Below are 142,782 nucleotides of genomic sequence, written 5' to 3' on the forward strand. Positions count from 1 at the left end.
TCTTCGAAGGAATTCCTAATTCTAAATCCCAATTCAACAACCTATCACAAACTTAAACACACCAGGAGGTGGTTGCAAGTTATACATATTCATGTGGTCATAGTCCTTGTAGACCAAGACCTAGCGCATGTGATTGTCGGGCCCGGGCATAACTTTTCATGTCAAAGTATATGGAGTTATTCAAAGAGGAGAACGAGTTGACTTTCATGTCGGAGCATATGGACGTAATTATATATCAAGTTTTAGAATCTTAGAATTGAATTTAAGCTTATCCAAAAGTTAGTTTCAGTAAGGAATTATTCCTTGTTTATATATTTTAATTTGACTTTATTTTTAATTATAAAACTTGAATTTTTTCCAACATCAAAAAAATGAAGCTAAAGGACGCGATCAAGGTGGAGGTGTGTAGGACTGAGTACAAGTTGGAGGTAGATTTTGTCCCTAACAAAATTTCTCACAAAAGGTATAACAACCTAATAATGAAGGTAGAAAAAAATATAGATTCAATAAAGTCTATATATGTATATATAAATTATTATAAAATAACACAACAATCACAAAAAGATTATGAATTACAAATTATTAAGTAAAAAATTGGTCTCTTTGTGGTTATAATTATGAATTAGGAGTATTCAAAAAACTATTTTTAATTGAACGATATGAAAACTGCATTGAACTAAACTATAAATAAATTGAATTGTTTTTTGTAAAAAAACTAATTATTATTTCTTAAATTCAGTTTTATAAAATTGAACTGTTATGATAAGTGGTTCAGTGCACTTGAACTGAACTGAAAGAAAGGGTAGATGGGATTTTTGATTGTTGAGAATCTATATTATTAGAGATACCTTGTAGGCATGTATAACTCATGTATAGCCTACAACAAAATCCAAAAAGACACTCCTATATATTCTTATTGAAAGGGAAGAGATGCATGGTATAATTTAATTGAAAAAATTAAATCTAGTATATGATGTTAGAATTAATGTCTTATGTGAGAGACATGTGATTTATGTAGGGATCAATAAATAAATAAATAATAATTAAGGATTAAATTGAAATTGAAGTAAATATGAAAAGTTTTTAGAGATAACTGTTACTTGATAGAAGTAATGGTTATAAAAAGGTTTAATACCCACTAAAGTGAAACAATGTCTTATTTGGGACAAAAAAATATTTTCTCTAACCCCTAATCATCACAAACGTCGTAGAGAGACATAAAAAATAATAAAGGAAACAAAATTTTGTTTCTCTCCTCTTTCAATGAATCAAAGTACATCAGAGAGAAACTTAATTATGGAGAAAAATACGTATTGTTTATCTATTATTTGTGAATATCATATATTTTAAGATCCTATTGATTTTTTATAATTGTTAATTTAGGAAACCCTTAAGACTTACATGTGGTATCAGAACATAGGTTATGAAATTTATGATTCTCCAAGATATATTCCATTTGATATACTTATAAAAAACTAAAATTGAAATTATATTTAAGTAAAAGCATTTGAAAAATAAAAAATTAAGATAGATATTTAATGCAAGGAAATCCCATAATTTAATAAAAAGGGCATAACTCTTTGAAAAATGAACATTTAAATTTAATTATAATATAAAAAGTAAATGAATTTCCAAAGCATTTATAATAGGATATATGCTTACTCCAGTCCTTGCATTTTGCAGATGCTGAAAATTTCATTCATATACTATAGAAATGATTAATTTAATCCACAAATATACAAATGATGTTGACAATTTCGTCCTTAAATATGAAAAATATCAATTTAGTCTACATATATACAAATGTACTGACAATTTAGTTTGATTGTAAAGTCATCTCTATTTTTGTTAATGTTGAATGCATATGTGACATGTTGATGGTGACATAACAAATCCATGAATGTAAGGAATGTTCCAGGTCAACCAACAATGTTTTGGACTAAATTGTCAGCAAACCCTTTTTAATGGTTGATTTTTAATTTTACAAAGATAATGAGTATTATGAGAAGAAGGTTATTCTTCCTAATTTAGGGCTAATACGTTCTTATGCTACGACAAAATGACCCCTAACAAATATAACTTGATGGCAAAATGGTCCATGACAATTACGTGAATTTTAAAATGCACATTAAATGGGAAGAAGTCTTACTTCTTCAATTCCATTCTAAATCCAAATATGAATCAATTCAAAATCTTAAACCACAAAACCCCAAACCTAAGAATTAGGATTATTAATTAAAAACCAACAAATCTCTTTAACCAATTAATTTCAAATTTCGAAGTATATGAAGGTTGAGTTCGCAAAGGTCCTTCTTGTAATGATCTTGTTCTATAGCTATGAAGGAGTCAAAGATGAGGGGTTCAGTCAGAGCCCGAAGATGAAAAGGTTGAATTCACGAAGGACCTTCTTATGATGGTCTTACTTTGTGGTAGAGGTGGCCTGATCGTAAGAGGCTACAGTGTAATTGAAAGAGGTCCTTCTTGCAATGATCTTGCTCTATAGCTATGAAGGAGCCAAAGATGAGGGTTTGAGTCAGTGCCTGAAAATGAAAAAGTTGAATTCACAAGGGACCTTCTTGTGATGATCTTACTCTATGACAAAGGTGGGCTGATCCTAAGAAGCTACAATGTAATTAAAGTTGAGGCTTTCTTTGGGTTGGAGGGTTTAAGAATTGAAAAAGGAAGAAATGTATACAAAAAAATGCATGTAAAATGGTCCGCCATTGGCTAGTGACAATGCAAAGGGTGGGAACAAGCATACTTAGCAACGACGAGTTGAGCCTCTTTCTCACCATTGGTTTCTTTGTTGTTTTTTTTTTTAATCTTAATTATTTTCAAGTGCATAAATTGGTTTGAACTTTGAAGGATTTGAAATTTGAAATTAATTGGTTAAGCAATTTGTTGATTTTAAGTTAATAATCATAATTCCTAAATTTGTCAAAGTTTTGCTGTCTAGAATTTTGTATTATTTAGATTTGAATTTAAAATGAAATCAAAGAAATAAAGTTTCTTTTCATTGAATGCGTGTTTTTAAATTCACTTAATTATCTTAAATTATTTTATCATTAAATTATATTGGTTAGAGATTATTTTACCATTGCATAAGAATGTATTAGTATGGAATCAAGAAGAACAATCTTTTTCTCAAAATACTCATTATTTTTGTAAATTTAAAAACAATCTTTAAAAAAAGTCTAGTGACAATTTAATCCAAATCAAACTAAATTATTAACGTATTTTCATATTTATAGATTAAATTAATTATTTTGATAATACAAAGATAAAACTGTCAACAACGGCAAAATATAAGAAGTAAATTAAAAATTTATCCTTTATAATAAGCATTTGTCTCCCTACCTGCTAAAAAAAAAAGCATTTGTCTCTGCCTGTAAAAATTGAAAGTACGTCAGTATTGTAGGAAAACTGTGAGTAATGTGTTTGGATACATGATGAGCTTTGGGAGGATTTCAACAATAAAGCATACATGACGAGCTTTGGGAGGACAATTAATAAGTTAATCTTTATCAGGTTTGATAAATATTATTATTCAATTAGATAAGCACAAAATTTAACTATAGTTTATCACGTGTACAATGTATAAAGTGAGAGTGTGAAAAATCATATATTTCCATGTCATTATTAATTAAAGATAAAACTTCCACAAAATAAACATCTTTTTTAGGATATGGAAATAAACAGTGTTGGTTTTGAAAAGCAATGTATGGAAGGAAGGAGATTTAAACTAAAGACCCCACGCGAGCACCACCACGAAACGCCGTGTCTATTTCCTATTGGAGAGCTTCGTAACCTAATTAACAGCACCGTGAACCAAACACGAAACTCGCGCCGCACAGGGACACCACCGACATAAGGCCAAACAAACGAGGGCATTTCCGTTAAAGCACACAGTTTCCCATTATCCCCACTCCCCTCCATTTCTCATTATTCATTAACGCCGATAAAGCAAAAAATACACCCTTCACAAGTTCACATACACGCACCCCAAGAGAAAGAGAGAGAGAGAGAGAGAGTCCTTCGCTTTTCGTCTACTGTTCAACTTAAGAACATTTACGCGCTGTTCCACATTTAACCCTAACCGACCAGAGTGTATACTTCTTGGACCTTCCCGTAATTTCGCTCACATTCGATCTCCGCGATCCAGTGTGTGGAGTCTCTCTCTGTCTCACTCACTCTATTAGGGCTCCGGCGTTTTGTTCTCTGTTACTCGTTTCCTTCCAAATTAGGGTTTCCGTTTCCGATTCACCAGACTTCTCCCGATTCGAATTCGCTGGGTAGGGTTTTGTTGTTCCGCGTCTCGCTTCCGCGATGCCGCGCAGTTCGAAGCACAAATCGAGCAAGCACAGTTCGCGTGACGCGAGGGAGCACTCCGACTCCGAGCGAGATTCCGGCGCCAAGGATCGGAGGAGCAAGGAGGAGAGCGGCGGCGGCGGCGCGAAGAAGGATTCGAGTTCCGCGGAGAAGCGGAGGCCGGATTCGAAGGACGCGCACGGGAACGGGGAGTATTCCGACGAGTACGCGTCGTCGTCGAAGCGGCGCAAGGACGGCGGAGGCGGGGGAGACCGGTGGAATGGCGGCGAAGAGGGATCGAAGAAGTCGAAGACGGTGGGGGATTCGAAGAGCAGGAGGAGGGACGGGAGCGTGGGAGTGTACGGTGAGGGCGAGGAGGTGAAGAGGAGTAGCGGGAAAGGGGATGGGAAGCATAGGGATTCGGCATCGGGGCGAATCAGGGAGGGTGCGGCGGAGAAGGAGAAAGAGAGGAAATTTAAAGAAGGTGGTAGGAGTGAGGAATCGGTTGATGAGCAAGAGCAGCGTGTATCCAAGCAGGTCTTTGAAATTAATGGTAAGGTAACTTGACCTAATTGATTGATGTTGTTGCATTTATAATGTCATGACTTGTTTTGAACTGAACTTAAGCACGTTTTGCGTGTGTTTGTGTGTTAAGAAGGATTGGCATGGTAATGGGTTTGATTCTTGGCTTTCAGTTTTTTGTGTTTTATTTGGATCAAAACAAAAAGGACAAGCCTTTTAATTGTGGAGGCACTTCCTTTTAGTTTAGCGACAATTGGGACAAGCCATTTGATGATTTCTTGTTATGTCTCTGAGTTGCCTCTCTCTGGAGATAGTTTTTAAGCAGTTCTGGAATTGTGTGACCAATTTGACTAGCGGCTGATGACTGCTAATTTAAACGTCAAATACAAGTATTTTTCTAGGTTGGGCAGATTAAAAATGCTGTTACATTTTTCCTTCTCCTTTGAGAACAAACTGTAACAGTTGAATATTCTAGGCAGTTCCCTGCATTCTACATGTTAAATGAAGTGATAAATTAACACTTCATGTTAAGTTTCAATTCATTGGTTGGATGTAGAAGAAATGAATGCTGTTCCGAGTTGATCATTAATTATAACTATAATTAGATTAAATAATGTCACTATAATCCAAGTTACATATCAAAATAATACCTTATCCTGGATGACTAATTCAAATTATATAACAAACCTTTTTCTCAATAACAGGAGGGAGTATTTTTATGTGAGAGTCATTTTACTATGAAGGATTATGATACGTGTTGCTTCCTCAAAATTTATATAAATTATAAATGCTCTTTGTACCTATTTCTCTCATAACACACACCTCTCTGTTAGTTAATAAAAGGACAGAATCTCATAACTCTCTGCTTGGACTTGTCACTCATATATGCAAATCTTGCATAAATGGCATGGGTTATTTTCTACTCTATATGGGCTGACAATTAAAAGCAATTAAGAATCATTGAGTGGGAAATTTAAAGGTGGTAATGGGGGATATATTTATTGGTTTTGGGTAAATTCCAAGGTAATCAAAGTGAAGTTTTCTATATTGTAGATCAAATGTGGTTATTTCCAAATATCAAATTTTCGTTGCTTGAGTAGTTGGCATTACATGACTTAGGCCTGAGTACTAGTCATTGAATAAATTAATATGATTGCATATAAATTTATTTTTTTTGTGTTGAAATTATTTTGTAAGAAAATTAGTGGCAACAATGACAAAGAGGATGCTACACAAGGTTCTTTAATCTCATTTCTTGTGAGAACTACACGTTTTCTTTATTGATAGAAAAGGTAATTTTGCCGGCAACCTGGCAAGTGGCAACTATGGAGTGGCTATTTTTCCTATATGTTGAAAATTTGTTGTGAATTGAGCATGGGTAATAATTCTTGTTTGTGTTTAAATATCCCTTGTGTACATGCATGTTTGAATCTAAACATATGTTTTTACTATCTTTTGGCAGTGGGCATTTATGTGTTTTTTGGTGTATTGAGTTGAAGCCGAATGCTCAAATTCAAGAACAATGTGTTATCCTTAGATCTGTAAATGGGACAAGATTGTTATGGTTTCTATTTGGCTCTATATTCTGGTATCTAGTAGGCAATTTTCCTGTCAGACATGCAGTGAAACTGCAGAGATTTGTTTCACAAATGAAGTCGTTTACTTTTTCTGTATTCTTTCTCAGTGTTTCTGATCAAGAGTGCTCCTGTCCTCTCTGATTTCTTCCAATCACGTTTACCTTCTATCAATGTGGCATAAATTAGACTAGTAACTTATTTTGGAGGGAAAAAAATCTTCTTAGGAAGTAGGCGTTGTACATCAAGAAAAAAAATACTTCAAGAATACATACATGACACCAATATTTTCTCTGGATATAATGCTTTGATAGATTCTCTTTACAATATTTTGATTGTGAAATACTGTGGATGTTTTCAGTATCATTTTTGATCCTTTGGGAAAGAAACATAGGATGCATCATATCATGTACTTTTAAATCGGGATTCGGCTGTTTTTTTGTAGCAATCTTTCATTTTTCTTACTTTCGTATTAGGTTTTGATAGTTTCATGAAATGTTTAGTGAAATTATTCTGTCCTGCAATCTCCCTGCAGCATTTGAATACGCGGTCAGTAAATATGCTATTCTAATTTGAATAGTTTAACTAAACATTTTTTCTCCTTGTTTTATACCAACTAAACTGAATATCATGTTGGGATAGATCTAGCAATATTGTTCAACCAGTGGTTGTGATTAAATGTCTAATTAAACTTTAGGATAGTTTATGTTTGACTATGGGATGTTAAATTAATGCTATATTTCTACCCATGCCTCTGGGGTTCTGGTTGTGAATTATTTGAAAAATTAAATAATTGTTTGTGTTGTTGATATATAACATCACTTGCAATGTCCCAAGCTCAGCACTTCCTTGAATGATGTTTGTGATGTGTAATGTTTGGTCCTTATTTTTTAATATTCTTTCTTGTAACACATTCCATATGAAGCACATAATTTGTTCTGGACTGTTGTATACATTCATATAATTTACTCAGGTTTGTTCAGAAGACATTTGTTGATTTTGATCTATGTGGATCTATGTGGCTATGCTTTTTTGCAGATTCAAAGAAAATTGATGAGTTGCAAGGCCCTGAACCTGATAATCAGCTTGAGAGGCGAACAAGGAAGAAGAGGGACGACTATAGTGATGGTGACAAGCATCAAGATAATGCTGGAGATGGTTATGATAGGCATTTGTCTTCTAGGGATGACATTGCCAAGGATGGAAAAAAGAAGGATGATAGGCGAAAAGAGGAGAAACATAGAGACAAATATAGGGAAGAAATAGACAGGGATAACAAACATCGACATGACAAGCAACATGATGAGCGCCCTGCTAAAGATCATACTACCATTAGGTCTGATGATAAACATGCTAGGGAAGAAAAGAATAGTCTAGAATCACGCCAAAAGAGAACCAGGCTTCCAGAGAGTGACAGGGACCATAACCGTGATCGCGACGGGGATCGTGATTTGGAATCTGTTCGGGATCGAGAACGCCACGGTGAACGTGATCGTGATTATGATATTGACAGGGATCATGATTATGACAGAGATCGAGATTGGGACTGGGATCGAGATCATGATCGTGACCGAGACAGGGATCGTGACCGTCGCCGTGATCGTGATGGGTCACATGTGGATGATAGAAGTGGTAGAGGCAAAGAGAGTGGAACAAAGAAAAGAACTTTGGATGATCGTGATGATTATAGTGACTCTAAATCTAGAGCTGTTAAGAGCTACTATCCTGATGCAGAGAAGAGGAGTTTGAGCACCAGCAGAGCTGAATCTGATGTTGATAGAGGAAGATCTCAACCTCGACAAGCTCATGCAGATTCATCTGGAACTAGCAATAAACACAGATCATCTCCTGCCTCAAATACACATATTGGCAAAGATGACTATAGGTACTATTTAATTTTGTTTAAAGTTTGGTTGAACCATTGTGAGTTCATTTTGTACTTGACTTTTATGTGGTATTCCCTTCCCCACTTTGTAATTTTCAGGTGGGTATCAGAGAAGCAGTTTTATTCATTTTTGGTTTCATTAGTTTTTCAGGGCATTGCTGCTTTGATGTAATAGTAGACTATGTTTGCTGATAAAACAATTTTCATGTGTAATTTGCTTTTAGGAAGTTCCAATGATTAACATATTCTACTCATTTATGATTACTGACATTGTCTGTATAAAGAATACCTTTAAGGTATTTTATATCATTAATAACTTGGTTTTACACTTCTGTATAAAAATGAGAGTTTTTTAAGCTTAATGAAGAAACTTCCCCTTTGCCAATAGGGAATTAAACAGTTTGTTGATTTATTATAATTAAAACTTAAAAAGTTTTGCATGCTTGGTTTAAATTTTATGGTTAGGTCTAACTTTTGCTTGCATAAGCTTGTAAGTATGGGAATATTATATCATGATTAATAGTAACCGGTTCCATTTTCCCCATGTTTCAGAAATGCTAAAGCGGAAGATTCAAAGTACAGAGACCCATCAGTAGAACAGAGAACCAAAGGCTCAAGAGAGGGTTACTCTGGGACATCAGATAGAGGTCCTAAATACAAATTAATGGAAAAACCCATTAAAATAGATGAATGTCCTGCTGGAGACTTGTCAACTGAAAGATCTTCCAGTGCCAAGGCTTCTCCTGGGGGCCTGATGGAAAGATCTCCTTCATCAACAAGCATTGAGCGCAGGTATGTGAATAGAAGTAGTGTTAAGCGGAATCTTGAAATTGATGAAAGTGGAAGGAGGAACAGTACTGATGTAAGAGATTTCTCTACTTCTGATGATAGACTTGGCTGGGAGTCTACTCTAGAGAAACCACTCTTGGATGAGCCCTCTCAAGCAGATTCATCTTTATATGGTAGGACTAATCAGAGCAATGCATCATTGATTCCACCCCCACCTGGTTTCAGGGCTACCTTAGATAGACCTTATATGGGTTCTTTAGAGGATGATGTTAGAGATAACTCTAATTCACGATACAGAAGAAGTAGTGAACCTGGATTTGGAAGAGGACATGGTGGCAATTCCTGGAGGGCAGTTCCAAACTGGAATTCACCAGTACCAAATGGATTTGTTCCCTTCCCCCCTGGGCCAGCTCATGGAGGTTTTCAAACAATGGTGCCGCAGTTTACATCTCAATCTCTCTTTGGTGTTAGGCCTCCTATGGAAGTTAACCACGCTGGCATTCCTTATCATATTGCTGATGCTGACAGATTTCCAGGTCATTTGCGCCCACTTGGGTGGCAAAATTTGATGGATGGTACAGGAACTGCTCATTTGCATGGATGGGATAACAATAATGGTGTCTTCAGAGATGATCCTCACATGTATGGTGGTTCTGATTGGGATAGGAACAGGCATTCCACTAATAGTCATGGATGGGAATCTGGTTCAGAGACTTGGAAAGAGCAGAATTGTGATTCAAAGAAGGAATTGCCTTCCCCTGCCTGCAAAGATGAACCAGATGCTGCCCTGGTTGATAATGGTTTGACTGATCAGACAAGTCAGATGTCTCAGGATGAACATAACCGGGATGAACTTGTTGAGAAATCTCCTGAAAGAAAGTTGTCCGGTCTCAGTTCTCCAGCAGAAGTACCATTGAACTCTTCATCCTCAACTGTTCTTAAAAAGGTGCCTGACACTTCGATGCCAATTGACAATACTTCCCTCTTCAGCCGTTTCTACCTTTCCAAACTTGACATTTCGGTGGACTTAGTACTGCCAGAATTGTATGACCAGTGCATGTGTGCTCTGAATATTGACAAGAATGCTACAGGTGATGCAGTTGCCAATACAGAACTATTATTAAAGGTATCCTAGAAAACTTTTTTGCTTCCAAAACATACAGTGCTTAAACTATAATTGACTTTCGTTTAGGCTTTTTCTTTTTTTGATGCCTTCCATAACTTACAAGTGATTCAGAGCAACTTCTAGCTGATATCCTTATATTGAAGCTCTAGAGAATTGATTTTAGTTTAAGTGAACTGGTGGTGTAATTGAAACCTTATTTATTACTCTCGATTAGTTTAATGCAACAAATCATCCCTGACATTATTAGTTTTTCCTGTTTTGTGATTTGACAGAATGGTTCAAGAACACGACAGAAATATGCTGCCACCTTTTCAAGGCATTCACCTTTTCCAGAAATTGATAATTCTATCTTCCAGGTAAAACTACTTGATCAGCTGCATTAATGGTTACAGAAATTATCTGTAGGTGAATACTGTCCGTCTTTAGAATTTTAACAATATTCTTCTCTAACCTTCAACTGTGGTAATAATTTATTTGTAATGAGAATTTGCATTATCAAGAATTTTATTTTCCTACACTTGTCCATTTTGTTAAGTTCTATGAATGCTTAAATATACTAAATTCTGGAGTCTTGATGAGTGAAATTTTCTCCAATTTGCAGAGAGCCATAGACCTTTACAAGAAGCATAGCATGAACCTACTTAACAAGGGGGAGGTAGATGATATTGCGGTATCCAACCAGATGCAAGTGGATGAGTCATTTCCTATTCCTAGTTTGGAGAATGGGCATGTTTTTGTCTCAGCATCCAATGGGATAAAAGATGTGCCAATGCCTACATTAGAATCAGGCAAAGTGGAAACTACATCTCCTGCAAAGGAGCAATTGGAAGAGATCAATCAAACCTACGGCCAAATGGAGGAAGATCATAACAAGACTGGCCTGTCTAGACCATCTTCTGGTTGTGCGAACCAAGAAGCAGCTGTAGCAGGTTTGCAAGAGAAAGAGCCCAAAATCACTTCTGATAAGGTGAATTCAGGGGATGCAAAGGAGGATTACACTTTGGCAGCTAAAAATGAAGCTCAGTTGGCCCCTACTTTGCACGGAGAGGGAGATAACATAGATAGCGAAGCCAAAACTACTGGTTTTGCCCGTTGTGCAGATGAAAAGCTGGGTTTTGGTGACACAAAGGTTAATCCTAATCCCTTAATTGTTGAGGATGGGTCTCCCAAAGCTTGTGATGCTTTGATGCCTGGTTCAAATGAGTCTGAGTCACTAATTTTAAGCCGGATACATCATTCTCCTGAAAGTACACATTGAGACAATTTCTATATCTTTCATTGCTTTTTATCCATCAGGTTTTAATTTCCTCCCTCTTTTTTGTTGCTTTCATTTTGAGCTAGAATAAAAGGAAATGGCATTCATATTCCCTAGAATAGCGCATTTCTGATCCCCCATGCATGAGTTTCCCCCATGCATGAGTTTCCTCGCATTTCGTTACTTCTATTTTAGCATTTCTGTTCGTGCATGCCGTGGCAGTAAGTTTCTCATCTTAGTTGCATTCCCTTCTGCATAAGTGCAATGGATCTTAATTTCAAAAAATGCTTTTCCAAAAAAATTGACAGTGGTACTACTGTTTGAGTTATCTGGTTCTGTTCCACGTTTTTGCATTTACAACCCACGACTTATTTAAAACCAACTTTTCTCCAATCTGTTTTTTTCACTGATTATTGTAAACCAAGTTTGCTTGTAATACATTTTTTGAAATACTCTTTTCAATGCATGTTTATGATTGCTGAAGCTTGAGTTTAACTATGATATGATCTTTATTCTCATTATGGTGGGCTTCGTTTCATGTTTTAATTAGTGAGTCTTAACATGGATTTTACCAAATCATGATGAGAAGGTTGTCAAATTTTTGCAATACATTTTCTGACTCTCTTTTGGGTGGGTATTATTATTGATTGAAATTCATTGGAAACTACAATTTGGTAGTTGCTAATAAATTTCGACTAATAATAGTGTCTAAAAGTGTTAGGGCGTGTTGTTATATTTATATTGTACTGGTTGTACTTGTTTGGTGGTTGATTTAAGGTGTAGTTCATTAAGTTGGAAGTGAAAATGGTATTTGAAAATTACAGAAGGTTAAATAAAAATTTAATTTAAATACAACGAAAATGTAAATGGAGTCATAATTTGTTATAGATGTTAATTTGTTGATTTTTATAATAATTTTTAAAGTCATATGTAAGTAACTAAATGATTTTTTACTTAATATGAAAATCTTTACAAAATATGAATGAGATTGGAGAAATGATACGTGTTTTATTGTTGTCTAATTGTTTTAGTTATAAACAAGTTATGGACACAGGTCTTAATTTATGAGTGATTTAATATAATTGTTTTAGAAAAGTTTTCACAAAAAATAAAATTAAGTGAGGTTTTTAGCATGACATAAAAAGAAGATAGAGTAATCTCTGTAAATTATTGTGAAATATAAATGTAAAAAGAAATTAACTTGAGTACTATGCAAATCGTGTTGTGTACGCTCTATCAACACATTATCAACACTTCACTATGTATTAGTGTGATTTTTGCTTATAGCTCGCAATTTGGAAAGTACAAAAATTGATTTTTTGTTCTCTTAATTCTCTATTTGTATTATTTTCTCTGTTCTTTCCTTGATTTTTTTTTACTTATAATCATTAACTTATAATTTTTTTCTTTTTTCATGTTATATTTTTATTATAAATTATAATGAAATAATTATTAATAAATTAGAAAGTTTTTTATTTGCAAAAAAAATATTTATTATTTATTAAAAATATATTAAAGTAATAACATAGAAGTTTAAATTTCTTTTTTACTCCGATACTATTTACATGATCTTTTATTTTTAAATTATAATAAACAAACAACAAATTAAAAATCTTTTTTATCGTTTGAATGAATTTATTTAACTTTTAAACTACATAATATTCCATACTTACTTTTTTAGTTTTTTTTTAAAATATTAATAGAAAATGAATATTACCCATGCATGATGATAATGGTTGTCCTTTATATAAGGCTGTCATTGAATAACCTTTGTAGGAAATTCAACATAAAAGTATTAAGGGAAAGAACTACCAATTATGCTTAAGGCCTTATTCAATGGCTACTTATTTATGTATAAGTTCTTTCTATACTGAAAAGAGAAAATTAGGTTAAATTATTTTCATGTAAACAGTAAGTTGTTTTTAGAATTTGTTATGAAGAACTTATTAAGATAAACTAAAAATTGTTTTAAAACATACTATAAGTTATTTCGTAAGTTACCTTGTATAATTTTTTACACTATAAATAAGCTCCCCCAAATGAATTAATTTAACGTAACTGACTTGCTTTTATCTTAAGCTTATAGGTACACTTTGGTTGCTAAGTATATTTTAGGGGTGAAAATAACTAGATTGAACAAGACTTTATTTGAATAAGTTTGATTTGTTTTAAAAAAAATGAGGGTCCAAACTTCATTTATCTATATTAACAATAAAGAAAATACTTTTATTTGATGTATATATTTCACTAAATCATTTTATCTTTTGTCGGTTTTTAATTTTTTACTACTTCTATCCTAATAACTACCGCTACTTTTTAACTTATAGTTTTTATTTTATTTTCTATTTTTAGTTAAAATAGGTAAAAAGACACCAAATGTCTCTTTCCACTGTTTGCCTATAATAGGTTTTTTAAATCTGATTTGACATATTTGATAGTTTAGCTTAACTTGTTAACTTATTTATAGATGTATTTGATATTAAAAAATTTATGTTGGTATGACCTATGGTTACATGGTCTAATAGGTTAATAACTGAATGACGAAAAACTTTGTAAAACAATTATAACTTCAAACATAAGACAAAAATGTGGAAATGAGTAGATTGATTTTATAAGATTGAGTCTACTATGTTTATATGATATAAGTTTATTTTTAAAATATAATTTGACTTTCACGATAATTTATTTAAAAATCTATTTTATAATAAAGTTTCTAGATAATAATTTGTTTTTCAATAAATTTTTATGTTTGACTTTTTATGTAAGGTTAACATGCTTAATATTTAAAAGTTATTACTTATATTTTACTTAAACAAGTTCACATGTTAGGCATAATACTTTTTGAATGATCTAAAGTTTGAAAATTTTTAACTTAATAGATTTTTATGAAAGTTTAGGTCTAGTTTCTTTCTAAAATAACTGGCCTAATTTAGGCTTTATGCAGGTTGGGTTATAAGTTCTTGTCATGACTCATGAGGCTGGACTTATTTCCATCGGTAGGTAATATATTTAAAGTCTTTTATCGTTTAAAGAGATTTTTAGAGTGTTTGTTTTATGGATTAAAAAATTTATTTTTCGATAATGTAAATATGAGAATGTAACATTCTCATGTTTGTTATAACTTATAAGCTTTGAAAAATTATTTCTAGGTATTGTTATTGATAAAGTTATTTTGAAGGGGGTGTTTGTTTCAAGTTAGGATGTTGCATTTTTAGACATCACTTTTTTGGAAATATTGTAACTAGGAATGTTATTTCTATCTAAAAATATGTTTGATTAACTTTTAATATTTCTAAGAATACTCTTAAAGTTTAAGATAAAAAAATGGAAGTTGGTGGGGTTAGAAAATAAATTTCCACTTTTTCATCCGAACGTAACTTTCTGACTTTAGCATGAGAATAAAATAGTATAAACATGGGAATATACCTTTTTTATGGGAATAAAAGATACTTTAAAATATTTTTATTAACCTTCTAAAAAATATGAAAATAAATATTCTTACTATCTTATTTTCAAGAGTGCAGAAAGATTTGGTAAAACAAACATCTCCTAGCATACCAATAACTTCTATCTTTACTTATTTTTTATTTAAATTATTTTGAACTTTAATTAAAAAGATATAACTAGAAAAATTAAAATGTAACCAAACATATTTTTACATACCAAAAAATGACTTTCTTAGCAATATTCCTTAAAATATGATTTCTAGAAATATAACATGATATCTAGAAACTATAGGTAATTTTGATTGGAGACAATCAATCTATCATTTTGAATAAAGTAATGTGTTTTTCTGTAAACAAAAAAAAAAAAAAAAGAAATATAGCATGATATCTTAAAACAAACGCCCATTAGTATATACATTTTAATCGTGATTAGCCCAACAAACTTTTTACGTAGTTTCTTTCTTATCTTTATACAAAGGTTTAGTTAAAAAAGTATGGAATAATACGCAAGCCTTACATGTTAGTTCGATTCATTTAATTTGATCTGCAATGACCAATATTTATATAGATGGGATCCAGCTAACTAATTAAAGACTTATTTTGCAAAAATAATTAACACACTAGACAATTTGGACGAAATCTTGTTTAAAAAAGATAGACAATTTTTCCATAAAAATTTCTATAAAAAGGACCAAAAGAATTGTTTATATTATAACAATAATCTATTTATGGGTTTATTCGTTTCAATTAACTTCAAATTTGTCATTGTCTCATGTTTTTCATCATTTTTTTAATATTAGAAGTTTTAATAAAGACATGTAAAAAGATAAAATATAATTTATTTATTATCAATAACAAAAAAAATCAATTCAATTACTTTGAATAGTGCTACTATTTAGACTATCTAATTAATAAAATGATCCTCAGCACCTATTTATGCCCCCATACTGGAATTCTAAAATATTCGGCGGTTAAAGGAATTAATCTTTGGAAGGAATTCTCCATTATTCTCTGGCTTTGTTTTTTTAATTACAAAATTATCACTCTATTCTTAATTATTTTCCTGTTTTTAAAGATTTGTACGGGAAATACAGAAAATATATATTTTTTCTCTATCTTTTGTACAAATTTTTAAAAAATGAAAACAGATTGAAAATAAAATAAACAGTTTTGTAATAAAAAATGAAAACAGTAAAATGCACATTACTTCGTGACTACCCTTGAATGTCACACCCGTTGGTCATAGAAATGACAAGCAAACCCACATTTATGGGTATCGTTTTGCTTCTGTCGACATAATTTATGCTCCGACTTTTTAAAACAGGGATTGGGACGGATATGAGTGTATTATATCTACTGTGTCTCATACCCAATAGGAACAAGAATGGAGAAAAATATCCCATACCCATCCAACATGAAGACAGATACAGGGATGGTTGTGAATTAACGGGAACAGGAATTGATAACACATACGTCTACAAGTAAAACAATTCAAGAATCATCAATCACACAAACTTTTCATATATTATTACTTCATTGATTCACGCACTCACTTAGGTGAGATTGCCTTTTATAATGTTTCACAGGTACTCACCACCTAACTCTTACTCTACATAAATTTTTTAAAAGATACACGCCACGTTTCACTGGTGCACTACACGCTACGAGTATTCCCATAAATGACACTTCATGTAAAGCAGATTCCAAACATGTATATACTAATGCCAAGATCTCACTCAATCTCCAATTAAATAGACATTAGTAGGCTACTAAAACCCAAAATCTTATAATAATATGCAACATCATTGGCAATACTCGTTTCTTCTGCCTGGTTAGAGTAACGATCATGAATTCACAATTGCTAAAGAAGTACAATATAATCTACAAAATATTGCTCATTGTCATATTACCCCCACTCTTCTCTCCCTGGTAGTGCACAATTGTATATAGATACAACCATTTCCCCATCAACTCTGTAGAAAACAAGCTGCTTCTACTTCCACTTCACACACACCAGGGAAAAAAACTACTTGAAAAGAGGAATATTCAAAATAGTGTTTTCTCATATCAGTCCCTGGCGCTGTAAGTCAGTGTATGTCTTCTTATTATAGATGTTGCCTTCTTTGTCTTCATACTCTTCCTCTAGATCCGGGCGCCACTTGTTCACTCCTTGTCTTTGCTGTATCTTCTTCCAAAGTTCCTTTGCTTCCTGCAACAGAGCATGATAGCATTTAAGATATACTATAAATGTCATGGGTTAAAAAGAAAAGGGACTGCAGAATCCAACAAAGAAAAACCACACTTAATCTAGGTCGGTGAGATGAATTATTCTGATTTCGTGCCTGTTTTAGCTATATTTGTTTTTTTAGCATCTATCATTGAGTGCCAGCAAATATAGATATTTTCACTAGGGTACTGCTTACCAGGAACTACTTTTCATCGCCAAATTGCCATAAAAGATATGAAGTGCTCAAACTAGCATAAAAGGAATTAAATTACTGGAATCAAAATTGTAATATTTAGCAATAACTTTAGTATAAAATTTAAAACTGCATCCATCGAAATAAGATTTCGCCAATTATGTCCGCTGGAGGGAGTTTTAAACGCAAATGCAATTTCAAAATTGCCTTAAGCATATCAGATGAGCAGAATATTATTGAATTTGAGAGGGAACATAAAACAGTACAGGAACTTGCAACCATTATAGAGTAACATGGTTGGAACAAAGTAACAAAATTCTTAGCATTGATAATATCTTCTCTTTTTTGCTAATAACAAGTATATTAATTGCACAAAAAGTGCAAAGAGAACAAATAGATGGGCACCAAAAACATGGTCCCGTGAAAAGGAACAACCCCAACAGCATGAATCTGCATGTCACCAAAAGTTTCACCCCACCCGCCACCACAATACATACATGGATAAACAGATTGGTATCTTTTCCTACACCAACACTATATGACAGTATATGAGAAGATAAGCATTGATAATATCTACAATTACAGTGGGGTTATCAGCTCTTTTTCTAGCAGTGAATGAAGAAAGAAATAGTGGACAAATAATGATACTGTTACTGGTACTGCACACACATCACCAATTAATAATCAAATCATGCAATCAGATATAATTTTGGACTCAATTTTTTTAAAAGTCATACACCTCAAACTTAATTAATAAATGGGTCCTGCTAATGAGTACCCTAAAGGAATTTTGTTAGGGAATAAATAGAAAGTTTATTGGAAATTACAGTAGGAGTGCATCAGTAACATTAAATATTGCACTTTCTCATAAAAAAACTACTTTCGATTTCTTAACCTGTGCTCTCAAGACACTGGTTAACACACTCTGGAAAACAGTACATACAAGAAAATTTTATTACTAGATGATTAAGTTATACCATGGCATTTTAATGTATGTTATATTTCAATAATTCAATTGGTTATAGACCAAGGAGAAAAAAAATGTAATGTCGATTCAAATTATTTCAATACGTAATCATGAAGAACCCAATAACAAATAAAACAAAGGTGGGTGCACTGAAATACACATGCATACACAGAAGACAAAAGTAATCTTTTTTTATACTTAACGAATATGCTACAGACTGATTACCAGCAAGGGAATGAAACAAATAAACATATATGCATACCTCAATTGATGTGATTTCGTTGAAATTCTTAGTATTTGGTATACCAAGACACCGCATCCCATGTTGATGGCGCCATTCTTTAAAATGTCGTTCGAAAGCCCGACGCCCCCAATAACTGTAGTTCCCGCATATCTCACACTTAAATTCCTGAAAAACATATTATATTATTTAATGATCCAAATATTGTGAGCCATAAAGAATCCTACTATAACAAGTTCGTACCCTTTTAATGGGTCAACAGATTTATCTAATGTATAACATGATTCTATACACAGGTGTGGCAAAGATAACAATAATTTTTTTTAATAGCTTTTCTCTAATATTGATTTCAGTTTCCAAAATTTTAATGGAAAATATAATACCTGACCCAGACCATGTAGCTTATACAGCCAATAAGGTATAGGCTTCCCATCCCATCCCATTGGTAATTTTAGGGGATTATATATCTGCTCCTCCTCATCTTCGCTTTCAGTGTCCTCTTGTGTCTCTTCCTGTCAAGGATCATTTAATATGGCACACAATTAAATGAGCTCATTTTTGGGAGCAGAGAAGGAATAAAAGTAAATGGACAAAAACAGAGAAAATGTAAACCAAATGGGGTATGAAGAAAGCCTGAAACTTCTTTTTCCTCTTGTTAATATGCATTTGTGTGTTATATTTATGGCATGAAAGATATAAAATAGAGACTGGGCTTAAGGCCTAATTCAAGGCTGCAATTAAGGTGATCCCCAAAGAGGCCGCAATTAAGGAGGTTTTCCAACAGTTAGGTTATTGCAATGCACACTCTTCTACAAATCAATAAAACTGTAATTTGTGAAACTAATATCATAGCAATGCAGAAAGAATCCCTAAGTTTTAGAGGATCAATAAATTCCCTTGACTCACCTCCTCGCGCTCTGCTTCCATTTCCTCATATGTTAGGGCTTGCTTCTTTACAACATTGTCTTTTGTTCGAGCAATTGTCTGTAGAAGGGTCAGAAAAATTATACATCCAGATAGAAATTTTGATACTTGCAATCATTATACAAGCCCAAAATGCTGAAAAGAAGACATCAACGAAACTAAACTAAAGCAAAATATGCTAACCTCCTCTAACAAATCACAAAGTTTTGTCATTTTGGCTTCCATCAATGCAATTTCTTTAGAATTTCCATCTTCTTGTGAAACTGCAGCAACCCCGTTCTTTTCTACACCACGTGCACCCTTAGCAAAATGCTTCTTGTCCAACTTTTCAAGAGGTGTGTGCTGCATATTAAAACAAAAACAAAAACAAAAAAATAAATTGCTATATCAGATGTAGCCTAGGGGAATCAAAGCTACTTTAAACAAAATTAAAGGAACCAGGGTCTCTCCCAACCAAATAGGATGTTGCGGGTGAAAGAATTTCAATTTAATTTTGATCTACCACGGAAAATGGAAATGCCACTTATGAAATAGATAATGGATTCCCACTTTCACAGTATTCAAAATGCATGAGATAATATTTGTGTGTGTATATATATATATATATATATATATATATATATATATATATATTGGTGGGTGGGTGGGGTGGGGGAATAACCTTATACTCTGTAAAGGGGTATAAATTACCTTTGTGAGGAAGAGCCTCTCTGCACGTTGCTGAACAGTACCACCAGTCTTCAGCCCCAACGCAGCCAGTGCCTATCACATCAAAAAGCAGAGAAGAAGAAAAAAATATAATCAATATATTATCAAGTTTATGATTAGTGATGGTGAATTTTTGCACTGACCAGCTACATTGTTAATGGAATATGTACCCTCACACACACACTCATACAATTTACCTCCTTTAACCTTTCAGGACCGACTTCCATCAGCTCTTCAACTGTACTATAATAATCAAGATCAATGGTAGCATGCTCAGCAAGTACATGTCCATTTTCCTGATTGTCATTTTCCCATCCCTGTACCTTTCCAACAGCCCAACTTTCTTCAAATTCAGTTGTTACCTGCCACAATTATATTAGATTCTCCCTCGTATAAAAAGAGAAAATGAAAATAATGCTCAAGGAATCCCCATGTCAGAGATGAAAATTAAGGGTCAGTTTGTTTTAGCTTTTTTTCCATGAAAAATCACTTTTAAAAATCATTGTTTTAAGCTTTAGAAGAAAAAAAAATAGAATCAGGAAAAGAAAATAAAAAGATTTCTGATTATTTTGAATTGTGGTTTTGAGTAGCTTCTAGGGAGAAAAAGTAAACCGTATCAAACTTTCAAAATAAAAAGTACTTTTACAATTGTAACCTCACAAAAAATAGTGTCTGCTTATTATAATATTTCCAAAAATTAAATCAGATTTCTGTTCATCCTTAGAATCACTTTTTGAGAGTTTATACAAGCACCCACTAAGATTAACTTTCAATAATTTCATGTACACCCTTCTATGATGCAATATAAACTCATTCAAATGAATGAACAGAGTAGAAACATGAAGCAGGAATTACTGAGTATGATTGTTAAAACTTAAAAGTTCATACTTAGCCAATGGCCAATCATGTATTTGTGCATAGAAAATATAAAATATTGAAATCATATAATCCTTTCTAAAGTTAAAGTCTATTAAGAAAAAATCTAATAAAAAATACTTAAGCTTTAGTTCAAAAATATTTAACTTCAACAAAGAATGCTGTAGAAAATGGAATCACGTGAAAGAAAAAAGGTGTAAATTTCTTTAGAAATAGTTAACAACAACAACAACCAAGCTTTTCTCCACTAGGTGAAGTCAAACAATGCCATAATGTTTTGTTGTAAATCATGTCTACACACAAACTATTTAGCACTACATCCTAACTGTTTTACCTAATATTTTTTCTAGGTCTTCCTCTATCTCTAGCAATTAGGTTACCCTCCATCTGATCTACTATCCTTAATGGGGTTTCTACATGTCTTGTCCGCACATGCCCTAACCACTTAAGGCAAGTTTTAACCATCTTTTCTACAACAGGTGCACTACCCCAACTTTGTATTTATAAATACCCCCCTCCCCTCCAAAAAAAGAATTATTACTACTTTTTCATAGAGGTAAATATATGGTAATAGAAGGCCTAAAAGTTGAAGAAATTGGCCAAGACACAGTTACAACCCAAACATATCACCAGTTTTCTTTGAATAAAAAATTTCAGAAATAAAAACTAATGCAAATCATTCAGAGAAAAGATTCATTAGGTTTCTAAACCAAAATTTTCGAAGTTATGAGATGAAAAAAAAAAGAATAAAAAAAACATATCCATACAGTGATGCTCAAAATTAAGCTAAAAATGCCACAAATTGAAAAGAAAAAAAGGAAAAACCTATCCGTTTAGTGAGGCTCAAAACTAAGCTAAAAATGCCACAAATTTAGAACAGTGGCCTGATAATATTAATCACCTTTGACAAAATTCGATCAAGATCTTGCAGGGGCTCTGTACGCTGGAAAAAGTATAACAGATACTCCAAAAGATTCGCCAAATATTCTCGGTACTGCCTGAAGAAATTGAACAACAAAAAGTTAGAAGCCTATACAAATACAAACTAGGATGCCCATAAATGCCAAATGATTGTCAAATTAACTCAACCGAGAATACAATCCACCTGGTCATTTTCATTTTGCGGGGAATCTTATCTGTGTCTGAGAAAACATCAAGATATGCAGAATACTCAATTGGCTCTCCAAACTTAGAATTGACATACTGATAATATAATTCATGCAAGTCTAAGTATCGACCAAGTGCTTCCTGAAAGAATTCCACAGAATCAGTGATCAGAAAAGGCTGCAGAAGCAGAAATTGTCAGTACTGGAGATGAGATATTGCCTCTCCTCACAATAGGAAAAAGTTAGATTTAATCTTGCATACTCAATATACTGATTGTCTCCAGAAAAAAGTTAACCTCGGACAAGAACCTCTCCCCAGCTTTCCCAATTCATAGACATATTAAGTTAGATTTAATATTAAGAATCCACAAATTTGTTCATTGTACCACATGCTAAGCCAAGTTAAATTTCACTTAACAAAACAGCATTCTCTATATTTTCTGTTCACCAGACTTCAGAGCATTGTTGGCTGATTATACAAAGAGAGAGAGAGAGAGAGATAGAGAGAGACCTCTCCACTGAACTCAATTTGAAGTTCCTCATTGAGAAGTGTTTCATAATCGTCGTTGGCGTCAACAACACGAGCAACTGGGTGCTTCCTATGATACTCTCGTATCTGTTATACCACAAAACAACCAATCCGTTAAACATACTCAGTAACAAAAAAACAAATAACTGCGAGAACCCAGCTTCACCATATCAAGTTATTTATTTTCTTCCAAAACGTAATTACATTAAATCCCAAATTTTCCTTCCATTTGCACACACAAATACAATCATAAACCTGCACAAATACAGATTTAAACACAACAATTTTGATGCTTCACCACTTTAAGTTATTTTATTTTATTTTAAGAAAAAAGAAAACTCCATTTCTTCTAAAAATTGAGAAATACAAGTGTTATAAGGTTGGTTTTGTGGTTGAAGGGGAGAGGAGGGAGAGAGAAGTCGTGGGTTTGAATGCATCTCACTAACAAATTAACAACTAAAACATCGCGCTTTCCAAAAAAAATGAGAAATACAAGCCAAGTTTTGAACCGAAAAAATAAATGAGCTACCTCTTTGAGTCTATCATAAAAGGCACTGAAAACGTTAATTCCAGTGGCAGTTTGACCTCCGAGTGCGGCAATCTCATCCTTCCTTGCATTGTCGCTATCTTCATATATCCCAATCTGAAACGCAGAATAGAAAATTAGGTCACGAAATGAACATGGGAAAAGTGAAGTAGAAGAAAAACCTAATAATAAGCTAAACGCACAAGCTTTTCAGTTGTGGAAGTAATGGTGTCGATCATGTTTCGCACACGGTGACTCTGATACAAACGCTCTTTGTTGGAGGCCGGGTCATTCTGGAGCTCCTTCACTATCAGCCGCTCCAACCGCTCCACCTCCTCGTGTGCCGCCCGCGTCACTTCCAGCACCGTCGACGACATTCTCTTTCTCTCTCTCTCTCCCTTCCTTCTCGCACAAACAGCCACTAATACTTAACCCAACCCAGCTATTCATGGGCCTAACGCAGGCCTTATAAATTTCAGCCCAATGGGCTCTGCGGGTCAACTAAGTGGGCTAGAAATTAAACAATTCGATTGGCCCAAAACATGGTTTATGATCGTTTTCGGTGAATAAAATCCCACTCTAGAGCAGTGTCGGTATGCCCTATTAGGTGCTGTTAGGTTGGTTTGGTCATGATCAATTAATAACTCCACAGAATCTTTAGTGAAACATGTTCCCTTCTCTGTGGAACGCTGAAGCTCGCAATCATTGCTCCCACCCTTTATGACGGAAAATATTTACAATGTCCCCTTTAGTGTGTTAGTTTCATTTCATGTATTAGATGTTTATTTTCATATTTTGAATATAATTTTTAAAAAAAGTTACTCCCTCCGTCGTTATAATTGTCCATTAATTGTTTTTTTTCATTTATATTCTTTTAATATTAATGATAGACGATAAATTAATTATATAACATTTTCTCTTTTACATACCAGTAGTTTTTTTGTTAGATTATGAATTTTGTGCATATTTTTTGTCAACAAACATAATCTCACAACAAATACTTGAGAAAGAGAATAACTCTTTATTTAGAGACATCTTATTCTTGTTAGGTCCTTTGTGATGGGATAATATATTAAATTTTGTGTTCAATTAAAACTAAAATATATTATTACACATACAATTGAACAAACTGTTGGTATGTAAAAGAGAAAATGTTATATAAAAAAAGAAGGGCATGAGAATAATTATAGTAAAAGTAAATGAAAATAAATAAAATTACTCTATTAAAACAGTAAAATGTTAGATTCAAAATGGTTGAGAATATTCTAATAATCCATTGATCCGTGAGTGTGGCATGGACAAGATATAAGTTCTTATAAATTTCAACCCTTATTAAAGAATATAAGTATGGTATTTATAATACAAATCTTAACTATTCATAACCTCTAATTCATTGTAAATTTTCCGTGAATCTTTACCGTTGAAAGTTTTGTCTTTAATGTTGGTCGTTGGTGACATCTCTATGGCCTTGTTGCTTTCAATAGTATTTTTTCCTTCACGTTTTCCTTGCTCAAAGATCATTTTTTTGATACTATACAAAACAAGGTGGCATTAACAGATGGGTCAATTAAATATTTTTTTTATCAATGATAATGCTTGGAGCAAGAAGTAACATGTTGATGCTCATAAATGTATTTTCAACTAAAAAAGAGAAATTTTTGGAGAGTGTAATGCATAAAATCGAGAATGTGTTTTCAATTCTAAAAAGGATGTCTACTGATGGACGTTCAAGGACAACTTCAAGCAAGATTTGTTGATCTAATCTAAACAAATGTAGCGATTATGAGGGCAATTATGGTTTTGATGAATTTAAATAGCAAGGGACGATGTCAAGATGTCGATTAAGTAGTTATTTCGTGGAACACATGTGTTTTTAGACCGTTTACAATCCTATTATTTTAACATTCTTATAAAAAGGCAAAGGCATGCAATTTTTAATTAGTTTTTTAACACTAATTAAGCTGCATTCTGACAACCCAATTTTATAGAAAAATGCATGTTGTTGCCCACTTTCATATATTTTACTTTTCGACTAGATTGGATTTGCTTTCATGCAATTATCTTTCTATAACTCCTCATTTACTTTTGTTTATAATTTGCTTAAAGCATACTATTGCTCATTTTTAGAGCGTTATTGTGATCATTTATAAATAAATAAATAAAAATTGTACAAGGTACTGGTGCTTGCAATTTGCAAATCAAAACGGGTGATATTCAATTGTAAGAATTCAATATTGCTTAAGAACATTAAACACTTTGATTAAAACTTATATAGTTGTTAAAACTAAATTCTGATTTTTTTTTCAAATTGAAAACTTATTGCTAGTTTGATTAAAGAATCCCGAAAAAGTATCTTAGTTAATGTGAAGTCCTATTTGAAAATCTTATTTGTTGATTTAATTAATTTTTGAACCTTTAACCAAAATTCATCATCAACAACCTTAAACATGATTAAAGAGCAAATAAAACAGACAGTAGTTGCTCAGTATAATAATGACTGGCACTCTATAGTTGTCTACAAGAACATGCAAAATTTAAAAAATAAATAGATTAAACTGACAGGCCCCTTTAAGACTATCCAACAAGCTCACTTTTGGTGACCATTAGCAATCATGGCATCGCCCACCACCCTGTGAACCCGGACAAAAAAAGTCACCTTAGTCAATGCCATTTTTCCTTTTTTTCTTTATAATTATCGTATCGACCATATTATTGATCTTGCCTATTATATAGCCCAAGGGAGAGAGACAGAAAGAAAATAATAGTGCAAAACTTGACTACTTATCAAGCGTTGCGTTTAACCCTAACCTTCGGCTTTGCCAAATGCCAACGAATCTTCACGGAAAAAGTAGAAAAGTGAACTTTATCTTTTCCCTTTTGAGTCAAAGGTAGGTAAAAGTGCGTTTGCTTATAGCCTCTGCGAGACCGTACCTTTTCGAGCACTTATTTTTTGCTACATTTCCAAGCACTTTTCAAATATATTAGTTTCTATATTTTTTTTATCAAATTTACTAAAATTTGAAGAAGAAAAATCAAAATCATTTTTAACTTCATAAATTAAATATTACTTGTTTTATTTTATTTTTATTTTAACATTTCAACTCTCCTTCTAAGAAACTGTTTATAGAGGAAAAAATAGAATTAAAACTGATTTTGACTGATCAACAAACAACACAAGCAACGTGAAACACACACGCACCTTAATGCTAATGGGAATTTTCAAAAGGTATACGACAAGACAGTTAAAGTTATTTTATTTTTTATCGATTACGAGTGACATGTAGGCAATTGGGTTGGCGAAATAGTTACTCTTGAATTATTAGGACATTATACTTTTTTTTATGGTATAAGCTTTTTTAAATAACATTATATAAAAATTCATATATGTTTTATTATGTTATTTTAAGGAAATTTTTGGGTACTTCTTTCAAAATATACCATCATCCATACAAAGTTCTTACACACAAACACACATTTCCTGTCAACTCGATCAATTTTCTATCCATTCTTATGATTATTTTCCTAGTCCTGCATTTTTTATGCGTCAAGTGAATTTTCCACTGTTTAAATGTTTTTACGTACATATAAAAAATTATGCATGGTTGAACAAAGGGTAGATTTGTGATTTAGTCATTTTGTGATGCATATATTGCTAGGTATAAAATAAAATAAAAAAACTCTGATTTTAAATGAAACATTTAAAAGTTATAAAGATACATCCTAATTTATAAAAGCCAACTGTTGTTTTAAATTAAAACATTGGTTAAAAAAGTAAAAGAAAGTTTTTTTTATTAGAAAGCACAAAAATACACTCCTCATAAGATTTTAAAATGCGCTCTTACATGATTTCTAAAACTTTTCATTTTCTTTTTAACAATTAAATATATTTTATAATTAGAAATCATAAGACTAATTTTCAAAGAAATAGAGTACTACAACAAAGCCGTTAAGGTAATAGTTGTTGTCTGATCTGAATGTGGGGTTCGCGCTGCGTCTTTTGGAATCAGCGAAAGAGCATCACTCTGTCTTTCATTTAATGTGGTTAAATATTTTTATCTTTGATATCAAGTTCTAATAAAAATAATTTGTAAAACAATATTTTTTTATTAACATAATTTAATATAATTAATTAATTTCTTAACAAGTGTAATTTTTTTTTTTTATGAAAGAAACAGGCGGGAGTAGTTCATGATGTAAGTACGATTAGTCAAACTTTTTTTTTTCGATAATAGGATTAATTAAAGTTACTACTAGTATAAGACAGCATCACCGCGTGATTAACAAAATAATAATTTTGGGATTTTAAATTGCATTGGGCAATCCAAGGTGTTGACAATTGAGTTGTATGCTGCCACCCTCCATAACCAGTATCCTCAAGACAAATTAAAATTCATAAAAATGGTCGATTATTTCAATGTCAATCCAAGTCATATACCCATGGATCAAGCAAGTGATCAAAATCAAATTGGATACTAACAATGAAAAGAAACACACGCAACTGCCTCGATGTGCCGCATAAATGACTTCACAAAAATAAAATATAAAAAAATGCCGTATATATGATAGTAGCTCATGTATTGTTTTTGCTATATAAAAAAAAAGCCCATGTATTGTTTTGTTTGTCCTCTAATTTTTAGTATCTAAATTCACTAATAAATAAATGAGTGACGTCAATATGGGTTTTTAAATCAAGATGATTGATATTAATTTTTTAAATTGAACTCAATACTCTAAAAGATTAGTCACTAACTTTTGGCTGAAGAATATCTTCTTAAAAAGTGGGTTTTTAATTTTTATATACTCTAGTGTGTTTTTCCTTCTTCCATTTGACCTACTATATGCCTGCGTATGAGCGTACCAAGTTTTTTTGTTGATGGAGTTGCGTCAGTAATTAAGAAATCAGTGGGACCAGCAATAATAGAAGTCAAGTGTTTCCAAGTGAAGCTCGTGCAGGGTAGTGTTGGGGATCTGTCTTCGTCGTGGACAAAGATCTTCTCGTTGTTCGTTCGAAAGGTAAGTCGAAATAATATATAGGAATTATTAACTCAATAATTAAGAACAACCTGTCATGCTAGATTACTAGTGAATATATAACTACATTTTCCATTCCATATACTTACACGTCTCTTATGTAGTACATAAACTATGAAGACAAAAGTTTGATTTTGAAGTGTATAAAGGAACATTTATTAAAAGCAAAGAAAACAGACAAAGTTTACCAAAGAAAAACTACACTTTCCAATACCTACAGTAACATAACATTTTAATGTTTATTATAAATAACTAGAATTTGTAATAAATAAATATTTCTAAGTATATAGATTACATAATAATTAAAATATTTAATAAATAAATATTTTTTATCATATAAAATTACATTTTAGATTTATGATAAATAATTCACATTTTTATATATTGTTATTTCAATTATTGATACATTTTTAAATGTTAAAATTAAATTTGGAGCTAAAGATAAAGAAAATAATAGATCAAAAGATATAAGAAGTTAAGTTAAATCTGATTGACAGTAAAAACATAAGATACATCAAATCTATGTTACTATAACATATTCGAATTTTGAAGATAAAACATATATATTCAAAATTGATTTTCTGATATCAATTACAACTTGTTAAATCATTTTGTTGATATTAAATGTATAAGAGGACATATCAAATGAATATTAGAAGTGTATTTGAATTTTTAAAAGATAAAATATATATTTAAAATTGGTTTATGATATTCACTTACATCTTGTTAAACATTTTTTTATTAAAATTTCATAATTAATTCAAATATGCATACTAAATACAAGTATTAAGCCCATTAGGGTCGATATAGTGATAACACATTTGGATAATTTACACAAGATTTTAGACTCAAATCATTAAAAAAATTAAATAACTTTTTAATCTTTATAATTTATTTTTTTGTTTTTTTCGTTGCATTTTTTTGTTTTTAATTATTATAAATTATATTTATTTTATTTTTCATTCTTGTAGGACTTTAGATAACCTTTTTTTTTACTATTTTAAGTATCATCTAAAGTATTTTAAGGACTAAAGACATAATTTATAAGAACTAAAAATAAAAGGAATAATTTCAAAAGAAAAAAACAAAAAAACTATCAAATACAAGGACTTAAAAGATATTTTTAAAAAATTGCACATATCTTTCTATATTCTATATAGATGTAAGTATTACATTATCCTCATATCTTTTATTGAAATATACAATTTACTCTATTTAACTTTACTCATTAAAAGTAAATTACAATATCCTCTTATAAATCATGCATGCTAGTATTACGTTGTTTTCCCTTCTTATGCTAAAATATAAAGTAAATTGCACTTTCTCCCATAAAAAATATGAGTATCACACCGTAGTTTTTCTTTTATGGTAAAATATATAATTTAGTTTTTATTTTATTTTTAAATTAATATTCTTGAAATATTTTAATTAAAAGATATACTAAAATACTTGTAATTCACGAAGTTATCATTCACTCACTCGATAAGGATTTCTTTAAATATATTTAAATTTAAAATAATCTATTAAAGTAATAATTAATAATATAAAGATTTTGGTCATTTTTGTAGTGTTCATACAAAGCTTAAGGGCGACACAAACAGCGATACCATCGTCTAATGCAGTTGAAAATCTATCTTATTCTGTGACAATGCATGTAGCACAAATATCAAGAACATGTTACGTACGATTGCTGCACATAAATAGACAAAAAAAAAAATGGTCCAAGAGACCAAAATCTTTTAACAATTAACATCACGTCGTTATTGATACCTCATTAGGTGATACAGTGATATAGTTGAATTATAAGTATCTGACAACAAATACTTGGGCCATGATTATGATTTATTTAACTTTTTTTTTTATAGTTTTGATCAATATCATTTTGATTCTATGGTTTTGAAAACTCCACCAGTTCGCTCGCTCCATTGAATTGTAAATTGACTAAGCCGTTAGTTTGGATAATCTAATAAATAACCGGTAACAATTTATTTTTCACAGAAAATATGCATGGTTGAGCATAAAGTGATAAATAGATAATAAAAAATAAGGAGAAAATAAACAAAAATAATAAATGCGAGATTGATTGACAGTGAGAAGCATTAATTATATCAAATTATGACGAGGAGACATTTGTTTCAAGTAATCTTGTATTTTAAAAAATACGAAGGTAACAAAATTTATTCTTATGTTTGTTAAAAGGTTATCGAAAAATATTTTTTCATTCTCAGAAAATATTTTCATCTTTACATAATTTTTATTCTCACGCTAATATAACGAAAACTTTACATTCCCATTATGCGACAAATTCTTTTCAAATTCCACCATAACTTCCATTTTTACTTTTATTTTTCATTTAGTATTTTAAAATTTTAAAAATGTTAAAAATCAATCAGACACATTTTTATATAGTTTAAGGAATAATATTTCCAACTACAATATTCCTAAGAATGTGGTTATCGAAAATATAATTAAAATGCAGCTTACCATATAAATAATGTGAGAATAACTAATCTTCTAATCAAACTTTTAACTAACTAATTTTACAAGTAGGAAGTACATATTTGCAGTACTTGCGATGGCTAATATCATGGTAAATGCCACCGAACCACAGTCTAAAGCGGTTCCTTTATAACCGTTGTAGGAACGATGTTGTAAAAGATCATTTTTGTAAGAGTAATCATCAAATTAAGCAAGTGTGAACAAAATACTTACTACCAAACATAATCTACACTCAGTATTTAACTATCCAACGAAAGTAAATTGAACAAGCTGACTTAAACATAAAAGCTAGCAAAAGCTAACTCCATGCTTAGTTACTTTGTACAAGTCATCAACATTATCAACTGAAAAAGAGAAATCCAATCACCCAAGCAGAAGGAAACACATGTGCTTAAGTAGAAGAAAACATTTATCAATAATGACAAGGAAGAAGTTTAAGAACTACTACTAGCTTGATAAAAGCTAAACGTCAATCCTTAACCACTCACTCAAAAGCTAAAATCGCCAATAGTTATTATGATTTACATATATGCTTAAAAATTAATATCAAATAATATATATACGAGCAGTGTAAAGATTGAAAAAGAAAATATGCACCAACAATATACAAGTTTTAGTAAAGCAAATTACAATAATATCTTATGAGATTTTATGTGATTACACAAATACTCCTACTTTTTTAATATATAAGAGACATTGGTGTAATGTTTTTAAACTTAAAATGAAAGTTAGTGTTTCTTTAAAAAAAATTAACGTAGGAAAATAACAAGGATAAAATTATGGGTAATTTAATAAAACTTCATTAGATGTTCATGCAATTTACTATTTTTAAAATTATTATCAAATCATAAAATATCATATTGTATATAATAAATTTATCTGATCTTAAAAATTAATATTTAATTTCCAGACAATGTAAAATATTTTACATTAATAAAGTGTATAAAGAGTTTATTTTTAAATTTATATAATTTTTAAAAATTTTATTCAATTGTATAAATCACAATACATTCTTAAACTATTTAAAATCCAATTTATTATAAATAACAAATAATTTTTATGCTACCATTTTTATTCACAATACATATCCATTAAGTTTATTGCTAACAATTAATATTACATCTATATTTGCTGTTAAAAGAATCACATCCATATTATTAGAAATAATAAATAAAATGTTAATAATTGATTTATTTTTTACCAAGAGTTAATGTTATTTACTGTATTTTTTTTCAAAACAAAAGAAGCTAAATCATTTATGTTATTATGGAAAGAAAATAAAATAAAAAGAAAGTATGTTGGTAGTTTAACAACGTGGTGGGACCCATCCATAGCGGTTGTCGTATGCCGCATAGCGCACCTCACGAGTGGCCCACCACCTGGCTGTCAACCAAGTTACTCATAGGACTTCTTTGTAATTACGCATTACTATTTTAAATTATTTAATTAATATTTTAATATCCTCGTGGCCCCCACTCCTCTCTTCAAGTCAGCCGCCCCACCTTTTCCTTTTTTTTTTTTTTTAAGATAAAAAAGTTCCATCGCCAAACGGAAAAAACACTCCCTCCCTCCCTCCCTCCCTCTCTATAAATTCATCCTTTACTTCTCTTGAAACCACTGATCTCAAAACATCACTTACCTGGCGGCGGCGCAGTTCAGTTTTCTCATCACTTCTTCTTCTTCCGTTTGCATCTGAAACTGTTGGCCTTGTTTTGATTCAACAGAATATGACTTTGTGAATTACTATAAAAAAACCAGATCTGTTGCTTTTCATCCATTAACGAGGGAAAAAAACATTAATATAACGAGCAATTTCTCGTTTTTTTCTCTCTTCTAATTAACCAGTTTCCTGAAGCGATGTCGTGTTCTCTCTCGTTTTCAAGGCTTTCGGCTCGGTCAGCGAGAACTCTTCCGCGCGAAAACGAGAAGCCCCGTCTCAACGCACGATGTCCCGTGAGAGTGACGAAGTTTCTGGGAACGCGGCTGCGTTCGAGTGGGAAGAGCCTCCGTTCGGAGAGATTTCACGTTTGGCAGTCGGAGGGTCCGGGTCGGACGCCGAAGCTCAGGGTCGCAGTTCGGTCGGCTCTTTCCGCCGTGCCGAACAAGCCGCTCGGGCTTTACGATCCGGCTATGGACAAGGACTCGTGCGGAGTGGGATTCGTGGCAGAACTGTCCGGCGAAAGTAGCCGCCAAACGGTGAGTGTGACTTTGCCGTTTGCATGTGACTGTGACTCTGTGAGTATGTGTATGTTGCGTGTGGTGCTGCGTTTTTACGTTTAAGTGTCGTTTTTGGTGTAGGTGACCGATGCTTTGGAGATGCTGGTGCGCATGACGCACAGAGGTGCTTGCGGGTGTGAAGCCAACACTGGAGATGGAGCAGGGATCATGGTCGCTCTACCTCACCAGTTTTACAAGGAGGTATTTTATTTTATTTTAAATTTTTACGGAGAACTTTTGATTTTTTTAGCTAGATTAATTATTATTAATAATATATATATATATATATATATATATATATATATTTTAAAAAAATTACTTTGTGGTTTTATCATCCGCTCTATTTAAGATATTTCGGTTTATTGTTACATTTTTTTCTTCAAAAAACACTAACCAAAGTTTTTTTAAAAAAAACTCATGAGATTATTTCAGTTTTTTAAAAAACCAAAAGTAAAAAAAAATCATATTAAAATAATAAATTATTTTAAATAGTTTCTGTAGAATTAGTCGCTTTTCAAAAAAGAAAGAAAGTGCTTTTTATGATGGTAAACAAATACGAGTATAAATTAACTTTTTTTTTTTAATTTTTAAAAATAATTCCCAAATTATGTTGAATTATTTTTCTTAGTATGTAACTACTTTTTTTTAGTAAGCAACAAATTAATCCTTTATTGGTTTTTTATTCGAAAAAAAGTGTTTTCAAGATTCGGGGCCGGTGCGTGCTATATTTGCTTTTCATCTTTTTATTTATTTATTTATTATTTTTAAACCTTTTCTGGTTTGTTGAAATCTGCTATTCTTTCGGGGGTTTGAGGTTCATTGTTATTCTTCAATTATGTATTTATAGATTCCATAAGTAGGACTGGACGCACTAAATCGAATTTTTATAGTTGGATTCAAAGTTATCATAAGATTAAAGTACATAGTATTTCATAGACTTTTAAAATTCGAAAATGCTAAACTTCCACCTCACTTTTGGTGGATTCGAGTGGAAGGAAGAGAAAAATAAGAAATAAAAAAGGCAAAGAAAAAATAGTTATACATTATGATCGGAAAGAAAAAGAGATTCAAAAAAGAGAAAATAAGGTATAGACTGACAGAATACAATTTTACATCTAATTTACAAATCATTATATAAGGTGATTTTATTGACTTTTACTACAATTATTATGTTATACTAACAACAATATGTGATTTTTACCTCTAATTTACAAATCATTATATAACGTGATTTTATTGACTTTTACCACAATTATTTTAAAGTTATACTAACAGCAATTTGTGATTAGCGTGTGATTAGTTGATAATGTAAAATTGATTTATAATGTCATCATTATACTCTAGGAAAAAAATGATGGATATGAAATAGAAGAGAGTGTAATGTAAATTATTAATACGTCACGTAATATTACTTTCAAAATATGGGGGAATGTAAATTATTAGTTTATATCAATATACCGATATACATTTTTTATTTGTCTTGAGTTTGGTACGCATATGATTTTTCCGATAATATAACATGGTTTAATGACTGGATTGTTAAAATTCAGGTTTTCCAAATATAGTCACTTACAAATGTTACACTTGAATGAAGTGAATTAAAGACCATAAGAAATTGCCTTTTATTTTTGTCTTAATTTCTGACATCCTGGAAGTAAATTTCTCCATCTTCTATGAAGATTTTTATTTGCGCTTTTCTAGGACCTTTTTACTTGAGAATCAGATTAATCACCACATGATTCCTCAGTTAAGGGGAAACAAACAGGAAATAGTTCTAAAATCAATCCATAGAGGTTTCGACTGATTCCTCAGTCTGTAACTTCAACACAAATTTTCATTTACTAATGTTTGATGCAGTGTTTTTCACCTGTTGCTTCTAAAGGTTGATGATACTAACAGGTTTGACTATTTGCAGGTTGTGGATTTTGAGCTTCCGCCACCAGGAAAATATGCAGTTGGCATGCTTTTCTTGCCTACATCCAATAGTCGCAGGGAAGAGAGCAAAAATGTATTTCAAAAGGTAACTTAAATTCTGAAATATCTTTGTCTTATCTAAATATTAATTTCGTGCATTCTTGCTTGAGTTCAACTTGATTTCATCATATTATTGTTATCACGCTGAAGTTGTAATTGGCATTCACATTTAGTTTCACTAGTGTGTATTATTTGTGTTTTGCTATTAAAATTATCATGGTAACTGCAATATTGGTTTTGTATTAGTGGCATTTCTTTTTAAATGTGTTGTGCTTTTGTTGTCAGGTTGCCGAATCTCTGGGGCATTCTGTTCTTGGTTGGCGTTCTGTGCCCACAGATAACACAGGATTGGGCAAATCGGCCGTGCTAACTGAACCAGTGATTGAACAAGTGTTTCTTACTCCAAGTACTCAGTCAAAAGTTGATTTGGAAAGACAGGTACCTTTTCTACATAACATGTTTGATATGACTTCTACATTAAAAATGAACATATAATTGAACCTAAGTTCTATTAAAAGAAACAAAATTTCAAGTAAATTACTAAACTACACATCATGATTTTGGAATAATATGCTAGCAAAATTTCACAGGTTAAGAGGGAAAAAAGATATTAAATATTTTTTATACTCACTTTGTGTGATTAATTTTAAGTGAAATTTGGATAATCATTTTGCCATGCTTAATGGGTAATTTGTTCCTTTCTTGCAGATGTATATATTAAGGAAGCTGTCCATGGTTGCTATATCATCTGCATTAAACCTCGATAATGATGGCATTATAGATTTCTATATCTGTTCGCTTTCATCAAGGTGCTTTGTCAAGATGGGACATCTCTTTTTGAGAACTAAATTATGGTTACTCTCAACGTCTAAATCAGTTTCCAATTTCAAATCTTTATCCAATTTTGTACAGGACTGTTGTTTACAAAGGTCAGTTAACACCAGCTCAGTTGAAGGATTACTATTTTGCAGACCTTGGCAATGAAAGGTTTACGAGCTACATGGCCCTGGTAAATATATTATCCATTAACTTCTCTTCCTTCTCCACTAACTCTATATACTCCAACAAACAGCATGGGGAACAACCAGTAACAGAAGAGATGCAAGGTTGGGGAATGACTTCTGAGGCATTGAGGTTTGAATGATCTCTTAAGTTCTTCCGCTTCCTTGATTACTATTTGAATTTGGATGCAATGGACGAGTTGGTAAGACAGTTCATTATGAAGATAATCATGTTTACAGAAATTTCTGCTGATGTTCTGTGTTTAGTTGGCCTGGAAGACAATATCTTAGTGGTGGAGGGAGAAAATCATTTTGGTAAAAATGGAATAGGATTTCTGGAATTTCTACTGGCACAGTGGCACTTCAGTATATTTTCATTGATGTGCTTGAAAAAAAAATCATTAATGCTCTTGATTTTCCGCAACAGTTTATTGTCTGTAATAAGAAGTAACCATAAATACTGACAATTAGGAATACATGATGTGCAGATACATTCACGATTTTCTACAAATACTTTTCCTAGTTGGGATCGTGCTCAACCTATGCGTGTATTGGGCCACAATGGAGAAATCAACACACTTAGAGGGAATGTAAACTGGTATGTCTTGAAAAAGTATAATTATAGTGTAAGACCTAGAAGAATGAATTCTATAATGCACTACAAATTTAAATGTTCGTATCAGTAATATCCCGGTACAGTTGAGATGGATGAATTGGAGTATTAATTCATGATTGTTTCTCTCTCTCTCTCTCTCTCTTTTAATAATGGCTACCATGTTCTAGTCAAGTTTGGAAGCTCGATGTTAGTTGATTTTGAAGTAGGTGTAACAGCTTTGTGCTGGATACCTCTCATTGCATTTTGAGTGAAGGATTATATATCAGCTAATAACATATTTTGTAGGATGAAGGCACGCGAGGGCCTACTGAAGTGCAAGGAGCTTGGTCTATCCGAGAATGAGTTAAAGAAGCTTTTGCCTATTGTGGATGCAAATTCATCTGATTCAGGTGATATTTTATCTGAATTTATTTTTGTGTTGCAGAAATGTTCATAAATTCATATACTAATTATAGCTTTTCTTCTGCAGGAGCTTTTGATGGTGTGCTTGAGTTTTTGATTCAGTCTGGAAAAAGTCTCCCTGAAGCTGTTATGTTGATGATTCCTGAAGCATGGCAAAATGACAACAACATGGATCCTCAGCGTAAAGCATTTTATGAATACTTCTCAGCTCTCATGGAGCCATGGGATGGGCCAGCTCTTATAGCATGTGAAATTCCTGGACTGATTATTACATGCTTCATCTGTAACACACACTTTGTTATGGATTCTTAATTTGGTGTTGACTTAATATTATTGCAGTTACTGATGGGCACTATCTTGGAGCAACCTTGGACAGGAACGGGCTGCGACCAGGCCGCTTTTATGTCACCCACAGTGGACGAGTTGTAATGGCGAGTGAAGTTGGGGTTGTAGACATTCCTCTTGAAGACGTGAGTCAGAAAGGAAGACTAAATCCTGGCATGATGCTTCTAGTGGATTTTGAGAAGCATATTGTTGTGAATGATGATGCCTTAAAGGAACAGTATTCATTGGCAAGGCCATATGGGGAATGGCTCAAAAAGCAGAAGTTAGAACTCAAAGACATAGTTGATTCTGTTCATGAATCTGAAAGAGTTCCTCCATCAATAACAGGAGTGATGCCAGTAAGTATGAAATAAAAATCCGTGTGAACTTTGCATGAATTTCTAGTTGACAAATCTCACTAATACATTTTCCATGAGTTACAGGCATCTGGTGATGATGTGGATATGGAAAATATGGGAATTCATGGTTTACTGGCTCCATTGAAAGCTTTTGGGTATGTAATATCCATCCTGAATATTTTCTTTATCATCTATTGTATGCACAAAGGATGCGTTTTTATATTCTGCTTTATTCAAACAGATATACCGTCGAATCCTTGGAAATGTTGTTACTTCCCATGGCAAAAGATGGTACGGAAGCCCTTGGGTCAATGGGAAATGATACTCCATTAGCCATCATGTCTAATAGAGAAAAACTCACTTTTGAGTACTTTAAGCAAATGTTTGCCCAAGTGACAAACCCACCGATTGATCCTATTCGAGAGAAAATAGTCACGTCCACAGAATGTATGGTTGGTCCAGAAGGTGACTTAACAGAAATCACTGAGGAACAGTGCCACCGTCTTTCCCTAAAAGGTCCCCTTTTATCCATTGAGGAAATGGAAGCCATTAAAAAAATGAATTACAGGGGATGGCGGAGCAAAGTTATAGATATAACATACTCAAAGGGCCGTGGTAAGAAAGGGTTGGAGGAAGCCTTGGACAGGATATGTGCAGAAGCACATGATGCAATTAGTGATGGCTACACTACCCTTGTGCTGTCTGATAGAGGTAATATCATCTTGTACTTGTATTGTGTATATAATATATACACTGCACTTCCATTTAATTGATTTGTATCTCATATTGCATCTTGTAGCTTTCTCAAGGAAACGTGTTGCTGTGAGCTCCCTGCTGGCTGTTGGTGCTGTCCATCAACATCTAGTGAAAACACTTGAGCGTACTAGAGTTGCCTTAGTAATAGAATCTGCCGAGCCACGTGAAGTGCACCATTTCTGCACACTTGTTGGCTTCGGTGCTGATGCTATATGTCCATATTTGGCTGTAGAGGCAATTTGGCGACTACAGGTTGATGGAAAGATCCCACCAAAAGCAAATGGTGAATTCTACTCAAAAGATGAGCTGGTTAAGAAGTACTTCAAAGCAAGCAACTATGGAATGATGAAGGTGCTTGCGAAGATGGGAATATCCACTTTGGCCTCTTACAAAGGTGCTCAGATTTTTGAAGCTCTGGGTCTTTCATCAGAAGTGATTGAAAGGTGCTTTGCTGGAACCCCAAGTCGAGTTGAGGGTGCAACATTTAAGATGCTTGCTCGTGATGCTCTTCAATTGCATGGATTAGCATTTCCTTCTCGGGTTTTCTCTCCTGGAAGTGCTGAAGCAAAGGCATTACCAAATCCTGGGGATTATCATTGGAGAAAAGGTGGGGAAATTCACTTGAATGATCCACTTGCAATATCAAAGCTTCAAGAGGCTGCCAGAACTAACAGCATAGATGCATATAAACAGTACTCTAAGCTCATTCACGAGTTAAATAAAGCTTGCAATTTGCGGGGACTTCTGAAATTTAAAGAGGCAGCTGTGAAAGTTCCCCTTGATGAAGTAGAACCTGCTAGTGAGATTGTTAAACGGTTTTGCACTGGTGCCATGAGTTATGGGTCTATATCATTGGAGGCACACACAGCATTGGCAACTGCTATGAATAAGATTGGAGGGAAATCGAACACAGGTTTGTTTTAAAAGAAAATATGATCGTGTACTGTTATTGGAAAAAATGTCAAGTTTGTTTCCAAGTGTGTGTGTACGTGTTTGGTGTTTATGGAAATGCTTTTTGGGACACATTGTACTTGAAAACCATCTCTTTTCTTATAATTTAATTATTCTAGATTAGTCTCCTCGATTTTCTTCTTCTTATTATTATTAATTTTTTCCATAGGTGAGGGAGGTGAGCAGCCATCTCGTATGGAGCCTCTTTCTGATGGCTCAAAGAACCCGAAAAGGAGTGCTATTAAGCAGGTTGCTAGTGGGAGATTTGGAGTTACAAGTTACTATCTTACAAATGCTGATGAATTGCAGATAAAGATGGCCCAGGTAAATTATCACATTTGGATTTGATGTTGTTATTTCTTTTCCTTGTAATGTAAACAAAATCTTCAAATGGTCTCTAGCCCCTGCATTCATGGAGTTAAGCTTCTGTTGGAAGATGATTCTGAGACTAAAAAGGCACCTTTGAGTGCTCTTATATGTATACCACATTTGACCTTTGAGTGCTCTTAGAATGGTATTATTTTAACACATCTTTCCTTCAGGGAGCAAAACCTGGTGAGGGTGGCGAACTTCCCGGCCACAAGGTTGTAGGAGACATTGCTGTCACAAGGAATTCAACCCCTGGTGTAGGACTTATCAGCCCACCTCCTCATCATGATATTTACTCCATTGAAGATCTTGCCCAACTAATTCATGATCTAAAGGTATGTTCATATCTTGCTTCAATCCTTTTACATTGGATACTTTTTGTTGGATTTTGTTGCCTTAGGTGTTCATCCTCTTTAATCCCTTTTTGTTTATATGCAGAATGCCAACCCTGCTGCTCGAGTTAGTGTGAAGTTGGTATCTGAAGCTGGAGTTGGTGTAGTTGCCAGTGGAGTTGTTAAAGGCCATGCTGATCATGTCTTGATCTCTGGCCACGACGGAGGTACAGGGGCGTCCAGATGGACTGGCATAAAGAATGCTGGTCTCCCTTGGGAACTTGGCTTGGCTGAGACCCATCAAACTTTGGTTGCTAATGACCTCCGGGGTCGCACCGTTCTCCAAACTGATGGGCAAATTAAAACAGGAAGAGATGTGGCCATAGCCACTCTTCTTGGTGCCGAAGAGTTTGGTTTCAGTACAGCTCCACTCATTACTCTTGGTTGCATCATGATGCGCAAGTGTCACAAGAATACCTGCCCTGTTGGCATTGCTACCCAAGATCCAGTACTAAGAGAAAAGTTTGCTGGAGAACCTGAGCATGTCATTAACTTTTTTTTCATGATAGCAGAAGAAATGAGAGAAATTATGTCCCAGCTTGGGTTTCGTACTGTCAATGAGATGGTTGGCCGTTCAGATATGCTCGAAGTTGATAAGGAAGTAATTAAAAGTAATGAGAAACTAGAGAACATTGACCTCTCTTTATTGCTTAGACCTGCAGCTGAACTGCGACCAGAAGCTGCTCAATACTGTGTTCAAAAACAAGATCATGGTTTGGACATGGCATTGGATAATAAGCTTATAGGTCTGTCCAATGCTGCTTTGGTAAAGGGTCTCCCGGTATACATTGAAAGTCCAATCCATAATGTAAACCGTGCAGTGGGAACTATGCTAAGCCATGAGGTGACAAAAAAGTACCACTTAAATGGTCTTCCTACTGACACTATTCATATCAGATTTAATGGCAGTGCAGGCCAGAGCTTTGGCGCATTCCTTTGTCCTGGCATCACTTTGGAACTTGAAGGTGATGGCAATGACTATGTTGGTAAAGGACTGTCAGGTGGAAAGATTGTAGTATTTCCTCCAAAGGGGAGTACCTTTGACCCTAAGCAGAATATTGTAATTGGTAATGTGGCTCTATATGGGGCCACATCTGGTGAGGCATATTTCAATGGGATGGCAGCTGAAAGGTTTTGTGTGCGTAATTCTGGAGCTAAGGCAGTAGTGGAAGGTGTTGGCGATCATGGATGTGAGTACATGACTGGTGGGATAGTAGTTGTGCTTGGAAACACAGGCAGAAATTTTGCTGCAGGTATGAGTGGTGGGATTGCTTACGTTCTTGATATGGATGGCAAATTCCTATCTCGGTGCAACCATGAGCTTGTAGATCTGGATAAGGTTGAAGAGGAAGAGGATATTACTACTCTTAGAATGTTGATACAACAACATCAGCGCCACACAAATAGTGTGCTTGCCAAAGAAGTGCTCGCTGACTTTGAGAATCTTGTTCCAAAATTTATCAAGGTGTTCCCCAAGGAGTATAAACGAGTTTTGGCAAGTATTAAATCGAAGGAAGCTTCCAAAGATGCAGCGGAGTCTGCTTCTAAACATGGAGAGGAGCAAGATGAAATTGAATTGGTGGAGAAAGATGCTTTTGAAGAGCTTAAGAAACTGGCTACTGCATCGGTGAATGGGAAGCCTATTGAGGTAACTGTAACCTTTTTTTAATAAGGAGAGATCCACTTACACCAGATGTAACTCTTAGCTTACTTAGTACTTACATTCTTTAATAACTTCTTATGAATGTTAAATTTTATTAGTCCCAACTTTTGAAGTAAAACTTATCATGAAATAAATAAGTCTATAAAAACTGGTTGATACTTGATTACACCATTTAACTTTAACATATAAAATGCTTTTGAAAAATAAAAGCAAATGTCAACAGTTAAACTGCATTTTTATAAACGTAATGGTATATATCATCATCAAGACAATATTATATGATTGTCTTTGGTAAATTTGCTTATTATAAAGAGTTATTTAAGTGGTGTAAGAGTGCCAAGTCTACCTGGTGTTAGTAAATCCCATCCCATGTGTGCACGTGAGAGAGAGATTTGCTCCTGTTCTTATCATTGCATTTGCATTCACATTAATGTTGTTTCTTAAGGGCGACTTCTTTCCTAAAAGTTATCAGAATTTATGTTTATCAAAAAATTTGAATTTATGTTATTGCATGAATTGATTACATTTTTATTTGCACAGCGATTTCATTAATGATGACAGATTGTGTAGAAGTTTAAATTTCTGGTCTCTGTCACTTATTGTGTCAACTGTCAAGATGACACTTGCCAGCTATTAATTTACCATTTCTATTAGCATAACTTCTTAGAAAGGTCTCTTTTACCTCATCTTTATGATAAATGAGGTAATCTAGCTTTCTGAATATTCTGGTGGATGTATATTTGTAGTTGATAATATTATGATAGACATTCTCACTTGGTGGGATCCAAGAGTGGTATGGTTGACTTTCTTATTGCTTGACTATGACGATTGATTTACTTGTAAGATATCAATCCCTAGATTACTCCTTACATTTTAAGTTGGCTGATGTCTTTGAATATATGCTGACAATTTAACAGGCTGAATCATTCAAGAGGCCTAGTCAAGTCATTGATCCTGTTAAACACAGAGGTTTTGTTGCTTATGAGCGGGAAGGTGTTCAGTACAGGGATCCCAATGCTCGAATAAATGACTGGAATGAAGTGATGAAGGAAACAAAGCCTGGTCCACTTTTGAAAACCCAATCAGCCCGTTGCATGGACTGTGGTACTCCTTTCTGTCATCAGGTGTGCATTGCCACTTCCATGAACTTTTCCTTTTTTTGATGACGTCGAATTTCACTTTCATTATTTGAACCCTTGTTTAGACTAAAGATACTTAAATAAACTTGCAGGAAAACTCTGGGTGCCCTCTTGGAAATAAAATACCAGAATTTAATGAGTTAGTATACCAAAATAGGTGGCGTGAAGCATTAGAGAGGCTTCTTGAGACAAATAACTTCCCAGAGTTTACTGGTAGGGTATGCCCAGCACCTTGTGAAGGTTCTTGTGTCCTTGGTATTATTGAGAATCCAGTATCTATTAAAAGCATAGAATGTGCTATCATAGACAAAGCTTTTGAGGAGGGGTGGATGGTGCCACGACCTCCAGCTAGGAGAACTGGGTATGCACTTTTTCACCCCTTTCCGTTATTTCTGATGTTGTTTTTCAATCAAATAGGTATAAACAATCCACAAGTTGGTGTTTAGTAATTTCAGTTATTAAACTGCTTCTCTCTGTTGTAGTTATTATTAAACTGGTCCGTGAATTTTGTTGCAATTATCACTAAGATAAATAGTATCATTAGTTAATATCTTCATTAATACAGGAAAAGAGTGGCCGTTGTTGGAAGTGGACCGTCTGGCCTGGCAGCTGCTGACCAACTGAATAAAATGGGCCATACAGTAACTGTGTATGAAAGAGCTGATAGGATTGGAGGGCTTATGATGTATGGTGTTCCCAACATGAAAGCTGACAAAGTGGATATAGTTCAACGGCGGGTCAACCTTATGGCAGAGGAGGGAATTAACTTTGTGGTGAATGCTAATATCGGGCATGATCCTTTACATTCTCTCGATAGGCTTCGGGAGGAAAATAATGCTATTGTCTTGGCTGTAGGAGCCACAAAACCAAGGTGTGACGTAGTGCCGGAGTCCTATATATTATCGTTGTTTGTATTTTTAGTTCAATTTCGCTTGGAATGGATGTATATTAGAAAAAGGAATTTTTGTTGAGAGATGCTTCAAAGGATGTTTTTTTTACTTTCAATGCAGGGATCTCCCAGTACCTGGGCGGGAGCTGTCAGGAGTTCATTTTGCTATGGAGTTTCTTCATGCAAACACTAAAAGCTTGCTTGATAGCAATCTCCAGGATGGTAACTTCATTTCTGCTAAGGGAAAGAAAGTTGTGGTTATTGGTGGGGGTGACACGGGCACAGATTGCATAGGGACATCCATTCGGCATGGGTGTAGTAGCATTGTAAATCTGGAACTTCTCCCTCAGCCACCACAAACTAGGGCCCCAGGCAACCCTTGGCCACAGGTTAGATCCGTTGGTTTCCGAAATACTAGTTGTGTTTATTCTTTCAGACCATTTGTCAAAATAGACAGCTTGAGAAATTGGACGTTTCGCTTGCCATTACTAGGAATATACACTAAAATTAGCCTTTTAAAATTCAATGATGGTTAACGGTGCCCTTGAAGTTTTCTATGTACATTAACTGACTCCTTGGAGTGTCCAGTAATTGAAAAAAAAAAAACTCTTCTAATTGGTTCAAGCAAAATTGAAACGAAATGGCTCAAGTGTCAATTTTTTCGTTGTAATTGTGCATGACTTTTTGTTTAACTACTGAGTGTTTCTGAAACACAGTGGCCTCGCATATACCGAGTAGATTATGGGCACCAAGAAGGTGCGGCAAAATTTGGGAAAGATCCAAGATCTTATGAGGTATTGACTAAGCGGTTTGTGGGAGATGAAAATGGAGTTGTGAAGGGACTTGAAGTAATACGTGTTCGCTGGGAGAAGGATGAAACTGGGAGGTTTCAATTTAAGGAAATTGAGGGCTCCGAGGAGATTATTGAGGCTGACCTAGTTTTACTGGCCATGGGATTCCTTGGCCCTGAGTCTGTAAGTATTCATAATAGCTTCATCTCTTTATGTTTACAGAATGTGGTATTTGACTCTACTGTTTGTTGGTAGTTGAGAAGAAGTTGCAACAATAAATTGAATTGAAATGTCCATTATTAGGAAGTGGCTAATGATTGATATTTCTGCTCTTGGTTTTGCAGACAATTGCAGAGAAGTTGGGTATAGAGCGAGACAATAGGTCAAACTTCAAGGCAGAGTATGGTCGCTTCTCAACCAGTCTTAAAGGGGTGTTTGCAGCTGGAGATTGTCGACGTGGTCAGTCCTTGGTGGTATGGGCAATTTCAGAGGGACGACAAGCTGCAGCACAAGTTGACAGTTTCCTCACAAATGAAGATTTAGAGCACAATGTTGCCGGGAGTCCAGACGAACTTATCAAGAAGAAGCAGCAACCAAGGGACACTGTGGCAGTGGCAAACAAACAGTGATTACTTAGGAGCCTTCTGTGGTTTTTCTATTCTTAAAAGATGGAATAATAAAAGATGACTGCTGGAGATTCATTGAGCATTGTTGGTTCGTAGTTGGTGCCCCATATAAATGTAAGGGGGAAAATAATAAAGAAGCGATCTAAGGGTGCAAGGTTAGTGCACAGTAGAAAATTAGGAATGTTCATAGGCTTCGTGATGGAAAGGTTAGTTCTTAGTTAATTATTGTGGCATTGTGTGGAATGAAATGTACAGTTTGATAATTAATGATTTAGGTTATTGTTTCCAATCTTAAGTTGCTTTGAATGAGTATTGAGGTTCTTGAATATCCCAAACTCACACTCTTCATCCTCTTGAACCCACACCTGATAGCACTAGCAAGCATAGAAACATGTTTAGACAGCGTTTGCGACACTCACGAGCCAGTAATCCGATTCCCGTTCCGCATAGAGGGAGAGCAAGAGAATTCATGCGGCCACCCAGGGTTCAGCGTATCCTGCAGCCAGAACGGCCAAACACTACTTAACCTATTTTACTGCGGCGAACTCAGAATCCAAAGAATAAACTACGCAGCACAGCAACCACCGCCAATAATTCACCTTCTTCAACTTGGAGTACCTCGTTCGTCGCTACCGGCCCATAAACTATCTCAGCGATTCTCCTAAGTACGTCGTTTAATTTTTGCGACGCCTTCTTCGACCGTGTTTGGACACTTGGTGGCCACGGTGATAGAGTCGGTCCAGTCGCCGTTTAACGATCGAGTGACGTCGTCGGAACTCAGCGGATTCAAGAGCAACGACACTTTTGAGCTCGACTGTTCCCGTGTCCCTTCAAAAGGTAACCACATACTCCATAGCCAAAAACTATTGCACATTTCATTTTCTGTGATTTAGTTATCGTAAACTTAATCCAATCTTCCTAACCGCGCGCGGGTTAGGCTTATAACACCTGAAACTCATCGCTATCTCCTAATTCGTAGGAGGTTAAGTCAACCGAATCTTGAAATTAAAAATATATAATGACAAAATTATACAAGAGTTTAATGTATTATATCATAAATTTATTAACTTTTAAATGATAAAACTTTTTAAATTATTAGTGCATGATCATTTTATTAAATATATAATTAAAATAAAGGATCTAGTTAATAAAATAAATAAACTAAATTTGTGAAATAATAAATAAAAGAAAAAATGTAATTAAACTAAAGAATGTTGCCATGCACACGAAGGAGTTTAAGGGGGAAGATCCTGTCAAGAGTGGGTGTAAATAACTTTGATTGTTGATAACCTGGTTAGGTCAACTGGATGAATAAAAAAATATGCAATTGTTTCTCAATTACGTGTCTTTGTATGAAAGTAGCATTCTTTCCCGTGGAAATGTGAATCAAGAGTATACGACATAAATTATTTGTTTCAAGTTTATTTAGAAAGAATAAAGAATTTGGTGGAGATTAGAAAATTCTAATGTAGGAGCCGTCACCTGATGACAGTCGTGATTTTTTTTCTTAAATTACCAACTTATCCTGACACTACTTTAAATATAAAATAAGAGGAATTTACTTATTTAATCAATTTTTCACCCACATACAGTGTGAGTTTGAATTTAAGAGCTTTGTTAATAAGTGATGTAAGTTTCCTATGAGTTATCGTTCAGCATATTTTTAAGGAAAAAGTTTTTTTTTTTAAGAAATTAGTCATAAAATTATGGTAAATGCTAATCATACCGTTAAGGCATTGATTAAAGAGTATAAAAATATTAAAAAAATTCATTAATGCACTTTCTAGTTTCTACCATAATTTTCAATGCATTTTAAACATAAATTTTAATAAAAAAAATATTTTTTTGAATTCACTAATAATACTCTGAATGTGTTTGGATTGACGATGACAAAATTAATTTTGAATGAAATTGATTATAATTATAATTAATTATGAAATAACATGGTTTTTGTTTAGATAACATATATCAAAAAAGTATTTTTTTTAAAAGAATATTATTTGAATACTTTGAATTAAAATTGATTTTGAGGGTGTAATGATTTTGATGTCGATGTAGACTCTTCTATTATAATTAGTTATATTATATATATAATTAAAATTAAATACACATAATTAAATTAAGACAATATGTGTCAAATATGTTAACTTTTGAAAAAGAATCACATTCCTTGTAAAACATTAAAATTGGATCAAATAGATAATAAAAGTCTTAACTTAACATAAGCATCAAAGTATAAAAAATATTTTCTTATTTATTTTTTGTTACATTTTTTTAATATAATTTATCCCACTATTAATAGTATGAGTGTGAGGATAAATTAGATAAAATACATTCAAAATTAAATAAATATAACAAGACTCTTAATTATATTTTTTAAATCAATAAACAATAAACATATACTAATGAGGGCATTGTTATGTAGGTAAATTAGACAAAAGCTACCTAGAATTGATTTTGGCAGTAGTAAGAGCTACTTCTACTTGCTTCAACTCCACCATAATTGATTATACAAAGAATAATCAAAAATGCAAATTTTTTGTCAAAATCAAGTTTGATTCACCTCACTATGCTCCACCATGATTTTGAATGCAATCCAAACAAGCATTAAGAGTACTGGTTAGTCCCAGACCCCACGATGGGCCTAGGGCTCATGATACGGTGCCAGATTTTGAGGCTCCAGCAGGCTAACGGCCCACCACAGTCACGGGCCTCGACAGGCCCACAATTGAATCCTACCCAAAAATAGTGATAGGTGAGAAGTACATGCCCAAAGAGACAGTGAAAACCATACCTGAATGTGGACACTGCTTTCATGCACAATGCATCGATGAATGTTACCACAACCACGTGCTCGTTCTGTCGAACTTCTCCACGAATGTTACCACAACCACGTGCTCGTTCTGTCGTTCATCACCATAATGCTTCAATCTTTTATCTCCCAAATTTATGTACCAATCATTTTAGTTGCTATTGAAATATGATAACTCTAGAAACAGGAGATTTTTAAGACAGGCATAATTTGTTAACTATTACGCTCTCCTGCATTGTAATGTGAAACACACATATCTTATAACCATTAACCAGTAATGCAAATGTTCCTTTGCAAAAATACCGTAGTATTTGGTGAGCCTAAATGTGTTTGTGATCAATTGGGTTAGATAAGACTTTTAACTTAATTGTTATAAATCATACATTTTAATTTCTAATTTTTAATTGATTGATAATGTAAAAATATTTTATATAACGTACTTTTTTTTCTTCTTCAATTTTTAGTCATAAAGCACAATAAATATATTATGAGGTATGAGATTGAGTAGTATAATACTTATACCAATACTATACTCCCAAAATTTTATGGTAATTATCCATATTTAAAAATTAAAACTTTATATCTAGATTTTATGGTAATAGCTTACCTACATCGAATAATTTTTTATGAAATTAATTTGTTAGTATCAAAAAAGATAAATGCTAACCAATACTCTTTAACGAAATTGGCATTGTTCTTGTGCTTCTTTCTCCAGTGGCTGGTGGTGATCGCATTTGGAATTGCACAACAGCGATGGGCGAGTAAGTGAAGAATCACTGACATTGGTTTGCAGAATCGAAAATATTGAACTAAAATAGAGATTGACATGGCAGGGTTGTTAGTTCAGCTCCCGGGAAAGTGTTAATGACCGGTGGTTACCTGATTTTGGAGCGACCCAATGCAGGACTTGTCCTCAGCACAAACGCTCGTTTTTACGCCATCGTCAAACCAATTCATCACGAAATCAAACCTGATTCCTGGGCATGGGTGCCTATTATTACTATTGCTTTTCCTTCATCTTCATCTTTTACTCACTCATTCTCTCTTACTCATTTTCCTTCAGGCATGGACAGATGTCAGATTAACCTCTCCTCAACTCTCCAGAGAAGCCCTCTACAAACTCGCTCTCAAAAATCTCACCATCCAAACCGTTTCCCCAAGGCTCGTCAATAATTACTCCTCTATTTCACTGTTAGCAATCAATTTTAGAATTTGTGCGTAATAATTTCTGCTTTGTTATTTCAGTGATACGAGAAATCCTTTTGTGGAATATGCGGTGCAGTATTCCGTGGCTGCTGCTTACGCAACGTTTGACCATAATAAAAAGGAGCTGTTGCACAAACTACTTTTACATGGTGATATTATGCTTCTCCAATTTTTTATGAATGGAATATAGGTTTAGACTTCCGATTTTGTAACTGGATTGATCTTGTAGGTCTTGACATTACAATTTTGGGTGGCAATGATTTTTATTCGTATAGGAATGAGGTAATTTACCCGTTTTTTTTTTTTTTTTATGATTCGAGCATTTGAAAGCTTAGACCAAGATATTTATGTCTTAACAAATGCTGCTGCTGCTCCTGCTCCTGCAGATTGAGAGACGTGGACTCCCTTTGACTCCGGAATCATTGGCCACCCTTCCTCCCTTTTCCTCCATTACTTTCAATACCGATGATGCCGATGGAGGGAATTGCAAGCCTGAAGTGGCTAAAACTGGTTTGGGCTCTTCTGCAGCGATGACAACGGCTGTAGTTGCTGCTCTACTTCATTACCTGGATGTTGTAAAGCTTTCCTCTTCGAAAGATCATCGGGAAAGGAAGGATGTTGCAGATCTTGATATGGTGCATAAAATAGCTCAAACTGCACACTGTATTGCACAGGGGAAAGTTGGCAGTGGGTTTGATGTCAGCTCAGCTGTGTATGGCAGTCAGCGCTATGTGCGGTTTTCACCGGAAGTGATTTCTTCCACTAAGGTCCCCCACTCATATACCTTTTGTATTGAACAACAATTAATTCTTGCTTATTCAAGTTTGTCACTTTATATATTCTGTTTAATATATTTTAATAGACATTTCATTTCACCAATCCAACCATTGAATCTTGTCATATTTTTACAATGATCATGCACATTAAATTTGAGATAAATTGAACATTTGTTAGTATGTAATCTTATAGATGACATTTGTATTTTAAAAAGTATATCATGCTTAAATGGAAGTTATTCTATGAAGTATCAAAGTTTTTAAATTTTATAAAATTTGGTGGATTTGATTTATGTAATGAAAGCTTTCAATTTGACAATTGGATTGATGAAATTTAATTTCTTTGAAAAGATATTAAAGGGAGTAAGTAGATCTCACTCTATATACAAAGAGATGTGCATTTAACTAACAATGCAAGTGTTACAGAACTGGCATAATGCACCCTCCCTCGTTTGTTTGACCCATATTTGGCTTCCATCTTGAGATTATTGACAACTATTATCGGTGAATTCTTGAAATGCTCATGAAAAATATGTTCATATATTATGTAGCCACCACTGTGCATTTTGCAATCAGTGTTTTTCCCATTTGTTATTGACAAGCATGTTAGGATTCTACTGTTGGTTACATCTTACATTGAGCAAATTGTTTTGGCATTAGTAGCAATGTTCCAGAAACATCAATAACTTCATTGTCTTTGTTTTGTTGACATTTTAGGTTGCAGATATAGCAGTGCCTTTATCAGATGGTATCACTGAAATTATAAAAGGAAATTGGGACCATGACACGACTGAGTTCTCTCTACCACCTTTGATGTCTCTTGTAAGCAACTTAAATTTTGCTTATTTTGCTACTTTTATGTCTTAAAAATATGGCGATGGGCACTTACACCCTGCCCCACCTCCCTCGCTATTATCTCTCTTCTGGTTGAAAGGGTGGTGGTGGGGGATGTACCTAAGTCTAGACTCTATATTTATACATTTGGTTTCTATTCAAAACCTTCTTTTAATAGAGAAGTAAAAAGGAAATAATGTTGGCTCGCCTGTTAGATAGAGTCTTCTCCTTTTAGCATTTTTCTAGGCTTTTCAGAATTTCAAGTTTTCTGCTCCATGAATTGCTTTTGTCTCTGCAATACACATTTTGGATTCATGATTACCAAATGTGTCTTACAATGTCTAAGTTCTGACTTTTTTATTTGATAAGATGTTGACTTTTAATGCGAGTACTGGGGTTCTTCCTATACGTGGAAATTTTAGTGCTCTGTCAGCTACCTATGCATATGTGATACTTATTAAGGACTGGCTAGAGTATAGTTGCATATGACAATCAATGTGAAGGAAATGATAAAACTAATCACAGATGTTTTAGTTCACAGAAATCAGATATTTGGAGCTAAGAGCCATTAACTTATCTATTTTTAATATTTTTTTCATGATGTTTTATACCATTGTACTTTTCTATGTGCAGCATATGTAAACCTTGAATGCATTTGACAATAATGAAGAGACAGTAGCTTATTTCTTTTCTGCAATAATACTCTTAAATTCAAGTTCATCAATCTAATTTTGAAAATTGTAAGTTGCCAGTTTAACAAACAGAAAGCTTGGTGCTTCAATTGTTTTCAATAGTATTCCGAGTGAATAGTACTTAAAAATCACTTAGGTAGTTTCAAGCTTCTTTTTATAAGAAGCTGAAAGATGCATTACAAGATCGAATTTTTTTTATGTCCACACCTGCATATTGAGATCAGTAGGGAGATTGCTGGGCCTCTTGGAAACCCTCTGTTATTTGTTTCTATTTTGGTATTTATGTATTACTTAATTGCCTTATGGGTACTGGTAGCATGGTGATATCAGTATCTGCAGATGAATAATACAGAGTGGTTACTAAATCCAAGTTTGTTTTAGCCAGATTATATCACATATAATTTCTCTTGGTTCCAAGGCTGACTGATTTCTTTTTCTTTTTAGTTACTAGGAGAACCTGGAACTGGTGGATCATCCACGCCATCGATGGTTGGTGCTGTTAAAAAATGGCAAAAGTCTGACCCTCAGAAATCCCTGGACACATGGACAAGATTGTCAGAGGCAAATTCAGCATTGGAAATGCAACTAAACTTGTTAAGCAAATTAGCAAAGGAACAATGGAATGCATATAAATCTGTGATTGACAGCTGCAGCATGCTCAGACCAGACAAGGTATTTCTTTGAGATTAAATATTGCTGTTTATTTAATGGAAGTAATTTTAAAATCAGAATATTTACGCTTATGCAACTAAAGTAAATTGATTGACAATTCTCACTCTTAGACTTAAATAACTTAAACATTGTGTGTCCCTAAGGTATTCTTTGCATTGGATTAGCCTTTCACACTTCTTTTTCACCGTTTTCCATGCAGTACGTCTTTATTGATTTTACATATACATTTATTGCTTTGATAGTTTTGGAAGAGATGACATTTAACTGTTTCTCTGTCTAGAGCTACCATGGAGAGGAGTATAGAAGCTTATTTTGCAGGCAACAACCATACTCATTATAGGTTTCCAGAGTTTGATTCTGGCCAGATGTGAAGTTGGAACTAACTTGAAAATTTTAACTTCCTTATTGTACCTCTTGACATCCTTCATACTTGGTATGACCTTAGTGCCTGAGAATTATGAACCTCGTAGTTGACAGTAAACTCAAATCTCATAATTATGGAATGGTAAAAAATTCTGTGGCCCAACTTTATTGGTCCAATTAGTAACACTTAAAAATGGAGTATGAGCAATTCGTAAATGAGATTGATATAAAAATTATATTGGAAACACAACCATTAATTTTTCACTCCCAACTTGAAGGGCGTACTGAACTGACCCTTTATCATTTGCATGGAGAGAAGGAGGAGCAATTAAAATAGGTTACTCATATTCATACCTTGCTTTTCGTGCCCAGAAATTAAATTTGATATTGTGATTTTTGGGAAGCACCCATGAGGGATAGTACTACAATCCATGTTAATTTAATACATAGTAGTCATTGCAGCCTGGATTTCAGTTTCAGGTTGTAAACTTAACAAGTTAATTTGTGATATGATTTTCTTGAGACTTCTATTTTTTTCAGTCAAGTTCTAGGGATTTTTCATATATTGCAACATTTCTGATGTTTGAACTTTGAAATTCAAATTGCTTGATCAGTGGATAGAACAAGCTTCTGAACCTAACAAGGAAGCAGTTATTAAAGCACTGCTTGGAGCAAAAGAAGCCATGCTGGGGATTAGATATCATATGCGCCTAATGGGCGAGGCTGCAGGTGTTCCAGTAAGTTCATGAACTAATTGAGCACTTATTTTTATGGTTATCTGTTCATATGATGCCGATTTTGATTATACAAATATGTCTTGGTGGAATATACATTCCTCTTGTGTTTTTTTTTGTTTGAAATTTAGTGATTTTGTTTAACCCATTAACACCTCTTGAGGTGCTACATCTCTTATCTTCCTATGGAATAAGAATGATCATGAAGCTAAGTTTGACAATTTACTTGCAAATAATATATGCCATCCCAGACCCAGAAGGAAGGATTAAGGTTGGATTCAATTCCATAGTGGTTAGCCCACTTGCTATCTGAACATTCCATATAAAGCTAAATAGGGTTAGTGTCTTGGATTTGGTATCAGTATAATGTGCATAGTAACATAAAAAGATAGCATGCATAGCCAATCAAGAACTGAAAGAAGTTCCATATCAAGATTTCTTGCATAACCAAGTGATTAATCCTGTTGGCTTAGAAAGTACAATTTACTACCTATAAACCTGCTGCAGGGAGTTAAACATGTAAATACAAAACTACCCATATATTTTTACCTAACAACTTTAGCTTTTGAGATGGTTCATGCCATGGTTCTAGAGCCTATATGACCAAGTGGTCTAGAGTTCAATCCTTAGCAGTTAGCACCTCCATTGTTTTAATAAAATTGCAACAAAAGGTAGGTGGGTTGTGCATTGTCAGCATAAAGAGCTCCTGCTTTGAAGGGGCATGTTTGACATGTTAAAATAAGACCATTAATGTTAGCTGACTCTACTTTTGTTTCTTTTTGTCGTGGGTTCTAGTTCTGGGCATTCTTCTCCAATTCAACGAAAAAAGGAACCATTTATGTGTTTCATCTAACATCTTAAGATTTTGGTATAGTTGATCCATGGCAATAATTTACTACCTATAGTTGCTATGGGGACAATGTCTTCTTAGAGTGCCACAACTGTGGTTCAGTTAAAATAGAGTTGCTTTGTTTCAACATCTTACTTATGAACCCCTTGAATCAATCAGAAGATTGATGTTTAATGGATTAGATACGATTTCAACTGTGTTTATGGACCATAATTGCTATATTTTCTTGGTTTTCAGCTTTTATAATCTTTATTGAAATGTACTCGAGGTTTTGTAATAGAAACTCATTTTTCTGAAGGATTCATCATTTAAAAAATTCGACAATATACGACTTCAATGTTTACAGATTGAACCAGAACCACAAACACAACTTTTAGATGCTACAATGAACTTGGAAGGAGTATTGTTGGCTGGAGTTCCAGGGGCAGGAGGATTTGATGCAGTCTTTGCTGTTACTTTGGGAGATTCGAGCAGCAATGTGACAAAAGTATGGAGTTCACTCAATGTCCTTGCCTTGTTGGTTAAAGAAGATCCTTGTGGCGTTTGTTTAGAAAAGGCTGATCCACGAACCAATGGAATCACATCAGCTGTGTCTTCAATTCATATTGAATAAGCTCATTTCCATCAATTAATAGTTCCGTGGAATGTGGCTTCACTAGCTATTAGTTTTTGCTTTTTTTCAATTTCGGGGGAAAATGAGTGTAAGATTGAAAATAAGCTTTAATTGATATAGTTTTTTTTATTTTTATTTTAAGTGAAGCCCCTTTCAAATATTCTTGGTTTTGTAAACGAGCAGGAGATTCTTTGAATCTAGTTTCCTATAGCCAAAGCCATAACAGAAGAAAACAATGTATCATCAAAATTTCCGATTTGTTGCGTAACATCTTCTTGCTTATTCAGATGTACCTACGTTTTCTACAACTGGTCGAGAGAATATGTCAAATAACTTGGCTAAAACTTTCCTGCCAACTTTATTTTCTTTCCCCTCTTATGTCTGACATATACTGCATGTGATGTAATAGCAATATCATTGGCCTGACACTCCCGCTAGAACTAGGGGAGATACCTTCAGCCTATAGGAGGACCATAAGCGGTCTCAAAAGGGTTAATCTTTTCTCCATTTAAAGAAAGTCTCCATTCGGAGTGCATGTGCGATTCACATGCACCTTGTAGGAGACTTCCATTAAATGGAAAAGATCTCTACTCGTCTCAAAAAGCTCCTTGAAGATGAAATGAAAATTAGTAAATTACAACTCACTGGAAGTAAATTTTTCGTAAAGAGGTATGGGTTTGAGATAAGCAATTTCTCAACGGATGGGTTTGTAATAATAGCTTCTATCACGGAACTATGAGCTATATAGACGCAATGACAGTCTGAATTTGAGCAATTTAAGCATACAACTTACAAGAAAAATAGATTATGGTACTTGCTATCAGTAGTATGGCAAATTCCTAGACTGGAGAATTCAGAAGGATATTGCGAAATAACCATTCACCATTGCGTGATAGAACTATACAATTTAATATGCAATAATGCTCATAAATATGCACACCCTAAAACATCACGTAGGAAGAAGGACCTCATCAAAGAGGAAGGCCAACATTGCAAAGATGAGACCAGCTATCCAGGTTCTAGCAGCTAGGAACTCATCAAAGAAAATTAACGATAAATGATTTTAAAAAATTTCTCACCAGGTACGCATTCTGATACTAAATTTCCACAATAATGAATACATAGGTACTTCTCTCATACTTATGCTAGCATTTGATTCACATTTGTCGATTTAACAAGACTGATAATTGGTGTTTCTGCAAGTCCTCATCTCTGGCAAGGAACTGGATTCCTGTAGGAAATGGCCACAACCTATACAGATTATTTATCCATTCAGATTAGGATATTCATTGTCTACCCTAAAACTGCCACACTCTGCCAGAGCTTTTGCATTGAGCTCCCTACCATATTTCCAGACATAATTCAGTCCCACAAGAAGCTCAGTGATTACTTCTTCTGTCTTTTCTTGGTTTGCAAAGTAAAGGGTCTGTACCAGCAGCACATTTGTCCGGGAAACAAAGCTCTGCTGCTCATAACTTCTCTCAGACTGCCATCTTATCATGTTATGAGCAAGTGGTGCCAGCCATTCAAGTATGCTTGACATTGCTTCATTCCATTCTTCTGCTAGACTTGGGTCATAGATTGATGATGACAATGCTGCCATGGTCTTGGTATATGGCTTTAGCTTGGCCTTTAGGGAAGCTCTCACACGTCTTGGTAACATGTTGTACAGGTCATCTCTTGCATCCAGACCAATCAAGTGTGAAGAAGCTGCTAGCTTCTCAATCACAATGATAACATTTGCATAGTGCAGTGCTAGAGCAGCAGCACCCAGGGTTTCAGATGGAGGATTTAATAGCTTGCGAAGAGGTTTGAAGACTGATTCAGTATGATTAACTACTTTTCCAGGAACAAGAGGGTTTGAATTAACATCTTTGGGATTCTGCGTTCCATAATGAACACCACTAGCACTTGACTGGCAGTCAGTGAATATGGAACTGTCCCAAGCCATACATCCTTTGAAAGGTCCTACTTGAGTCAGTCGACTGGGTCTTGTGGTAGTTTCCTTCCCACTTATGGCAACAGAGTGTCCATAAAACCTCCAAATCTTGCTCTTTTTATTTCTTCCGGTAACTGGGACTGATTGATTGAATTTCCTTCCAAGAGGACCTGAGTAAAAATTGGCATTTGTTGTTTGCTTTCCTAAAATGGGGCCTGACTTTGTGGATGAGTCACCAAGAGGACCTGAATGAGAAATGCTTGTTTTATTTGTTGTTCGACCAATTGGACCTGATCTAGCAGTAATAGCATTGAGGGGTCCTGAAGAAAACCTGGCAACATTATTATGTGATGGGTGGAATGAAGATTGCAATATCGTAGAAACCGATTGACTTCTGTAAACGAAATCTGAATTTAAGACACTTGAATTAGTGGTCCTGCCAACATCCACCATCTCTGTAAGTCCAAATACATGGTTGATCTTACAGAATGTTGTGAATAAGGATCTGGCTAAAAGAAGTATTGTGTAATCATATGTCCTGTTCCACAAAGAAATATCCTGTAAGTGCTTCACCTCCTGCCTCTTCCATGCAACCTTCTTCTGATACTCCATTAAAGTTACACCATCTGACTCACCATTAGCCTTCACTCTTGTAAAAGTTTGCTCAAGATCAGCAAGCACTTCCATCTCTTGATACAAACTTGCATTAGTTGATATAAACTTTTCCATCCTTTTAATCTTTTTTTCCATCTTCTTGCCAGTGAATTCCCACCCATATGGATCACTGCCTGTAGTGATAAACTCATAAAAGGCATTCCCAAAACCTTTCAAAATTGGATCACTGCATTTCTTAGCAAGCCTAGCCACAGACTCGGCCACGTGTGCCATGTTCTCAAGTATCTCCAAACAGATCAAACGTTCAATAAAATTATCATCATCTGAGACAAGCTTTTTTATGCCCACCGAATTTGTGATTTCCTCCCTAAATCTAACAATCTGTTTATCACTCAAAGACTGCCATAAATTAACTAGCTTGGACATCAAGCTTGCTATTTCAAATGCTAATACTTCAATGACCACCTTCTCGGAATTGGCATCATGCTTCCGAGGAGCTTTCCACAGACTGCGAAACCATGATTCTGCAACCATTGCTTATATAAGAAGGGACAAAACCTATGCTCTTTAAGACAAGTCCAGTGCCACAGCTCTGTAATACTCAGCAAATAAAATACAAAATGAGATTGTTAAAACAGGCATTAAATATCTCATACACATTTCAGATAAATTTCAGACTGTACAAAAAAAATTCAGATGCTCAGTTAAATATCTCAAAATATAACCAAAGAAGCTATTAAACACAACTTGTAAGTTGTATGAAAGGAAAGAAAATAATGTTTATCATTTTGTACTTAAAAAAAAAGCATTATATCTTTTCTTACCTGCTTTCTTTTACTATTCTGTCCCACACCAATAGAAGGAGAATGAGTGGGATTGACTGATTGAGCTTGCAGTAATTCACTTTGGTGTAATGCATACTGGTTTGGCACTCTTATTTCTGCCTGCTACACAGCATCAAACACAGTCATGCCAAGCTATTCCTAGTGTTTTAATTTTAAAACTAGAATATATTATCTTCTTTTGCTTCACATGTTTCAAGTATAAAAATACATCACTTGGGAAATTAAAAGCATCTGTTTCCTTTTTGCTACCCAGCCTATCTTTCTTCCCCTTGGTTATATATGGTTCAAATTTATTCCACATATTAGGCATTTTGAAAGAATGGATAGATAAGGCTCAGGTAAATATTCTTTATGTTTTACATGCTTTGTCAAGGCATACAATTCTAACAGATGTACTAATTCCTAGCATCAAATCAGCAACAGCAAACCAGTGTGAAGTGTCTCTCTTACCTCTGAAAAATTAACATATATTCCAGAAAAAGAAAAATAATGTCTATATTCCCCCTTGTTGCTCTTTTTGGTGTTTGTCCTGGCCCTTTGTAGTTTCTGATGGATAGAAATGCTTCAATAAGAAGCAACTAGGGAATATAACTTCTCAATTATTTTAGGTAAATACCTACTGAAGAATATATGCTGAAAAAAAAAATATATATATATACACATAAACCTAATTATGGATCCTATTCCCTGTTTACTCATTCATTAAATCAAGAATTCACTAAAATTCAAAGCTGAAAGGGAGTACATTTAAAAAGCTCAAATTTAGATACTTTTTGTCAACTTCACATCACTTCACCATCTCGTTTGCTTGTATGGGCCAAAAACTATAGCAGTCAAAGTTTAAATCTTCAACACCACAAAGTGATTGCAGCAAAAGTGAAGCACCCAAATGGTAAAATCAGTAGGATAAAATGAGCATGATGAATTACAGTTGAAGAACACAGAGAGAACCAGAAACTCACCGATCACAAAAGAGCAGAAGCAACCCGTAAATCTTTGAGGAGCTGAGAGAGAGAGAGAAGAGAGAGAAAGTGTGTGTGTGTGTGAGAGAGAGAGAGAAGGTGCAGGGTTAGGAAGTAAGGTGCACATGGAATGGAAACAAAGCAGAAACTGAGATACAGAGAGAAAGCGAGTGAAACCAATGACCCCCCAAAATAAATATTTTATTTCAAATTTAAATATTCAATAAAATCAATATTTCAGTATCTCACAACTCATTCAAATTACACAATCGCATCTCTCTATCCTGTTTAGAAAAATACTAACATCATTTTTAAGATTAATTTTAAATATTTAAAAATATCAACTTCTATTTAAAAATATTTATCATATATATATAAGAAATATCTTTAACGAAGGTTTATTACCTTTGTATGTTTAAATTAGTTTTAAATACTAACATTAACAAAATCACCTTTTCTTAAGTTGCTACTGTTTATTATATGTTGAAAACTTAAGAAATACTTTTATGGTTAGATATTTACAAGGTTATGTGTAGTTAGTTTAGTTAATGTGGTCATTTTTTTCTTGAAGCTCAATTGTGTTTTCCATGATTGAAAAATTCTGTTCAGTATAAATAATGAAAGACTATAGTATAGTGAGTAGTGTGTGATTTTATTTTTTTTGCAAGTTTTTATTTTCTTATTTGAATGATCAATGTGAAATATAATTTGTTTGTGATACAATAATTTATTATATCAAGTTAAAATACAAATGTATATTATTATAGGGAATTTGAAATTTTAGATTTTTTTGTTAAAAAATAAGTGCTTTCGTATGCGTTATAAAAAAAATCATTGTTATTCACATAAAGTTTCTGAAGAAAAAAAGTGTATTCAACAGCAATAATAGAGTTTGTTTTTTATCATGAAAATATTTTATTTATAGCAAGATGGTTCAAAATCTGCACAAAATATTAAAGTTTATATGATTCCATTTAATAATAAAAATATTATTTAATACTTCTTTCACCTAATATTATTTATCTTTTTAAGATAATACGTTTTTTAGAAATATTAACTAATATAAATTATCATGATAAAAAAACTTTTGTTGATCAAAATATCCTTTTTAAATACAATTAAAATGTCAAGTAAGGCGCTAATAGATTAGGGTGTTACTAACAAAATTATATTTTAATATTTTTAAATGGCAAATATTTTGAAAAAAAAAACATATATATTAGACAAAAGAAGTAATAATTTCATATAATATATATTTATATTCATTATATATAACTCCCTTTGAGACACAACAGAAAATTGTTGCTTTCAAAAAAATGTCTCAAAGTACAATTTTACATTGACATTAGTGAAAATGTCATTTGCTTGAAAAAACAAACAGAACAATAATTAATCTTTTAAAATTAAATTGATGTTTCAACAAATTTTGGAAGACCAAACCAAGAGTTCGCCCTGAAGTTGAATCCTTCAATGTCTTTCATTAATTTCTAGAGTCACTAAAATGCTAAATTTGTCGGAAAGTTGGGAAAGTAAAAATATTGTAAAATGGTTAACTTTAACATTAAAAAATATCTACTCGACTACTGAGTGGAACTGAAAATTTCTTTATTGCAACGATAAACAAATCAATATTGAGTAGATTTGCATTTCTTGCTTTGAACATACTTTTTTAAAGAAATAAGAACAAATCATTCAATATATACAAAAGGCCTCTTTGTCCACGAGCTTGTACCATATATTTGGTAGCAGTTTTAGCTTCTAGAATTATAATGTGATGATGATGTTGTTTGAGGATTGGTTCTTACTAGTAGTTACTAACCAATTTTCTTCACCTGCTGCTCCTTTATCATTAAAAAAAAATCTTTAGTACCATATGCTATCTATTCTTCAATTTTTCATATGATTAAAAATACGATTTAGCTGAAAGATTTTGTTCAATTTAATGCACATTAAATAGAGTGTCACAAAGCATATGACAAAAAAATATTGAAAAAAATTCAATTTGGCTCCGCAACAAAGGGGAGAGAGTCCCGTCACAATCATTAATGGAAACTACGCGGAAACGTGGTCTTTTACCAAAATATCCCTTCTTCCATGGCTCCGCATTGCAGACCCGGATCCGATATTGTAAAATCGTCAAAACGCTGCGTTTACGACCCGGAATTTCTTACCCGACCCGATTTGCAACGGCCAGGTTTAGTTTGGTAAGAATGTTTTGTGTGTGGTTTGTGATCATCTTTGCATCTTTTTTCTTTTTAGTAAACTCTTTTTGAGTCTTTGACTAATCAACGGATAACATTTTTTCCTAAAAAAAGCTCAGGCCTTACAAAAAAAGAAAGAAAACGAAAGTAATCAATTAAATGAAAAAAATAAAAATAAAACACATTATTAAAAAATCATCTTTAGAATTAATTTATTACACTTTAGGTAATTGACTTGATTTAAAAGAAGACTTATTATTATGCGTGTGTATGGCGATGCTAGTATAGCTTGATGATGTTAACCTTTATATCAATCGGGTGGGTAAAAACCAAAAAGTTAACATAAAGGTGTAGGTAAAATGAATAGAATACCAAAAATAAAAGAGATTAATTTGTTGTTGAAGAGCATAAGATTGAGGATTAAGATAATAAAGGAGGCCTTTGGATGAACTTATTTTAATGTTAGATGTTTATGACTTTTTTAAACAGTATCTGTTTTAAAAATAATTGTTTTTGTAGACGCTATTAAGTGACACAGTAAAAATATTTCTTTAGGGAATTGGAATTGAGATGGGGTGATATCTCTCCGCGTCTTGTTCGTTATCTCCTATTTATTGAGAAACTTTTTTTTTATTTTGGATTTTTAAAGTATTTTCCACTGTGACTGTGTTAAAGGCAGAATATATCTAAAGGAAGCTATTAAAATTAAAGAGTTAAGAGTTTACTTTGTATAAATTTATTGGCTTAAATTTCATAGTAATCGTCCTAAAAAAACAGTTGACAATATTTTTTACATAAGTCAAAATTATATATTTAAGGAAGTTCAGTTTGTTTCACTCAAATTAACACTCATTAGTTGCTTATTGAATAAGACAATATTATATTATATTATATGATACGTTTTTAGCTTTTATTTTTTGAGTGCTTCTAATGATTATCCTACAGCTATATGATGACAATGTTTGATTAGATTTGACTAACTAGGTGGAGTATTTAACACAGTTTTTCTTGGCATTTGCTTTTGGAATTTCCCTTTGCTTTAATATCAGATTAGATTAACAACCATGTAATTTATGAATTCATAGAAAAGAATAAAAACTGTATAAAAAATTCTTTTAGATATAAAATAACTAAAAATGTTTATCGTAATTTTAGTTCGGCATCTTATATTTATCGTAATAAAATATAATAATAGTAAGTTATTTTCACAATAAATTACATTATTACGAACTTACGATAAAAGAAATGAAATATATATTGATTTTTATATTCTAATACAAAAATGATTTTTCTCCTTTGACTATAAAAAATTAAATCAAAATTTATATTATAAAAACGTCATTAACATAATCTGTATTGATAAATTAACGGTATCACTTTATTTTACATCACGCACGTGTAAGTGAAACGTTTGAAAAATTAAAGAGTGGATTCGAAGTGCAACTTCTTAATTTTCTTTTCTTCATCATTAATTGTGTACCAAACTAATTTAAATTTGTAAGGATCTATGAATGCAAGTTCGTATTAGTAGTTTGAGGATTTTTCTTTTTTTTTTTTTACATTTTTAAGAACTTTAAAAATAATCATTTTCTATGATTTAAGCTAAACCAAACACTTACTCCAAACACAATCTTAAATTATAATTTAAGGCAATATTAAGACGCTAATGAAAATGCACTTAAAATATTAGTATTACACAGCGTTGAAGACAACAGGTTCTGTTCTCGCAAAAATCCAAACCATAAAAGCATGAATCGTTCATTTCTTATTCGAAAAAGAAATAAAATACAAGACTAGCAATATTGACTCATTTGTCAATTACTCATCCCAATTTCGAAGAAACTGCAATTGATTAAAACTTGTTCATCATTACATTTTAAATTTAATTCTACTGTTTTTGAGACACCTTTGGGCAGAAGACTAAAAGAAAAGCTAACAAGTACAATGTGTAAATACATGGTAAAGCAAACTAATCCGTTCACATTGACTATATGTCAAAAGAAAAACACCTACCCAAACCTTTCCCATTTAAAAAAGAAATAAACACCTAACTGCATTCTATTTTTTTGGTTGCCATTTGCCAATAAAATATTAATTGCATTGCATCAGAAATAACAAAATTACCTAAACGGCTAAACCTATAGCTTCAGTAGAACTTTCAAAGTGCTTCTGGAAAACGTAAATCTGCAGGGCCTGGGCCCAATATCCCTTTTTGTTCGCTTATCTTGCCCAGCCCAATAGCAGGTTCTACTGCATGCCCATTTATTATTTCATCATCTGGCCGAATGGTTACCTGCTAGAAGAATAACATACTTAACAGTAAATGCACCCATAAAAAACAAAAATAAAAAACTATGGATGCAAAACCATGTTGTATTTTAATTGAGACCATTGAAAAGAATATTTTGGCAAAGCAAAATCCAAGAGGCAGAAGTATTCCCATATAATTAGTACTATATAATAGAAAACTGGGCCATGCAGATGAGAAGCAATTTTGGAATTGTCAGCTTGGAAAAAACAAACTCATTTGCTTAAAGAAAGTAAGTTCTGACTGTACATGAAAGCGTAAGATAGTTAGCTAAAGATCACCTCTTTGATTATACGAATAACGATTTTATTTTTGTTTTTTAACTCTCAAATGTACCACTTTCAAAAGAACTTTCCAAATATAATTTAGGCTTAAATATGTGTTCTTATTCCTAATAAATATCTTATTTATGTGTTTGCTCCCAAATAAATTTTTAATGTGTTGAATTTTTAATAAAATAATAATTTTATTTTTAGTTCTTGATATTTATTTTTAATCTCTCTACTAAATTAACAAATTTTATATTTGTTTCTTGATAAAAAAATTTGTTTGTTATTAGTCAAGACCAACAAAACTCGCTAATTTATTAAGGAATAAATATAAAATTTACTAATTTATCAAAAATTAAAATAAAGGTGTTATTTTATTAGAAACTCCGCAAGACAAATTTATCAGAGAACTCGAATATTTATTTATTAGGGATCAAACACATTTAAGTCATTTAATTTTGATTTTATTTTTCCTTTTGATTTTATTATTATTATTATTATTTTAGTACCTGTGTTATGATCAATGTACAATTTTAGTCTCTTAATAATTTATTTCTGAAATTAAGTTGCCAAATTTTTTATTTCCTATATTCAAATATTGTTTTGACTTTTCTTTTTCTTAAATTTCAAGAATTCTCATTTTGTTCTCAAATATCCATAAATTGAATCAACTAAACCATTTTAACCAAAACGTCATATTTCATTCAAATTCAAAAAAAAAAAAAATAACCCTCAGTTTTCTCATCTTCAACCGTCCCTAGCATCGTATTCTACAACATTATCTACAAATTTTAGACAACCCTTTCAAACCCTCTTTTAGGGAAAATCTGTTATATAGTCAATAATTATTTGAATAGGAAATACAAGTTTGAGGGCTTTGAGTAGAGAAAAAGTAACATTTTAGCCATTGAAAAAATTAGGAGATTAAATTCAAACAAAAAAAAAAGTTAATGGAAATGTAAAATCACACATTGATCACAATAGAAAAATTAAATATATAATTAAACCTTTTAGTTCATTTTAAAAATTTATTTCTTTTTTCATTTCTTTTAAATTGATGTTTCCTGAAAATATGGTAAGTAAACCTGACCCAATTTATGAAAATTAAATTCTCATGTCCTACACCATGAATACCGCCTATTAGGTTAGGTGTGTGTAGGTCCATCTGTGAAAACCCATATTTAGTGGGCTCCGCCACATCTAACGTTCAGTACTCAGTAGTCAGTAGTATTCCCCTGGAGCAAGAATTTTCCTTCTATTTTCTAGAGCATGTTGTATAGCTCTCACAATGCCAGTAATGAGTCAATGCTTAATTTGATTGCCAGACATAGCAAGCTTTCTAAAATTAAAATTTTATAAACAAAACCTTTCTGCGGTCTGCATGGTGGACGACACTATCTTTTAAGAGAATGTTAACCCAGCAAGTTAGAGGAATCGTGGTGATAGAATTAAAAAGAAACAAAAGCACCTAACACATTAGGAAATAAAATAAAAAATTATCATAGTAAAAGTGATAAATCAAGGTAAAATAGTCTATAATATATATTAATTACCTCGTCGAGATTATAACTAACATCTGGCAATAATGGAGTCGCAATTGGGGGTGCAATTTCCGGGTCAGGCTTTTGAAATATAAATGTGGTGTAGAGACCTGTATTTAGTGGAAAGTACAGTATCCGAGTATCTCCATAAATAATAGGTGATAGTGAAACCAAGAAACTTGTAAAAAATAACATGATTTAAGAAAAAATGATTAGCGCATCACCTAGTGCATCATATGAACGAGGAAGAAGTCTCCCCCTAGGATCCAAGAGGTTTGGAACATAGTGCGTTAGCAGGCCTGCTAATTGTGCTCTTACAGAAACAATCACAAAAAGTAAACTCAATAAATAGTATTGCAAACCCAAAAACTGCTAATAACAAACATTATATTTGAAGGATTTGGGAGGATCAATGCCCCAGAGAATGCAAAACTAACCTGTTGTCATCATAAAACTCGGTCAAATTTTGAATCTCCACGTACTCAAGACCAGCTTCCCTGGCCAACCTGAGTTTTAAGAACAAACAGTTTTTTTCAAGTTAGTTTTTTTTTTTAAAGTCATAATTGAAGATATGTGGAATGAACCAAATAACTACATGAAGTTATATGATTATCTTGTTTGCTGAGCAAAAAAAAGTACAAGTTATAAATTCATTCTTGTTCTTTCAAAGTTTTAATTTTACATTCCCAGGGGAAAAAAGTCAATTTTGTTGTGTTTGGTTTGGAATTTCTTTATGACTAAAAGTTTACACAAAAATATAATAAAAAATTGGCAATCAGCCTTTCCCTTTTAAAATCAGGTTTATTAGGTAATATCAGAGAACAGAATCAACAGAGCACATTGGGACCAACCAACACACCAATTCACAGTCGTCCACTTGAGTTATGAAATAAGATGAAAACCTGATGAAACTTGGAAAATGAACCAAGCAATGGGTTTCAGCAGAGACATCATTAGCAAATTTTAGCTGGTATTTCTTTCCAAATAACGGAAACCTGGAAATGTTGAACAGATTCAAATTAAATGACAAGAAGATTTTAACTAAAATAACCAAAGAACAGAATAAGCAACATGCAGTTGACCAATTATAGGGATATGTACTTTTCTTCTTCAACTTCAAAAGTAATCATGTAATTCTCTGTCCGGATGCAGTTGGGAACAATGTTTGGCTTCATGCTGCTGCTTTTGTTGTGATAGGCTTCAACATTCCTCTGGTACTTGGCCCTACATGACTACAATGTTAACTTTATCCAGTAAATTTGTGTATAACAATCTCATGCAGACTTTACATGAATGCTCAGAAAAACAATAATGAAGACAAAAGCCAATAGGATTCAAGTTCATAAGTAATGTAATGGATGCAATCTGTATATAGAAAATAAATAAAAACAATTGCAACTAGGACGATGAACAAAATTGTCCAACCAAAATAAGGTCATTCCTGATCTAATTATAGAGTTTTTATGTAGACTTCATCTGAAACCACCTAGCTATTCTTTTACCTTCTTTTTTTTTATCTTTTTTTCTCTCTACTAGACAGAAAGGGACCAACCACATTATAAATATAATGCATCGGGCTTGAAACTACCTAAACATTAACAAATTAAGAACAGAGTGAAAGAAGATGGAGAAATTAAGGACATGGGTGTAAGAAACCAAAAACATAGCCTAACTAAAAGACATAATTCAGAAATCTCACACCTAGGAAAGAATCACAATGTCAGTAGAAGCAGTATTATCCAGTTAAGAGGAACAGTTCAAGAGATGAAGCTGAAAAAGAGGGGCAATGTACATGCACATCTTTAAGCATCCAAGGGCACTGTTTCCAGAATAACAGATACATTTTTGCTTGCAGTGACATCTAGAGCAAACAAATCAGGGTATATCCTTACATATATTAATGTGAAGTGATAACTCTGTGACACCATCAAAATGATTCATTCAAACTGGAGTGTATAGTGGCACAGTTTAAAAAAGTGGTTCCAAATGGGCAAACCCTTAATTAAATCAACAAAAAATTAATTTGGCACTATAAATCAAATGAATTTTCTTCAATCAATAGAACAAATAAAACAGAATACAACAGAGAGACAGCATGCAAGAATAATAGGCCTCTGAGAACTCTCATACCATATGGTAGATGAGTCAGGAGTAATACCAAGAAAATAACCCCCAGGTTTCAGCAGAGATGACACATTATGCAGCAGTTTCCGTGCTTTCTCTTCAGTCTCAAAACACAGCTGCATTAGAGATGCTAATCAGAAGAGGACCAATAAGCAAATCTTAGATGATTAACTAAAACACAAAATTCAAAGAGATAATGACTGCAGATGTTGCAAGCACCAAAGTATTATATTTCAAAAGGACCTGAGCCTCTAACTAGGTTTACTTGTCCTATTTTTGAAGGAGATTTTATCATTAAAAAAATTACAACAATCTGTTAGAAAATAAGATACCCTCAAAACAAGCTGAACAGCAACTGTAGCTCCATCTAAATAGCCAAATAAATTAACAAATACAATGGTTCAAAACATATTTACAAAGTGAATGTCAGACCTGCAAATGCTGCAAACAGCAGACAACATCAGCCACGTTAGTCTTCTCCTCCAAATGCGTTTCTGTATTCTTCTGTAGTAAAACATGAAAACATAAATTATAATTTTGTTTAATTCAATTCAAGGTGGTCTAAGGCGCTAGGGGTTTCAAGTTTCAACACCTTGCAGCAAAGTGTGTGCCTTACTTGACAAAAGGTGATAACATAAGAAAATAAAAAAAATACTTGACTTTTTTTTAATTAAATTTTTCATATATATTCACCACTCAAGCATAACATTCACAGTAAAATTTGGAAAAATCAAGATGTTCAATTCACAAAACCTAATATGCTTGTTGCTAAGAGTCTCAAAAACTATTTTTTAAATACATTCTAACTAGATTATATGTCCTTTAGACTTTAGTATCACAGATAGCAAGTTAAAACAAATGGCTTGATTTTTTTAAAAGAAATTTTTGAAGTGCTGTGAAGAAGGAGTTAAAGGCATGGCTGATGCAGAGGGATAAAGGGTGTGAAACCCTATGAAAATTTGCAGTCAAACTATGGTGAGAGTTAAAGGCAGAAGAGAGAATTGAAGATGATGTTTGTTTGCTCACCGTGCAAGGATCAAGCTCAAAGAACTCGGCAGTGTAGGATTTCCTGTGAATCTCCCAAGCTTCTCGCATTTGCTCTATGCCAGACGAAGGCGCATCTACAGAAGCAGCAGCAACAACAAGAACAGTTGACTAATGAGAATGAAAGGTGAGATTGAGAAGAAGAAGGGAGTACCAATTCCAATGTAGTGGCCAATTTGAGCGTCGACCCATTTATCAGCGTCGGCATCCCCACAGTACAAGTCGCACACCTTGAATGAATGGGAGTGAGAATAAGAATGGGGAAAGGAATAAGCGAATTAAATGGGAAAGAGCTACGACGAACCGTGGCGTAGGGGTGAGCGAAGATGTTGATGAGAGCCATTTTGGCGAAATCATAGAGGCGCTGCTGTGTAGACTGACTCATTCTTCCTCACCGCCAATAATCCTTCGTCTTCTTCACACTTCAACCTCAACTATGGATTCCACACACCAACAGTTCCGCCTTTTTTCTTTTCTGTAAGCACGTTTCCACATTAAATTTTCCCCAAATTTTAAAAAGTAAAAATTAAAAACTGATATTGTAAAGGATTTTAAAATGATACCCAGTTTTTTAAACTCGGATTAAAATAATCAATATTTTATTAAATTAAATAATTAATAGATAAAATAGTACATATAACCAGTTAGGGGTGTTTGTTTTATGGATGGTTTTCGTAATCCTAAACATCCAAAATTCAAAAAAATTATCAAATCTTTATTACAATGTAATAAAATAATTAATCTCAAATATATTTTATTTATGAAAAATTTATAATCTCATGTTCAATCAATATTTAATCTGGACAAAGAAAATAAGAAAAAATTATTCTTCAACCAATATTTAATTCCGACAAAAATATATGTTTTCATTATTTATGGGCATATAAAAAATATTTTTAACCATTTTTAATAATTCAACAAATACATTTTTTTATTAAAAAAATTCAAAAATAGCATTCTCATGTTATATTTCTAATAATAATATTTCTAAGATTAAAAAAATTATACAAGCACTTCCTTAGAGATGATGTATAATTATTTTATTGATTGCAAGACTAATTTCAATTCAAAATTTAGTCAAGCTTAAAAATGTAATCAGATCTCTTACCAATTTATTGTGTGTTACCAATTAAATCATTGAGGTTGCCAAACATACAAATATTACATACACATGTTTGGAACCAAGTTTGAAATGCACTAAGGGTGTAAATGGCTTAGGTTTGATTGAGTTTTGTATATTTTTAAATTCAATCTAATTAAACTTAATTGTGTTGGATTATATTGAGTTTATCTTTTTTTTTTTTTTGCCAACCTAATCCTACTTTAATTGGATTGGGTTGATTGTGGGATTTAGCCATTAAAAAAGTATCACATCTTTAAGTTTTGGAAAAAATTAAACAAATCCCCAAACTCAAAAATTGTAAGGATATTTTAAAAATCATTATTTATAAAATATTGTACTATTCATATGATAAATAGAAAAAAAAATAAAACATAAATATATACTCATGGTATCATTCATATAAAATAATGTTATTATCTTAAAAAAACAAAAAAGATAAAATTTAAAATAATGTAATATCTTAAGATAAACAATATACATTAAGAATGAGGTGTGCTTAATTTTGAGTTTTTATATTAATAATTTAATTGTATGCTGAGTTAAGTTGAAAACTCCAAAATTTGTCACTCAATCCAAATTTAATTGGGTTCATTAAACTAAAATTAATCTAATTCAATGACTCAATCCAACTCACATAAATCTAATTGGATTGGGTTGGATTAGGTGAATTGGTAGATTGAGTTCGATTTGCTTACACACTTAAAATGCAATCCACACACTCTCTCGACAAACAAAGACCAAAAAGCCTTGAATATACTTAAAGTTGCTTCAGGTGGATATGACCTTTGAGTTTCAATTTTTTAAAAATAACAACCAAATTTTAAAATACGTTTTGTTTCTAATAAACTCACTTTGAAAGTTTCATATCATATTAAAATTAATTTAAGAATATTTTTGTGTGATGGTGACAACAAAGGTAATGTTAGTAGCAATGAAGGCGATAGAGATACTAGTGATGATTAAGGTAACATCGGTGGTGGTGGTGATGCTGATGATGATAGCAACTAGTGTTGATGATGATAAATGTGGTATTAGTGGTGATAATATTGATAATGACAATGATGTTGGTGGTTAGAGGGGGGGGGGGGGGGGGAGGTTGTGACAATGTTAGTGGTGGTTGTAGTGGCCATGGCGAAAGTGATATTGTTGGTGGAGACAGTGGGGTGGTTGCAATGACTTTGACAATGATTGTGGAGTGACTAAGGTGGTGATAACAATGACATTGATGGCGGTGGTGATAGTGACAATAGTTATGACGGTAACAACGATGATAATAACAATGGTTTTGTGGTGACAATAATAAAAGTGATATTGGTAGTAGTGACAAAAAAAAATAATATTATCAAATATGAGAAATGTGTATTTTTTTAAACTAAAAACTAAATTCGCATTTTTTTTTAATTTTAAAAATGAATGTAAAAATATTTCAAAAATAATTTAAAAATTACCGTGTTGTTATTTGCAATTTGTATCCTTCCACTCTCACTAGGATTTAGCTTAGCCTTGATAGTGAATTTATTGATGCAAGGTATAAACTATTAACCAAAACAAGTATAAGCCATGATTGATTTATTAGAAAGTACTCTATAAAATCCGTTACAAAGTAATTAGATGCTCTATAAGATTTTCCCTTTGTAATTTATTGGGTTTCCTTTTGAGCATGGTCCATAGCAAACTATTATTGTTGTGATGATCAATTAAAACAGTCTATTATCTGCTTTTCTTGCTTCCAAGTTTTTCTCATACTATAAAGGATTAGCATCCAATGTAGGATTTTGAACTGTGTCTACACAGACGAACAGTTTCCATGAATCCCAGTTTTCAAATTGGATATATCATTTTGTCACACCAAAATGTAAAACATAGAAGAGCATAAGGAAGAAAAATGAAAATGAAAAAAGTTAGAAAAGGCAAAGAGCTTTTACTGGAGGAACTTTATGCAGTTAAATTTGTGTAAGTGATATTTATAAAAAATAATTATTATAGTTTATCATTTCATTGTATCATGTTAAATATTTTATTCAATTTCATTCATATCTTTCTTTACCTTCTAAACACATGATTATAAATTTATCTTAAGATGTTTCTATTTTAATGTTATTATCATAGGTTCTCAAACTAAAATGTTTTCACTTTTAGAAAATATTTGAATAATAAGAAAATAAAATTATTTTTAATTTAAACATAAATACATCTAATTAATAAGGAAAATAAATAAATATCAATAAAAAATAGAAAAAAAAAACATTACTTTGAAAAAATTACAAATTATGAAATCCATTCTTTCTAAATAGATCTCATAACACGTGTAAAAAAATAAAAAATAAAACATACGTGGACAAAATTATTCACATTGAGAGATCAATAACATAAATTATATTATTTGTATAAATATTTTCCACTTGTATTATTTAGATAAATATTTTTTATTTATAATATTTACATAAAAAAGTCTAAAGTCATAACTTTCCACTTCTATTTTTTTTTTTTATAAAAAAAACCATTAGAAGTTGTAAAAGGGAGTTCGCCTTCGATGACAAAGTCATATATGGACTTATCCTTGATTGGATAATTATTCAAAATCCACTCCCAATTGATAATGTCCAAAAAATTACCCTCAAATGGTAAAAAAGACACAAATAATAGATTGTGTTAATTATTATTTATTTTAAAAAATAATTAGAAAATTAGATAAAAAAGTTAAAAATTAACTTTTAAAAAATAATACTTCAAAAAAATATAAAAAACTACTTAAAAAAAACTATTTATTAAATAATCAAATAAAATTTTCAAGTTAACATTTAAAAACATATTTCCAAACACATAACCGAGTATAATATTTGTGATTGAAAGAAAAAGAGAGGCAAACGTGGAAGGCTCGAATCGAAACGTGCCCCTCAAAAAATGTAACTATAAATAAAGGCAGGCACAGACTCCATTCTTCTTCCATAACAAGCTCTGAAAAGAAGAGAGAGAAGGTGGATAGGGTGATACAGATTACAGAGTTTGTGTATCCATCTTCGTTCGTCGCTTGGCTTGTTCGCCTTCACTCTCCGACATTCACATCATTCATCAGGCAAGCAACGCCCTTCTCTTTCCCATTTCTTCTTCCTTCCACTGTTCTCTCCACTTTATGTTTTCTATTCGTTATTTTCGGTTTCTGAACCCTAGCGTTTCACTTTCACGTGGCTTTCTTATTTTCATCGCTGCACGATAGTGTTATGTCGTATTCTGGGCTGCTGCATGTTCTTTTTTTTTTTTCTTTTGTTCTGTGTAACACACGTTTAGAACTTTCTAGCGAAACTGGCTATTCTTCGTTATTTATTATTTAATTTGATTTGATTATTTGATTTGGTACTGTATTATGGAAAAGAAAACCTGGAAATGGAAGGAAATATAATTTATGGATTATGATTTGTTTCCTTATTTAGAGCGTATAATCAGAGGTAGCCAGGCTTAAATACGGGAAGGATAAATTTATTTAGGTATCATATTTTGTCAGAGATAGATTTGATTGTCTCGTCTATTTTGTACAGTGATTGTTTGATGCTGCAAATACTATATTTTATTGCTGTTTTTTTGAAACTGATATCAAGCTGCAAACTGTTCTGATTGTTGCGTATACATAATTATTTTGTGTAATTTATTATCACGTTATGCCCAAAGTGGAATTTTAATTTTGTTTTTTTCTCTCCTTTTTTTCGATGGCTTATTTTCTTAATCAATATCTCCCTTTATTTGATTGACGATATGTTCCGTTCCGTTCGGTACTTTACTCTGTCAGTGATCGAAAGGCCAAACCTAATTTATATAATCAAATAAAATTTTATTACAAGACCAAATAAAATAGGAAAGGCAATCTTTTCCAGGTTTGGTCTTGGGGGGGGGGGGGGGGGGTGCTTTTAAATTGAGATTCTTCTTACTTGGCCATTGTTTTTCCACTTTACTCTGCTATTTAGTCTGGTTTTGTAAGTGCTGCTATTTTTTATTTTTATTTGTTTTATGAAATATGGTGGGATAGTTTTTTGTTTGTGACCACTCATGTGCTTATTTTACAGAGACTGGAGCCTGCGAAGAAAAGAATAATTTATGGAGGACGGCGCAGGAAGAGGTTTGGAATGCCAGAAGACTATGGATGGGAAGGTGAGTAACAGTAATGGGCCAGAGAAGGAAATTCCTTCTTGTTGTCTGAAGGCCAAGGCTTCAATCCCCGAGTCAGAGGCAAAATTCCATTCCACTGTTGTTTCTGGGTGGTTCTCAGCTTCTCAAACTTGCTCTGGTCATTATCTGTTATTTGTTTTCTTTATTTTTGACTTCCATTTCACTTGCAAGAATTAGACCTGATTGCTTGAGTGAAAGGATCACTGATGTTTATGACTTTCTTCCGCTTTTTCTTTATAGGGAAATCTGGGAAAGCTGTTTATTTCAACAACCCAATGTGGCCAGGTGGGTGTAACTCATACATATGCAGTTCTGCACCGTTCATGTACATTTGCTTTATTGCAGTGAGAGCTTGATAGTTTGATGCACCGCTCTTTTATGATGTTTGATAGCCTTAATTGTAAATCTTGCTTTTTTAAAAACAACCATAATTTTCTTTTGACAGCCTTCATGATTATTGTAAACTTTAGATACCATTGATTCTTCATAGAGAAGGCTGAATCTGGAAAATCATATTGTTTGAAATTGGAAAATTACTTTTGGCTAAGGAGACTGACCTAAATGTTTGATGATGTTGTATTGAACATTTGAAACTGTTTTCCTTCTTTTTTTGAACTACAAACATGATAACCAATGTCTATATTTTACAGTCATGCATAAAAGCTCACTTTCATAGTTGAGATGTGTATTGTGTATGAAATGATTGCTACTGATGGCTTTAGTATCTATTCTATAATTAGGAGAAGCCCATTCAATCAAAGTAGAAAAGATCTTATACAAGGAAAAGTCGGAGTACCAGGAGGTCTTGGTTTTTGAGGTTTGGCCTCTTCATCTTATAATGTACTATAACTTTAACGTGAAAGGGATAGATGCTAATCCTTTCATTTTGCAGTCATCAACTTATGGGAAAGTGCTTGTACTTGATGGAATAGTTCAATTGACTGAGAAGGATGAATGTGCTTACCAGGAGATGATAGCTCATCTTCCCCTCTGTTCAATTCAGTCCCCCAAAACTGTAAAGCCATTTGATCTGATGATTTTTGTTCTGAGCTTATATTATGACTGTCGAATAAAAAAATGAATTGCTTCAGTTTCAATTTAAAAGTATTGTTACTTATCTTCATTAGGGAAAATGATCTTGCAAAAGCTTTACTGCATACTTTGTTATTCAGAATTTCAGCAGTGCTTCTTTTTGTTCTTTAATATTTCTGTCAATGATAGCCTTGCTTGTTGTTCCTATATTTTATGCTCTCATCTGTATGGAGAAAGTGTTGAAATATATGAAAAATTCAAGTTTGATTGAATTTACTCTACTTTTTCAATATTTTATTTTTCTTTCCCACTGTCTTCATAGTCTGTTTAATGATTTCTTATGTTCTTCATTCAGGTTTTAGTTGTTGGTGGTGGAGATGGTGGTGTTCTCAGGGAAGTAGCCCGCCACAGCTCTGTTGAACATATTGATATTTGTGAGATAGATAAGATGGTTATTGATGTAAGTAAAGCCATATTTCAATCATTAATATAGATATTTCGTTATTGAGAATATATATATATATATATATATATATATATATATATATATATATATATATATATATATATATATATATATATGCTGTTATGGTTATTTTGTAGGTTTCTAGGAAATTTTTTCCACAGTTAGCTATTGGGTTTGAAGATTCTCGAGTACATCTGCATGTTGGTGATGGTATATATTTATCTGCTGGTCTTGTTTTAAATTTGTTTGAGTTGCCTCTTCTGTGCAGAATTTAGTTTGTTAATTTTTTTCCACCCATTTTTGGCAGCTGTTGAATTTCTTAAATCTGCTTGTGAAGGGAAGTATGATGCCATAATTGTTGATTCCTCAGATCCCGTGGGTATGTCGTTTCAATTTAAAACTATTCATCTAACATATTAGAACCATGCTCTTTTGGAATTAATATTGAACAAAATGTTGTTAAGGAATCAAATAGTGTTTTGATGGAGAATTCAGTTTTGACATGGCTTAACTAGATGAGGTTGACCTGAACCCTTTTACTGCATCTGGTACTTTGAATGTTTAGTTTGTTATGTTGGCTGGTAAAACAATATTGATAAACCATCTACATCTACCTTACATGCAACTCTGAATTTTATTGAAAAGTTTAATTTTGTTATGGTTTTCTTATGCTAAATTTTATACTTTGAATTATCCACGAACCTGTTAGCCACACGCTAATTATACCAAAAGAATTAAGAGATTAAGATTCCTCTATTTTTGGTTATTATTATTATTAACTAACTATTTACAGGATCAATTTTGCGATTTAGGTCCTGCCCAGGAACTTGTTGAGAAACCTTTTTTTGATACAATAGCTAGGGCACTAAGGCCTGGCGGAGTTCTTTGTAATATGGCAGAAAGTATGTGGCTTCATACACACCTTATTCAAGATATGATCTCTATTTGCCGAGAAACATTCAAAGGTTCTGTATGTTATGCTTGGGCCAGTGTACCAACATATCCTAGGTATTTGTACTTTTAAAAATGTTGATATTTCTATTCTACTTTGAAATTGCTTTGATGTTTCTTTTAGAAATTCATTATATATATATATATACTTTTGCTTGCACCTGATGCAAGAGTGAATGCAGTTTTTTCTTACAGTGGTGCAGTTACACCGGAGGGTCTCACTTGTGTGGCATACCATTATAGTAGGACCCAAGAGATGATGTTGGAAAAAATCTTACCATAAGTCAATCCTAGCATTTCTGGTTGTCACATTGTTGCTTTAGTGTGTTAAAGTTTCAGCTAACCATTTTGGGAGGTTTCAAAATTGAAAATTATTTGATTTGATTTTGGAATCTGCGATTTTTACTTGCCTTATAGGCTAGCATTTTGGAATGGTGTACTAATAACTAACAAATGGCTTCTCAATGGCAAAATCCAAATCAAAAGAGTGAACTCTGCTACCAAGTGCCAATCATTTTTTTGTTGAGAAATGCGATTTACATATGGTTTATTTAGATATATTGGTGATGGTGTGTTGTCCAACACTCTTCCTTTGCATGCAGTGGTGTGATAGGCTTTCTTCTCTGTGCAACAGAAGGGCCGCCTGTTGATTTTGTGAATCCTATCAATCCCATTGAAAAGTTGGAAGGTGCTAATGAGCACAAAAGAGAACTTCGATTCTACAATTCAGAGGTAAAATATAAGGTTCATATAGATAGTTGATGCTTTTGCTAACATAACTTATACTGGTACGAGTTGTCTATTTTTCTTTTTGGAAAATTTTAGGTAGCAATAGCATGTAAATTGTGTGTGATTTTCAAAGTTTTGCTCTGGTTTGTCAATTGCATTGTGGACTGGCGTCTGAAAGAGTTCATGTGGAGTTTATTTGTACTTTTGAAAATATTTAACAATCCTAATGTTTTTTTTATATCTTTTTTGAACAAGTTTCCTGGTGCAACTAGTCAATATAACTTTCTTTTAGCTCATTACTTATTCTTTAATTGAACACACTTTAAATGCTAGTTGCTAACTGTTGATATATTTACATGAAGTAATCTATTGGTATGTATGCTTTTGCAGATGCACTCAGCTGCTTTTGCGTTGCCTGCGTTCTTGAAGAGAGAAGTGAGTGTGCTCCGTGATCTCTCCCTTCAGTAGCAATGCATGATGATTGCCTATTGTAACCCCTAAATAAGAAATTTTGACGACATGGTCATTGACAAGTGTGGGATAAATAGGAATCTGGTGTGATTAATTTTAGGTTTACCAATTATGTGTGTTGTGGAGTCTGATTAGCTAGGTTAATCTTAGTCGATTTCAGATGGCTTTCTCATATCTAGTTTACAATGCTATATTATTTAGGTTTTTTAAGCACATACTCCTAAGACGCGCATTATCAATTATTAAATAATACATGGAAAGAATTTGCGATGGGAATGTAGGTTTTTAGAAATTTGATTTCATAATGAAACTTTCTCGGCATGTATATTTTATTTTATGCATTCATCGTAAATTTGGAACAGTTATTGATTTGAATGTTAAGTATTAAATAATACCATATAATTAGTCTCTGATTTCAATGAATACCTTGTTAGTTTAATGAATTTGCGGTGCCTTAAAGCCTGGATTGCGTTGTATATTGCTGTGGGGTTCAAACTCAAACCTTGTTTTGGGGCTTTGATCATGCGAACAATTAAAAACTTGTGTTGATTTTGTTATATCAAATGTGATATTATTGTGGAATATCTAGTTTGGTAGGGAAGAAATTATTAATTGGACAATATTATTCCCTTAGAGAACGTTTGAAGGGAAGAAATTATAAAGTATATAATTTCACATTTTCTTAAAAAAGTTTCTAATTTCACATTGAAAATATGGATCAAAATTGGATTTAAGCATTTAAATTATCTTTAATCTATTTTTAAATAATTCTTAGTTTCAAAATTTTCTTTTAAATTATAAACCATTTTTACAACTGATTTTGGATTAAAATGAAAATAGTTTTTAATACCAATTTTAGGCCGAATTCAACGTTATTCCAAGGCCCAACAGAATCCGCGAAAGGCAATTACCAAAATCTAAGTAACTAGCGCGCTTTAAATACTACTCTCCTCACTGTCAATGTAAAACTATAATTATTATTACTATGTTATTTTCAAATTTATATGAAATCATATCATTTAAATTACTATTAATTTTAAATTAAAATTAAACTGTTAATTATTATGATGAGTATCTTACTATTTTAAGTTCTAAGAATCCTATTTTTTTATAAATTATATAAAAAAGGTTTAAATATCTTTTTTCTTTATAATTTAGTATTTTTTGTCCTTACAAAATAATTTTTTGTTTAGTCTTTTAAATTGTTTTTTGTTTTTGTTTTTAAGTCTTTAAAATACTTTAAATAACACTTTTGAACATCGGGAAAATGTTATAAGGATGATAAACAAACTAAATATAATTTGCAAAAGACTAAAAAAAGAAAAATAACTTTACAAGAATGAAAACAAAAAAAAAAGCTAAATTGCAAAGATTAAAAAGTATTAAAACCAATAAAAAATCCTATTTTTAAAAGCATTATTACTATCTTCAAATTTAAATCAAATTAAACATTATTTTATATTTTATGTATTGCTAATTTGATTCACCAAAATAATATATTGGTAAATCCATTTACGGGGATTAAAATATTTGTTTAAATAAGTACAACACGTAATGAAGTACTCACCAAAAACTCTCTAAAATAACAATAACTTCACTAAATGCAAAATTACATTAATAGATGATGACACAATTTTAAATTATTTTTGAACGGAAGATTTTCCCGTTTTGCATTTGAAATATCACCTCCATTAACCCAGCAAGTAGAAAAAAGAAAGAAATAAATTGGTCATTTTTTCTCGGTTTCATTTACGAATGAAATACTTCAGCAACAATCATATATTTATATATACAACTTCATAGTTTATATTTTACAGACATCTTTACACTAACTTAACAAATAAAATAAATAAACGAAATGCCATTTTGGCCCTCTATCAAAAAAGGTCATTTGATGTGAATTTTCCTTCACTCTCATCCCTTCTTTTCTTATTACAGAACCACCAATTTTTTCCACAACTATTGTTCTTCAGATGTAAAATCAGGCTCAGCAGGCTTCTGCAGCAACATGGGTGATATTCTCTCTGGCACCCTGGCCTTCCTTGTGCCATTTCTACGTAAAAGTCTAAGTGCATTAGCTGCAAACCTTGAAGCATATATTGTGGCACCTAGACTTGGTGAACTACCACCTGCTTTGGACAATGCATCTTGCAGCCTGTTCTCCTCTTCCCTAAGAGACTCTTCCAGCTTCTTTTTACCATAGCGCCTCCACGCTGCTTGTATGAAACATGCAGCCCATGTACGCCATTGTTGCGAATAAAACCTGAAAGTGTGGCGAAGCTGCTTGCTATGAAGGCGCCGGAATTGAGATGCAACGAACTTCAAGTCATCGGCTTTTAGAGCGAAAGCTTCCACTTCTGAAAGAGTTTGGACAGTCCTAGTTGATATGGGAAGGTTGGATGAGGATTGAGGATCTAGTGCCCATGTGAGAAGTTCCTCTCCACAAAAGTCACCAGCCTTGAGGTATTCAGAGTTAAAGAAGCCTGTTCTTCCACCATTAGTGGTCACAGTCAATAACTTGCCGCGCATGATAAATAGCATCTCATCAACAGGATCTCCTTCCCGGACAATGCAGCTTTCTTCTGTGTATAGCACTGGCTTGAGTCGGTCACACATAGCATCCAAAAGTTGCTCGTCCATGTTCTCAAACATTGGCACCTTAAGTTCATGCAAGAGAAAGATTTTAGTTATTACTAAAATATTACATGGAAAATGAACTATAGCTTCAAAACTTCCAATAGCAACAATAATTGGTTTACTTTTCAAGAATTGTCTAAAAAAGTTAAAATCCATCAGGCTGCGGACTGCCCCTCTTGATATCCTAAATATTTTGAATTACCAAAGGATTATGGATCCTTCTCCAGGACACCTAGCTAGTTTTAGCACAACGTGATCACAACTATCTTTATCATTTCTCAGTGCCCAGTAAATGATTTGATTACAACATAAAACTGCAGTGCTTCAAAATTTCTAATGAAAACATGCACAACACTCTCCTTTTAGAGAGTTCAAATGTATGTACAGAACATGTTCAAACAAATTACTAGGGAAAGCAGTAAAAATATACGGCAAATCATGTGAATCTTATTCACTTGATCTACCTAGAATTAAAGTTCAGAAAATTTTTAATTTTATTAAATCAGAATTTCTATTGGATATACCATATCTTCCTGTCCAATGTTCCATTGGATATTCTATCAAGTACTCACCAACCAAAAACAAAGAAACCCCAAGCAAATTTTCATCTTCAATAATTAAAAAAAGAAACAAAGATCATAGTCACAGTAAAAGAATGATAGCAACACGATGTGAAAAAAAACCCAAGATATGGAGAAACGTACCCTCATCAGCAAAGCCAGGCAAAGATGCCGCTTGATATCCCTTCTTAAATCCTTGGGAAGATCTCGAATCAAACTGTCTTCATCAACACCTCTGGTTTCTTGCCATTTGTACTGCTCATGTCGTCTGATTCTTTCTCTAAGGCTGTCAGGGAGTAATCGATGGGACATCCACTGTTCTGCATCTCTCCTTTTCACCCTCATTTCCTCCAATCTGGTGGTTGTTGACTGCAAATATGTCTGTTCCAAAAAAGATATTAGAGTCAAAGTAGAAGAATATTTGGCCCAGGTTTGAAACTAGCTTCCAAGCAGAAATGTGGAGAAAAAAAAAAAGATTGAGGTCCAGGATTTTAGGGAATATAAAAATGAAAAATATGATAAGAAAAAATAGTTAGATAATTCTGGAAGAGGAGCATTAGAAACAGATATCTTTGTCCATGCCTACCTAGAGAGAATTACAATAACTTAAATGTACAATAATATACATTGTTCACCCTATTTCAGGCAACACTTGCAGGGAAAAGGCAATTAACACCTTTGGGAAGACTATTTTTTCATAACCATAGCTTATAGAATTAACAACCTCTACTTCACCAGGACAACCCAGAAAACAGAATTCTACAAGAGCTGATGTTCACTCCCAAAAAATTCAAAAGTTAATAGTGCACATTCTCACTAACGATAAGTCTATAATTTTAATAGCAGAAGGAAGTCTCTGAAAAAGAAAATCTTAATTGGAAGATTCCCTAAAAGAATGATACTTATTCAAATTAGATATCAGTTCCTTCTTTATTTGTAACAGTTCTTAACTTTGGCGGTTCAAATATCTCTATTCCGTACATATTCGTTTAATTAACCAACAATAAAAGAATTTATAGCACCAAAAAACTGTTATCATCAAACAAAGGTGGAGGGAGGCAGATCACGGGAGGAAAATATGGCACTGCTAACCATTTTATTCCAAAATCAACAAATAGTGCTGCTTGCCAGTATTACTGCTTGATTAACAGACAATAAAGAGATATTTGACACCAACCTGCATATTTCCAATGAGGAATGCAAATAACACCAAACCAGCAATTGAAATGAAAATTGCAAAGCAGATTTCCCAAACATAGGTACTTGTTGCAAGGTTCTGACCAAGAGAACTGCAATAGATGGAGGTATATATACAGAATGTCAGATAACTTGGTAAAAATATGCTCAACAACAAAATCAAAATTCAAAACATACTAACAACATGCAACTTCAAAATTGACAATTGACTGACACCTCTGCCAATCCCTCACCTCACAATTGTGGCATTAAACAAATTCAAAACTGAAGACCAAACCATTTCCACATGCTTTTAGAATATACAATTGTTGTCATTGAAAATTAATGCCATTCAAATTGCAAGGACAACAGACACAGAAACAAACCCACAAAAACACATGCATTTCACACAAACACAACACTTGGGAAAAGATGCATTTATTGAGTATATACACACTGAAAGGCAGAATACTTTTTATCCAAGGGATGTCAGCAAACAGAACTGTAAGAAGCAGTTCTATGCTATGAGGATGCAGACATATGGAGTCCAGGCACAGCTACAGGCTCCTAGCACCACACTCATAACTGGCATCAACTCAACAAAGTTGTCACCAAAATAATGAACACATTGCAATGTACGGTTACTTCATAATCTTAAAATTAATAGCATATAATAAAAAAATAATCAATAAAGCACACCTCAAATTTCTTAGGCCCCACCAAAAGCAATAAAAGAACTTTTGCGGGAAATCTCTTGACTCCACAACTCCAGATTGAAGGGCATCAAGAAATATTCCAAAATTAAAGAGCGTTGTATTTTGAACCTGTATTGGGCAAGAAGCATTCAGGAATGCTGACATTGTGCCCAAAACCTGATGATTATCACAATACATAGCTGCTGTGTTACATGTGCTATTTCTTCGACACACATCTTGCCAGCACGTGGTTTCTCTTTCTATAGAAAACAAGTACCAAAAGGCACCAATAACCTAAGAGCAACAAGTAAATCAGCAATCAGAGGCAGATGATATCATTTTCATTAGTGAGATCATTTGCACACAAAAAAATGCAACAATGATATCAAATCTAAATATGCAACATTGGGAACTAAAATAAAATGGTGCGGACCTGAGAGTTTGAAACAACATATAAACCAAAAAACCATGGACACAAGGTACATCATGAACACAAGGACACAGAAAAACCATGCAGTGTTTCCATTAGCATCAAACACAACTATGTGTATGTCCAACAAATGTATTGAAACTACAGGGGTTTGGGTATAGAGGGAAGAAAAGGAGATAATAGAGACTAAATACTCTGAAATTGATATTATATCAAATGATGTGCTACAAAACATAAAGCACTGATCCTTATTTATACCAACACTAGAACACAATCCTAACTAAATAGAAAGAAATCATGAAATATTAGGAAGTATAAAAACTAATCCAAAGAGATAACCTAAAATATTCTAAATAATTCCGAGATAAAATCTAGATATTCTTAAATATCCTTTGTGTAAGAAAATTCCCAGGTTCAAGTAATAGTGTATAAGTTTGCCTAAACAGAATAAGGATATAAGTCATAACAAAAATGAGTTTAAAGAAAGCAAAAAAAAAAAAAAAATTTAAGATATTATAGGGCAATTGACTAATGGCATAGTTAATATATGAAAAGTGTTATTAATGCTGAAAATAACCATGAGGGCTGATGTTATCAAAAGCAAAAACTTAAAAGTACAATATTTACATAAATTGGTCTACAAAAATAATAATAAAGAAAATAACTGAATATTACCTTCAATTAAAGTGTTGTTCTATGTTCTTCCAAAGACTTAAAATCATTAACAATTGAAGAATAACAACTTTAAAGAATATTTGAGAATATTATAGAAAATCTTATCAGTGCCAACTAAATATCGATAATTTCTAATATATGTATGTATCTATGTACATACATTTAAAAGTTTGGGCCCCCTGGGAAACCCGAAACCCGGAGATGAAACACAGCAGCAATAGAGGCAATTAATTGGAGGGGGGATTAGCCATGGGAATAAAGTGAAGCTCTAGATTTTAGCCATGACATGATGTGTTACATTTCTTACAAAACATAAAGCACTAACCCATAATTATACTAGATATTAGATCATGATCCTAACAAAATATTTTTTGGTTACATCCTAACAAAATATGGAAACACATAATTACAAAACATCAACTTGAACCGCCGAATTGTGTTATGTTTTAATTCATATACAAACTCGTGCTTTGTAATAGGTTGAACAAAAAGGTTATGTATCAAATCTGCACACAACTAAAACACTGAATCATATCCCCCTCTCCCCATCCCAAAACTACATCTCAGTTATCTAACTAGCATAATATACACACACAGGGATCATAATGCTGTTGTGTGCGTACACATCATCACAAGAAGGGCAAATATTTGTGCCTATCAAACTTTCCTTGTTTAATCTAGTGATCAGGCAAAATAAATCCACAATACATTCAAACAGAAACACTTAAAATTATACAGATTATGGCTTTATAAAGAAAAAAAAACAATGATCTCAGAAACAAAGTGGCAAAACTAAACAATAAATTTAGTAGAAAGCACTATAACAAAAAATTATTCTCAGTAATGTACACGAGAAAAAGGAAAAATAAAAATTGCAGCATAAACTTACATGACTTGCTAGCATGTAAAGAAAGAGATTGAATGCAGCTCCAGCCCAAGCTGTTTCAGTGAGAATGCCAGAGGTCCTAGTAACTTCTTTATATAATGGAATTATTCGTAAAAACCGTGGGATATATTGGAAGAAGACGATAAATTTCAGCAAGGTCTTCGTATTCAGTGATTCAGAGCCGCTCAACTTTGGAATGATAATTAAAATTGCCACCTAGCAATATAGAAACAAGTTTTGAGTCAAAATGAACATATTGAATTAACTCAATGAATTTTTTTTAAAAATAATTTAAACCCACAAAACTACATAGATATTAATCTTGGAAGGATAAACTTAATCACTAGTTACAGATATATCTTCTGAGTGAGTCCACGTGTTTAACATTCTACTTTATAAATGCGATCATTTGGAATATTAATCACAGCAAAAACAACTCAAATTCCTAGAGAGAGAGAGAGAGAGAGAGAATGTGAAAACAAAAGTTGCATTACATTCATGCACAAACTCATCAACCCATAGTTCTTCACGCGTTATTGGGATGTGGATGTACAAAAGATGAAAATCAAAAAGTCCAACAGCAGAAAGAGTTTCCTTACCTGTGGGAGGGGAAGAACGGCAAGAATGTCAATTAAGAAGTATGATGATAGGTACCGCATTGCTATTGCCCAAGCATCTTCAACCAAAACACCTCTTCCAAATACTCGAGAAGAGGGAGCAATAAATCCAGTACGAAATTGGAAAATGATATGGATTATATAAAAAATATCAGAGAAAGATCTTAAAACAGTTGCTGTAATTTCCATTTTTCTGTCCATTGAAAGACATTTCTTGTTATCATCAATCACAGGGACATAGAAGAACAAAGGATCGAGTGATACAGCAATAAGACATGATAATACAAATATCTTGTTCCACTTTTGAAGGAAAGGGCCCTGCGGATCAAGGATTTTCTTTCTAGAACTAAAATTTCTAGAAAGAACTCTGTTATAGGGAAGAGATTTGAATGATTTTCTAAATCTCTTTATCCCCTCCGAACTAGATTCTAAACCCCTTTGAAACTTCTCAGAAACTGAATTTAGTGTATTCCTAATACTCCCCGAGCGTGTTACGTGAATTGCAGGAGAGTTGCTCTCGGAGCCCTTGTCTGAATTCCAATCCCGAAATCTGAACATCATATAAAGAATAAGACTCAGTTCATGATTAACTATCTGATAAACAACATATCCAAAGCTAGGGCAATAACACTATGAAATAGACATACAGGCACAGAAGAGACAATTATTGAATAAAACTCCCGAAAAAGGGTACCAATTATAAGTGTTTAAAGCATTTTGATGTTGAAGAGTGGTAAGTAACAAAAGTTAAGAGCAAAAAATGGGAAGCCTTATCACAAACATGAAAGACTTGCCCCCAATAACAACTAAAATTCTTCTGAAATACCATGAACAGCATCACAGAGACTAACCTAACAAATTTGTCTTGCTGAAAATTCATGACTGTAGCCTAGTTCAAAAGCAAGGTAAAATTCAACGAATCAGTGTCGCGCAAACGTCACAGGACAGTAAATAGCTTCTTCATGAACCTGAAAATCTCACGGCCTACTCCTGAAATAGTAAAAACAAGTGAGACATCCACAGTTAGATATTCCAATTATCTACCAAAACAGAGACCAACTCATCAATAGGGTAAAACAGCCGCCCAAGCACCTTGCGATATATTGATCCGACAAAAGTGACACCAATCAAAATCACAATAAGTCCACAAAATGAAATAAAACTTCCAATAATGGCCGACAAAAGACAAACACATTAAAAAAAAAAGTCAGCGTGATAGCCACAAATATAGTTTCCCTCAAATTTGTCAGCACACACACATACAAGTACACATCATGATATGGATAATTACCGTGTTTTGAGGAATTACTAAAACAGTGTATCATTAATCATCACGGACGAAATTCCAAGTACACATTTAATGATAACAATAATTCCATAAAAGCAAGACAAAACAAATCTCCATCCCCTATCCTTGTACAAATTAAATAACCTGATCAATCAAGCGAATAGTCAAATTCGCAGCCAAGTTGAAGGAAAAATAATTAGAGGGAGAAAGCGACGGAGCAGTTACTGAGGAAGAAGAAAGTCAGAGTGAATTGAAAAAAGTATATAGAGAGTGGTTGAGAGAGAGAGAGAGAGAGGAGAAGGAGAAGAAGAGTACCGGAAGAGAAGTAAGGAAGCAAAGAGCGTGAGTAGGGAACGGCGAGAACAACATGTGAATGATTTTTGAGGAATGAAAAAGAAGAGACTGAAACTGTGACAGAGAGAAGAAGGTTCGTGGAAAGCGGGAAGGAAGAGATGGTGTTGAAGACAAGGATGGATAAAGAGACAGTTGGTGTTGAGGATGGAAGCAAGACAGTCTTGTCTGTCGCGGGACCCACACTCACTCTGCCACAGTATTTCATAATTTACTGTCTGTTCTCGCATGGTCATCGGTTAGTAGTAGAGTGTGAGTCCGGTCAACCACCCTCGCCCTGCTAATGCACACAGCCGTATCATAAACTCCAAATCTTTACCTTGTAAAAGTTTACCAGAAGCACCTTAATCTTTGAAAGTATCTTGCATTTAATTATTCATTCATTGGAGGTAACAATTTCAAAACTATATCTAAGTGAGATGATTCATTTTATATGAAAGTGATACAATCATATATATAACTTACTATGTGTTAAAATTGATGTCCTATGATCAACTTTTAAATATTTTTATCCTAATGATATCATTTCAAAAATATTCCTCAACTAATTGAGCTATTTTTAATGAAACTCTTATTTTTTATATCAAATTTTAACAAAGGATACTTTAATGAAAGATATTTTTTGTATCATAATGAATGAAGGATACTTTAGATTTTTTTAAAGAAAATATACTTAGTAAAATTAAATGATATTAATTAACTTTCTTACTTACATAGTGTAAAAAAAAGTTATTTGTGTTCATATTTGAGTCCATTGAAGTGTATGAATAACAAGTGAAGTTGTTCATGCAGTTGTTAACTCGGATCTATTGATTTTTGTTCTAGCATATGTTTCTTAGAGTTTGAGGTAGTCTACCCAAAGCATAAGACTGTGTTCTAATTTGTCTCCATCTCATGGTTTCAGCATGCCTTATACGGGAATTTCAAGAGACAATCCTATCAAAACTAATTCCTAAGATTAAGGCGATAAGATATGATACGATATAATACCAAAAATAAAGATATGATACCATATAATACCTATGATATATAACAAGATTTTACCATATATGATTAGATATGTCATTGTTATATAATAAGATATGATTATATCAAGCATGACTATGACATATTATTACAATTTAAGGGGGCGTTTGATAAACAAAATTTATTTACTTTCTTAGGAGTCTTAAAAGTATAAAATTATGATTTTCATGTTTAGTATGTAATTAATAAAGATGGTCAGGAATCATATAGGAAATTATGATTCCTGAGAATCAATTTTATCTCACTTATCCGCAAAAATATTCCCAATAAGGGAGGTAGGAATCCAACAACTTTCACAATGGAGGGAAAGTTTTAATTACATATTTTATGTGAATTTTTAATTTTTAGAAAATATATCAAAACTAATCAAATGTATTTTACACATTCCCAAAAATCATGATTCTCGAGTATGGAAAAACTGTTCTCATGCTAAACCCCCTAAAAGACATGTGTGGATATTGGTCATAGAATTATTTGGATAGTGTTTAGACCTGTCAATCAGTATCCAAATGATTGTAAAGCATTGGACCAGTCCAACTCAATACCAACTAAAGGATACAATTTCAATAAAAAGTAGGCAATGTAATTAGGTAAGAAACTATTTCTAATACAAATTTTAGGGTAAATAATCATTTTTGTCCCTAAATGTGTAAATAGTTGACAAATTCATCATTGAAAGTTGAAAAATCAATTTTTAGTTTCCTAAAGTATAAAAAGTGTGACAAATTCATTCATCCGTTAACTCCCGTTTGTTACCGTCAATGAGAGAGCCTACGTGGCACATATGAATGAAAATATCACGAAATTGATTGTCAACATGACTGTTGAATAAATTAGATGAAAATGTTAGTAACTTTTTTTGGACCAAAATTTAAATATGTTTTCACAGAATCAAAATGTCAGTAAGTTATCATTATTGAACCAAAATGTCAATAATTTTTTATTGTATCAAAATGTCAATAAATTTTTATTGGACGTAAATGTTAGTAATTTTTTGTTGGACCAAAATTCAATATATTTGTATTAGACTAATTTGTTAAATCCCAAATTTCATTTCATTTAAGGGTAATATAATTTTAAGGTCAAATTTTTCATTTTTTATTGTTACAAGCGTAACATTATAATAATCACTTAAAATAGGAAATCAAACATAGTTTAAAACAAGTATATTAATAAACATAACATTTACTAACAATCATAATTTGTCTATCATAATAGAAATTATCCAAAATAAACATTTTACCAGTATACAAAAATAAATATTGTACCAGTATACCAATTATTATTATGATTTGGATTAATTTGTAATGATGGGTACATTTCTACAATATTTATTTTTGTATATTGGTAAAATGTTTATTTTGGATAATTTCTATTGTGACAAACAAGTCATAGTTATTATTATGTTTGTTTTAAATTATGTTTGTTTTCCTATGAAGAAAATTCACTCTAAAATTATATTTTATTCTTAAATATAACAAAATTTGGAGTCTAACAAATTAGTTCAATAGAAAACATACTAATGTTTTGGTCTAACAAAAAATTCCTGACATTTACGTCTAATAAAAAATTATTGACAGTTTGATACAATAAAAAATTACTGATATTCTGGTCCAATAATGATAACTTACCAACATTCTGATCCTATGGAACTGACATTTTGGTCCAAAAAAAAATTACTAATATTTTCGTCCAACAAAAATTACTAACATTTTACTGACATTTTCATCTAATGATAACTTAGTGAAATTTTCATCCAATCTATTCAACAACCATGTTGACAATCAATTCTATAATGTTTTCGTCCCTGTGTGTCACGTAAACTTTCTTGTTAACAACAACATACGAAAGTTAATGAATGAAAGAATTCGTCACACTTTTTATATTTTTGGGGACTAAAAATTGAATTTTTATCTTTCAATGATGAATTTATTAGTGATTTACACATTTAGAGATAAAAATGACTATTTATCCTAAGTTTTAACATAGTTATTTAAGATGAAGTTAGTAAAGTTGTTATGTATAAAAATTTACAATTAAATGATAATATAAAAGGCATAAATGAAATTATGATTTTCTTATTTTGTTTCATCCATAATTTTAGTATTTTCATTTTAAAATTAAGACATTTGATCCTCTTATTTTAATAAATACGCAATTTTAGTACTCTCATTTTAAAATAGAATATTTAGTTCTCGTATTTTAGAAAAAATAAAATTTTTGTCCAATTCTCAATTTTATTTACATTCTATTTTTTTCTTTTGATTCAATTGAATTTTAAACCTAATATATTGATTTAACATATCATCAAGAAATAATTTAATTAATTACAAAATAAGAAATAAACCATAGATAAAATTAAAGATTAAATTAAAATTATAAATTTTCTAAAATATGAGAAAGAAATGTTTAAATTTTGAGATAAAGAGATCAAAACTATAAACTTTTTTAAGATAAGAATTTTAAAATAGAAGAATCAAGATTACAAATTAAGTAAAACAAAATTGCATTTAATTTTATAAAATATTTACATAATCAGTATTTTTTCAATATATTTATTATTTACTTTCAATAGTATATTATTTTGACGTTAAATTTGCTATGTGGGCATTCTGACGATTTTAGGAAAACATGAGAGGAAGTTTTATTTGCATCTGAAGCTTCGTCTGATATTGTTATTATTTTGTTATTGTTCATTGCGTTGACAATGATAGTTGTTAGAACTATAATTCCTAAGCTTCAAATCCATGGTTCAAGCCAGCAGAGAGAGAAGACAATCATAGTTTGAAGGTTCTCGATTTTTTTCGACATAGTAAGTTTAAAATTTAAATTGTCTTTCAAAATTCAAAATGACATTAAAAAAATTCAATCTTTTGTTGGCCGTACTTAATACTAATCTTTCAACTTGAATAGAATACTAAGAAGATGTTTGTTGTGAAAGAAGTTTTTTCATATATAAAAATTATAATTCTTATGAATTATGAATTCCGAGATTATAATTCCTAAAAATAATAAAATATATTTGGTTTGTCATTAATATTTTTTAGAATAATACTTATATAAGTTTCTTTATTATCAAAGAATTAATTATATTTTTATTAGTTACTTTAATTAGCTATTACAGTAATTAATCTAATAAGAATAACATGATAATTTTTTTATTATAGAAAAATAAAATTTTAACTCATGAAAAGTTAGATTCCCACTTTTACTGATGAAACATTATTAAAAGACACAAAAGCATACCCAACTTCATCGTCATCACTCACTTAATGGGATTGATTAAGGTGGTAAAGGAGTTGTGGAGGGCTTTCTTTTTCCTCTGCTCACCACAATTCTGGAGAATGGCGTTGCTCTGGACTTTTTCTATTCTTTATTCTTATTACCAATTATTCAAACCACTAATTCATGAGAAATGTTCCCTCTTCTCTCACAAACTCGTATCCTATCCAAGGTGCTCCCCTTTCACAACTACTTTTAAGCCTGTCTGCGTCATCACTGGTGTAAGTCTTTTCTTTATTCATTTATTCATTTTTTGTTGTTTTATTTAGCTATTTGATTATGTGAATTTCTCAATTTCGTTTTGTGTTGGCGTAGGCTACGTCTGGTCTAGGATTAGCTGCTGCCTATCAACTTTCCAAGGAAGGATATTTTGTTGTGCTTGGTAACTCTTTATTCTTATTCTTATTTTACTTTTCATACTTTTAAATCATACTAGTGTAACTAATTAGTTCATGTTTCTAGTCTAAAGAAAGCTTAAGAACACGCTCTTAACACTCTCCCTTTTCAACTCTTTGTAAATCATAACTCTTTGTAAAATCTAGTACTAGCTTCACTAATGAAGAATGGGGTCAGGTTATTTGATGGAAATCCGCTCGAGATTTCACCCAATAAAGATAATGTTGGAAAGAGTGTTAAGAAGTGTATTGCTTGCATCCTTCTTCTAGTCTATGCGATGTATACTTAGGATTCCAGTTGTGAATGCAGTTGGACGTTCACAGCAATTATTGTCAGAGGTATTTCCTACAACACTTTTTTTAGAATCGTGGTGATGACAACTTCACACTTCATAAATCTCTTATCAGTGTTCCCTGGCTCCCTCTGTTTGATAGACCATAACAAAGATAAAAGATTGGAATGAAGATGCCCACCTCGAAGCTTTTCAGGTTGACCTGTCATCAATTGAGTCAGTCGTAAAGTTCAAAATGTCCCTGCAACAGTGGCTTTTGGATTCTGATTTGCACTGCTCCATACAAATACTGATAAACAATGCTGGAATACTTGCAACATCACCTAGAGTCACCGCTGAGGGCTATGATCAGTAATAAATAATTTTTTCCTAACTCCTTTGGTAGTATTGAAGAATTTTCACTTTACCATTGAATAACTTCTGTGCTTATGATGCATGCTCTGTGTAACACAACAAAAGATGCATAGGTCACGTGCTTGCAAATTTTATTACTTTCAGACTGCTAATAAATCTATTTAAGCTAAGGAAAATAATTGAGTGTTTGTTACAATATTGAAATTTCGGAGACAATGTTGATTAGCGTGATCAATGTGGTTTTTATGGAACGCAAACACAAGAAAGACACATGGATTATTTTTACAACTGTATGCAAAAAAGTAGATTTTTTTTTTTACTTGTTTGCTCCATTAAGGTGAGCCTAGTTGCCTTGTGACCAGAAGGTCGTGGGTTTAAATCTTGGAAACAGCTCCGCATACAGGGGTAATGCTGCATATATTTACCCTTCCCATACTATACTAGGTGGTGGTGGTGCCCCATTTTTATTTTTTTATTTTATTATATACTTGTTAGCTCCATGTTTGTTTGGTATCTTAGTTTTATAATTAGTATTAACTTTTAAAATGTATAAATGTCTTGCGTTTTTTTCTCCCAGGATGATTGGTACAAATTATATTGGTGCATTTGCTTTAACAAAGCTTCTACTGCCACTTCTTGAAAGCAGCCCTGTATCCTCCAAAATTGTGAATGTATCATCCTTTACACATCGAGCTGGTAAGGATAATCATTATAATCCTTACTTCTATTATTGTCTGGTGAATCAACTCTTTCAGTTCGATTCTATTCCATAAATTCTTCGTCACATTGTCTCTACAACAGTGCTTCTCCTATAGAAACTGATCAAGCTCTTTTCTTTAGTTACTGATGTGCAGGTTGATGAGGGAACTGTTTCTGGGAAGAGATTTTTTAGATCAATACAATATCCATGTGCTCACATCTATGAGTATTCTAAATGTAAATTGCAAATTTCGGATTAAGTTATATAGATTACTTTATGTCTTTAGTCCTAATGCATTTAATTTTGTTGAAGTATGCCTCATTCTCTTCTCGTATGAGCTCCATCGACAGCTTTGCCTAATGGGAAAATCTCACCAGATATTTGTCACGTATGTAATTACTAATATACTTTCATTTCCTTTTTCTGTCTTGTTTCCAAGTGCTGTGTACTGTTATATGTATCAGAAAAGTTTTGTATATGTTAACAGTTAACTAATTATTGCATAACTCATCACTTTTATTACTTGCCCGACCTTCATGAATTAAGTTACAACTTACAAGTTTTAGGGAGACACTTAGAAAAACTTACTTGAGCTTATGGAAGTGACTTATGACATTCCTATAAGCTGTTTTTAGATTTTAGCTTATTTCAATAACCTTCATTGAGAAGTTTATCCAAATATTTTTTTTAGCTCATTGAAATAAGCTTAACAATCAAGTTAATGAATAAGGTCTCATATGATAAAAAATTTCTGAGTAAGTGCTTAACTAAGCTGTTTATCCAAATGTGCCCTCGGTTTCCTATATATCATTTCTGCACCGCTCGTGGGTTCTTGTTTTTGGCAAAAGCATATATGGACACAGTGGCTTATTCGCCAATCATGTACCTTGGGTGAAATTCATGCGTGAATGTTTGACAAACCTGTAATTCTATTGTGGTTTTGAACTTTCAATTAAAGGATGATTTTTATTATAAGCCTCTGTCTTGTTGGGATATAATGATGTTATTGTCACAAATCTTTGGCTCCTAACCAGGAATCCAGGATCAGTTCCCCAGCTCCCTTCCTCCCCCAAGTTTCCAAACACCCCCTTCGTTGCCCCCCTAAGAAAAGCTACGAGTTTTAAAGGGTCTATCTCCACCCCGGCTTTCAACTAGCTACAACTGCATAATCATCCAATGAGTTGGATAGGAAAAAAGGTTTAAATGGGACCAGCTACACTCATATAAATCCACTTGTAATCAGTTTTTGAGCTAGAGTTGTGCAAAATGTATTAAACTTTTTGTATAAAGCTTTATTCTTGTCTATCATGGATTCTACTTCACCTTATACATTCAATTTCTGTGTTGTTGCCCGTTAGTGTTGCAGATCCTGGAGTTGTGCAGACAAAGCTCATGCAAGAAGTTCCAGCAATCCTATCTTGGTTAGCATTATATGTGTTGAAACGTCTACAGCTGTTGCAATCCCCTGAGTGTGGGGTTGACTCTATTATTGATGCTGCTCTAGCTCCACCAGTAAGTACTTTTAGTGGTACTTAATATTGATTTACAATTTTACATTTTTAACATGCCATTTATCAACAACTTCACTAATTCTCTTAGATATTATTCCATCACCACTCAATGCATTCTCAATTGCCTTGTGCCTTTATTTTATCCTTCTGCAATGGTAATTCACCTTGACCTCTGGCTAGGAAACGATATATTGGTCAATTATTTCAACAAACTATTACATATAGTAGAGGATCCAAATACACATTATAAAACACATTCACAAATGGACACTTTCGGGTAAAATAGGTTTCTCTCAATTTCCTCTCACATATGGATGCTTTTTCATACATTAGAGGATCTAAATAAACATTATAAAACACGTACACACACAAATGAACGCTTTTAGGTAAAATACGTTTCTCTCAATTTTCATTCGGAGTAACTCTGCAATACTCTTGTGAAAGAAAACTTCTCTAAAAGTGGGTAATTAACATGTATGCTCACAAAAGATATATAATTTCCGTTCTTTACTCTTGTGCTACTTGGGGTATAACTAGGTATGTCTCAGATATATAATTTCTTTTATTATAAATATTTTCATAACAATCTACAAATATTTTATATTCTTTATTTTATTATTTAAAAAATATATTAGCATACTCGTATCTTTAATTTAAAATTGTTATATTCGGTAACAGTATATGTTCTGGGTACCAGAAAGCAGAACCACACACAAATTGGGAAGGGAGGGGTAGTACAATTCTTGTGCATATTTTGATCTTTAAATTTCTCATCTGCCAATTTGTCCTATGTATCAAATGACTTTTATATCATTTTCAGTCCTGCCTCAGTATTTCTCAATTTCCCCTATTTTTCTAGCAGCCTAAAACTATTGACAAGGGAATTTATAATGATTATTGTATTGTAAATGACCAAACCATCTAAGTTGCTTCTTCTCATCTTAAGTAATCGTTGTCTACTAAATGGAGGTAAAAAATCACTATCTTATAATGATTGTTGATAGCAATACCAACATCACCTACCAGGCCCATAAGGACACGTAGCAAGCCCACTTACTTGGCAGATTACACATAGAAGATTCAAGAACCAAGCACGTGGGAAATTCATTCGTTAGGAGATATTTCAATTCTGTTAATTGTGCTATTGCTCTGTATCTTTCTGCTATGATAGCTAACCAATTCTGTTATGGAGTTGCACTAGGATAGCCTTTAAATACCATTTAGTAATAAGAATAAGACACACAGAGCAATTTTTCAGTCATTTCTTATCTTGAGGAGTTTTCCTTGTTCTCGAATACAAGGCACATTGCTGCTTCTTTTCCTTATCACCTTCCGGGACCCTATCAATTGGTCCGACCTGCCATCCATGGCTGCCTTCCATGGCTGCCTCTACCTGCCGGAACCACTACCTTCCCCCATACCCACTCCCTACAGTCACCTACCGCCCATGGCTGCCTCTCATGGCTTCCTCTACCCCTACTCCGGCCATGCCATAGCACACCACCTGCAACCACCCCTGCAACAGCCATCCATTCCGTCTCAGCACCCACCTTCTCTTTATGTACATCCAGCTCAATCCCTTGGGATTGATTTTGAGAGTACCCGGATCCGCTTGCTAGCCTTGTGCGATACCCGGAACCGCCCCCCGTTTCCTTCTTCGGTGCAGCCACCACCGCCTCCGCCACCGCCTCCGCCACCGCCGCCAGCTCCGCCTCACCCTCACATACCTCCTCCTCAGTTCACATCACACTCCCACGCTCCTCCTCAGCTTTATCCTCAGGAATGGGGCAACCCAAACTGCCCAATGCCGCCCACGATACCTCACTCCCACGTTCCTCCTCCCCTTCCTATGCCGCCTGTGATTCCATGCCCCGCACCCAGGCAACAAAGCCCCACACCCACCCCAACTCTGCTTCCCATGGCTGGAAAAGGAGATAGTCTTGCTATCGGAATCGATTCCGACACCACCTGCTTCCCCGTCAGCGTGTGGCAGCACCATCGTGTCGAAATCATCACCACTGATCAGCGTAACAGAACCACACCGTCTCATGTTGCTTTCACCGAACGATTGATTGGTGACGCCACCAAGGACCAGGTCACCTTGAACCCCGTCAATACCATTTTCGATGTTGGTGCCTCCATACAGAGTGATATGCAGCTATGGCCTCCTAAGGCTATCCCTGGTCCTCCTGACAAACCTACGATTGTGGTCAACTACAAAGGTAAATCCAGTGTTCTTGAATCTTTTGCTGGTATTAATCTGCCACGTGGCCAAGGCATTTGCACTAAGGTGCCCTTAGATATTAGGCTCTGGAATCACCTTCTTCCAACCCCAGAGCTTGTGTTGGAGTTCTATGGCAAGATTTTTTCAACAGATGAAGCACACGTTTCTTAGGCCATAAATGCTGCCATAGAAAAGCTTGCTGGCCATGGCAAAGGGATTTCCAACAACCCTTTGACATTGTTGGTAAAGAAGAATGGCGTTCCTGATCTTTATTTGGTGGATCTTCTCGGTATAACTCAGGTTCTAGTTCATGGACACCCAGAGAATATTTATGACCAGATTACGGATATGATCATGGAGCATATAAATCCGGAAGAAAATGTTTTACTGCATGTTTTCTCTGTTAACGTTAATTTTCCTACTTGTGAGCCCATTAGGATGTCTCAAAGTATTGACAACACTGTGCTCAGGACTTTGGCTGTGGTGACAAAGACTGCCAAGTCTCCTGCAGGATTGTTAGAGAAAGTTATAGTTGATGAAGTCAATCTTGGTCTTGGTGATGAAATTTATGAGGATACTAGAATGGAAGAACAGCAGTTGTTTGAGTTCCATCCATCTCTTTTCAAAATTCATGAGTCTATTGTGGGTGTTTCAATTTTAGCAAACGAATTGGTTCAGATTCAAGTCCAGGTCTATGACAGTGAATGTATGAAGACTCATGACAACAATTTGCTTGGCCAATTTGAGTCTGATGTTAATGTGGTTAACGCTTTGATAATTATGTATGTGCAATGTGGCGATATCAACACTGCTAGGTTGGTGTTTGACAAAATGCCTAATCAGGACATGACTTTGTGGAGTGCCTTGATTTCTAGCTATTTTGAATACAAGGAGCCTTTTCTTTTGAGGTATGACTTAACAGCTCCATTTGCTATGTTTGTGGCTATGACTGGTCGAATATCTTTCGAAAGATACCAAATAGCCAAGGTTTACAGAAGGGATCACCCATCCAAGGGAAGATACTATGAATTTTATCAATGTGACTTTGATGTTGCTTGTACCCTTGGTCTGTCTGAAATTATAGGCCTGGATTATTCCAATGGAGTTATATTCGAAGTTGTTTCTCAAAGAGACACTCAGCTTGGGTCAATTGCTGCCAGTAGCCACTATGATCATCTTATAGGGATGATTGGCTCAAGATCAATGCCTGTAGTTGGTGTGAGTATGAGAATTGAAGGAGTATTGGTCATACTGAAGCAACTACAGACAGGCATTCACTACATCATAGAAGAAAGCAAGGAGACCATGGCGACTTTTCTGTTCTTGGAGCGACTCAAGAAGAACAACTATGAAGTTCTCTTCATGGTGAATGCAATTGTTGAATATGCAGTTGGGCAACCCAAGGACTACAATGGAAAGAAATTGGCTTCAGCCACAAAGGAAAGGTTGAAGCTGGATGATGAGACCGTGGAGGAGAAAAAGAAGGTAGCGAATAAGAAGAAGTCATTTGACGAGCTTTACAAAGGATTAGTTGCTGAGAAAATTGACAGAATTGATACTAAAGAGCATTTTGCTGCTAAGCATTTTTCTGTTGCGGGTCAACTAGAGTTTATGGTTGTCCTCGTTATCCCCTTGAAGGCACCTTTTGATCTCTTTGACACTTGGAAGATGCCTAGTAAAATCAAACTCTTTGTTAGGGGTATTGTGGATTCTAAGGATCTTCCTTTCAACATTTATAGAGCATTGCTGCAGCAGAACAAGATCCTGAAAGCCATTAGGAAAAACTTGGTTAAGAAGGGCATTGAAATGTTCTTGGAAATTGCTGAGAACAAAGAGAACTATAACCAGTTTTATGCAGCCCTCTCTAAAAATCTGAAACTTGGTATTCATGAGGTTTCTCCGAACAAGACAAAACTCACTGAATTGCTCAAGTATCACCCAACTAAGAGTGGTGATGTGATGACCAACCTCAAGGTCTATGTTACCAGCATCCACGAAATACAGACTGACATCTACTACATAACTGGTGAAAGCATGAACCTTGCTGTGAATTTCCCTATTTCCATTTTGTTTTCATTGTCCAACCTTGAGGACAAGGTTGTTTTTGAAGCGGTGGGTAATGATAGCAATACCAACATCACCTACCAGGCCCATAAGGACACGTAGCAAGCCCACTTACTTGGCAGATTACACATAGAAGATTCAAGAACCAAGCACGTGGGAAATTCATTCGTTAGGAGATATTTCAATTCTGTTAATTGTGCTATTGCTCTGTATCTTTCTGCTATGATAGCTAACCAATTCTGTTATGGAGTTGCACTAGGATAGCCTTTAAATACCATTTAGTAATAAGAATAAGACACACAGAGCAATTTTTCAGTCATTTCTTATCTTGAGGAGTTTTCCTTGTTCTCGAATACAAGGCACATTGCTGCTTCTTTTCCTTATCACCTTCCGGGACCCTATCATTGTCCTATCCCATTCATCCAGTTGGATACACCCTTTAGCATCCTTTTGTTTCCTCCATTTTATCTTAATGAACTGATTAGGAATTAAAATAGCCAGTTCTTACTTAATTTTGAGCTCTGCATTTATCACTTCATCCACCTGTACCTAGAAGTTCATACTACACCTTCAATTTCACCATTGGTTTGAATAATTGCTCTATTGCATTCTTTATGCTGATGCTTACACTGATCTCTTATGCCTGCTTTAATTTTTTTTTAATTCTAATATTGACTGGAGCCATTGAGTTTGTGATGTTAAATGGACTTATTGCATTTTTCAGGGAACATCAGGAGCTTACTTTTTTGGGGGTAAAGGTAGGACCCTCAACCCTTCACCACTTTCGCGAAACGCCAAATTAGCACGTGAACTTTGGGAGAGTACAAGTAAACTGCTATCTGTGACCCCTTTTGGTGCTGAGGGTAACAGCTGGTAGCATTGGTTCGCATGTCATGTCCTATAACAAAGTGAATAGCTGCAGTTGCCCCTGCAGATTCACAAATGACAACCCATTCTTCATATCAAGTTTAAGAAAAGTACAATATAACCATTCTTCAGCATTACCACCATGCACTTGTTGCCTTGTAGCACTGTTCATAATTCATATTCTCATATTCTACTTATTTCATTTGCTAATTCACTACGATAATTAATTATTAGATTGAATTTGAATTTAACAAAAATATTTTTAGGAAAAAGAGAGGAATGGTCTAGGACTGTAGAATTTACATTAAATGTGAGATTTTGGATATTTGAGTTGAGGTGAAAGACTGGCTGGAGACTACGGTGAGAAAAAAAAATTTCTTCTAATCAGGGGTTTTAAATTAATATATAGTATCATTTAAAATTATTCGCAATGTATATTACTAAAATAAATCTTTCAATTACTCTTCCATATAAGATTTGCATAGCCAAATTATTTTGATAATTTTTCAAGATGCATTTGCTATTCTATTAGTATCAAGTACGAATTTGTGGGTAACGGTGAGAGAAGATAAAGTACACTTGTATGAATTGTGGATATACATTTCTAGTTGTGGGCTACAAAACTCATTCGGCAGTGGAATCAAAGCAAGGCAACTGTTTTATGCACTCCATATTTTGCTTGATGTACCTCCAAAATTGCTAATATTGCAAAATTGCTTGATGTACCTCTACGTCGCACCAAATCCACCGCTGCATCACACCACCCCCGTCGGCTATGTTATCATAGTTTTGGTGTTCCAAATTACTCATCTGAAATTGTGTTAGAAGAATTCCATATTTGTTGTTCCGGATAACCAAAAAAAGAAAAATAGCTTTCGGATAACGTAATTCGGCGATTGTTTAACATCAACAACATTATGGATTTGTCAATCTGCCAACATTTATCAGTGATGTATATTATTTTTTCCCTTTCTTAACTCCATTTTCGTCTTCAAACTCACAACACAATTGTGCAGTGGTGCAGAGTGATGGTTGATGAGGTGGTGCGGTGTGGTTTACGTGAAGGTGTTTGGACACTATTAACAAAAAGAGAGGCGTATGATTACACTCACACCTATGTTTTCTAAAATTGTATCTGATAACCCTATGTCAATTTTATTAATATAGTATTTATATACTATATAAATGTTTTGATATTTTTATTATACAGTAATAATTATTATATTTATTAAATATAATGATAATATATGTATATTAAATGTATAATTTTTAATTGAATTTATATACAGTTATTAGAAGAAAAATATATCGAGGATATTTACAGTTATTGAAAGTTAAAATGCACGGCAGCCTCATTATACAAAGGAAATTTAACATTTTTTTAAGAAGCAAGAAAAGAATAAAAAGGTTTACATGGTAAAACATCGTGAATTGGATTACAAATTTACAGTATAGTGCTCGCTTGATAAATGTTTATAATTAATTTCTCACACCACGATTCAAGTTCTAGTATACAACAATTTATGTTTGAAATTGATTTAGATATACATCCTAATTACATTAAGCGGTATAAATTAAATTTAATAGAAGTATTTCTATCCAACTTTCAGATAAATGAATTTATAGTTTATGTTGAATTAGACTTGATTGCCATTCACACAAAAAATAAAAATAAAAATAAAAAATTGATTGCCTACCTGTCTTTGTATGAAATGAAGAGAGTAATATAGTGCACTAAAGTCAAGTGTATTAAATTTATGCAAGAGCTTTTTTTCTTTTTTAGGAAATGCAAGAGCTTCTTAAATTTCTCATATAAGATTAAAAAAACAAAGTTTTGCCTCAAGTGGTTTAGGGGCGGTTGACCTTACTAATAGGATAGATTTGATTGGGTTATAAATTTCTCAAATTTAATCTTCACTAACCTAACCCTATATTTTATCATTATTTATCCCAATTCATTGAACTTAACCTCTTTTACAGCAATTAACAAATATATTCTTATTTAAAATAAAATTTTATTATCAATTAATGTAGATGACGAATCCAGACATTAATGTTTTGAAATTAATTTAGTGAATTAGTAAATGCAATAGTAGATACCCCTATATCATGTGCAGTACCCAAAAAAAGATACTGTAATATATCATGTGAGATTTATTAGTAATTGTGAAAAACAAGCATAATAATTACAAAAATATTAAATTATATTTAAATAGTTTGAATTAAAATATACGTTTTTACTCATAAGGATCGAAAAATTAAAATATAAATATAAAGGACTCTTTTAAGTAATCATGTGATTATTAATTATTGTTTAATATTGATAATTCATGGATAATTATGTAGGTCTCGCGTTCTTAAAATAAAACAATTACTGAAAATGTCTTATGTATCAATATACATTAATTTGTTTGACAATTATTGAATCAAAACGATAATAGTTGAATGTATTTTTAATATCATATAATAATTTACATAAAAAAAGAAAAGAAAAAAAAGTTTAGAAGTAAAAAAAAAAGAATCAGAAAAAAAGTAACTAACTAAAAACTAGTGGAGTAGTTGTTAAATCTGTCTAAAAAATGTGGACAACAAAATAGGATAAATAGGATATACCCTTTATTATTGGTATAGAGAAGACATAAATTTAAAGGGATTAGATTGGGTAATTTTGGCGTGTAACAGTCAATCATTGGAATAATTTGCTGGTTTAGATTTTGCCATTTTTTTTAAATACTTTTAATTTAGTTTTTATACTTTAAAGCCATTAAAATATTACTGAGTGCATGGAATAATTACTATAAAGGTATTTCAGTTTATCTATTTTTTTTTAAAAAAATAGCAAAATCTGAAACATCAAATTAATCCAATGTTCTAAAAATGTAAAAACTATTGTGACTTTCTCCTGCCAAAGTCACCAATCCAAGCTCAAACCATAAGCCGTGCTTGTTTTTATAAAATTCAGTAGTCTATTGCATTAATTAATTTTAAATAAAAAAAATCTCTAATTAGTTGTATGACAAACAATAAGAAGAAATAAATGAATAGTAATGATAAGAATAATTTTAATATTATATAAATTTAAGATAAATTTATTGACTTAATGAATTAGATAATTGAATATGATAATAAAAGCAAACATTGCATTAACTTATAAATAAGTATTTTTTTACCAGCAATTATGGGAGAATAAAGAGATAAACTCAGAAGGCACCATCAGAACAACTATACAGTCCCTATCTGAAGGGGATTTTTCAAATGCAACACGGATGCAGCTTTCCACTCTTCTGAAGGACTGACAAGTTGGGACTTTATTGTTCATGATGATTCTGGAGCTTCTGGTTTCAGTCTTGGAGGGAGAGTTTTTTGGTTTACTCCAATGGCTGCTTCATGAGCAGCACATGTGACATCTCAGAAGTGGGTTCTATCCTCAATGATTGCAGGAAATTCCTTGCTATTAATCCAAACTTATTAGGAGACAAGTTAATATAGCTGCTCATAGCTTAGCTAAGGCTGCTATATTGTTTATGTTAGTCCTACCTGTTTTAACCATATTTCCTATTCTATTTTAGAAGCTATCAATAATAAAATGATATAACCTGATTTCCGTCAAAAATAAAGTATTTTTTTTACCAGACTTATAAAATAAGTTAACATCATAATAAATCAAAATCGGTAAAGCTTTAAATTAATAAGAAATGTTTGTATTATATATTATATATTCAACAAAGCAATAAACTTATAACAATAATAAGTTAAGTAGTGACAATTTATAAATGAATGCTTCCAAAAAAGTTCTACATTGTTGAGGATGAATAGTTTTTAAATACTTTCATCTCTTACTCTATAGAGAAATCTTTTAAGAATAAAATTATAATGACTCATTGAATATCAAAGTCGATAATACTTTAAATCTAATAATCTTAATGATGTCAAGTAACCTGAGACAGATTAAATTTTTGGAAACTATACTTCACTTATATATTTATTAGGAGATATTAAACCTTTAAATGAATCTTAATATTTTAAAAGATTAATTCTTGATTCACGATCCAAAAATAAATGGGTTTCATGAAAAAAATAGTTAAAAAAATAACCTAAACATTATTTTTTAATTTAATTTCTATTAACTGTTAATATAAAAAAGAATACACTATTAACCAAACCAAGCAGTAATTGTGGTTGGCAGATTTTTAATATAGTTAAATAGTAATATAAAACCTAACATTCTCACTGTACAGACTAATTTCTCATTTATTTTTTAAGTAATCTTTGTAGAATTCGATGTTTTCTTATACACTTTCAGTGTACAAACTAATTTCTCGATTATTTTTTAAGTAATCACTGTAGATTTGAATTTTTTTTATATTTTAATTCATTATTAGGTAAATACTATAAAAGACTTTACTATTAATATATTTTAACTACATTCTAATTAGGTTGAAATTTTTAACAATTTTTTTTACTAAATAGGTAAATTTGTAATGGAGTGTTACCAAATATTCACACACTCACCAAAAACATACCGGATATTCACAAAAAAGAACAATTTAAAATTCTCTTTGCCTAAGTTGCAAACCAATTCCTAACTCCATGAGTTAAAAGTTAACCCTGGTTAAGTTATTTGGGTCCCACACCATTATAAAAAGTATACATGGATCAAGAATAAAAGAAGAAGAAAAAAGTAATAACCAGCTCAACACGGGTTTTCCATTTTTCAGTAGTAAATTGGGGGCAAATTAGATTCTTGACATCACAGTTGTTGAGGGCTTTGACAGATGGGTCATTGTACATGGTGAGAAGAACGTCTTCTCAGATTCAATTCAAATTCCTCAAAGTCACTCACACCCTTTTCTCCAATCAGGTAATTTTCACCTTCACTTCTCACTCCTCCTCATCTTCACTGCACAATACTAGATACACCGCTTATCTCTCTCTCTCTCTCTTTCTGCTTTGCTTTTTACTTCTTCTTCATTAGATTCGCAACTCGCTCTGCTTCCAGCTAGGGTTTCCAGCTCAATTTGCAAGTTTCCACTATCCCTCAATTTCGACCGTTGCTAGTTAATTTGAAATCCGCTGCCCCTGTAGATCCGTGGCGGGATTCTGTTGACTTCGAATTTCGGTTTCTGAACAAAAACAAAAAGAGGTTCGTGTCCGAACATTTCGCTATGCCTTTGTCTTAACATTTTTACTTTACTTGTTTTTATTTACTTTTGTTAAGCTTCGGTTGCGAGGTATTATTGTGTCAGCTGGTTTTCTGAATTTTGCTACGTTGCGTGGATTTCGCCTATTCATTTAATTATTACTCCGTGGATTTTGGGATGGCGTCGATGGTTCGAAATTTATTTTTATTGTTTTAATTATTATTATTTTTCGGAGTTGATACTTTTGATTTATGATTGGTTCATGCTTGGTATTACTGCTGTATCTATATCCAAAGGGGGAAACTGGGCAAAGAAAAAAGCAATTAATAGTTATTTGTTATATTGAGTTGAGTTTACAAATGAATAATTGCTTACTGGAAGACATTGTCCTTGTTCTTGTGGTTACGGGACTGGAAAGGGTGCTGGTAGTTACATTTTTGGTTTGGTTAACGACTAACAAGTAATATTTTATATGATTTGTGGTGGTTTGCAGTTTCTTTGATAACCCAAAAAAAATATCTAGACTATCATAATATATTAGAATCTAACACATGCTTATCAGTGTGTTGAACTTAGTCTAACTTTCAGTGTAGTGAGCAACTTAGCATGAACAAGAATGGAATTTTGTAAATTTATTTTGATAACATGGATGGGTTCTTTGGAAGTATTTGAGTTGGAGATTCTTGTATATGTTGGTTGTTTTATTGTTATATGACGACAAAGGCCTTATCCCATTAGGTGAAATCAGCTACATTAATCACATGACATCATTGGGCTTGGTTAAAGTCGTAATCCTTAGATATATAATTCGCCATGAGATTTCTTTTATCAGCTTCTTCCATTGTCCTTCTCGGTCTCCCTCTTCCCTATTTCACGCGATTATAAATCATGCAATTTACTCTCCTCATTTCCAGTGACCTTTGTATGTGGCCAAACTACCTTTATGCTGATTTTCTGTCATATTTTCCTCAGTCGATGCCACACCAATATGTCTTCGTATACAATCATTTCATATCCTATACTTTCTTGTTTGGTCACACATCTATCTTAACATTCTCTTTCTGTTATTGTTACTTCTCTCTTGTCTCTATTAAGTGCAACGGTCACTACCAGAGTATAGCCAGATGTATAACAGTACGGAAAAACTTTCCTTTGAACTTAGTATTTTGCGATCACAAACAACCTCTGATACCTTTATTCTTTCTAACCATCCAGCCTGTATAAGGCTAAACATTGCTAAACAGTAAACACTGCTAAACATTGTACCGCATTCCCCGTTTCTCTTTCCAATAAAATACAGAACTCTTGTAAGTTGTAAGTGGAACATGCTTATAAATATTTTGACTTTTGGAATAACTATAGCATTGGAAAGGAAACTTAACCATTGACCTTATCCTAGAAGTTTAATTAAAAGTGACTTCACTTGCCTTGTGCCTTCTGAGATGATATCTCATATCTGCAATACTTTTTATGAGAAAATATTGAGTTGCTCACACCTTTGTGCTGCTATCAAGGGAAGCTAATTGAAAAGCAACATGTCATAAACAAATAAACAATTAACCATTCGTTCATGTTAACGCATTACCTTTTCTGCTCTTTAAAAAGGGTTCTTGGTGATTTAATTGGGCTTTATAACTATATAAGTCTGTTCTATGTAAGTGCTATACATTGATATGCTGGCTTAATGTTGCAAATGAGGAAAAATGGCAATTATCCACTTTCGTTCTAGTTTCTACATAAGTTCCAACCTAAATTATAGTTAAGGATCCAGGATTGCCTGATAGAAAACAAATCCTGACATTGGTAATGTTACTCCCACATATCTTGTTTACATCAAATTGCACTGTAATATTGACATGTATAGTCACTATGCCTGGTTAGTGAACATTTCCATACCTGTGAACAGTAGGATTTAAGGTTACATGCAAGGGACACATGTCTTATCATTTCTTCTCATTTTTCTTTATTTGAATTTATAATATAATCTTTCAATTTTTTCCCTAGACAACAATGACACACACATAACGTATGTTGTTCCATACAGATGATGGTAGAGGTTTCCTATGACAGTGCAATGCAAGTGACTCCACATATTGAAAATGAAAATTCTTTATGAAGTGCTCACACAGTGTCATAAACTACAGCTTTTGTCATTAATAGTTTTGAATATCTATTTGTGATCCATACTTTGAAACGTTTGTTTTACTTGTAACTGTTGCTCCACACACCAAAATCTTGAGAAATTTAGGGAGTGTGACTCAATTTCTTTCTCCATTGGTTCAGGTACAAGGTTGAGGGGTTTCCTCAAACAAAGGAGGCCTGGTATAAAATCCAGTAGTTGTGGTTAAATTCTCTGCCTTTTTAACTGGCCGAGGAAGTAACTTACCAATATTTAAGACTACTGTAAAATGATGGAGTGCAACAAAGATGAGGCAGTTAGGGCCAAAGAAATAGCAGAGAGGAAATTTTCAGAAAGGGAATATGTTGGTGCAAAGAAGTTTGCTCTCAAGGCTCAAAATCTGTATCCTGAGTTGGAGGATATTACCCAGCTTTTGACAACAATTGATATTTATACATCCGCTGAGAATAAAGTAAGCGGAGAAATGGATTGGTATGGTATACTTGGAGTGAGCCCCTTTGCTGATGAGGAGACTGTCAGAAAGCAATACAGGAAGCTGGCTCTCACCCTTCACCCTGACAAAAACAAGTCTTTGGGTGCAGAGGGTGCATTTAAGCTGGTTTCAGAGGCATGGAGTTTGTTATCAGATAAGACCAAGAGACTAGAATATAACCAGAAGAGGAGTTTGAAAGGATTCCAACATAATACTCCCAACCATGTTGGATCTCAACCAGAAGCACCCAGTTCAAATGGTTATTATAATCTAAAGAAGAATGTTAATTCAAATGTCAGGACTGGAAATAATAGTGGTCGGGCACCTTCAGCTCCGGTTAAAAAGGCTGAAACCTTTTGGACTATCTGTAATAGGTGCAGGACACATTATGAATATCTCAGGGTTTATTTGAATCACACCCTTTTATGTCCAAACTGTAATGAAGCTTTTGTCGCTGTAGAGAGGGGTCCACCACCAAATGTTTTTAAGCCACCAAATTGGTCTTCTCATCAACGGCATCAGAATTCTCAACACCATGCTGGAAGTAATAATACAAATTTTCAGTGGGGTTCTCACTCTAGAATGGCTGGTTTTGGTAGCACAGATGGATCAACATCTGTTGCAGCTCAAGCTGCAAGTGTTGTGCAGCAGGCAAGTGAGAAAGTAAGGAGGGAGGGTTCTTTTCACAAACCTATGAAAAAAAGGAAGACAGATGATATTCGCATTAATGGTTATCAAGGATACATGGCAAATCATATGGCTACAAGAGATGGAGCGGCTGGTTTGGGCACCTTCTCTGAACCAGGAAAGGTTAACTTGGAAACAGAAAGGAATTATGGTTTTTCAGGTCTTCCTGGCAAGCATTACAGCACAAGAGAATTGTCAATGTTTGAAATACGAAACATGTTGATGGATAAGTCGCGCATTGAAATTCGTAAGAAACTTCAAGAATGGAAATCAATGGCTGAAGCTAAGATTAACAAGGATAAAGAGAATAAGAGACAGAAAAGCACATTTAATGGCAAAACAACTGGTTCAGAGAAGCTGAGAGAGACTGCTGTTAATGGTAACAGGCATCTGGACATTGATTCTTTCCCTGTCAGATCTGATGATACAGTTAAGAAGAACCAAGCTTACGTTACAATCACTGTTCCAGACCCTGATTTTCATAATTTTGACTTGGATAGAGATGAAAATTCCTTTGCGGAGGATCAGGTCTGGGCTGCTTATGATGATGATGATGGAATGCCTCGTTATTATGCTAGAATTCACAAGGTGATCTCCATGAAGCCATTTAAAATGCGGATCAGTTGGCTTAACTCTCGAAGCAACAGTGAATTGGGCCCAATAGATTGGGTAGGTTCTGGTTTTTATAAAACTTGTGGGGATTTCAGAACTGGCAAGCATGAAATAACTGAATCATTAAATTCATTCTCTCACAAGGTTAGGTGGACAAAAGGCACAAGAGGTGTTGTTCGAATCTTTCCTGGGAAGGGGGAGGTCTGGGCTCTTTACAGAAACTGGTCTCGTGATTGGAATGAACATACCCCAGATGAAGTGATACACAAGTATGATATGGTGGAGGTTCTTGAAGATTTCAATGAAGAACAAGGCATATTAGTTACCCCCCTTGTTAAGGTTGCTGGTTTTAGGACTGTGTTTCAAAGGCACATGGACCGTGATCGGGAGAGGATGATTCCTAAAGAGGAAATGTTTCAATTCTCTCATCAGGTTCCGAATTACTTGCTTACTGGCCAAGAAGCTGATAATGCTCCAAAGGATTGTCGAGAGTTGGATCCAGCCGCTACTCCTTTAGACCTCCTCCAGATAATAACAGAAGCTAATGAGACATCGAAAAATGCTTTGGAAGCCTGATGAAGAAATGAAGGCCGGTTCACCTGCTGTGGACTGGGAGAGAGAATGCTTCAAAACCTTGTAGAGCAGAAATGTTAAACGAGGATAGTAAACAGATAAAGAATGATAGATGACGGTGCAAAGGATGCAATAGGCTTGAGAAATCAAAATGAAGATAATGAAAAATACACTCTTTCACGACTCTTTCATTTTCTTAGCCTGGCAAAGATATTCTATAGTGCCCTTTTGGTGTTATAAATGGATCGAAGGGATCCACAGCTTTTCGGTTTTTGTTGTATAATTTTCAGATATGTTATTCTTAGACCCGTGGCAGTTATCATTCATCGTTCTGCAAGCAAGATGAATAGACTTATAGTTCTGGCATTTCATGTCGTCCATGCCTGGTGCTTTACTCTTCCAGTTTATGGGCGTGCATATTCTGTCTTGTGTTATAAACTCATGAGTTATAATTACATCCGATTCATTTGCTAATTGTAGTGTCATACCCAATGCAAGGCTGCTATTATTTGTCTAAAGCTGCGTTATTTTTTAATTGTAACTCACAGATTAAGATTACTTTCAGATACCCTTGTTCTTACATTTTTTTTTTACTGCCGCTTGTTCTTACAAGATCTCCGGGGAACTGTTTTATTTTTACTCAGTACGTTACTCGTGTATATAATTTTCGTAGGAGAGGTAATAAGTGTCGAGAAAAAACAAGACATTGGGCGTCTAAAATTTAAAGTACAATAAAAACAAAATTGTTAGATAGAAGAATAAAAAATCACTCATTTACAATTAAACACAAAAATTCTATTCCTTTCTCAATCAATCCTTACTGCTGCAGGTAGACTCGACACCGGAGGGAGTTCTACGGTGGCTTTGATTGTTGCACTCCTTTGGAGTCATGGAATCCATTGAAGAGAGCGGAGGGTTTGTTGACACAAATTTCCATAAGTGGGCCTATTGGAGGAAGCCGTCAAGGAAGGAAAGGAAGTCGGGAGTGTGGACAGAGAGAATGACCAGGCCAGTGATGTTGGGAAGTGAGGAGGTGCCTGAGACAGAGGAAGAAGGAATTATGTGTGAAGGGCGTACTATATTAACAAAAGGGCGACATTAATTCAACGCTTCTTAAATGTGGTCCACCAAAGATCATTTATCTTTTTTATCTCCGCCAGACATTGTCATATATATATATTGGTATCACAGCCCGTGTAATGCACGAACAAACTGATTAAACTTTCCAATATTTAAGTGTGTTCTTTGTTTTCTGTAAATCATTATATTTTATATCTATTATTTTTAATTTTATAGAATTAGAAGTAGATAATGAAATTAGAAGTAAATTTAATTGTTTTGCTACCTACACTTCACATAATTGGAAGTCTCAAATTATATTAACCTTAATTCCGTTGAAGAATTAATTGGAAGTTTAAGGAGGTTGAAGGAGAATGTGGAGTTTGCAAATCTCAGGAAAGCCGAATGCCATAATACTTGTATTAGCATGTGTGTAGTATTAAAAATTGTACAAAATATCATAATGTCAATTAGTTGATACTTTTTTAGAATGTATGTCTGTAGTATCATGTATATGGTTGTGTATACAAATGCTTTTGTCTTTAAATAAAAAATATGTATTACTGTCATCATTTTGGCAACATATTCTGATAGAGAAAGTTAAAAAATTTCTTATGCTAAAAACATACTAAAAGAATTTTTAATGAAATTCTTATTGCTATGTCATTTCTCTGTTATTTCCTTTTCATGGTATTTCCAATCACAGCCAACAACAGAAAGGACAAAAAGACAATAAAAGGATTGATAAAAACATTTGAAGTTTGTTATAGGTTTGCTAAAAAGCAAGGAGTATCCTTTTGGCTGGAATTACGTATCATTGACATAAGTTTTTGTTTTCTACATCATATTGGGCATGTTACCCATTTGCCTTTTGCTGTTATCATATTCAATCTTTCACATAAAATTAACAAAATGCAAACAATTGAACATTTATAATAATTATCAATATATAACATATAAAATAGTATTTGTTCACAAAAGATACTAATAATATATAACACAAAAGTGGACACTAACTTAAAAATTGACTAAACATCCACATCTAAACCATGAAAAAATAACCACCACTACAAGCTTTCTATAACAGAGAGAGAATAAACATTATTTCCTTGCTTGCATCGAGCATGTATTCACAATTTCTCCTCCTGCATTGGTATGATGATACTCTTGGATCATCAATGTCAATAACTCCTGTATCTTTTATTCAATTGTTGATTAACTCTTACAAGCTCTGGATCTTGTTTGAAGAACCTAACATCAAATTTACAGTCACCCATATAAATAAACATTATCTCCATTTCATCCTAAATTTCATTTAGCCTTCTAAATTCAGGTTAGCCTTTGTAGATGACAATTGAGTCATTGTCATTTTCAAGGAGTTCGACCTTTGATACCCTCCTTGATTATCGATCAGCTCTGAGTCTATAGATACTTCCTTCTTAAATGTTTTCCAAAACTTACGACAAACAAAGAGATAGTCATGTTTCCTTGACAGAGTAAAATATGTTAAAAATTAATTTGTCAAAAATGTCAGTTACATAGTAATGTATCTTGTATAGGTTTTAGAACATTATAGACAATTTTTGAAAAACAAAAATAGCATGTACAGAAACATCTCAAGAGACTATTTAAATTCATGATAAACATTTGAATAAGTAAATTATAATCAAGCGGCAATGTAAAGTATCTTGTTTCATATGTACCACGACCAAATATTATACTTTTCATTTTACTAATTTTTATCTTATTATGTTTAAAGGGTTATTTAGAATGATAATTTAATATTGAAGACATCTAGGAAAAATGACTTTATTTTTGTTTTACTTTGTATTATCTCTATTTTACAGTCAACACATGCGTAATGGACTCAATAAAAACTAATATAATCTATTATACTAAGACAACTACCCTATGCCATTGTATGAATCTTTAGTTATCTAAGCATATCCCAAAATATAAGTATTAGTTTTTTTTCGTCTTAATCACTGTTACAATTTAACACTCAACTCATCCAACAATCCCAATTAGTTCTATTTCTTTAATTAGTGTTTTAATCACTGTTTTAGTTAACTGTTTTTCAATTCAAGTTTATACATTCCTATAAATAAACAAACTTAAGTTTTTGACTTCATTAGTACTCTATTTTTTGGTTTTAGTATTTAATATTTAATAAATAATACATTCAACATAATATACTCCTAATTTCAAACTCTTACATTGTTAGAGTTCAAGGGATGCATTATAATCAACTATGTCGTTGATTGATTATATTTAAACAATGCCAAAATGATAATGATTATACTCTGTTTATGCTTGACATGGTAATTTACAGTGGAAAACAACTTATTGAAACCAATTTTAGAACCCTAATTTCTCATTAAAGTTTTTCTTAGTGTAACCCTTAACATAAAATTTGTGTATCCTTGTGAAATGAAACAACGAAACAATAGATGGTTCACTTTTATTGTTTAAAAAAACTACGTGAAATGAAATACATTATGAGGAAGAACACATACCCGAAAGAAGAAATCGAATGTCGTGAACGCACCAATCATCATGTCTCTTAGAAATTCGTCATTCCTTGGAGCATCAGCCATGACATTCTTATTTTTCTTTGTTAGTCTTATTCCCACGTGTCGTTTTACTCTGCTTATGAGAATATGTTTCATATTCTTGCTAAATATGTGCGTCTTGATAGATTTTGAGACTTATGAAGCGTGAGATTTTCTTAACGCACTCTCATTGTTCAAGATGGATAAAACCATTATAGGCCGACAAAATTTTCCCTTTAATTATTTAACGTTGTTGTATATCCAAAATACAAACATGAGATGATCAAGTTGAAACAATTCAACATCAGCTAATTCACGCAGGCTAGATCATCTATTTATTTCTTAGTAGAAAAAAAAAGGCTTAATGAATAATGTGGTCTTCTCTATCAAATTTAGACCGATGCAGGTAAATTCTAAATGTTAGTAGCTTTCATTTACAAATAATGACAGTTAAAATTCACTGCTATATTTGTTATTATTTTTAAATTAAAAATGTAATAAAGTAAATACATTTTTAAAAAATAAAGTTGAATAAAAGTTACCATTTTGAACCACAAATATATTTTGTTTAACGAGATTATTCTCCACACCCTTGTCCCAAACCTCTTCACATGTTTAATGGTGTTGACAAAAGTAACCAAAATTCTAAACAGATAAACATGGACATGCATATAAATTTTTTTTTAACAAGATTTAATTCAACAAGTGTGTCTATCTAAGTTTGACATGCTTATAACTACTATACGGCGCCTTCTAGCGTGAACAAGCTAAATAGGTCTTGCATCGTGCAAAAAGAAGGTGAGTACTCTCACTCATATTTGAGATGCTACATTTTATTTTAAAGGCTTTTTGAGGTTTCATTTTACCATAAATGTTCCATAAGAATGATATCATATAAAATAGGATTAAATTAAAGAAAATGTGTTAGGAACCAAAAAGACTTTGCTACCTCTACTCCTAACATTCTATAACTAAAAGGATAAACATAAACTTGATATTTCATTGAATGATCGATTATAGCCAAATAATGGCTACAATATATAACCTATAATGATGGTTAATAACAATCGCACATGTGTCCTCTTCAAACTTTAGAAAATATAAAATAAAACTTAATAATATAAAAGATATTACCTGACTCATCTAATTATTTGGACCTCTCTTCGTGATGTCTCTGGCCTATTCCGTTTAGAGGCCTATCAGAATGCAACAATCTCTTGCTACTCGAGAGTTTAGAAACTCCTACAAACATTATCTTCGTACATAGAATTGCCTAACACTACTCTGCCTCTTTTCCTAATACCCCCACACTAATAAAAACGAAAATACTTACACTGAATATTTAAATATGTATCTGTCTTACGAAACTACTTATCTGCATAATTAAGTATGTAATTGTCCTGCATAATTTCTTATCTGCATAATTATGTCACTGTCCTACACTACATAACTATTAAATAATTGTCACGTAACAACCATCCTATTTTCTTCTAATTTTATCCTAGGAAACTACAAGTTACCTTCGTATTTTTGAGAAGAGAACTGTTCCTTTGAAATTAAATTTAATGCTGTCTCCTCCTCAAAGACAATTTTGCAAATGCCATCTGCATGATACAGGGAATCCCACGGGAAGTTTCAATGCTGATTTTGTTTAATTGAAAAGAATACAAACTCATTGACTATGCAAGTAATAAAAATGGTAGAGGAAGATTCATGGAAAATTCTTGACGGGTCAAATTCAAGGAATTTGAAGAAAGGTTCATTTCATTTGCATGACAAAGCCAAATCATTTTGCTTATTCACTAGATTGATCATTATTTTCGTCAACAACATAAGACTGCTCTTTATTTTACTACCTTATTTTATAAAGTTTCGGTTTCCTTTATGAGAGACCTAGTACGGTAGGGGTGTTTGGGTAAATTTCCACTGTTAAATGAAGCTATTGACTGCATTCTGCATGATTCTTAGACCACTCTGCTTTTTCTATTCAAACATGAGGTATTAACGTTTAAGCAATGCCAGAATAAGCCAAAATTTCCACCGAACCTTAAGCAAATGCATAGTATTTCATATTTGACTAGAACAAGTATCATATTGAGTTCCATTTCCTTTCCTCTTTTCAATTTTTCCTTTATATTCCAAAGGTAGGTAGAAATCTAGTTCTCAATTTGACTTACTTAGGAATATACATACGTGAGCCTTTTTTTTATTATGTTTTATTATCATACATGAGCATTTGATTGATCTTTACTTTCCCTTGTAATATTCATTTTGGTTAACTTGGTGATACTTTTATCATAGATCATATTTTCTTTTCCAAATCCTTTGCATTATTTTTTTTTTTTGGGTTCAACGGTAACTTAGCATTTAATAATCAGTAATTAACCTTTTAATATATATTATTACGAGAGGTTGGTAATTGACATTTGACACAGGATGACTTTCGTGTAAGGTTTTTGCTGCTTATAAGCATATGACTTGCACGGCACATATTTCAACCCTGAATTACAATTCCACGTATTATCACCAAAAACAAATTAAAATGCTGTCAGTTTCTAATTAAAATATTTTAACTATTTAATTTTTGTTTTTTTATTTTAATTACTCCCATATAGTTATTATAGGTATTTAATTGTTGAAAATGACTAATAACACATTCTTAAATAAACTATTCTTTATTAATAATTAAAATTTATTGAAAATTATAAAATGTTAGTAAGTCATATTTTTTTTCCAATAAATTTCAATAACAAATAATATGCTCAAAAGACAAAGAGTATAGTGAAGAGTGTAATCTATCCATTCTTTTAATAGTTATTTTTTTCAACCGCTCATCAACCAAAGCCAATTGCTTGATGAATTCACTCCAACGCATTTACAAGATACTGCCTGCTTAGAAAAGTCCACATTCCACACTCTTTTTTTGTCACATCAGTTATGCTTTATTATGTTAAAATCTCTTAAGAAAAATTAAGTTAAAATCTCTAAAACATCATCAAGGATGTGTTCGGATACAAATTACGTTCAACGTAATCAACTTTCATCTTAATGAAACAAATGCTTCCTTCTCAGTTTAGTGCATTGAAACGTGTGCTTTACTATTGATTTTCTGATCTGTTTTCTTCCAAACATAGATTAATAGCATTTTTTTACGGTGTCAATCAATAAAAAAAATCTTATGTATGATTTATAAAACAATTATTGTAAAAATCAACAATTTTATCTTACATAACCCTTTATAAGAACAAATTAATATTAGTTTGAAAATTCTTTATATTATCCTTTTATTTTAATTAAAAAAAAATTCCTTAGTATTTTGATTTAACAATAAAGATTAGAAAAAATATCTTCTAAGATTTTTTTTTCAGATTAACATATAATACCACTCTTTTTTGTTTTATATTTACACTGACACTTTGTCATGTCCTTATATCTTACGCTAATACTATCTTCCATGAAAAAAATGTTATGTGAATTGTTGAGTAACAAGAAAAGAGATTTTTGTCATGTCCTTTTCCATTGGAGTTGTGTCGTCCCATAACCTGTTTTTTTTTTAAAAAAAAAACAAACATGAAAGAATTATAATTGTTATGCTTCTTAGTGAATCAAATGAATCTATATGTTACATTAACACCGATTGATATTTGAATTGCACTGGCCTCTTCTTATATATTATACTTACACCTTCTACAAGAGAAGAGAAGTTGCTGTAATAATTAAAAAGACAAAAGATATATCTGTAATTTCACGAAATCTCAATGATGATTAATATAATTTGTTCTAACAAATATAATGATAATGATACAATAAAGAATACACTGAAGAGGAAAATATCAAATGATTTTCTTTCGATTAGTTGGCATGTAACATAGAAAATTAGGATAACTTTATTAAAAAATAAAAATGTAATAAAGTATAAGATGCTTGACTATATTTAATTTTCATAAAGAATTTTAATATAAATTATATTTGAATGTTATTTAATTTTTCAAACATTGGAGCAGTATATTTATTTTTAACAAAGCTTTATTTTTCATATATGGTTAGAAATAATATTTTCTATAAATACAATATTTTTTTCAACAGCTCCTTATTCAAAATTTAAAGGAAATATCGAATAAATGGGTTATCATAAATGGTGGTGGTAGTGTAACAGTGACAAAGACAGAGAAGACAAGACGATTATGGTGGAGAAATTAAAAATGAATGAGTGATTGTGAAATTATAAACAAATTTAGATAATTTAGTAAATTTTTTATGGAGGTAAGAATAAATTAACTTTTATTCACTAATTAACATTCACAAAAAATTATTTCTTATGCTTGGAAAAAATTTCTATCAAATATGAAAGAAAAAAAATCTCACTCTCATGTCACTTTCCCCAATATGTAAAAACATTTATTGCATGAAATTGCACCTTAAATGGAGAGAGGAAACAATATAAAAATACTAGAAAAGAAGAAAGTAGGAGCTGAATCATATCGATCAAATGTAATTAAGGATCCTAAAAATTCATGCATATGCTTTACTTACTACTACAAATGTAAAGACTTCATTAATGCGTAGTCTATAAGTGCCTTCATGAACACTTTTTGACTATTATGGTCGATTCATACACTAAATCAGTTCACTTAATTTTGATAGCTGACCTTACAAAAATTGGTCTAAAACTAGTTTAAAATAGAACAGTGTAAAATTAGACAAAACTGGCTCGAACCATTTTTGCTGAATACTTTTTTACTGTAATAAAAAGGAATCTTGTATTATAATGATTAATATAGAATTTAAAATTCAATATTATATTGATCGATAGTATATTTATTTAATTTTTAACTGTAGCCACTATGCTTAAACTTAAATATTAGTTTATGTTTAATTTTGAATAATATATATCAGGAGTTATGATATTTATAAGTAAAGTTTCATTGTTAATATATATTATGAAATTATGAATAATATACAAATTTATTTTCAATATATACCTTTACTAATTCAAATATAACTAGTACAATTTCAATTTATTTTACTATTGTTACCATGAAAATAGTTAAAGTTAGACTACAGTAATTTTGAACTTAGATTGACGATTTTAAAAGTTTGATCTAAACTAAAAACTTATTTATATATATATATATATATATATATATATAATTTATAAATATGCCAACAAACCTATAGAGCTAAGCATCTATATAAGCCTAAACAAGATTATAAAAATATTATTAATAATTATATATTTTATATTATTGTTAAGTGTAAATTATAATATGTATATTATTTATATATAATATAATATTATATTATTACCAAAAATTAATAACTAACATTTTCGGATAAAAAACTTATTACGCCAGTAACTTTTTTAAAATTTGATACTTAACCTGTTTTTAATTTAAATTAATAGGGTTTTTAGAAAAGGTAAAGTTATCCTCTTTAATAAATAGACAAGGCCAAATTGACCAAACCTTACAAGAGTAAGACACAGTTTCCGAGAGGTGACTTAATCTCTAAGGAAGCTTTGAAACATAACTCGCCTATACTTCATACTCACAAGTTACAAAAGGTAAAATAAAATAATACATCCCACTGAGAGAGGGTAAACTAAAAGAAAATAAATTGAGAACTTATGGCATCGAAATTAAATTTAAGAAGAAAATGTGACGGAGGATTGTATTTAGACAATTTAGACCTATGTTAGTAATTGCACAGGGTTTGAACCCCAAATTTCAAAGAATAATTTTCTTCAAAGCATGCAAGTTCAAAATAGCAGTTAATGGAATCTCCCTTTGCATGGCCCACCGTTGGCACTTGCCTCTCACCCTAACCCCATACTCCTTTAAACCCCCTTCTATAAATAACTCCCCTCTTCTTCTCTCCCTTCTCCTCTCTCTCTCTCTCTCTCTCACCTTTGTTATACGTCTTCTCCTTTTCACTTCTCAGAGGTCACGACCACCACTACACACCGCACCATAATCTTGGTAAGCCTTCTTACTCTACCTATGTTATTCTTTTGTTTTTGTGTGTAACTGTTCATTTGTTCTCGGATCACCATGTTTATTGTTTTGCTTGGATTATTACAATAGAGTAATGTCATTATTCTATGTCCACCTGTCCAAATTGCATTATTAAGCGAATATGCTCATTTCACTTCCTTGCATGTCATTCATATGTTCTATCCTCAGCACCTTCGATTCCATTCCATTTTTTTTCTCTTTTTTTAAACAAATCATAATAATAATTGTCGGCGAGATTATATATCCTTCTTCACCCTCCCTCCGTTTTTTTTTGTTCTTCAATCTTCATCTTCATCGGTGTAATGGTTGATTTTGATTCCCTTTGAATCACGGCTCCCATCACATTATTATTTTCTTTTTTTTTTTCTTCCTCTTCCTTTTCCCCCATTACATTTAATAATAGTCATGGTTTTTTGGTTTCATGGGAAAAAGCAGAAGGAAAAAAGGGATTTGTGCACGAGAAACGAAAAAAGCGGTTGGAAATCAGTTTTTGGTTTTTCCTTTTTCTATTTCCCCATACAAATTACAACGCCCAAGAATGTCATTGCCACGCGCTCCTGGGCTTTGTTTTACCGTACACGTGGCACTGAATTGGGCCCGCGGCCCGTGGATCTGGACTCAAATTGAGTTTGGTGGTAGTAGAACAAGGAAGGGTCCAGCAAGAGAGATTGGGTGAAAGGACATGTGCCTAGATAACGGTTAAAGTCAGTCAGTAGTCATAGATTTGAATAGGACTACGATCAATAGAAAATGTTCTATTTCTGTCCTCTGTTTGACACTTCTTTAATTTCCTCACACACACCCCCCTCTCTTCATGCACTTTTCTTTGTCGTGTCAACTTATCATAGTCTCCTCTGCTTTTCGCTCTCTTCTTTTTCTGATTTCTTTTATAAATATAAACACCGATGATATGTTATGTTATCTTGTTATGTAGTATATACTAAATTAATTTTTTTTTTCTTCTAAATATATTACTATATAGTATATAGTTGTAGTTAGTTTCTTCTAATATTTTCCATTAAGAAATGTAAAATAAGTAGAATTGCCGATTGCCTGCAACAAGCATCTTCAGAGTCTTTAACTCTCAACTACCTCTGGACAAGTATATTTATTATAGGAAAGAGAAAGACTTGTCTGTTTTATCTATATACTATAATATGTGTGAGTCTTTTCTGTGTGCTGCTGCAGCTGTCGGTTTTTTTTTTTTTTTTGACTTAGATAAGAGATTAAGAATATTTTTTAATTAATTGGTTTAGAGATTAATTTTACTCGTAATATAGACTTAAGGAAATTTTGTCTAAAATAATAATCAAATACAAATTTTTTTATTAAATAAATTATTTTCACTCTCATATGAACGCATGTTAAAATGAACATGTTATAATACAAGATTTGACTTTTTTAAGAGCTAGATGTTGTTGTCCATAGGTCCGGACGAGTGCATTGAGGCTATTAAATAGCCACTAGATTTTCGATGCTTGAATCGGATTTTGCCTTTTAATTTAAGAAATAGATCGACCACACAGAAATTAATGTGCTATTTTTGTAGTGCAAAAACAAGTATTTGCTCTTTTAATTAACTAAAGTAGTAGTGGTCAATTTTGCTTTTGAGCTCATTTTTATGTTTCCTTAAAAATATTAATTGAAGCTTTTGCAAAACACTTGAATGAATCGATGTCAAAGTTTTCCTGTCCTTAATAGTAGTATAACCATGATTTCTATTGCGACAAAGACAAAACATTGACTGGGAGAGTAAGCTATCTATGGATGCTGCATGGAATTTTCTAGTTACTCACTAGTTACATTTGATACTAGTCCTTTGTTGCTAATTAAAAACTAAATTGTTAATTAATTAACTTGATCTTAAGAATCCACTAGCTAGCTGTCTCTGACTGAAACATGTATGGACCCTTCCATTTAAATTTTTCTTCACCGTGCCCTTTTATCTTTTGTTATGCGATAGGTGGGTATTTTCTGTTTAGACAGCTTTTCACGTCAATCGTAAGTTCCACCCTTTGATTATTAGAATTATATACTTCATGCATCGCTTTTACAAGAATTAACTAATACGTCCAACGTAGAAAGTACAAGTGTACAACTCTCATAATTATAATATATTTGACTAGTTGTCAATTATAATTAGGAGACTTATTAAACTAGTTATAACGTTGTTTATTAGAGAAGAAGTATTAATATTCAGCTTTAGGTACAAATAATTTTCCTTAGAATTGACCAGCTTGTCGTACTAGGATGTCCGGGTACACCTTACACTTCCCGCTATCTCAAGCTTTTAGCATCAACCGTTTTGTTAACCGACACGTGAAATCTCTTTGTCCTTCTATGATTAAATAAACTAAAAATCCAATAGTACATTACTTTTCTTGTTGGTTTGTATTTGTGTTCACACTCTCGGCCTCAAAAGTCAATAGTCCTTTTTCACTTGGCGTATCTTCAACTCCGTTTTTTTTTTCTTTCTCTAACCGATAAAAAGTATGTGTTTCTGGTTTCTGGTTCTTACACGTGTACCATTGATGCGTGTCACACTTGTCGATTCTTCCTTTCATTATAGTGTTTATGTTGATTATTTCTGATATTTCTTTTTCGTTTTTATAAAAGACTGTTCACGAACTTGTGGTTAATTTGGTCTGAGAGAAGGGCTCACCAGTATGTTGATTATTTGTCACTTTTCTTTATAGGAAAAAACAGAGTTCAAACTGTTTTGCTAACCAGCATGTTTTGTTTATTCTAGGATCTAGGGGTACAAGTCATGTCTGAGATAATATAAAGAAATATAGATCATAAATAAAGATAGAGTCTGGGGGTGTGAAATGCCGTTAAACGACAGAGTAAATGGACGTTTAATTAACTCACACACACACACACACACACATTTAGTTAGTCTATATATACTTATCTGGTTTAGGTTTTAATTATATTTAATTATAAAGGCAAACTTGTCTTTATAAAATTCCCTGTCTTAGTTATTTTTCTGGAAAGTAAAAGTCAATTTCCAATTTATGTCTAATCTATTTGTCAATTCTGAGTAAAGCTAAAGATTTGTTTATTCAATGGCAGGTAAAACCTATATATTCTTTCAATGGAAATCATTTTACACTCCTATGATCTGCCTTGATCTAAAGGAGCGTTTTTCTTCAAGATTTTATTTCACCTTATTTAGTGCATGCACTTGAAGAACAGACATATTTGTTGTAGTTTAATTCGCCAGCTAGCATTTCCTTATGTATTCTTTTTTATATATATAATTTCCTACTTTAGTTAGTATCTTCCTAAGCAAGGATGGATTCACACCAGATTTTCGGTATATTGTTTGATTGGTCAATATTTAGTACCTATATTTTCTAGCATAGGATTAGTAATTTCCTTGAAATATACATTTGAACTAGCTAGCAGTCAAATAATATATACCTCTTCAAATGCATTATTTGTTTCCAACATATGATATTGTGCAAGTCATTTTCCTAGAGTTCACCTGAACCCAAAGGAATATGATTATTGTTGTTACTATTGATCTCATAATGAAACCCACTAGCAATAGATGACGTGTCTAACCACTGCTGTGTCATGTGAGACTGTCTGAAAGATTATTAATTGATATAACTTACATTATATGTCATAGTCAAGCTACATTAGAGCTTGATTGGATTAGTCAATGAAGGTGGAAAGAAACTGATTCAGTTAGAGGAGTGTTGGCGGTACTTGGGTAGTTGAGTGGAGCCAAAAGCTAACCAACACACATAGATCCGTTACCCGTTGATGTAGGCCTAAACTCTCCTAACACTTTTTTTTAGCTTGTGTCACATTCATCTGAGTCAGAATCGACTAATATCCTACCCTACTTTACCACATAAGTCTTTCAAAACTTTGCCTTTGTATGGGGACAAGTTGTCAAATCTTATATTTCAATAATGTATTGCCCTTTTGTTTTTTATATTGTTTTCATGTATCTCTGTCTAAACGACAGAAACAAAATTTTACTTGTGGAAAATGACCTCCATTTTGTGTAGCTAACTTTATTCCTTAATTACTTGGCCCACTGAAAACATTTGTTAGCTGATGTTTTCATTCTCCAGAATGATTGAAAATGGCCAGAAAACGTTTTTGCTTATTAAAATTGTTCTTGAACTTGATAAGTGAAAGTGACTTCCTAGACAAAACTATTTGAAGCACTTCAAGTGTAGTCTTTATTGAATTAAACTAGTACACATGATTTTGAGCGATTCTCCTCCATCTTTTTTTTTATGTCGCCAGCATAACCGACCATTTATTGTTGATCATACCTTTGTTTTAGTTTTAGCTTTTTCGTTATGATAGAGATATTAGCAAACAAATACAGTAACGCTCTTCCTTTCGAGGCAATTTAAAGATCGAGCATATTTAATGGAGCCTGTCTACCAGAGCAAGATTTGTCATGATTTTGGTGGACAACTATATTAGTGGATCGCATGAAGCATGGTGAACCATTTGACTAGAGCATGATATGATTACACCTTTGTTATGTTTTTTTCAGTAACATTGCAAACACTATTCATCTTAGTAGTTTGCTGACTCAAGTTTGGTTTTCATGTTAAATTTGAGTTTTGAAAATGAAAAGAATATATATATTAAAAGAATTTATCTCATTAAATAAGTGCACCTAACTTGACTAAATTTAGTAGAAATTTAAGGTGGTTTGGAATACTTATTAAGACTGAAAAAACTTATGTTTTTATAATGTCTAAGTTTCATTTTTCAAAAATAAATATCTTTTAATATTCTCTAAAATTAATAAAAAAATCATAATTATTTCTAAACATAGAACTATAAGTGTCAGCCATCAACTTGTAAAAAGCAGAAAATATTCTGCTTACATAATTGCACTATAAAAAATCAGTTAAATATAATTTTCCAAAATACAAAAATGAAATCGTTATTACTTTTTATTATTTTATTAGCAATCACATCTGTCACCAAAAAAGAAATGAAAATATGAAGGATAAAATTGAGAATGGGTTATTAAAAATGCAAAAGTAGTAGACATTTTTTTTGTTCTAACCAACATCCCTTCAATTCTAACCGTGGTACCCACACAGGGTTTTTGGGTCAATGGACCACAAATGGAACAATTTGACAAAACATTTTTGTTCTTAATTATTAGTTGGGCTTAGAGCCCATGACAAAATTAGGCCCTATTCATTAGCCTTTTTGATGCTCGCATAGTTTGTGATTGTTCAAGATGGAACAAAAGTGGGCCCGTAATAAAAATGATTGTTCAATAATTATTTGTTGATGCATTCATTAATGTGATATTATGTAGAAGCTTTTCAGTTATTTATTCCGTTTGTTTAATAATGGATAAAGTTTTTTTTATTGTGCTGATTCAGATCTTTACTAATTTTTGTTTTCAGGAAATTAGCGTCTGAAAGAGTTCAAAGGACTTCCGTAGATTTAAATTAAATATGAAATATTTATTTCTTCTCCTTGTCACTTTCAAGGTAAATCAAAACATGCTCTCATATCTTTTTTCTTGTTATTCTAGTTGACACTAACGTTACGTTTAAGCAGAAGTTTTTGAAAAAGTAATCTAACTAGCCATTTCTTCTTCTTCATTTTTTTTTTTTTTTATAATTTGTGGACTGTGGTATATATTAGATTATGAAGAGGAAGTTCACACAGCTACGGGAGTCTATGGGGTTTCAAACATCGCATAGCACTAAACGGATACCACAGCCAATTTTCAAAGCAAAGGAGGACTTAATTGATGCACATGAAAACTCATTAATTCGAAGGACTACACTGAACTTGACTGATCATACCCAAACCAATTCCATGTTCACTCTCTCTGGCTATGATTCATGGGTGGTAAGTACCAACCCAGTAAAGCACGATATGGCCCATTTTTATTTGCTTTAATTTCTAAACAAAGTTTTTAAGATTTTCGGATTAAACTATTCTCAAGTGATAAAAAAATCCAACATGCCACATTGCCATTACATACACCAAATCCTCCCTAATTCCCTTTAAAAAACTAAAAAATAAAATTAAATAATTTTCTTTAAGCACTTTTTTCCTTGCTCCCTCAACCGGGCACTTCAATACCAATTTTCTCAGTAAGAGACGACTGCTTGAAGGAGACACATGATAAAATAAATTATAAGTTCTCATATAAGTGTGGCAATATAGCATTAGAAGTTGATGATGACGCGCGAGCGAGCCTAGTTTGAAGGTGCATAATTAGTGATGCTCATGTTGTGTTGTGTTGTGTTGTGTAAGTAGGTAAGGCACCCTTCTGCATTGAACTCGTTTGATAGGTTGATGAAAGCCGCCAGTGGGAAGAGGATCATCGTTTTTTTGGACTACGATGGTACCTTATCACCAATTGTTAATGACCCTGATCGTGCTTTCATGTCTGATGAGGTAATTAAATAGTACTTTTTCTAGTTAGTATTTTTTTATCGACAAATATTATTTTGGTATTTTTGTTAACCCACCCTAATGGTCGTATATAACTTCTAATTGAATGCATGTGGTGTGTAATATAAATGGCAGATGCGTGCAGCTGTATATGAAGTTGCTACTTATTTTCCAACAGCAATAATTAGTGGAAGAAGCAGAGATAAGGTACGTTGATTAATTATTCCATTCGGATCCGAGTTAGAGTTATAATTATAATTTTTTAAATTAATTTTTCCTCCTTATTTTATGGATTAGGTAAAAGGTTTCGTGAAGTTAAATAATTTATATTATGCTGGGAGCCATGGCATGGACATAATGGCACCATCAATGGCAGTTACATCTTCTGACGGCAAGCATTTTGACATTGCCCGTAACACAAATGTGAGTAACTCGGTGCTGACAATTATTTTGTTGAACCCTTTTAAGACTGCGTATTTTTTTAGGAAATAGTTATATAAACAATATCTAAACGAGACAAAAAAGAGAATTAAATATGAATGTTGAATAACTAAATTGAATTCTATGTCATGTTGCGTAAAATAAAGTTAAAAATATATCTTATAACCGTAAATTTGTGAGAATTTTCTTTTCGGGGTATAAATTTGTCGCTTGTCACTGTTTTTCATTTTCTTAAAGCAAATGTCACTCTCCAATCATTAATGTAAATATTTTTAGGGCACTGAAGTTCCCTTTCAACCTGCGAAGAAGTTTTTGCCGGCAATTGGAGAGGTCAGTAAAGTTACACAGGGCTTTTTTATGGTTTTGCGTATTAATCTTTCCATCTCTCATTCCTTGATTTAATTGGTTCTTATATACAGTATATAGTAACTAAGAATTTCGACCACTAGCTCTTAAAAGATTAAATAAAATATATTTCTCATCAATAATTTACGTAGGATCGATGATGTAGTTTATAGTTCAATCATTATTACTCATTTTTCTAATTAAAATAAAAAATTGGACGTGTTAATAAAGAAATATAAAACCAAGGACGGTTAAGCCATTAGAGATATAAGATTAGATAGAAATCATTCATCACTTAAAAAGATAAAGAATGATTGACATAAATGATAATATTTATACCTTTTAATCAAGTTGGGTATAGAATCAATCGTGTTAGGAAAAGAATATTTATTTTATGTATACTGGTAATTTTTTATAAAAATAGTTATTATTTTTTATAGGACTACTTCGTATCAATATTATGATCAACAAAAATTCATCGCTAAAAAGGTTAAGCGCTAAGAAAACCCAAAGAGGAATGATAATCATTATATATCCAGCAATCTAAATAAATAAATAAAAACTGTTATGTTTTTGAATTAGTAAATGATACAAGAGAATGCTTAATAAACTAAAATTATTCCCTTCCATGAAACACTTTTATGCATAATATACGTACTCTCTGTCCAGTATACAAAAAAATGAATGAATGGATTTATTGTAAAAAAAAAAAACTACTTAATTTGGCATAAATATCGTACAATTATTACTGGTAAATGTTATGCAAGTTAGAGTTAGAGGGGTCAAATTTAACAGTTCAATATGTTACTGAATGTTTTTGACTGTTTGTGCCGACAGATAATAAGAGTACTAAAGAATGAAGTAAAGGAAATAAAAGGAGCAATGGTAGAGGACAACGGATTCTGCCTCTCTGTACATTTCCGACAGGTCCAAGAAAAGGTAACCTTTAATTTCTAATTTCTTGACATTTCTCTTTTCCTCATTGATTTACAATATTTAATTTAGTAGGCAATATTTATTCTCCTATTTTTTTTTTCAATGTATCTCTAGATTTAAAGGTAATGAATGATGTTTAAATCCAGGATTATGATGTTTTGGAAGCGAAAGTGAAGTCTGTGCTTGAAAATAATCCAGAATTTTGCCTAACAGAGGGTAAAAAGGTATCCCAAATCATATGCATTTTTAACTCTACCTGTTTATGATAGAGTCAATTCTCTTGGTTTTCTCTTCCGTGCTGAACAAAAGCACTGAATACTGTGTTTATTTGTAGGTTATGGAAATAAGGCCATCTATAAAGTGGAACAAAGGAAATGCTGTAGAATATTTTCTTGACACATTAGGATTAAGCAGTTGCAATGATATCCTTCCAGTGTATATTGGCGATGATAGAACTGATGAAGACGCTTTTAAGGTATAGGTTTACTCTAGTTCTCTCTCTTTTCTGCAACATTCTTAACCTTTTACATAATATAATTAGATGCATTACAACAGAATAGCTAGGAAACTTTTTTTTTTCTCCATGCTAGGACTACAAAAGTCAAGGAAATGGTTTGTGTCACGTTGAAGTCATTAACTCATATAATCTGAGTTTAAAAGCATACTTAAGCAAAAATAAGCTGTCTTGTGGAATGATATCATAACTTCTGTTTCCATTTTTTTTTCTTTTCTATCTTCCTAATTTACCGATTTTGTCAAATTTCTGCAGGTCATACAGAGTAGAGAGCAAGGTTATCCAATTATAGTGTCTTCAATTCCAAGAGAAACTAACGCTTTATACTCTTTGCGTGACCCATCTGAAGTACTAATCTTTTTGTCACGGTTGGCAAAATGGAGGAAAACCTCTTACTAAAGCATGCCTTTAAATTTTGGTTAAGGCATGTGGATCATCACCAGAGGGAGAATTTTGCAGTGCATATTATAGTTACTTCCCATGATGGATTTGGAGAAGTGGGATGGATGCTAATTTCTTTTTTAGTAGCTGGTTTGTAAAATAACCACGATGTATATGTATATTTCCAGATTGTAAAAAGGGTTCCAAGAAAGAATAACTTCTCATCTTTTGACATCAAGACCTTCATGATAACATTTCAAACGCAGTAAAAGCAGAAGTTTAAATAAAGTCGTTCATAACATCTGACAAGGAATAAATTGTCCATTCATTAATTTTCATACTCAAAAAGACGCCTCAGACAATGGGGATGGTAAATTGAAGATAACACATACTTTCTTTTCAGCTACATGAATCCCTCTTCATGCCATCTTTGAATGACATACATGTAGGGAGGACATATGAGTATTCTCATTATTATCACACTCTCTTCCTCTGTATAAATGGTTCACTTTTTCAAGCTTAATACTAGTAGGGGTGGCACAAACAAGAAAAAGGAAAATATTTCTAGCCAAGCAAGAAATCAGCATCTCCGTTTAATAACCAGTTGTCCCTCTTTTTGAACCCTGTTGAATGCAAAAAAATCATCACAAATGATCACACAAAATTCTGATAAAAAGTCATCTACATATATTGCTGATAATAAGTAGTAAATCTGTCACAATCACGTTCTAATGAACCTAACCAATAATTGCTGGCCACAATCTATACACACATGGTATATTATTTTGTTCTGTGTTCCCTTTATTTTTTCATGTAATGTAAATCATCACAGAGCTTGTTAGACATTATAGGTTCAAAAAAACAAACTCAAGGCCACTGCCTAAGAAACCAGGCTAAAGAATTGATTTGATTGAGCTGATCAAGCACAAATCAGATAAGCTACTTGGGATTAGTTTGTTTTATAAGCTTGAATTTAGTATCCAACCGTTTTCTATGTAGTACTGGCTATAGAAGGAAACAAACTGACATCAGTGAAATTCCATAAAATAGATTTTCTGCTGGCTCTCAAATTAATTTCATCTTATCTACCATTTATCGAAGGAGGTGTTAAAGATATAGGCATTAGGGGGTAGAGGCAGAAAAGGAAATAAAATAAAATACAATAAAAAACATTACCAAAGGATTTTTTGACAACGAGGGCTGCTGTGTGAAAGAACTTTCAGAATCTCTTCCACTTCGAAAATTTGGCGCCTTACTAGTACCACTATGTGAGCTTTCACCTCGAAGTGATGATTCTTTTGAACCTAAGAAATGGTCCAAGAGAATCCAACACGAGCTACTTATTATAATCGTGACCTATATTTCTTTATCATATGGATACTTGATAAAAGTTGATGGAAAAAAGGGTAATAACAACAATCTCACTAGTACTAAGAATTGGTGGTGGATAAATGTTATGTGGTACATTGGCCGCAAAGAAAGAACCACATAGTTGGATTCCCAAATTTGTACTGGCCAAGGCTAGGAAAGTTTCTCTCTGAATCCAAAAACAAATTTTGTTCCCTTTCACCATTGTCATCCTTCCTTTCATATCTGCGATATTCGATATAACAATTTTGGTGACGACGATTTCTCCTCCACTGAAAAATTAACCATGGAAAGCATGTTATGCTCTATAAAATGTTTTGATACCTAATCTCACAAACAACATTTTCCCCTAGTGAGACACAACGAACCAAAAACGCATGTGACTACACCTTCTCAATAAATAATAGCACATTCACAACTGAAAGTGTGGTTTAGATCTTAACCTGCTGATAAGAACTTGAAGGCTTTGGAAAGAAAGTCCCAGTCCCGTCACTAAACCTTGGAAGCCAAAAACCAGCACTTTCATTAGTATTCCCATGCAAGCGAGAAGCACGTTGAGATGGCATAACTCGAACTGGGGAATGAGCATGCTCCACAATGTTGATGGCACCTTTAGGTTTCCCATGCCATGGAAGTTGTTCCCTTAAATGCATTGGCAGTGATTTTGGATTCTTACAAAACCTTCCATACTGAAGATTCGCATAATGTGTTTCAAAGTCACCATTCAATATATCATAATTGGTGTCTGCGAAAGTAGTTTCAGTAGGAAGATTGTAGAATGGGGACATGGTAGGAACTTGAAATGATGGTCCAGAGGAACCACCTTCAACTGGTGGAAATTTTTTGTCATCAACACCTCTCTGACTTGAACCAGGAGGAGCAACATGAACAGGAGTGTAATCAGGAACTGATGAATTAGGCACATTCATTGGCAGTTCCCTACCTAATTGAAGAGCTTGAACTCTTGAAGTGATTGATTCAGTACTTGTGTTCTCACTCAAGTCAGCGCCTATAGTTGATTGGCCAATCCAGTTTCCATGAAGCACCCCAAATGAGTTTTCATGCATGTATCCTGAAGCTAAAACATGTGGTGGTAGAAAAGATACATCACTTGAATTCACGTTCACTGGTGCTTGCTGATATTCATTAGAATTAGGAAAACCAAACTCCTCTTGATGCATCAGCATTGCCTCATCAACAGGAAAGTCATAATGATAACCACTTGAAGTAGTATTTTCTGGGTCAAATGCATATTAACTTCTCCAATCATCTGAAATCTGCCCATAAGATTGCTGAATTTCGGACGAAAATCTGGTGTTGTGGTGATGACGGGTTGGAGCTTCACTATGCAAATGAGAAAATTCTGAAGTAGAATAAAACCCAGGAAAGTGATGCATGTCATGAGCTTCATTTGATGAATATGTAGGACTTTGGCCTCTATTAGCAAGTGCATTATTGTTCATGGTTTTAGCAGCAAATACATCAGAAGAAGTTCCAAACATTGTGTTTTGTGTTTATAACAATTTTTATAATAACTGCATATCAAAACTGTTTTTGAATATATATTTTATCTTTAAAATTCAAAGACACTTGTAACATGTACCTCAATTATTATATATTTTTAATATCAACTGAATAAATTAATATTTATCTTTATCAATTCATTATTTTTAATATCTTTAGTTCTACCTTTCAAAAAAATATATATTTAGTTCAGAATAACATATTTATGAAGTAAGATCAAATTATAATAAAAGTTATAAATTTCAACCATTGTATATTATTTTTTCACTTCTAGTGAAAAAAATTAAAATTTTTCTTCTATAATAAAGTCTTTAAGATAATCAAATGATCATTCATAAAACACAAATATTCAACCAAACATATAGTATAAATAATGAAATTAAAGATAAAAAATTTGACATTAAAATATGAATTTAAAAGAACAATTTTCTTCTATCAAATTCTTTACATAATTTTTTCTTGCAAATTGTAATACAAATTATCTATGAACCATGGAAAAAAGACAATCGTATTCATAACATACTAAATAAAATATAACTTCTAGCATAAAGAAAAGTAGAAATACAAATATGGAGAAGAAAGAATACAAGAATTCTTAGAGAATAAAAGTTATGTATGTTCTTTTGAAGAGAGATGGTTTATTTATAGATAAAAAGATAACTAACAAATTACGAGAGATAAATAAAAATAAAGATAAATCATAAAAGATAAAAAGAAATATGGGTAACCACAAATAATTTATTCATAACACTAACTTGAATTTTAAAAAAATATCAATAATAAAAATAATAATATATCACAATATAAATTTATCATAAATCTTAAATATAATTTATAAATACAATTGTATATTAGTTATATATTTTAATTGTAATAGAATTTATATATTTAAAAATGTTTTTTACTATAAATTTTATTTGTATAAAACAAACATTTAGCCCATACAATACACGAGCTAAAATACTAGTTTTAATTTATAATATAAGTGTAGTGTTGTGTATTCTAATATATTTTAAAATTCTAACATATTTTGAAAAACCTAGGAAACAAATGTTTCTAGAATTAATCGAATTAAAATAACTATCAATTTTTTTTTAAAAAAAAGTGTTTTAGAACAATAAATAAGTCACTCCTATTTTTTTTATAAATTATTCAAATTGAAAATGATGTAAATTTATTCTATAAAAATAGAATTTAATTTAAATATACTATATGAACTTTCATATTAGTATTCAATTACAAATTGTTATATATTATAAATTTATTAACTTTATAATATTTACATTAAAAATCATACTTAACATTATTTTTTAATTGATTAATAATATGGACTTAATTACATTTTTATCTTACTTCCTGGAATTTTTTTTTCAGATTTTGTTCCCGCTTAAAAAAATCATCACAATTAAGTTCAAATATATTTTTACTCCTTATAATTTAATATTCTTTTGTTTTTAATCCTTATAAATTATGTTTTTTTTTTCTTATAACACTTTACATAATATGTTTTTTCATTATACAAAATGTTATTGAAGTATTTTAAAGATTAAAAACAAAACAAATATAATTTATAAGAATTAAAAACAAAAAAAATATAATTTTGCAAAAACGAAAAGCAAACAATCGCAAAATTATAAAATATATTTAAACATCACAATTAATGGAAAGACCGTCATAAAATTGGTTCATCCTAATAGAAATGATTCAGCCTTCAGAATCATGTTCACCTCTCTCACTTTCGCATTTCCTGGCCAACTCCCTCAGTGGCTCACCCTACATAACTCTCAAGAAACAAGAATGGTGAACTCAAAGCAAAGTAGGACGATGAGATGGCTCTGTCTGAGACATCAAATGCCTTAGTGCAGAAGTTGAAAGGTCAACAGTGTGTGTTATGATCCTCAAAACCATAGTTCAGAAGTTTGGCATTAAAAGCACGTTTGTCATCCTCAACTTCGGTCCAGGTACCGAAAACTTGACAAAAGAAGCAAGCCCTAATCTCCTGCGATCAAAATTTGAATGACAGAAATTAACCTGCACATATCCAGCCAACATAACCAGTAACTTGATCGGACGATATCGAACTGGATTTTTCATGATAGGTTTGTTTCGGTCATATTCTAACCGTTGGCCTTTTCCGCATAAAATAGTACTCTTTTGTTACAATAGAAGCAGGAGTCATATTTGCCCACCCCTATGTTATCGGGATATTTATTTATTTTATAAGAGTCAACAAATTAACCCATATGGCTTCACAACCCGAAGCTACGATGCTGGTAATAACATGATATTACTTCGTCATCCATACAAAATCGATTATACTGGATTACATCATATTCTCAAACACAAATACACCAAAACAGAATATTTTGTTTCATAGTTAAGACACTCAAAAGTTGTTGACCAATAGCTTACAGACCCGTTCAATATTCAACATCTGAAAAATGACAGAAGGGAAAGATGAGAAGGGGAACCCTAATTTAAATGACAGTCCTCAATTCTGCATAAGCCAGCGCTAACCAATGTAGAGATCTATTTGAGACAAAGGAGATGCATGCTATTGAGTACGATCAGATCGATATGAGGGCAATGTTGTTGTAGGTTGTGCTGTGTTGTAACTTGGAAATTGCATTCCAGGGGCCATTTGTTGTGGCATAGTTCCAGATGGCATGTAAACATTATTGTGCATCTGCATTGGCATAGACTGAACCGTTGTTGCTGGTGGAGCTGTCCCCCATCCAGCCTGAGACCCATTGTATGGTTGTTGTGGAGGGCCCATCATGGGAACAGATTGTTGCCCTAAAATTGAGGGTTGGACGTTCACAGCAGGGGTATTAGGAATGGTATAGTCTCTGCTCCTATCATTATTGACCTGTAATTGCACAAATAATCCATGGAATTAAATTTAAACTGAAGTCATGATGGAAGTATATCATTTGAGAATGACCAACTAAAAAAGGGTTCCTACTTGCAGTATGTATGAAAAACGAATTTAGTATTCAATACCACTAGATCCCAACTAGCGTAACACCCATACAAAATAATGAAAAAGGAAAATCCAACACGGCAGCACGGTAAATATAAAATTACAAGACAGGAGGATCCTTATATTGCATTTCAGTAATTAAGGCAGTCAACAGCTTCCAAGAGAAAGGTGTGATGGAGAAAAATGAAAGCAAGATAAAATTTGTCAAGCTTCAATAGAAGGGATTTTCAGTGCATGATAAGGATAAACCAACATCATTTCAGGAAAGAAAACCAAGGCTCAAAACAAAAATCTCAAGTTGAGTACAGTTAACCATGTACATTCATGAATTAAGATTGGCTTTATTTGCTTGAATAACGACTGACCACCGTTGTATCATATTGGATACAAGACATCTTCAAATCAGAGTTTTTCAATCATTTATTCAAATGAACATCAATCCCGACTCTACAGATTAGTGTTGGTTGTTTACCTTTATACTTAGATCAGTATGTCGTGAATATGAAATGTGAAGCTTGCAAAAACCTCCATCATATATGCAATGTCCTTCCAAGGCCTCCTTGGCCACAACAGCTGTCTGAGTATCTGTGAAGTTTAAATCATAGCATGTCACTCAAGCTTATACTGACAGTATAAAATAAAACAAGGTAAACTATCAATAAGGGTCAAAATTCTCCACAATTAAATTGCATATAAAGCACATTATCATTGTTAAGCCTATCAAAGATAAGTATGCACACTGCTGAGGACATTTCCAGCAAGCAACAGATTCATAATCCTAGGGGCAAAGAAAATTGAAAAATGAGTCTTTTGGCTTTCAGGTCACACAACCTGACATGGCAGATTCCAGAATTCTGCGAGTATGATTGCCGATTTCACTCCAATCCCACTTAAAATATCTTAATCACAATTTTGACAACACAAAAAATAACAAGAGGTAAAGTTTTTCAAAGAACCTAACCTGGAAATTGAATCAGAGCCTGCAAACCACCATTCTTATCGAACATTGCAATTTTTTGGACAGGACCAAAAGCAGAGAAAACCTATAACAAAATGAATAAATGGTATGATATTATTAACTAAACTGTACTGTCAATCAATAAATTTTTTTTAAAAAAAAGAGACAGATGGCGGGCCATGATTCAAAGTACCATGTGTAAGACATCCAGTGTTACGGCATATTGCATGTTTTCAATAGATGCAAGGAGAACATTACTCTCAGCCTCCAGTCTTTTCCCATCCAAGCCAACCATAGCCTGCACAAATTATAAAATAATATTTAGAAGAAAAAACAAATCCTTAATAAGCAAGTCAGCCTTCATGGCAACCCCTCAGCAGAAGATGCACACCTAATTAAAGCACACAACATAAAACATTCAATTTAAAACAACCAATTCGGAAGGCTTTAATTGCACATAAGAACAGGTCACAAGCGAAGAGATATCATATTGTTACTCCATTAAAACATAGCAATGTTGACTGTCAAATCATTACCTGTCCACTTCCCTCCACAGCTGATGGAGCAACAGGAAGGTAAGGATTAGTATAGTCTCTGCAGAAAGAAAAATAATCAATTAAAAATTGAAAATTTACTATTATCAAAGAAAAAAAGGCTTAAGGCTGATATGAAGGATGAGATATAGAACCAGTCTCCATGACAGAGAATAAAAACGAACAGGAAAAGGAAAGAATATCGGTAAATAAATTAAAAGGTGCTGCCAAAACTTGGGGTCCTCTAAGCCAGCAATACCAAGGAAATTAGCAATACCTGCTCCTGTGGCTTTGAAACTTTACACTTAAATCTGAATGTCCAGAATAAGTGATCCTAAGGGTACATGGTCCCATATGCTCAGGCAGCAGATACCTGATACCAGGGCAGGAATAAAGATCAATAATCAGAAATAACAAAATTTGGGAAATGGTAAGAGCTAATTAATGTTCTAATAACTATTAATTCACAGTTCAACTCAAACTTGGCACTTTTTTATTTTCAATATCAGTCCAGTTGGCACAATGGCATTATGTAGCCAACCACATTTCACACATCCAATTATTCCATAAAATTACAAACAAGTGCAAAAACAAAGTCTACAAACTCCATAATAAGTTAAATACAAAAAGAACTGCCATTGCTGAACAGTCTCAGAACATATGCAACATCTACTGCCAGATGACCCACAGCAGTTGAACTAAATACCTAATCAAACAAATAACACAATTTTACCTAGGTATGCTTCTTCCATCCAAAGCATCCTTCGCAGAGGTGGCAGTCTCTGCATCTGAGAATTGCACCAGTGCCTAGACAGTGACAGTTGAACAATGAATTATCTTGCGTTCATAGGATATAAAAAAGGGACAACAGACAAGGGCGGCCTATCATTAAACCTGAAATCCTGCTGTCTTCTCGAAAGTAGTAATCTTATGCACAAATCCAAAGGCTGAAAAAACCTACATAAGTGAATAGTAAACAATCAGGATGATATTGCTAAGGTGAATCTTAATAATGGACCACAAACAAGAATTTCAGCATATAGGTCAGGAACTTCGTCACTCGCTCAAACTAAAAACTTGCAAGATTAACATACAAAACCATTACAGAACTTAAATAACAATAAGCAAGTTTAAGGCTCTAAACAAATCAATATCTCTCTTGAAAAGCAATTAGAATAATGCTTTTGTTACTTGGTGTCAGAAGAACTAAGACATTGCAAGTGAAAAACAAGACAAATGATACTAGATCTAGCACTAATTGCAAAAAATGGGGGAAATAGTTTATCCAAGGGGTTCAATTCAGATCACAGTTGTCTTATAAATATATAACTGTAATAATACTTACAAGAACCTGAAGTTAATGGTCCATTCAATTTGATAATAGAATAATTGACTCAAAATAAAGGATTTGGGAAGTAAATTGCCTCCTCAACCATAAATTATGTGAAAACTTGGCATTCAGTTGCCAAGCTTAAAAGGAATCTTTTGGTGTACTTTCAGATAAGACTTAGAAAATCTAAAGCACAACCTACAATAGTTGCAAAATAGAAAATAACTGAACAGCACAGAATCCGGTGGCTAAATCTAAATGCCTATGCAGATGACGAGTCAATAAAGCACAGATGCACAGAAGAAAAAAATGGAAATATCCTAAACTACAAGAATGGTAGGAGTTGAGGGGGAATAAGGAAGAAAGAGGTAGTGTTAAGGAAAGGAGAAAGGAGAAAGGAGACAAACACACAAGCGCTATTTCTCCCAAAGCACTAAGCTGCCATTGAAGATATTGTCTTGACATGGGCCTGCTGATTCATTCACATACATGTCAACAATTTTTCCATAGCCTGACAAAGAAAAACCTAATCACAAAACTAAATGACCAGCATCCTCTTGATTACAGTGTTAGTACATAACTAATACACGCAACTGCTTACCAAGTGCAAGACATCAATGCTGACAAGACGTGCATCTGCACCCTCAATCGTTACCAACAATACATTCCCAGGAACATCTGCAGCAGTTTTGTTATTCACTATTTCTTGCCTATTTGAATATTGTAGGTATACAGTTTTCCCTCGTACTTGAGCAGGCTCTGATGATGAGGCATAGTATGATATCATTGCAATGGCTTGATTCAAATCTGCCTAGATATTGTGGTTACAGCATATGATTTTTAACCAACAATCAGTAAACTTTATATGAAAAGAAAGGCAAGATAGATAAGGGAAAAAATAGAAAACAAAATAAACTCACAAATTCAATAAAAGCTTGATTTCTATTTGCCCCAACATTGCATTTTGTGTTAACAACTTTGCCAAACGGCTTCCCAAGCTCAATCAGTTCCTCCTCTGTGCACTCCCACGGCAAGTTCCTCAAATGAAGCACCTTTGACGGCGGCTGAGTGTAACGGAACTGTGGCTGACTAGATACCGATGCCATTTCAAACAATGACTCAAAATCTGTCGAAAAGAACCAGAAAATTTGCAGCCCCTTGGACTACAACACCCATTTCACAATTAGGTATCCCGTCATAAATCCATAAGCATACTGCATAACTATGTTTCTCAAAAGAAAACATCCAACAGAGGGCATCCATTTACTTATAATTATAGTTATAATATAACCAGCATGCTTCATAAAGATCCAACAACCAAAAACCTTATCCCACAATGGCCATAACATTGGCCTTATGCAACTTAAACATTTATAGATGCCATTATGCAATGAAAAAAAAAGGGGGGGAAACCCGATAATCTATAACAACGTTTTGGGGCTAACGGCAAAGTTCAGGTGAAATTGCAATTCAAGGCATACAAATTGACCTAATCCCAATTAATCGATATCGATAGCGAACGGATTTAATCTGTTACAGTCAATTGCGTTGCTAGTTGTTATACGGAGATGGCGTGGTGATAGTTATCGGGATCCACGGCGACAAAGCAGAAGAAATCCAAAAAAAGGGTTATATCAAAACAAAGCAAATTACCTGAGAGAATTGAGAGGACGAGAAGGGCTCTGGTTTTTTTTTTTTTTTACGAGTTAACGGGATTGGGGTTCTCAAAAAAGGGAAACGATAAAGAAGGAGCTTCTCCGTTATCAACAGGAGCACCGCGGGCAAAGACAAGGCCTTTACACGCTGGATCGTAACCACATATTTATATAGGTGAGATTTTTCATTTTTATTAAAAAAAATATTTGTAATATGTTAAATATTTGCATCAATTTATTTATTTTTTTAAATTTTTATTCACAAAGTGTGATTTAAATATATAAAAATGTTTTTAACATAAAATTTATTTGTGTAAATGTTGTGATGTAGGCTCCAGGAACACAATATTGGTTAGCAACACGATAATCGATAGAAAAAGTAATTCTTGATGAGATTCGAATTGTTTTAGAGGTGTCACTTACAGAAATTTCAACGCTAAAGTTAAAAAAATATTTTAGAAGTAGTGAAAATGAATGAAGTTATCAATATCTAAGGAAAGTCTAAATATATATAGTCATGTTTGATAGGAAAGATTGTTAGACGATATGTGTGACACTTAAGTGTAAATGTCTTATTTAACTCGAAATAGCCTAGTGAATGACAACATCAATTTAGGTTAACCAATTTTTATGTTCTCAAACACAATTTATTCTTTTGTCTCGAATGTAACACGAATTATCTGAAATTACTCTCAAAGCTTAAAGATAAGAAATGGAAAAGAATAAAGAAAGACGTGAAGAATCGATCCATCTAAGTATGTATAATCGATTAATTGTGAGCAATTATACTACAATTAATTGATAGATATTCGAGATAATGAGATTTAATTAACAACTTACATGATCAACCGTGACTTCTATACTTCTAATTGTATTGATTGTTTATTTTTAATCATTCTCTTTAATTTGTCTGTTTTCTCTAAATTAAGTTTTTACACAAACAAATGGGAATTTAATTTAGGAAAACAATATTGGCAATTCATGGTGAACAATTGTTAGTGCAAGTTAAAGGAATAATTAGCAATTGAAGGTAATTTAGGGTTCAAATGCAACAGAAATTGTGGGAAACAAGGTGCAATTGAAATCATCACTTTAGATTTGATTGTTTGTTTAATCTCTTAACCATTATTATTTGTTTGCTACAAATTTATTTTCTACTAAGCGATTGATAAAATCTATTACAAACACTGGATTCGATTGGAGTACATTAGTATTTAATTGTTTTGAAATAATCTTAATCTTTTGGATACAAATCAGAACTTAAGGTCTATTATTACTATTTCATAAACTACGTTTGTTTTTAAATGTAATTTTATACACATAAGTGTTGTTAAAAGAAATTTTGTCAACAAATACTTAATTAGCTTAATTACTCTTTTAGTCTCTATACACACTTTGCCTTTTAGTTATTATATAAGCAAAATTTTATGATTTAGTTCTTGAATGTACGTATTAAATAATTAGTCAACTCTATATTGTTACATATTAAGTAATTTCATAAACTTTATGTTTTCCAAAACTGCCATAAAACTGAAAGTGATGGTGTAAAATTACCATAATTTTTCTGGCTATTGTGAAACTGTTAGAAGCTTGTGTAAATCCACCACAAAGAAAATGAACTTTTTTAAATCTTCGGAAATTTCACTGATGCCAAAAAAATCTGGTAACTTTTTTTTTACTGTCATTTTAAATTTAAGGCAATTTCAGAGAAGTTAGAGATAGTCAGTGGCCCGACTTTTTTTAACAAAATAATATTGCTCCTATAAGACAAGCGATGGCCCAAAAAGATTCAAACAACTTTAATTTGTGGAGATAAAAAAAGTTTTTAATTTGACGACAACATGATCTTGTAGTCTTTACCCAAACTCCTTCAATTCCCAAAATTTCAATTTAACCAACCATTAAAACTAACAAAAATTATTTTTAAAAAAATACTTATTCGCATGTAATATTTTGTATTTATATGAAAAAATAAAAATATGTTGCATGTTCATGTAAGTTTACATTTTTTAAAAAAATGTAATCTCGTATTTTTTTTTATTTGTAATTCATATAAATTTGTGTTTTTCTAATTTTAATCCTAAAGCACAAATTCATATGAACTAAAAATGATAAATTAAAATCTTAAAGAAAATAAATTAAAAAAAATACAAACTTAGAATACTTATACATAAAAGACTCCTATTGATGATTATTTCACTTAGATCTATAAAATGTTAGGACCGACCTGACCCAATTTTTTAATATAAAAACTAAAATGCAAAATATGAACAAATATGTGCATGTTTGTTTCTCAGTTGCAAACGAACGAACTGAGTTTATGAACCATTAGATTTACTTTAGAATTTGTGCATCGTATTTTGAACTGAAATTCAAGCATGCGTTATAAGGACGAAACGAGGATTTAATCCTACTTAATTTAAGGAACACGATTGAGGAGAGAAGGAATGATAGTGCCATTATAAATTATAATCTAAGATAAGAGTCTAGTTTTGAAACATGAATCTCAGTTGCTATCAATCTATGGCCTGATCAAGAAGCTTCTATATATGCTATGACATAATGAAGAAAAACAAAAGCCCTAAAAAAAGAGAAACAGAAAAACAACAAAGAGAAGTGGAGACTCCATCATTAATCATGACTTAGTCTGACCAATAAGGACATCCTTGTAAGGAGTAGGAAGAGGTAAAGTAACTTTGGTCTCTTGAGGTTGATGGCTTATATTTGTTTGATGTTCCATGATCAGGGGAATCTGTGCTTCTCTCGCACTCAGCAGTCGTTCATGTGCTTCACCTCGCAGTTTCTCCAGCCTAATTCCATTCATTTGTTGCATCTTGAACACTTTGATTAAGTTTGTCAATCCACCAATAAAGAACATTAGGCTTCCAAAGATGCCTAGCCAGATCCAAGTACCACCCTGTGTCAATAATCAACATTGTCTCTCTCATTAGTACACATATTGCAATCACTGCCGAAGTTTATTTTAGTTAATTGAATTCATATATCAAATAATTAAGACGTATCTAGCTAGGGTACTTACAAGTAAGTGAAGGCCATGGTGGATATCTCTAGATTTCTCGTGATAATTGAGAATTGCACTAAGCATGAATGACAAACTCCCCATCAAAAATGGAATATACACACACTGCTGCAAGATTTGCACATGACCATCCGCTCTCTCATAAATTTGGCACGAATTATGAATCGATCCTATCACCCACAATACAGGACCAGCAACCAGCATGTTCAGAGCATGCTTTTCCAATTTGAAGTACCCATATCCTTTCTCTTCCTGCATTTTGGTCCACACAACCCAATTTTTTTCTATCCAATTTAGATTTGCAAAATAAATAAATAATCCAAGTTTATGACATTAATTAAAAGAAACAAACAATTGCTTATCAACAACTATCTTCATTCATGTCTCTCGAACATAGTATACAACTTTCATTTTACATTTGCTATTGATAAGTTTTAAACAAGAAACATAACAAAACAGAACTCGTTACATTTTGTTCATTAAAAGGACAACGAATGGTACATTTTGATTTCAATAAAATAAAAAAAACTCGAGAACCAAATAAAGGAATAAACATACTTTTGTCTGGGTACCAAAAAAACATTTATATTTTTTACTAGAACCAGTGTGTAGTAAGTAATGATACCCAATTCGTTTTTATTTTAAAAACACCCTGAACATCTCTCGTTTCTCTTCCGGTCGCATCATAAATCTTATAATAATTATTTTTTCTCTCTGTGTTGAATACTAGGTGTTTATTAAACATTTTGCGTGTGTATTTTCCTGCAGAAAGTCAGAAACTAATCCCTAACTATCTAAGGAGCTATCCTCTCCTAATTAAAGATATTATTTCGTACGAAGAGACCTCAGAAGCAATGCGTTCTTAGCATTTATCGTAAAGGAATAAGCAAAAACAGCACATTTAAAGGTTTTAATGAATGAGAAAATGCATGCATACCTGAATAAAAAGGAAGAAGACGCCTAGAAAGGCAAGAAGCGTTCCGAACATCTGAATGACAGGGACCGCGAACTCGACGAAGGCGAGTTGAAGGTCGAAGGCGATCAAGGGCAACCGGAAATCGATGCCGACGAGGTGGGCGAAGAGGTCATGGAGGTTGACGAGGAGGATGATGGCCAAGGCGGCGATGATAAGCACCAGGCCGGATCGGGCTTCGGAAGAAAGCTGGGCCGCCAGGCCCGACAGAAGGACGAGGGAGGCAATGAGATAGAGGGCGGCGTTGATGTACTCGTAGCGGTTCTTGGCCAGGCCCGGGCCGTAGGTGCGGAAGACCCTTGCGGAAGCTAGCTTCACCATTCTGATTAATCAATTTTTGTTTTGTTCAAGAGTAAGTGGGATTACATGCAGAGACAAGAGAGATGGGTTTGGGCACGTGGCCTCGTGCATGGGGCTGTGTTTGTTAGTCCTCACATTGCTCTGTGACACGTGCCGCCTTGTGGAGATTAAACTGCCGATGCTGCTGGAGATTATTGGACTCATTTGCTTTGTCAACTTGGATGTTTTTTTTTCACATTTCTCCCTTTTCTTTCATTTCTCTCCTGTGTCAAATC

General features: G+C 32.8%; 12 protein-coding genes across 33 annotated transcripts; 7 read left to right on the forward strand and 5 right to left on the reverse strand.

The window, feature by feature from the left end:
- Positions 1-3,881: 3,881 nt before the first annotated feature.
- LOC114410305 lies at positions 3,882-11,575 on the forward strand. Of its 2 annotated transcripts, XM_028374200.1 has the most exons (6): positions 3,882-4,861; positions 7,443-8,289; positions 8,842-9,081; positions 9,181-10,204; positions 10,477-10,560; positions 10,806-11,575. In XM_028374200.1, exons 1-6 carry the CDS (start codon positions 4,327-4,329, stop codon positions 11,460-11,462), a joined length of 3,387 nt encoding a protein of 1,128 aa, XP_028230001.1. In that variant the 5' UTR covers positions 3,882-4,326; the 3' UTR covers positions 11,463-11,575. The 2 variants fall into 2 exon arrangements, with proteins under 2 accessions (XP_028230001.1, XP_028230000.1); XM_028374199.1 differs by having other exon boundaries at positions 3,883-4,861; positions 8,842-10,204.
- A 5,016-nt stretch (positions 11,576-16,591) lies between these two features.
- On the reverse strand, positions 16,592-23,611 carry LOC114410307 (splicing factor SF3a60 homolog). Its single transcript, XM_028374201.1, has 12 exons — positions 23,406-23,611; positions 23,206-23,319; positions 22,659-22,763; positions 22,147-22,289; positions 21,943-22,039; positions 20,363-20,527; positions 20,148-20,219; positions 19,641-19,799; positions 19,440-19,517; positions 18,917-19,045; positions 18,555-18,701; positions 16,592-17,114 (listed from the first exon to the last, which is right to left on the reverse strand). The coding sequence occupies exons 1-12, from the start codon at positions 23,577-23,579 to the stop codon at positions 16,968-16,970; spliced, it is 1,530 nt and encodes a 509-aa protein (XP_028230002.1). The 5' UTR covers positions 23,580-23,611; the 3' UTR covers positions 16,592-16,967.
- Positions 23,612-32,589: 8,978 nt separating this feature from the next.
- Positions 32,590-45,527, forward strand: LOC114410308 (glutamate synthase [NADH], amyloplastic-like). Of its 3 annotated transcripts, XM_028374202.1 has the most exons (22): positions 32,590-32,928; positions 33,031-33,150; positions 34,865-34,969; positions 35,209-35,361; positions 35,632-35,732; positions 35,836-35,932; positions 36,413-36,522; positions 36,826-36,929; positions 37,010-37,189; positions 37,282-37,625; positions 37,710-37,780; positions 37,867-38,336; positions 38,425-39,294; positions 39,502-39,656; positions 39,875-40,036; positions 40,140-41,741; positions 42,674-42,880; positions 42,988-43,256; positions 43,461-43,766; positions 43,906-44,173; positions 44,501-44,758; positions 44,920-45,527. In XM_028374202.1, the coding sequence occupies exons 1-22, from the start codon at positions 32,590-32,592 to the stop codon at positions 45,202-45,204; spliced, it is 6,576 nt and encodes a 2,191-aa protein (XP_028230003.1). In that variant the 3' UTR covers positions 45,205-45,527. The 3 variants fall into 3 exon arrangements, with proteins under 3 accessions (XP_028230003.1, XP_028230005.1, XP_028230004.1); XM_028374204.1 differs by lacking the exons at positions 32,590-32,928; positions 33,031-33,150; positions 34,865-34,969; positions 35,209-35,361; positions 35,632-35,732 and adding an exon at positions 35,996-36,057 and having other exon boundaries at positions 35,896-35,910; XM_028374203.1 differs by lacking the exons at positions 32,590-32,928; positions 33,031-33,150; positions 34,865-34,969; ... (1 more) ...; positions 35,632-35,732; positions 35,836-35,932 and adding an exon at positions 35,996-36,127.
- A 397-nt stretch (positions 45,528-45,924) lies between these two features.
- Positions 45,925-55,105, forward strand: LOC114410310 (phosphomevalonate kinase, peroxisomal-like). 3 transcript variants are annotated; one of them, XM_028374210.1, is made up of 11 exons: positions 45,925-46,038; positions 48,729-48,774; positions 48,847-49,000; positions 49,077-49,174; positions 49,259-49,368; positions 49,449-49,501; positions 49,606-49,986; positions 50,713-50,817; positions 51,966-52,193; positions 53,171-53,293; positions 54,487-55,002. In XM_028374210.1, the coding sequence occupies exons 2-11, from the start codon at positions 48,767-48,769 to the stop codon at positions 54,751-54,753; spliced, it is 1,527 nt and encodes a 508-aa protein (XP_028230011.1). In that variant the 5' UTR covers positions 45,925-46,038; positions 48,729-48,766; the 3' UTR covers positions 54,754-55,002. The 3 variants fall into 3 exon arrangements, with proteins under 3 accessions (XP_028230011.1, XP_028230012.1, XP_028230010.1); XM_028374211.1 differs by lacking the exon at positions 45,925-46,038 and having other exon boundaries at positions 48,640-48,774; positions 48,847-48,994; XM_028374209.1 differs by lacking the exon at positions 45,925-46,038 and having other exon boundaries at positions 48,640-48,774; positions 48,847-49,174; positions 54,487-55,105.
- Positions 55,106-55,542: 437 nt separating this feature from the next.
- On the reverse strand, positions 55,543-59,295 carry LOC114410309. 4 transcript variants are annotated; one of them, XM_028374208.1, is made up of 4 exons: positions 59,115-59,295; positions 58,923-58,998; positions 58,132-58,251; positions 55,543-57,899 (listed from the first exon to the last, which is right to left on the reverse strand). In XM_028374208.1, exon 4 carries the CDS (start codon positions 57,839-57,841, stop codon positions 56,018-56,020), a length of 1,824 nt encoding a protein of 607 aa, XP_028230009.1. In that variant the 5' UTR covers positions 57,842-57,899; positions 58,132-58,251; positions 58,923-58,998; positions 59,115-59,295; the 3' UTR covers positions 55,543-56,017. The 4 variants fall into 4 exon arrangements, with proteins under 4 accessions (XP_028230009.1, XP_028230008.1, XP_028230006.1 ...); XM_028374207.1 differs by having other exon boundaries at positions 58,132-58,254; XM_028374205.1 differs by lacking the exon at positions 58,923-58,998.
- A 3,838-nt stretch (positions 59,296-63,133) lies between these two features.
- Positions 63,134-69,083, reverse strand: LOC114410311 (mRNA cap guanine-N7 methyltransferase 2-like). Of its 4 annotated transcripts, none has more exons than XM_028374213.1 (11): positions 68,906-69,083; positions 68,756-68,831; positions 68,584-68,678; positions 67,990-68,058; positions 67,564-67,673; positions 66,535-66,657; positions 66,336-66,428; positions 65,871-65,939; positions 65,658-65,746; positions 65,446-65,543; positions 63,134-63,608 (listed from the first exon to the last, which is right to left on the reverse strand). In XM_028374213.1, exons 1-11 carry the CDS (start codon positions 68,984-68,986, stop codon positions 63,474-63,476), a joined length of 1,038 nt encoding a protein of 345 aa, XP_028230014.1. In that variant the 5' UTR covers positions 68,987-69,083; the 3' UTR covers positions 63,134-63,473. The 4 variants fall into 4 exon arrangements, with proteins under 4 accessions (XP_028230014.1, XP_028230013.1, XP_028230015.1 ...); XM_028374212.1 differs by having other exon boundaries at positions 67,990-68,061; positions 68,906-69,082; XM_028374214.1 differs by lacking the exon at positions 63,134-63,608 and adding an exon at positions 64,969-65,360 and having other exon boundaries at positions 67,990-68,061.
- A 3,566-nt stretch (positions 69,084-72,649) lies between these two features.
- On the forward strand, positions 72,650-77,859 carry LOC114410313 (spermine synthase-like). Of its 2 annotated transcripts, none has more exons than XM_028374216.1 (11): positions 72,650-72,800; positions 73,783-74,003; positions 74,126-74,170; positions 74,626-74,702; positions 74,778-74,900; positions 75,273-75,377; positions 75,521-75,593; positions 75,691-75,762; positions 76,196-76,391; positions 76,937-77,066; positions 77,454-77,859. In XM_028374216.1, the coding sequence occupies exons 2-11, from the start codon at positions 73,814-73,816 to the stop codon at positions 77,529-77,531; spliced, it is 1,089 nt and encodes a 362-aa protein (XP_028230017.1). In that variant the 5' UTR covers positions 72,650-72,800; positions 73,783-73,813; the 3' UTR covers positions 77,532-77,859. The 2 variants fall into 2 exon arrangements, with proteins under 2 accessions (XP_028230017.1, XP_028230019.1); XM_028374218.1 differs by lacking the exon at positions 72,650-72,800 and adding an exon at positions 73,612-73,692.
- A 1,392-nt stretch (positions 77,860-79,251) lies between these two features.
- On the reverse strand, positions 79,252-87,040 carry LOC114410314 (cyclic nucleotide-gated ion channel 1-like). Of its 2 annotated transcripts, none has more exons than XM_028374219.1 (8): positions 86,814-87,040; positions 86,062-86,200; positions 85,193-85,760; positions 84,597-84,809; positions 82,607-82,896; positions 81,909-82,020; positions 80,876-81,112; positions 79,252-80,192 (listed from the first exon to the last, which is right to left on the reverse strand). In XM_028374219.1, exons 2-8 carry the CDS (start codon positions 86,088-86,090, stop codon positions 79,494-79,496), a joined length of 2,148 nt encoding a protein of 715 aa, XP_028230020.1. In that variant the 5' UTR covers positions 86,091-86,200; positions 86,814-87,040; the 3' UTR covers positions 79,252-79,493. The 2 variants fall into 2 exon arrangements, with proteins under 2 accessions (XP_028230020.1, XP_028230021.1); XM_028374220.1 differs by lacking the exon at positions 86,814-87,040 and adding an exon at positions 86,643-86,772.
- A 4,084-nt stretch (positions 87,041-91,124) lies between these two features.
- LOC114410315 (dehydrogenase/reductase SDR family member on chromosome X-like) lies at positions 91,125-99,811 on the forward strand. Of its 6 annotated transcripts, XR_003666288.1 has the most exons (10): positions 91,125-91,378; positions 91,473-91,539; positions 91,863-91,891; positions 91,988-92,196; positions 92,777-92,895; positions 93,040-93,135; positions 93,212-93,287; positions 93,934-94,167; positions 94,258-94,411; positions 99,423-99,811. XR_003666288.1 is itself a non-coding variant. In XM_028374221.1 (9 exons), exons 1-9 carry the CDS (start codon positions 91,148-91,150, stop codon positions 99,573-99,575), a joined length of 1,134 nt encoding a protein of 377 aa, XP_028230022.1. In that variant the 5' UTR covers positions 91,125-91,147; the 3' UTR covers positions 99,576-99,811. The 6 variants fall into 6 exon arrangements, 5 of the variants coding, with proteins under 5 accessions (XP_028230022.1, XP_028230025.1, XP_028230023.1 ...); XM_028374221.1 differs by lacking the exon at positions 93,934-94,167; XM_028374224.1 differs by lacking the exon at positions 93,934-94,167 and having other exon boundaries at positions 94,266-94,411; positions 99,423-99,561.
- Positions 99,812-104,258: 4,447 nt separating this feature from the next.
- LOC114410317 lies at positions 104,259-109,708 on the forward strand. Of its 3 annotated transcripts, none has more exons than XM_028374226.1 (3): positions 104,259-104,426; positions 104,541-104,708; positions 106,990-109,708. In XM_028374226.1, exon 3 carries the CDS (start codon positions 107,115-107,117, stop codon positions 109,191-109,193), a length of 2,079 nt encoding a protein of 692 aa, XP_028230027.1. In that variant the 5' UTR covers positions 104,259-104,426; positions 104,541-104,708; positions 106,990-107,114; the 3' UTR covers positions 109,194-109,708. The 3 variants fall into 3 exon arrangements, with proteins under 3 accessions (XP_028230027.1, XP_028230029.1, XP_028230028.1); XM_028374228.1 differs by having other exon boundaries at positions 104,565-104,708; XM_028374227.1 differs by lacking the exon at positions 104,259-104,426 and having other exon boundaries at positions 104,441-104,708.
- An 8,940-nt stretch (positions 109,709-118,648) lies between these two features.
- Positions 118,649-128,081, forward strand: LOC114410318 (probable trehalose-phosphate phosphatase C). 2 transcript variants are annotated; one of them, XM_028374229.1, is made up of 12 exons: positions 118,649-118,779; positions 121,891-123,288; positions 124,221-124,307; positions 124,465-124,674; positions 125,089-125,229; positions 125,362-125,433; positions 125,524-125,649; positions 125,944-125,997; positions 126,850-126,951; positions 127,095-127,172; positions 127,283-127,423; positions 127,718-128,081. In XM_028374229.1, the coding sequence occupies exons 3-12, from the start codon at positions 124,272-124,274 to the stop codon at positions 127,859-127,861; spliced, it is 1,104 nt and encodes a 367-aa protein (XP_028230030.1). In that variant the 5' UTR covers positions 118,649-118,779; positions 121,891-123,288; positions 124,221-124,271; the 3' UTR covers positions 127,862-128,081. The 2 variants fall into 2 exon arrangements, with proteins under 2 accessions (XP_028230030.1, XP_028230031.1); XM_028374230.1 differs by lacking the exon at positions 121,891-123,288 and having other exon boundaries at positions 118,650-118,779.
- Positions 128,082-132,977: 4,896 nt separating this feature from the next.
- LOC114410912 (polypyrimidine tract-binding protein homolog 2-like) lies at positions 132,978-142,543 on the reverse strand. The gene is made up of 15 exons (XM_028374811.1): positions 142,172-142,543; positions 141,235-141,486; positions 140,837-141,111; positions 138,618-138,630; positions 138,193-138,402; positions 137,460-137,702; positions 137,141-137,350; positions 136,104-136,166; positions 135,943-136,016; positions 135,487-135,582; positions 135,213-135,270; positions 134,870-134,974; positions 134,680-134,761; positions 134,191-134,303; positions 132,978-133,604 (listed from the first exon to the last, which is right to left on the reverse strand). The coding sequence occupies exons 1-15, from the start codon at positions 142,526-142,528 to the stop codon at positions 133,290-133,292; spliced, it is 2,466 nt and encodes an 821-aa protein (XP_028230612.1). The 5' UTR covers positions 142,529-142,543; the 3' UTR covers positions 132,978-133,289.
- Positions 142,544-142,782: the final 239 nt, after the last annotated feature.

This window comes from Glycine soja, chromosome 4 (assembly GCF_004193775.1).
Source record: "Glycine soja cultivar W05 chromosome 4, ASM419377v2, whole genome shotgun sequence".
In the NCBI taxonomy this organism is placed as follows: Eukaryota; Viridiplantae; Streptophyta; class Magnoliopsida; order Fabales; family Fabaceae; genus Glycine; species Glycine soja.

Coding starts and splice junctions, on each gene's coding strand:
- LOC114410315 (XM_028374221.1), top strand. CDS start 91,148: ATGGGATTGATTAAGGTGGTAAAGGAGTTGTGGAGGGCTTTCTTTTTC. Junction 91,379..91,472: donor CTGTCTGCGTCATCACTGGT/GTAAGTCTTTTC, acceptor GTGTTGGCGTAG/GCTACGTCTGGTCTAGGATT. Junction 94,412..99,422: donor ATGCTGCTCTAGCTCCACCA/GTAAGTACTTTT, acceptor TGCATTTTTCAG/GGAACATCAGGAGCTTACTT.
- LOC114410307 (XM_028374201.1), bottom strand. CDS start 23,579: ATGTCGTCGACGGTGCTGGAAGTGACGCGGGCGGCACACGAGGAGGTG. Junction 18,702..18,916: donor AGCTACATGGTCTGGGTCAG/GTATTATATTTT, acceptor TATGTTTTTCAG/GAATTTAAGTGTGAGATATG. Junction 17,115..18,554: donor ACGAAATCACATCAATTGAG/GTATGCATATAT, acceptor GCTCTGTTGCAG/GAAGCAAAGGAACTTTGGAA.
- LOC114410318 (XM_028374229.1), top strand. CDS start 124,272: ATGAAATATTTATTTCTTCTCCTTGTCACTTTCAAG. Junction 126,952..127,094: donor TCCGACAGGTCCAAGAAAAG/GTAACCTTTAAT, acceptor GTTTAAATCCAG/GATTATGATGTTTTGGAAGC. Junction 127,424..127,717: donor CTGATGAAGACGCTTTTAAG/GTATAGGTTTAC, acceptor AAATTTCTGCAG/GTCATACAGAGTAGAGAGCA.
- LOC114410309 (XM_028374205.1), bottom strand. CDS start 57,841: ATGGTTGCAGAATCATGGTTTCGCAGTCTGTGGAAAGCTCCTCGGAAG.
- LOC114410308 (XM_028374202.1), top strand. CDS start 32,590: ATGTCGTGTTCTCTCTCGTTTTCAAGGCTTTCGGCTCGGTCAGCGAGA. Junction 35,933..36,412: donor TTACGAGCTACATGGCCCTG/GTAAATATATTA, acceptor CATGATGTGCAG/ATACATTCACGATTTTCTAC. Junction 40,037..40,139: donor AACTAATTCATGATCTAAAG/GTATGTTCATAT, acceptor GTTTATATGCAG/AATGCCAACCCTGCTGCTCG.
- LOC114410310 (XM_028374209.1), top strand. CDS start 48,912: ATGCAGGACTTGTCCTCAGCACAAACGCTCGTTTTTACGCCATCGTCA. Junction 49,502..49,605: donor TTTATTCGTATAGGAATGAG/GTAATTTACCCG, acceptor CTGCTCCTGCAG/ATTGAGAGACGTGGACTCCC. Junction 49,987..50,712: donor AAGTGATTTCTTCCACTAAG/GTCCCCCACTCA, acceptor TTGACATTTTAG/GTTGCAGATATAGCAGTGCC.
- LOC114410305 (XM_028374199.1), top strand. CDS start 4,327: ATGCCGCGCAGTTCGAAGCACAAATCGAGCAAGCACAGTTCGCGTGAC. Junction 4,862..7,442: donor GCAGGTCTTTGAAATTAATG/GTAAGGTAACTT, acceptor GCTTTTTTGCAG/ATTCAAAGAAAATTGATGAG. Junction 10,205..10,476: donor ATACAGAACTATTATTAAAG/GTATCCTAGAAA, acceptor GTGATTTGACAG/AATGGTTCAAGAACACGACA.
- LOC114410912 (XM_028374811.1), bottom strand. CDS start 142,528: ATGGTGAAGCTAGCTTCCGCAAGGGTCTTCCGCACCTACGGCCCGGGC. Junction 141,112..141,234: donor ACCATGGCCTTCACTTACTT/GTAAGTACCCTA, acceptor TTATTGACACAG/GGTGGTACTTGGATCTGGCT. Junction 136,167..137,140: donor GCATTGATGTCTTGCACTTG/GTAAGCAGTTGC, acceptor TCACTTATGTAG/GTTTTTTCAGCCTTTGGATT.
- LOC114410313 (XM_028374216.1), top strand. CDS start 73,814: ATGGAGGACGGCGCAGGAAGAGGTTTGGAATGCCAGAAGACTATGGAT. Junction 74,004..74,125: donor AGCTTCTCAAACTTGCTCTG/GTCATTATCTGT, acceptor TTTTCTTTATAG/GGAAATCTGGGAAAGCTGTT. Junction 75,763..76,195: donor TGATTCCTCAGATCCCGTGG/GTATGTCGTTTC, acceptor TTTGCGATTTAG/GTCCTGCCCAGGAACTTGTT.
- LOC114410314 (XM_028374219.1), bottom strand. CDS start 86,090: ATGAATTTTCAGCAAGACAAATTTGTTAG. Junction 85,761..86,061: donor CAGCAAGACAAATTTGTTAG/GTTAGTCTCTGT, acceptor TATGATGTTCAG/ATTTCGGGATTGGAATTCAG. Junction 81,113..81,908: donor TCCTCATTGGAAATATGCAG/GTTGGTGTCAAA, acceptor TTTTTGGAACAG/ACATATTTGCAGTCAACAAC.
- LOC114410317 (XM_028374226.1), top strand. CDS start 107,115: ATGATGGAGTGCAACAAAGATGAGGCAGTTAGGGCCAAAGAAATAGCA.
- LOC114410311 (XM_028374212.1), bottom strand. CDS start 68,986: ATGAGTCAGTCTACACAGCAGCGCCTCTATGATTTCGCCAAAATGGCT. Junction 68,832..68,905: donor TCGCTCACCCCTACGCCACG/GTTCGTCGTAGC, acceptor CATTCATTCAAG/GTGTGCGACTTGTACTGTGG. Junction 66,658..67,563: donor CCTGACTCATCTACCATATG/GTATGAGAGTTC, acceptor GTAGTCATGTAG/GGCCAAGTACCAGAGGAATG.